The sequence below is a fragment of the Eumetopias jubatus genome, unplaced genomic scaffold (genome assembly GCF_037043125.1).
Source record: "Eumetopias jubatus isolate StellerSeaLion01/CBP00866 unplaced genomic scaffold, mEumJub1_p1.0 scaffold_9, whole genome shotgun sequence".
NCBI lineage: Eukaryota > Metazoa > Chordata > Mammalia > Carnivora > Otariidae > Eumetopias > Eumetopias jubatus.
This window is the reverse complement of record NW_028274815.1, coordinates 126,533,778-126,675,109: the sequence shown is the minus strand read 5'-3', so window position 1 is coordinate 126,675,109 and position 141,332 is coordinate 126,533,778. Positions and strand designations below refer to the sequence as shown.

Sequence of the window (141,332 nt, the reverse complement as noted above, 5' to 3'; positions counted from 1 at the left end):
GTAAGCCGCACACTTGTTTTACACAATTCTCCAGAAGTGTTTTATATTTCACAGATTTAAAAAGTAAAGAAAAAGCGAATAACCAGACTTGATTCCATAAAAGCAGAGCGCTTGACAGTGAGGTACTTGAGGGCAGCTGAAAAGATGGTTGACTTGTAGTTGCCGCAGTTTCCCTGATAAGAGATGATCCGCAGTGCTTGTGTGGTTCCTAGAAATAATCATGCCCGGCTTCAGATCCCAGATCTGCCACTGAGATGTTCCTCTGACCTTGAGCAAGTTACTAAATCTGTGTGGTTCCCTTTCCTCTTTTGGAAAATGAAGGTGCTGTTAGGAGGATTGAATGAGATTAGGAAGGAAAAGCTGTAGCACCTTGCTCCTCAAAATGTGGTGGGGGCCAAGCAGCGTGGGCATCCCTGGGGACTGCTAAGAATGCAGAATCTCATGCCCCACTGCACCTTGGCTGAATAATTTTAACAAGGTTGCCAGGGGATTCTGCCCACATAGCCTAGCACCTAACAGGCACATAGGCATCCATCTGATCAGTGTTGTTCTTACAAGCCTCCATACTTACGTTCTTTTTTTTTTTTAAATGTTTTATTTATTTACTTGAGAGAGAGAGACAGAGATAGCTAGAGAAATGAGCTGGGAGGAGAGGGAGAAGCAGGCTTCCCGCTGAGCAGGGAGCCTGATGCAGGGCTCTATCCCAGGACCTGAGATCATGACCTGAGCCGAAGGCAGACACTTAACCGACCGAGCCACCCAGGTGCCCCAGGTTCTTTTTTTTTTTCCTCATTTTTTAAAATATGAATTCTATTAACCTATAATGTATTATTAGTTTCAGAGATAGAGGTCAGTGATTCATCAGTCTTATACAGTACCCAATGCTCATTACATCACATGCCCTCCTTAATGTCCATCACCCAGTTACTCCAACCCCCCCACCAGCAACCTTCAGTTTGTCTCCTAGGATTAAGAGTCTCTTATGGTTTGTCTCCCTCTCTGATTTCTTTTTTTTTTTTAAGATTTTATTTATTTATTTGACAGAGACACAGTGAGAGAGGGAACACAAGCAGGGGGGAGTGGGAGAGGGAGAAGCAGGCTTCCCGTGGAGCAGGGAGACTGATGGGGGGCTCAATCCCAGGATCCTGGGAGCATGACCTGAGCCAAAGGTAGATGCCTAACGACTGAGCCACCCAGGCGCCCCTCCCTCTCTGATTTCTTAACTATATCCACCTTCATGATCATGAGGTTAGGGTTTAAATCCTCATTTTTTTTTAAGATTTTATTTATTTATTTGAGAGAGAGAGAACATGAGACGGGAGAGGGTCAGAGGGAGAAGCAGAAGGGGAGCCCGATGCGGGGCTTGATCCTGAGACTCCGGGATCATGACCTGAGATGAAGGCAGACACTTAACCAACTGAGCCACCCGGGCACCCCATAAATCCTCATTTTAATAAGTAAAGTAAGGCTCATCCAACTGAAGTAGAGGTCATATAGCTAGTGGATGGAGTTGCTTTGGGGTTCAAAAAGATATTTAACTCTAAATTTCATTATCTTTTCAATACATATTTATGCCTAAAATTAAAAATGTATGCACCATTTTATCCTTAATATCAAAATGATGTAAAAATTATCTTTGGGGCGCCTGGCTGGCTCAGCCGGTAGAGCCTGTGACTCATGATCTCAGGGTTGTAAGTTCGAGCCCCACGCTGGGTGTAGAGATTACTTAAAACTGAAATCTTTAAAATAATAAATTAAATAAATAAAAAATAAAAATATCCTTAATCACATGTATCCCCTATGCCAAATAATTATGGAGAAGATATTGAATTAATCTTACTATTGTGGTGATTGCACTTCAAAAAGTCAGACAGTGAGAATTGTAAGCCTACCCTAACCTCTCAAGTCCGGCTGTGTCTTCAGTAGCCCAGTATAGAGTTTATAGCTCAGTCTGAGGTTCTAGATCAAGTTCATTTGACCCCCACATCCAAGCTCCAGAGGAACACGAGCTCAAGAGAAGGAATAGGGGGATAGTTCTAGAAGCATCTTGGAGGGCACCCTCCCTAACCTGAGACCTGTTAGGACAGAGTAATAGATTCCCTGGAAGGAGGAGGTCCTAGACAGCTGGGCTTGAAGCAGTTCCTGATTCTCCGGCTTACAGTGAGCAAAATTAGGATAACATCACCACATCGCATGGGCCGAGTTCGGTGTGACAGTGGAAGCTGTGGGCAAACTTTGAGAGGTGAGCAGTAAGCCAGGGCAAAAGGGGCTGGTAAGGGACAAGGTCTAAGGGGGAAATAAACATTATTGTAGGGTATTTGAGGGGTTGGCCTTGGAATAAGAGCTCACCAACCCCAGCAGATGAAATGTGCCTCCATCTTCCCTACATTATACACCAATTCTATTTTCTGCTTCCTCTTTCCAGATCCTGGGATGGTCCTATACCATAGGTGTTACCATACCTAACTGATTTTTTTTCCCCCTCGATCCTGGTCAAGATGAAGAAAAGCTTTTCCTCTTAGCTAAAGAATCACTGAAAGGTAGTACTGGGGTGAACTTTGTAAGATACCTAAATCTTGCTCCTTGTTTACAATGGCAATAAAATTAGGGTAGAATGAGTAACTTGTCTAGGATCACATATATAGTGAGTGACAGAATTAAGACTAGAATTGAGAGAAACCTCCTGCCACTGTTTTTAGATGGAATCTAATCTAGAAATGGATGAATTTCTAGAAAAATATCAATTACCAAAACTGATGATAGAAGAAATGGAAAATCTACATAATTCTTTAACTATTTAAAATTCTTTTTAAAATTGATTCTATAATTTAAATTTTAAGGTCCCAGATATTATTACTGATTAACTGTACCAAATACATAAGGAAGAAGTAACCCAATTTTACAGAATTGTTCTAGAGAGTAGAAAAAGAGGAAATATTCTTCAGCTTATTTTATTGGCCAATATATTATCTTTTTTCACAAAACATTAATTTTTTTTAATTTAGTCAATAGCCATTCTTTAATAGAGTAGTTCAGCCTACTTACATTTGTTAAAATTAGTACACCCATTCTCCCTTTATCATTGGGTAAATTTAATTGTATTGTTGTAGATTTTTCTTTTGTTTTTAATCAAGAATGGGTATGGGATTTTATTGAATGCTTGCAGAGCATCTATTAAAATAGCTATAGAGTTTTTCATACTTTAATATGATAAAATAACTTTTTGGATGTTGGATTATCTCTGTATTCCTGAGATAAATCCAACTTAGTCATAAAATACTGTTTTAAAACATTATTTATGTTTTAAAACATTACTAGATTTGGGTCACCTGTAGAAGGGTGAGGTATAAAAAAGAGGTCATTGGGAAGTTAAAAAAAGACTTCCAATTTTTTTGCCTTTTTTCTCCATTTTATGATTGAAAATTTATAACATTCACAAAAGTAGAAAAAATAGTAAAAACTCAGGTACCCGTTTAGCAGTTACAATAGTTGTTAATCATTGGCCAACATAATCTGGGTATCAAAACCAAATAAGGATATTATAAGAATGAAACATTAAAAGTCGATCTCATGGGGCACCTGGGTGTCTCAGTCAGCTAAGTGTCTGCCTTCAGCTCAGGTCATGATCCTAGGGTCCTGGGATCGAGCCCCACATCAGGCTCTATGCTCAGTGGGGAGCCTGCTTCTCTCTCTCCCTCTTCCTACCACTCTGCCTACTTGTGCTCTCTCTCTGTGTCAAATAAAATCTTTTTTTTCAAGATTTTATTTATTTATTTGACAGAGAGAGACACAGCGAGAGAGGGAACACAAGCAGGGGGAGTGGGAGAGGGAGAAGCAGGCTTCCCGCCAAGCAGGGAGCCCGATTCGGGGCTCAATCCCAGGACCCTGGGATCATGACCTGAGCTGAAGGCAGACACTTAACGACTGAGCCACCTAGGCACCCCTCAAATAAATAAAATCTTTAAAAAAAAATCTTTAAATAAATAAATAAAAGTCGATCACATTCATGAAGTAGAGTTCTAAACAAAATATTAGCAAATAAAATTGGGCAATATTTCTTCTAGTTTTATTGAAATATAATTGACATATAGTACTGTATAAGTTTAAGATGTACAGCATAGTGACTTAACTTTTTTTTTTAAGATTTTATTTTTTTTAAGTAATCCCTACACCCAAGGTGGGGCTTGAACCTACAACCCTGAGATCAAGAGTCACATGCTAACCTGACTGAGCCGGCCAGGGGCCCCTGACTTGACTTTCATATTTTATGAAACAGTTACCATAATGGGTTTAGGTAACATCCATTATCTCACACAGATACCAAGAAAAGAAAAAGGCAATATTTTTAAAAGGTGAGAGTTCATGGCCAAGTTGGATTTAGTCCAGGAATACAGTATTTGCTTAACTCTAGAAACTAACCAGTGAGGGGCGCCTGGGTGGCTCAGTCATTAAGTGTCTGCCTTTGGCTCAGGTCATGATCCCAGAGTCCTGGCATCAAGCCCCGCATGGGGCTCCCTACTCAGTGGGAAGCCTGCTTCCCCCTCTGCCTGCCGCTCCCCCCTGCTTGTGCTCTCTTTCTCTCTATCACTCTCTCTGTGTCAAAAAGATTTTATTTATTTATTTGACAGAGAGAGACAGCGAGAACAGGAACACAAGCAGGGGGAGTGGGAGAGGGAGAAGCAGGGATCATGACCCGAGCCGAAGGCAGACGCTTAACGACTGAGCCACCCAGGTGCCCCAATAAATAAAATCTTCAAAAAAAAATTAACCAGTGAAACAAAAATATATTAGCAACATAAAGGTCATATCAATAATATGGAAAATGCATTTGTTAAAATTCAAGTCCAGTCATAATTTTTTAAATTCATTATTTTAAAGATCCTTAGCAAACTAGGAATAGAAGGAAATTTCCTAAATATGATTGATAATGGACATTTATAAGAAACCAACAGCGAGTATACTAATGTCTCATATTAGGTACAAATTTCAATATAATACAAGCCTGTTGGATTTTCCAAAATTGTAAGGAACCACATGCATTATAAGCAGCAAAGAGTGCTAATTGTGAGCTTTGTTTATGTTACTGAGATTTGGCTATGTCATTTTAGCAGATAAACTAAAATTCATCCATTTAACAATCAAGATTTTGATTGTTAATGTCCTCAAATGAGCACACTGTTACTAATGCTTTAGAATATTTTGAATGATTTTGTTACTTTCGCAGTTATTTTAGCATTCACTGTTATTAAAATTTAAAATATTTTAAGTACTACACCATTCTCATGCAAATATTCATTAAATGGTAGTGCTCTTAAGGGGCTTAAAAATTCATGAAGACCAGTTACTTTGAAGTGGAAATTAGATGTTATGATATACTACAAAGAAACTTAAGTAAACACCATAATGCACTGTGCAGTTAATTTAGTGGACAATGCTCAATACAACATCAGAGCTAAGGCCAGCGAAATAAAAAAGGCAGTATTAAAGCAGATACATTCCACAGTGGGTGTGAATTTATGCTCCCTGGGAATGCATTCTTCCAATTCTGCATCTCTTCCTTTGGGGATACAAGTATTGAATAAGGCAGATTTTGATTTTTTCCAGGTCTTATAAGCAAAATCCTTGCATAGACTGCTCTATTGTTACATATGAAAGTAAAGTAATTTTTAATTTTTTAGGTTCAGTTTTGTTCCTATATTTGGTTTTTACATTTGTTTTTATACCCTTAGGAGACATTTATGATTTTTATTTAAAAAAATGAATACCTTATCTTTTTGTGTAAAAAGTATTTTATTTTTAAAATATTGTAATAAATAGGACGTCTGGGTGGCTCAGTCAGTTAAATGTCTGCCTTCGGCTCAGGTCATGATTCTGGGATCCTGGGATCGAGCCCCGCATTGGGCTCCCTGCTCGGCCAGAAACCTGCTTCTCCCTCTCCCACTCCCCCTGCTTGTGTTCCTGCTCTCGTTGTGTCTCTCTCTCTATCAGATAAATAGATAAAATCTAAAAAATATATATTGTAGTAAATAAATAAACAAATAAAATATTGTAAACTCTCCCCATGTCAGTCTATATATCTGTGCGTTATAATCTTTCGTGGTTACCTGATATATTCCCCACCTTATGGATTCCTACAAGCTCTTTTTTTTTTTCTGTTTTTTTGGGTTTCTTAGATTTAGATTTTTGACAATGTGGTGCTGTTAACATAAGTAATAAGAAATGTACTTATACATGTGTCTTTAGATAATTATTTCTTTAGGTTGTCTTTCTAACAATAGAATTGATACATTAAAGTACATGCTCCTTTAAATCTTGGTACAGAGTGGCCTCCAAATTGTTTTATAAATTACATTCCAAATAGAAATTTACGAGAATGAACATTTTCCCAAACTTATGCCCACCCTGGATATCATTTTTCTTTATAATCTTTGCCAACTGTAAAGGCCAAAAAATGTATTTAAACATTTGCATTTTTTATTTGTGGTTTATCGGCTGCTTCCACATATTTATTCCTCATTTGCATTTTCTCTTTTATTACTTTCCCCCTCCTATCCATCGATCATTTTTATGGTAGTGTGATCTTCTTATAAATGTGTAAGAGATAATTAAATGAAGTCAATAAACCATTCTTTCATATATTTAACAACTATATTGTCCAAGTGTGTGTTTACTTGATTTTTTTTTCTGAAAGTAAGGTTTTAAATTTTTCTAGAGTAAAAATCAACAGTCATTTTTTTATGGCTTGACAGCTTGCCATCCCTGCCCAGAGTTTAAATGTGAAAATTCTTTTATATTTTCTCTAGGTACTTGGTGGCTTACTGTTCAAATGTTAAGTCAAGAGTTGATATGAAATTTATGTGTTATAATGTGTCCACACTAGAGACATAACCTTGCCCTCTCCTCCCATGGCCCCTAGATTCTGAACGTGATTTCTTGACTGCTTCATTTCTCCCCTCCTCCCACAGTGCTCTACTTAGAAATTCCACCTTTATCGTGCTCTAAATTCTTGTGAGCTCTTGGGTACCTGTTCTTCAAAGGAGCAGGCAACGTTTAGGAAATACTCCAATTTTTTTTAAGTCCCGGCTTTTTTGCTAGGGTTTGTTTTGTTTTTTTTTTTCCAGATGAAATTTAGATGTGTTCTGTTAAGTAAAATAAAGCAAAAGGAAGGAAGGAAGGAAGGAAGGAAGGAAGGAAGAGAGGAAGGGAGGGAGGGAGGGAGGGAGGAGGGGAGGGAGGGAAGAAAGAAGTCACATCACTCAAGTTATTAAGATTCTGATTGGAATTTTTTTAAAGAATATTGAGTTTTCCCATCTAGGACAACAAATATGTGTCTTTAAAATACAATATGTGTCACATCTTTAATGTCACACAGTAGAGTGTAATAGTTTCTTTTGTGTAATTCTGCCAAATTCTTGTTTTTTATTTTTTTTTAGTGTAGTTGACACACAATGTTATATTAGTTTCAAGTGTACAGCATAGTGATTCCACAGGTTTCTACGTTATGCTGTGCTTCCCACAAGTGTAGCTAAATTCTTGTTAACCTAGTCCTAGACACTGAATGCTACTGTCAATGGAACTCACTTCCTATTACCATCATTCTTATGTGGCATAAGAGAAACAATTGATATAAGAGTATATTGACCGGCACATCATCTTAATCATGGGATCAAAGAAATATTACCAAAAATGGGACAAACGAACATCATGTATATGAAACTGATCCGATGTGATTTACTAAGAAGAATATAACATCCCTTATGTAGAATTTCTGCCAAGAAATGTGATAACCTGAATCTGTGAGGAAACAGACAAACCCAAACGAAAGAACATTCTTCACAACAACTGCTCTGTTCTCTTCAAAACAGCCACTGCCACAAAAGACAGACAAAGGCTGAGGAGCTAGATTAAAAGACTCTAAATAGTTTGACAACTGGATCTAATGAATGATTCTGAATTGGATCCTGGATCAGGAAAAAAAAATGTTATAGAGGCTATTATTGAGACAATGGGTGAAGTTTGATTATATGGTCTGCATATTAGATAACATTTCAATGTTCGATTTCTTGGGTTTGATCGTTGTGTAGTAGTTACCTAAAAGAATGCCCTTGTTCTTAGGAGATGCACACTGAAGTGCTAGGGATGACAGTTCATGTCTGCAGCTTAACGCTCAAATGGTGAGGATGAGAGGATGGGGAGAGAGAAATTGAGAATTGCATATTTGGCAAAATATTAACAATTGGCGAATCTAAATGGTTTCCAGGTGTTCATGCAGAATGAAATGTGCCCGCAACCTTTCTGTAAGTTTGAAATTTTTCAAAATAAAAAGGTTAAAATGGTCAGAAAATGAAAAGAATCAAAATAACATATTGAATTTTTAGGGTCCTGTTTTAACAAAAGTATCACCTAACATGGTCATCTCCGGGAGGGGAGATTATGAGGGCTGTCCTTGATCAGATCTTCCTTTGATTTTTGTGTATCTGCTTTTTTACCTACAATTTTAGTGGTACTTCAAAACCCAGTTTTGAGTGGAAGCGATGTTTGCATTCCTGGGAGAAAACTGGCTGGTGGTGGGCACCAATCTTTTACCATATTGCTGGGCTTTATTCTCTAGTACTTTAGTTAAAATTTTATGTTTTCATGTGTGCAGTTGATATCTACCCTTCCTTCTCAGGGTCACTTTGAGTCTAAAGAGACCCTGGTCGTAGGAACCCGTGGAACCGGGTTCAGATTCCTAATCCAGGGGTCATGGAGGAACCAGGGCTCCAAACAAAAGTAAAGATGATTTTGGACAAATAACCCAATTCACCAGATAAGGCAGGGACTCTTCCGACATTCCCTAAAACGGGGCGCGGAGACTTATGGGAAACGGAGTCCCGAATTCGATGGATTACCGGCAGGAGAGCCCAGGGAACCTGTCCCTCGCAGCTCCTTCTGCGCATGTGCAGTTCTTCCTCATTGTTCGCCCGCTTCCTTGTCTCCGGCTTCGCCCCGCAGGTAATCGTAGAGCCTCCGGGTCGACGCGCTGCTCGGTGACCGAGTCCTGCGGGAAGGAGGTGCACTACAGGTGAGGACCTAGTTTGGAGAGCTGCTTTGCGGGGCGCGGGATAGGTTTGTGCCCACACATGGTGGAAGCAAAAACTTGAGCGAACCCCACGCGGGCTGAGGACCCTTAAAGAAAGCCAGAGACAGAGCAGCTTGGCTGCAGACCCACAGGTTCCACGGAAAAAGGATAAGGGCACGGGTTTCTTGGTCAGAATGAAGTGCTCCGAGAAAAGGCATCTCAATGTGAAAGAACTGTTTCCAGGAGCTCCTCGAATTTACATGTGCCCTGGTCAACCATTCATTATCAAGTCAAATCCACGACAGCAGGGGCATGAGAGGGAATGCTTATAACATTTATTATATGCCTGCAAGCTAAGGGCAGATGGTGAGTCTGCATTGTAGCAGACTGATGTAAGAACCTAAGTTTGAACTCCGAAGAGTTTAAATTCTAGCTCAGCCACTGAGTCTCCATGGGCAAAATGATGAGCGTCTAAGACTCAGTTTCCCCATCTGTAAAATGAACTTTTTCCTAAAACCTGTCTCCAGGTTGTTCTGAGGATTGAATAAGATAACATCTGTAAAGCACTCAGCACATTCACTAAGTACCTGGGAAATGTTAATTGCCTTTATCATTGTTCTTTTCATTAAGAACATTATTTATTTCCAAAGACCCCCCCCCCCGTAAAATTGGTATTAATTCCATTTTAACCAAAAAAAACAAAAAACAAAAAACCAAGACTCTGGAAGTGAAGTCTTGTGGACAGTAATTGAAGGAGCTAGCATACAAACCTCAAACAGTTTTATTTCCAAATCCCATGTTGGGCTTTGTCCAGCAGCACATCCTTCCCAGCACTTAGTGGAGTGGCAAGTCCCTCAGAGACATGAGGAAGAACCAGGAATGTACTAAACTGAGTCTTCTCTATAGTTCTTGGAGATTTCTTGACATCTTTTCAGAGCGCTCGGGTTACTGCCTCATGAGGCTTCTCTACTCTTTCTTCATTGTCCATCTGCCCTGTGACCTCAGCAGTTTACAGACCCCCAAACCAGATTTTTCTGACAGTTGTTCTCAGATAAGCTTGTTAAAACCCAAGAGCTGGCTAGGCCCCACCCCCAGAGTCTCCGGTTCCTAGGTTGGGGAGGGGCCCCCACATTTGCATCTCTATCAAGCTCCTGACTGATGCTCCTACTGCTGGTCTGGGAACCACACTGAGAACTCCCGTTGTAGGGGTGGTGAAGTCCCAGAGACAGTTGGGACCTGGGCTGGAGATTCCAGTTATTTGAATTTACCCCTCTAGCCAGGTTCATATTTCCTTGGATCCCACAGCTCTTGTAAGGAAAAAAGGTGGGGCCACCATGAGCAGGATTCCCACCTGGGAGATCCCCACCCACCCAGACACAGCCCACCACCGCCGGGGGCACAGACCCCCAGAAACAAGCAGGTTCTATCTTTGCTTGCTCAGAAGCGATTTCTGATCGTTCTGCCCTGAATCACTTCACCACACCAGAGGTTGTCAAGAACAGTCGGTCAGCAGAGGTGTGGGCCAACTTTCAAAAGAGAGAGGTGAGCTGAGCTGAGGGTGCTGGGCAAGAGGCAGGCTTCTGGGATGAGGAAATCCTGCGGACAGTGGATGGGGATGTGGTCTGGGGGGACGGCCAGGGAGGCGCCATCACCACTCCTCCCACGCTTTTTATTCTCCCTGAAGCCCCTCTCCCGGGATCCTGCACCGCCCGCAAAACCACAGCCATCCCCTCATCTGGAATTTAGGGATATGCTACCCACCCACCCCATTCCTGCCTTTGGAGGCATACGCCAAGGGCCTTCAGAGGTTATATAACCCTGCCTCATTTTGAAAGTGAACAGTATTGGGTCTGAGGGACTCATTAGCATCGGGTTAAGGACAAAGTTTCTGGAGCCAGACTGCCAGGGTTCAAAGCCAGGCTCTACCACTTTGCTTTCACTTCTTCCCTCAATTTCCTCACCTGTGAACTGGGAGTGATAATACTACCTACACCTTGCTTTATTTTAAGGAATAAAAGAGGTAATATAAGTAAAGTACTTAGAACAGTGCCCGTTACATAGTAAGCACCATCCAAGTATTGTCAGTATCCTTAATATTAGTATAACCTCGGTTTACATTATCTGTTAGTCCCAGAACCTAAAGGACCACTGGGGCCCCCTGACTCCCAAGCCCTTGTTCTGTCCACTGTGGCTCAATTAAGTCGAAACAAGTTTCTTAATAAAAAAAAAAAAAAATCCCTTAGAGACACTGAAACCAAAGGAGAATAAATCCCTTAAAAATAAAAAAGACTTCCCTAAGGCAGACCTATCCTTGTTAGAGGTTCCTATTAATTTTTTAACTTGAAGGAGTTAAAAATATAAGTAGAAGGGGCAGCTGGCTGACTCAGTCCATGGAGCATGCAACGCTTGATCTCAGGGTTGTAGGTTTGAGCCCCATGTTGGGTCTACGAGAGACTACTTAAAAATTTAAAAAATTTAAATATATATGTGTGTGTGTGTGTGTGTGTGTGTGTGTGTGTGTGTGTGTTGGAAACGAAATGAGCAGATCTCTGTCAGGTTTTTGTTGCATCGTTTTTTACACTTTTTTCTGATGAAAATATTCAAAACATACAAAAGTAAAGAAAATAATATAATGACTCCCACATACTTGTCACAGCTTCAGCCATTATCAACCTATGACCATTTTGTTTCATCTATACCTGTCTCCAACACACACGGACACATTTTCCCTTCCACCTTCCATGACTGATTATTTTAGAAAATCCGGAGGGCTCCTAGCTGGCTCAGTAGGAAGAGAGTGGGACTCTTAATCTCAGTGTCACGAGTTCGAGCCCCACATTGGGTGTAGCGATGACTTAAACAAGCAAATAAATGAACTTAAAAAAATAATAAAGTAAAACCCAGACCTTAAAAACTTAAAATGTAACATGTTTAGTAATGGCCAAAGGCATGGCATGTCATCCTTGCTATGCTAACATCTGTTTAATTCTTTTTTTTTTTAAGATTTTATTTATTTATTTGAGAGAGAGAGAGCACATGAGAGGGGGGAGAGTCAGAGGGAGAAGCAGACTCCCCGCTGAGCAGGGAGTCCGATGCAGGACTCGATCCTGGGACTCCAGGATCATGACCTGAGCCAAAGGCAGTCGCTTAACCAACTGAGCCACCCAGGCGCCCCTAAGATCTGTTTAACTGGCTCTTTCTTAGTTGGACTTTGGCTTGTTCTGTATCTGTCTGCTATTAAATCAAAGAAAGCTGTGAATTGTAAGAAACCAATAAGATAAGAATATTTACTCTCTGCAGTGAAAAGCATGCTTCTCTTCGTTCCCCATGGTTATACCAGGGATAGGAGAGTCCCCTTGGCACCCTTGCCCCTTTGAAGGGTCAGAGACGTTCTCCCACCGTGTGGCTGGATCTCAGCTACCACATGTGGATTTCTAGGCAAGGGCTCCCAGGACCTTCAGGACAGACCCTATTTCTCATGATTGCTCTGCTCCTTTCCCTTCCTCAGCTCTGGCCTCACAGTTCTCGAAACTTTCCCCAGAACAGGAGAAAATGAACACATCTCAGGTGAGTCATTTACTTCTTACTCAACTTTTTCAATGAACTCTTAAGAGTGACTTCACATTTTTTAGTGACCATGCTTTCTTATCAATTGTTTTTCTTCTTCTTTTTTTTCCTCCTGGGATATCATATGACTTTCCTTTTTTCCTTTCCTGGTTTTGAAGGTCTACATTTGATCTGTGTTGTATTATTGATTACCTTTGATGTGTGTGACACATATGTGAACGTATTTTTTTTTTGACATCAGGGATTGTTTTCACCCATAGTTCCATCTAAATAAGATATACTCCTTTATCTCAGATTCTCCTTTTAAATGCTTTTCTTTTCCCACTTTCTCTTTACGTGATAAGTATTATTTTTTGAATTCTTTGTTAACAATCGCATCACACCTTCTAGCAACTTGAACAAAAATTATTTCAATTCTAATATACATTTTTTTGGTTATTTTTGCTGTCCCAAGTTTGAAGATAAAGTGTTATAATGTTATCTACAGCTTAGGGGTTGCTTATCATGTTCCAGTTACTGTTAAATTCCTTACCTGATTTAACTCTTTTAATTACAACAACAGCATTATGAGGTATGGAGTTTTATTACGTCCTTTTTACTGAAAGTATAAATAACATTTAAGTGCTTGTAGCTGAATTGGTTCTAAGGCTACATCATTAGAAATTTGGCCAGGTAAGGGGTGAGTGGCTGGCTCAGTTGGTAGAGCATGTGACTCTTTTTTTTTTTTTTTTTTAAAGATTTTATTTATTTATTTGACAGAGAGATAGAGAGCACAAGTAGGCAGAGTGGCAGGCAGAGGGAGAGGGAGAAGCAGGCTCTCTGCTGAGCAGGGAGCCGGACATGGGGCTCGATCCCAGGACCCTGGGATCATGACCTGAGCCGAAGGCAGCCGCTTAACCGACTGAGCCACCCAGGCGCCCCGAGCATGTGACTCTTGATCTCAGGGTCGTGAGCTCGAGTCCTACATTGTGTGTAGAGGTTACTGAAGAAAAAAAATAAAAGAAATTTGGCCAATTGTCAAATTTGTCCTAGAGTCCAAGTCCACTACAAGCTTTCCTCCCATTTTGGGCAGTAAGATTTTGGGAGTAATTTCCAGCCTGTCCAAGAACTTGGAATGGGACGTCTCTTAGGTATGGCATTGCCAAATAAGACGCAGGGCACAGAGATTATACCTTGCATGGGACATACATTTTTTTTTATGTTATGTTAATCACCATACATTACAGCATTAGTTTTTGATGTAGTGTTCCATGATTCATTGTTTGCGTATAACACCCAGTGCTCCGTGCAGTACGTGCCCTCCTTAATACCCATCACCAGGCTAACCCATCCCCCCAAACCCCTCCCCTCTAGAACCCTCAGTATGTTTTTCAGAGTCCGGCGTCTCTCATGGTTCGTCTCCCCCTCCGATTTACCCCCTTTATTCTTCCCCTCCTGCTATCTTCTTCTTTTTTTTTTTTTTAACATATAATGTATTATCTGTTTCAGAGGTACAGATCTGTGATTCAACAGTCTTGCACAATTCACAGCGCTCACCATAGCACATACCCTCCCCAATGTCTATCACCCAGCCACCCCATCCCTCCCACCCCCCACCACTCCAGCAACCCTCAGTTTGTTTCCTGAGATTAAGAATTCCTCATATCAGTGAGGTCATATGATACATGTCTCTCTCTGATGGACTTATTTCGCTCAGCATAACACGCTCCAGTTCCATCCACGTTGTCGCAAATGGCAAGATTTTATTCCTTTTGATGGCTGCATAATATTCCATTGTGTATATATACCACCTCTTCTTTATCCATTCATCTGTCGACGGACATCTTGGCTCTTCCCACAGTTTGGCTATTGTGGACATTGCTGCTGTAAACATTGGGGTGCACGTACCCCTTCGGATCCCTACATTTGTATCTTTGGGGTATTGCTGGATCATATGGTAGTTCTATTTTCAACTTTTTGAGGAACCCCCATACTGTTTTCCAGAGTGACTGCACCAGCTTGCATTCCCACCAACAGTGTAGGGGGGTTCCCCTTTCTCCGCATCCCCGCCAACATCTGTCGTTTCCTGACTTGTTAATTTTAGCCATTCTGACTGGTGTGAGGTGATAGCTCATTGCGGTTTTGATTTGGATTTCCCTGATTCCAAGCGATTTTGAGCACTTTTTCATGTGTCTGTTGGCCATTTGGATGTCTTCTTTGGAAAAATATCTGTTCATGTCTTCTGCCCATTTCTTGATTGGATCATTTGTTCTTTGGGTGTTGAGTTTAAGAAGTTCTTTATAGATTTTGGATACTAGCCCTTTATCTGATATGTCATTTGCAAATATCTTCTCCCATTCTGTCAGTTGTCTTTCGGTTTTGTGGGCTGTTTCTTTTGCTGTGCAAAAGCTTTTTATCTCGACGAGGTCCCAATAGTTCATTTTTGCCCTTGCTTCCCTTGCCTTTGGCGATGTTTCTAGGAAGAAGTTGCTGCGGCTGAGGTCGAAGAGGTTGCTGCCTGTGTTCTCCTTTAAGATTTTGATGGACTCCTGTCTCACATTTAGGTCTTTCAACCATTTGGAGTCTATTTTTGTGTGTGGTGTAAGGAAATGGTCCAGTTTCATTCGTCTGCACGTGGCTGTCCAATTTTCCCAACACCATTTGTTGAAGAGACTGTCTTTTTTCCATTGGACATTCTTTCCTGCTTTGTCAAAGATTGTTGACCATAGAGTTGAGGGTCCATTTCTGGGCTCTCTATTCTGTTCCATTGATCTATGTGTCTGTTTTTGTGCCAGTACCATACTGTCTTGATGATGACAGCTTTGTAATAGAGCTGGAAGTCCAGAATTGTGATGCCGCCAGCTTTGCTTTTCTTTTTCAACATTCCTCTGACTATTCGGGGTCTTTTCTGGTTCCAAACAAATTTTAGGATTATTTGTTCCATTTCTTTGAAAAAAGTGGATGGTATTTTGATGGGGATTGCACTGAATGTGTAGATTGCTCTAGGTAGCATTGACATCTTCACAATATTTGTTCTTCCAATCCATGAGCATGGAACCTTTTTCCATTTCTTTGTCTCTTCCTCAATTTCTTTCATGAGTATTTTATAGTTTTCTGAGTACAGATTTTTTGCCTCTTTGGTTAGATTTATTCCTAGGTATCTTATGGTTTTGGGTGCAATTGGAGATGGGATCGACTCCTTAATTTCTCTCTCTTCTGTCTTGTTGTTGGTGTACAGGAATGCCACTGATTCTGTGCATTGATTTTATATCCTGCCACTTTACTGAATTCCTGTATGAGTTCTAGCGGTTTTGGGGTGGAATCTTTTGGGTTTTCCACATAAAGTATCCTATCATCTGCAAAGAGTGAGAGTTTGACTTCTTCTTTGCTGATTCAGATGCCTTTGATTTCTTTTTGTTGTCTGATTGCTGTGGCTAGGACTTCTAGTACTATGTTGAATAGCAGTGCTGACAGTGGACATCCCTGCCATGTTCCTGACCTTAGGGGGAAAGCTCTCAGTTTTTCCCCATTGAGACTGATATTCGCTGTAGGTTTTTCATAGATGGCTTTTATGATATTAAGGTATGTACCCTCTATCCCTATACTCTGAAGAGTTTTGATCAAGAAAGGATGCTGTAGGGGCGCCTGGGTGGCTCAGTTGGTTAAGCGACTGCCTTCGGCTCAGGTCATGATCTCAGGGTCCTGGGATTGAGCCCCGCATCGGGCTCCCTGCTCCGCGGGAAGCCTGCTTCTCCCTCCCCCACTCCCCCTGCTTGTGTTCCCTCTCTCGCTGTCTCTCTCTCTAATAAATAAACAAAATATTTTTTAAAAAAAGAAAAAAGAAAGGATGCTGTACTTTGTCAAATGCTTTTTCTGCATCTGTTCAGAGGATCATATGGTTCTTGTTCTTTCTTTTATTAATGTACTGTATCACAATGATTGATTTGTGGATGTTGAACCAACCTTGCAGCCCAGGGATAAATCCCACTTGGTCGTGGTGAATAATCCTTTTAATGTACTGTTGGATCCTATTGGCTAGTATTTTGGTGAGAATTTTTGCATCCATGTTCATCAAGGATATCGGTCTGTAATTCTCCTTTTTGTTGGGGTCTTTGTCTGGTTTGGGGATCAAGGTAATGGTGGCCTCATAAAACGAGTTTGGAAGTTTTCCTTCCATTTCTATTTTTTGGAACAGTTTCAGAAGAATAGGTATTAATTCTTCTTGAAATGTTTGGTAGAATTTCCCCGGGAAGCCATCTGGCCCTGGGCTTTTGTTTGTTGGGAGATTTTTGATGACTGCTTCAATTTCCTTAGCGGTTATAGGTCTGTTCAGGTTTTCTATTTCTTCCTGGTTCAGTTTTGGTAGTTGATACATCTCTAGGAATGCATCCATTTCTTCCAGGTTATCTAATTTGCTGGCATAGGGTTGCTCATAATATGTTCTTATGATTGTTTGTATTTCTTTGGTGTTGGTTGTGATCTCTCCTCTTTCATTCATGATTTTGTTGATTTGGGTCATTTCTCTTTTCTTTTTGATGAGTCTGGCCAGGGGTTTATCAATCTTGTTAATTCTTTCAAAGAACCAGCTCCTAGTTTTGTTGATCTGTTCTACTGTTCTTTTGGTTTCTATTTCATTGATTTCTGCTCTGATCTTTATTATTTCTCTTCTCCTGCTGGGTTTAGGCTTTATTTGCTGTTCTTTCTCCAGCTCCTTTAGGTGTAGGGTTAGGCTGTGTATTTGAGACCTTTCTTGTTTCTTGAGAAAGGCTTGTATTGCTATATACTTTCCTCTCAGGGCTGCCTTTGCTGCATCCCAAAGATTTTGAACAGTTGTGTTTTCATTTTCATTGGTTTCCATGAATTTTTTAAATTCTTCTTTAATTTCCTGCTTGACCCATTCATTCTTTAGTAGGATGCTCTTTAGCCTCCATGTATTTGAGTTCTTTCTGAGTTTCCTCTTATGATTGAGTTCTAGTTTCAAAGCATTGTGGTCTGAAAATATGCAGGGAATAATCCCAATCTTTTGGTACTGGTTGAGACCTGATTTGTGACCTAGGATGTGATCTATTCTGGAGAATGTTCCATGGGCACTAGAGAAGAATGTGTATTCCGTTGCTTTGGGATGGAATGTTCTGATATATCTGCCAAGTCCATCTGGTCCAGTGTGTCATTTAAAGTCTTTATTTCCTTTTTGATCTTTTGCTTAGATGATCTGTCCATTTCAGTGAGGGGGGTGTTAAAGTCCCCCACTATTATTGTATTGTTGTTGATGTGTTTTTGCATGGGACATACTTATACTAAAAACCTATTTGTTGTTTCCCTGGGTGCCCTGTGTTTTTATTTACTAAAGCTGGGAAATGTACTTAGGTAGAAAGAGGGTTTCAGGTGCCCTCTGCTGCCCATGAGCTCTGGCATTCCTAACCCATCTAGAGGACCAGTCATTTTCTTTCTTTTCAGGGGCTGGTTTTACTACCTCGTTCCAGGTGGCCTGTTGCTGGACCAGCTTTCCCCATCAATCATTGTAGCAGCCCCTCTTTCCAAGTTTCAAGAATTCTCATGCTTCACACCCACATTATGTTGCTTTGCCCAAAAATGTAAAAATGTTGCCTACATGCAGTTCATAAATATTTTTTGAAGTTTCCTGTTGAGTTACCCTATGCCTCTTCCCTCACACGGTCTGTAACTCCCCCTCCCTTCACTGGCTTCACCAGGAACCGTTCTTCCTGCTCGTCTGTCTGCTCACCACATTCCCCTTCTCCTGCTGTGTTCCTTCTCCAACTGCCGAGTTCTGATGGAAGCCTCTGGAGAATCTTTCACCTTCTGAGTCTGAGTATCTGGAAGTACCTTTATTCCGCCCTGTGACAGTCATGATTGGCTGTAGCACTGGGGTTTGCACTCCTTTTCCTTCGGGGTATGAGGAGAAAACAGGATCTCCATTATAACCCAGCATCTGCAGAGACTGAGGAGAAGTCGTCTGCCAGTCTGCTTCTCACTCCTGTGTTATTCTTTCTTCTGGCAAAGATTTTCTTTCTCCCGGAGTTTGAGCTATCTCGCCAGGCCGCGTCTGCCGGTATGCTTGCTTGGTACCCGATGAAGGTGCTCCTGCCCGTGAAGCCTCGTGTGCCCTGGGACACTTCCAGTGATTTCCTGAGATTATTCCGCTCCCTGCCTCCTCTCTGTTCTTGACACCCAGAGCTCCTGGGAGGCCGTCAGTGGCTCTCCGCCGTGGTCCACCTGTCCTCCTTTTACTTTTCTGTCACCTCTTCCATTTTTCTGTGTTTTCATTCTGTGCATTAAAAGATTTGCTCATTTTTGTCACCCAAGTCTTGTGGGTTTCAAAGCCTTCTCTGGAGGGTTTTAGGTTTTTTTTTGTTTTGTTTTCATAAGTCAGCCACAGAGTATGTCCTATCTGGGTCCTTTTTCTTTTCGCAGAGCCAACTTCTCTCATTTTATGGAAATAAGACTCTGACACCAATCTGAGGACACCAGTTTGAAGTCTTAAAAATTATTGTCTTCAACATCTAAATTAATTTTGTTTTCATAGGCTTCAGTCGATTCCTCTTGGTACTTATTTTTTTAGGCTGTTGGTTTTTATTTACAGAAAATACTTTGTTATGCAGTTTTTCTTGATGCTTATTTTTCCGACTGTTTGTTTTACCTCCAGCAGAGTCTGGGCCCTTTTTAGTTTTCTGTTGTAAATGGAAAGGCAAAAACCTCAGAAGATCAATCTAGGCAGCTGATGTGCATTCACTGGACAGCACAGAGCTCTGTTTCCTTGGCAAACTTCCCTGGAATGGAAGGACAGATGTGGGGGCCTTTTCCTGATGACAGAGCACGTTGGTTTGTTTCCCTAGCATTGCCCTAAAAGCAAAGCTGGGATCGATCAGGGTACTCAGCACAGTACTTTGCTTCTCTCTCGGGTTGCAAAATTCATGCAGACTCCTTGAGGCAGTTGCCCTGCTATTTATAGAGAAGGTTCTCCTGAGTGTTGATCCTTCGCCAACCCCTCTGGGGGGTCGAGCCAGGAGTGTGGCAGTCCTCATATGCCCACTCACTCTCCTGCGTCTTCAGCCCAGAGCCCACTTCATCTTCCTGCCACAGCTGCTGCTGAGCTGGGCGGTCCTGCCTGGCTCTGAATAGAGCCTGAGGTTCTTGCACCTTCTAGGTTTGTAGTAGTGTGTCACAGATATCCAAGTCTTCTCTCTCCTGCCCAAACTATTCTTCCTCCTGGCTTGTCAGGCTCAGTATATGGCACCAGCCTTGACCCAGCTGCTCTTGCAGATAACCCCGGAGTAGTGTTCCGTTGCCCCTCTTTCCCTAACCAATTGATGATGAATACCATCTAGAATCAGCTCCACTTCTAACTGCCCCTGTTACTACATTAAAATCTTCTCTGATTATGGTTATTACCTTCCTCTCTGACTTCCTTCCCTTCCCTTGAAAAACCCTTCCCCGGCTTTCTCAACCTCAGCACAATCAGTATTTGGGGCCAGATAATCCTTTGTTGTAGTGGCTATCCTGGGCATCGTAGGTTGTCCAGAAGCATCTCTGGACTCTAGCCAACTAGATACCAGAAGCACTGTTTCCTCCATTGGCCCAACCACAAAGGTCTCCTGACATCGCCAAATGCCCCCTACCCCCCCAGCAGGCAAAACCATGTTGATTGAGAACCACTGCTTTGAAACACTCTCCTACTCTGCTGCTAGGGCATTTCCTTCAAAATATAAATCCATATGTCCCCATTTCCATGGAAGTCATCTCCAAAGCCAGGAGTCCACCCCATAGAACTGCACTTCGACAATCAAGGAGTGTATGGTATGTGAAGAAAGTACTAGAATGCCCTTTCATGTTTCTTTTGTATCTAGAAAAAATTAAGGGGCGCCTTGGTAGCTCAGTCATTAAGCATCTGCCTTCAGGTCCGGTTGTGATCCCAGGGTCCAGGGATCAAGCCCCACATCGGGCTCCCTGCTCAGTGGGAAGCCTGCTTCTCCCTCCCCCACTCCCCCTGCTTGTGTTCCCTCTCTCACTGTGTCTCTTTCTGTCAAATAAATAAATAAAATCTTAAAAAAAAATTAAGGAAAGAAACTTTACTTTTGGTGGCTAGCTGGAGAGTCCTAGATGTATATAATTCATAGTTAATGCACAGAGGGATGCTTAGGAGCACCTATTGATGGGGTGATTCAGTATTTGGAAGCCATTGGTCTCCAGGGGAAAGTCCAAAATTTCTCTGTGTCTACCACTAAATAGCTCTACTGGTCTGAGTCTCATCGAAGCCCCCAACCTTATTCAGTCACCCTGCACTACTTACAACTCCCTTAACTTAATGTGTGTTGTTATTTATTATCATGTAATTTATTATTGGACATGTATGTGCTTTGTAGAAAGTCTCCTTGTTGGTCTGTAAACACCTTAAAAACAGGACCAGGGTCTCCTTCGCCTTAGCATCCTTACAACTAGAATAGTTCTAGATATATATAAAGGGACTCAAATTTTCATTATCTTATGAATTAAAAAATAAATATAGAGGCAGAGTATTTCTATTATGATTTCTGTTTCTCCCGCAAAGTATAACATAAAGGAAGGTACATGGTTGTCATACTTTGTAACATGTTCTGGTAAACTCTTAACAATGAACACAGTATGGGCACCTGGGTAGCTCTGTCAGTGAAGCGTCTGACTCTTGATTTTGGCTCAGGTCATGATCTCAGGGTCGTGAGATCGAGCCCCATGCCGGGCTCTGCACTGGGAATGGAGCCTGCTTAAGATTCTCTCTCTCCCTCTCCCTCTGCCTCTTCTCCCCTCCCTATCTCCCTCTCCGCTCTCTCTGCCCCCCCCAAAAAATTTTAAAACAATGAACAGAGTAGAAATTCATTCCCATATGGATTTCCCATGCCATCTGGTCTTGAGCTCTTCCCAGTGAGCAGGATTGGACTGTTACAGGGCTCGGTGTTGTTCGAGGATATATCTGTGGACTTCACCCAGAAGGAGTGGCAGCTGCTGGACCCTGCCCAGAGGCTCCTGTACAGAGAGGTGATGCTGGAGAACCACAGGCTGCTGGTGTCCCTGGGTAAGCGCGGCTTCCCATGCAACTACCCACAGCATGCACTTCCTGTCTTAGCCACCAAATCACTGTAGGGTGTAATGAGTTTCAGGCTTGAGATTTTGGATTCCAGGACACTTTTAGGGAACTTGAAAGTCTGTTACATTCTCACCTCCCTGGTGAAAAGGTCTTCTTTGATGAGGGCCCCAACATTGTACAGCTTCTAAACCTTCTCCCTTCCGATTCTTCAAGGGCCTGACCCTTAAGCAGCTTTGCCAAATCCCATGTCATTTCCCATAACAGGATGCTCTGTCACCAAACCTGAGCTGATACACAAGTTGGAGCAAGGAGAAGAGCCATGGACACCAAAGAGAGAACTCCCAGGTCAGAGCCGCCCAGGTGAGTTCCCGAGGGGGAGAGAAGGCGACTGGTGGGAACTGGATCCCAAGTGGCCAGTCCAGGGTATTTTTGAAAGTGTTTTAGAGGCTTTTAAACGTGACTAAAGACAGATGATCACCCTCCCTTAGATATCAAACCCCCAAATAAGACTCTCAGATGTAAGTGCTCTTTGTGTTCTGCTCAGCTTTTATGCATAGAGAGATTGGCTTGGTTTTCGTAGAACCCGATTGCTCCTTTTCTCATCCTAGATCGTTATTCCTGTTTTTCTCTGTTGGGTAATGGCCATTGTTCACCTTTCCTTCTGTGCCAAACATGCTGTCAAAATGCAGTTATTGATGCATTCTTTTTTTTTTCAAATTTTTTATTGTTATGTTAATCACCATACATTACATCATTAGTTTTGGATGTAGTGTTCCATGATTCATTGTTTGTGCATAACACCCAGTGCTCCACGCAGAACGTGCCCTCTTTAATACCCATCACCAGGCTAACCCATCCCCCCACCCCCCACCCCTCTAGAACCCTCAGTTTGTTTTTCAGAGTCCATCATCTCTCATGGTTCGTCTCCCCCTCCAATTTACCCCCCTTCATTCTTCCCCTCCTGCTATCTTCTTCTTTTTTTTTCTTAACATATATTGCATTATTTGTTTCAGAGGTACAGATCTGTGATTCAACAGTCTTGCACAATTCACAGAGCTCACCACAGCACATACCCTCCCCAATGTCTATCACCCAGCCACCCCATCCCTCCCACCCCACCCCCACTCCAGCAACCCTCAGTTTGTTTCCTGAGATTAAGAATTCCTCATATCAGTGAGGTCATATGATACATGTCTTTCTCTGATGGACTTATTTCACTCAGCCTAACACCCTCCAGTTCCATCCACGTCGTTGCAAATGGCAAGATCTCATTCCTTTTGACGGCTGCATAATATTCCATTGTGTATATATACCACCTCTTCTTTATCCATTCATCTGTCGATGGACATCTTGGCTCTTTCCACAGTTTGGCTATTGTGGACGTTGCTGCTATAAACAGTGGGGTGCACGTACCCCCTCGGATCCCTACATTTGCATCATTGTGGTAAATACCCAGTAGTGCAATTGCTGGATCATATGGTAGCTCTATTTTCAACTTTTTGAGGAACCTCCATACTGTTTTCCAGAGTGGCTGCACCAGCTTGCATTCCCACCAACACTGTAGGAGGGTTCCCCTTTCTCCGCGTCCCCACCAACATCTGCAATTTCCTGACTTGTTAATTTTAGCCATTCTGACTGGTGTGATGTGATAGCTCATTGAGGTTTTGATTTGGATTTCCCTGATGCCGAGCGATGTTGAGCACTTTTTCATGTGTCTGTTGGCCATTTGGATGTCTTCTTTGGAAAAATGTCTGTTCATGTCTTCTGCCCATTTCTTGATTGGATTATTTGTTCTTTGGGTGTTGAGTTTAAGAAGTTCTTTATAGATTTTGGATACTAGCCCTTTATCTGATATGTCATTTGCAAATATTTTCTCCGATTCTGTCGGTTGTCTTTTGGTTTTGTGGACTGTTTCTTTTGCTCTGCAAAAGCTTTTTATCTAAGGCGCCTGGGTGGCTCAGTCATTAAGCGTCTGCCTTCGGCTCAGGTCATGATCCCAGGGTCCTGGGATCGAGTCCCACGTTGGGCTCCCTGCTCGGCAGGAAGCCTGCTTCTCCCTCTCCCACGCTCCCTGCTTGTGTTCCCTCTCTCGCTGTCTCTCTCTCTGTTAAAAAATAAATTAAAAAATCTTTTTTAAAAAAAGCTTTTTATCTTGATGAAGTCCCAAGAGTTCATTTTTGCCCTTGCTTGCCTTGCTTTTGGCGATGTTTCTAGGAAGAAGTTGCTACAGCTGGGGTCGAAGAGGTTGCTGCCTGTGTTCTCCTTTAAGATTTTGATGGACTCCTGTCTCACATTTAGGTCCTTCAACCATTTGGAGTCTATTTTTGTGTGTGGTGTAAGGAAATGGTCCAGTTTCATTCGTCTGCACGTGGCTGTCCAATTTTCCCAACACCATTTGTTGAAGAGACTGTCTTTTTTCCATTGGACATTCTTTCCTGCTTTGTCAAAGATTGTTGACCATAGAGTTGAGGGTCCATTTCTGGGCTCTCTATTCTGTTCCATTGATCTATGTGTCTGTTTTTGTGCCAGTACTATACTGTCTTGATGATGACAGCTTTGTAATAGAGCTGAAAGTCCGGAATTGTGATGCTGCCAACTTTGCTTTGCTTTTTCAACATTCCTCTGGCTATTCGGGGTCTCTTCTGGTTCCATACAAATTTTAGGATTATTTGTTCCATTTCTTTGAAAAAAGTGGATGGTATTTTGATGGGGATTGCATTGAATGTGTAGATTGCTCTAGGTAGCATTGACATCTTCACAATGTTTGTTCTTCCAGTCCATGAGCATGGAACGTTTTTCCATTTCTTTGTGTCTTCCTCAGTTTCTTTCATGAGTATTTTATAGTTTTCTGAGTACAGATCCTTTGCCTCTTTGGTTAGATTTATTCCTAGATATCTTACGGTTTTGGGTGCAATGGTAAATGGGATCAACTCCTTAATTTCTCTCTCTTCTGTCTTGTTGTTGGTGTATAGGAATGCCACTGATTCTGTGCATTGATTTTATATCCTGCCACTTTACTGAATTCCTGTATAAGTTCTAGCAGTTTGGGGGTGGAGTCTTTTGGGTTTTCCACATAAAGTATCCTATCATCTGCAAAGAGTGAGAGTTTGTCTTCCTCTTTGCCGATTTGGATGTCTTTGATTTCTTTTTGTTGTCTGATTGCTGTGGCTAGGACTTCTAGTACTATGTTGAATAGCAGTGGTGAGAGTGGACATCCCTGCCACGTTCCTGACCTTAGGGGGAAAGCTCTCAGTTTTTCCCCATTGAGAATGATATTCGCTGTAGGTTTTTCATAGATGGCTTTTATGATATTGAGGTATGTACCCTTTATCCCTATACTTCAAAGAGTTTTGATCAAGAAAGGATGCTGTACTTTGTCAAATGCTTTTTCTGCATCTGTTGAGAGGATCATATGATTCTTGTTCTTTCTTTTGTTAATGTATTGTATCACGTTGATTGATTTGTGGATGTTGAACCAACCTTGCAGCCCAGGAATAAATCCCACTTGGTCGTGGTGAATAATCCTTTTAATGTACTGTTGGATCCTATTGGCTAGTATTTTGGTGAGAATTTTTGCATCCATGTTCATCAAGGATATCGGTCTGTAATTCTCCTTTTTGTTGGGGTCTTTGTCTGGTTTGGGGATCAAGGTAATGGTGGCCTCATAAAACGAGTTTGGAAGTTTTCCTTCCATTTCTATTTTTTGGAACAGTTTCAGAAGAATAGGTATTAATTCTTCTTGAAATGTTTGGTAGAATTCCCCCGGGAAGCCATCTGCCCCGGGCTTTTGTTTGTTGGGAGATTTTTGATGACTGCTTCAATTTCCTTAGCGGTTATAGGTCTGTTCAGGTTTTCTATTTCTTCCTGGTTCAGTTTTGGTAGTTGATACATCTCTAGGAATGCATCCATTTCTTCCAGGTTATCTAATTTGCTGGCATAGGGTTGCTCATAATATGTTCTTATGATTGTTTGTATTTCTTTGGTGTTGGTTGTGATCTCTCCTCTTTCATTCATGATTTTGTTGATTTGGGTCATTTCTCTTTTCTTTTTGATGAGTCTGGCCAGGGGTTTATCAATCTTGTTAATTCTTTCAGAGAACCAGCTCCTAGTTTTGTTGATCTGTTCTACTGTTCTTTTGGTTTCTATTTCATTGATTTCTGCTCTGATCTTTATTATTTCTCTTCTCCTGCTGGGTTTAGGCTTTCTTTGCTGTTCTTTCTCCAGCTCCTTTAGGTGTAGGGTTAGGTTGTGTATTTGAGACCTTTCTTGTTTCTTGAGAAAGGCTTGTATTGCTATATACTTTCCTCTCAGGGCTGCCTTTGCTGCATCCCAAAGATTTTGAACAGTTGTGTTTTCATTTTCATTGGTTTCCATGAATTTTTTTAATTCTTCTTTAATTTCCTGCTTGACCCATTCATTCTTTAGTAGGATGCTCTTTAGCCTCCATGTATTTGAGTTCTTTCTGAGTTTCCTCTTATGATTGAGTTCTAGTTTCAAAGCATTGTGGTCTGAAAATATGCAGGGAATAATCCCAATCTTTTGGTACTGGTTGAGACCTGATTTGTGACCTAGGATGTGATCTGTTCTGGAGAATGTTCCATGGGCACTAGAGAAGAATGTGTATTCCGTTGCTTTGGGATGGAATGTTCTGAATATGTCTGTGAAGTCCATTTGGTCCAGGGTGTCATTTAAAGTCTTTATTTCCTTGTTGATCTTTTGCTTAGATGATCTGTCCATTTCAGTCAGGGGGGTGTTAAAGTCCCCCACTATTATTGTGTTGTTGTCAATGTGTTTCTTTGCCTTTGTTATTAATTGCCTTATATAATTGGCTGCTCCCATCTTAGGGGCATAGATATTTACAATTGTTAGATCTTCTTGTTGGATAGACCCTTTAAGTAGGATATAGTGTCCTTCCTCATATTTTATTACAGTCTTTGTTTTAAAATCTAATTTGTCTGATATAAGGATTGCCACCCCAGCTTTCTTTTGGTGTCCATTAGCATGGTAAATGGTTTTCCACCCCCTCACTTTCAATCTGGGGGTGTCTTTGGGTCTAAAATGAGTCTCTTGCTGACAGCATATCAATGGGTCTTGTTTTTTAATCCAATTTGATAGCCTATGTCTTTTGGTTGGGAGATTTAGCCCATTTACGTTCAGGGTCACTATTGAAAGATATGAATTTAGTGTCATTGTATTGCCTGTAAGGTGACTGTTACTGTATATTGTCTGTGTTCCTTTCCGGTCTATGCTGCTTTTAGGCTCTCTCTTTGCTTAGAGGACCCCTTTCAATATTTCTTGGAGGGCTGGTTTCGTGTTTGCAAATTCCTTTAGTTTTTGTTTGTCCTGGAAGCTTTTTATCTCTCCTTCTATTTTCAATGACAGCCTAGTTGGATATAGTATTCTCGGCTGCATATTTTTCTCGTTTAGTGCTCTGAAGATATCATGCCTGTCCTTTCTGGCCTGCCAGGTCTCTGTGGATAGGTCTGTTGCCAGTCTAATGTTTCTACCATTGTAGGTTACATATGTCTTCTCCCAAGCTGCTTTCAAGATTTTCTCTTTGTCTCTGAGACTCGTAAGTTTTACTATTAGATGTCGGGGTGTTGACCTATTTTTATTGATTTTGAGAGGGGTTCTCTGTGCCTCCTGGATTTTGATGCCTGTTTCCTTCCCCACATTAGGGAAGTTCTCTGCTATCATTTGCTCCAATATACCTTCTGCCCCTCTCTCTCTTTCTTCTTCTTCTGGGACCCCAATTATTCTAATGTTGTTTCGTCTTATCGTATCGCTTATCTCTCAAATTCTGCCCTTGTGATCCAGTAGTTGTTTATCTCTCTTTTTCTCAGCTTCTTTATTCTCCATCATTTGGTCTCTATATCGCTGATTCTGTCTTCTGCCTCTATTTGTGCATTCTTATATTCGACAAATATTTATTAGGCACCTGCTATGCACCAGTCACATTCTAAGCAGAGGGGATACAAAGTCTCCACTCCTATCAGTAGATCTAATTAGCAAATTGGCAGATTTAGCAAAAAGTTGGCAATTAGCAAAAAAAAAAATGTAATATGTCTGGCAGTAATCAGCAGTATGAAAAATTAAAGTCAGATGAAGGTTATAGGGACTGATAGGGAGTGCTGGTTTGGGAAAGGAACAATGCAGGAACAGTCGAACAGAGTTTTGAATGGAGGGATGGAGTGAGCCACAGGTTATCTGAAAGATTTCCGGATCGAGGGAGCAGCAGGTATGAAGTCTCTGAGATGGAAGTGTGCTTGGTGTAATCAGGGAACAGCGAGGAGACAGTGGGACCAGAAGCGGTTCAAAAGAAAGTAGCAGCTGATGTCAGAGAGTTAGCTGGAGCAAAGCTTTATGGGCCTGGTAAGACTGACTTCTACTCTGAGTGAGACATTAGGTGAGAGGGGAGGTCGAGGGCTGCACCTGTATGCACTAGGTTTGGAGATCAGGAAGGCACATAACTCTAGCAAGTGAGACTGAGCAGAAGCCCTCAGCACACAGGGAACCAGAAGACAGTGGGTCCCAGAAACCCCATGAACAAAGCGTTTTGAGAAGGAAGGAGTGAATTCCAGATGGATGTGTTCACTCAGCATTGCCTCTTCTTTTCCTGTGGATTATTCAAAGCCCACAGGGAAAATAAAAACAAAATGTCAACTCCATTTTCATTGGATGTAGGAGGCAGCTGAAATCCCAAACTTAAAATAAAAAGTGGAATGGGGCACCTGGGTGGCTCAGTCGGTCAAGCCTCTGACTCTTGATCTCAGCTCCAGTCTCGATCTCAGAGTCATGAGTGCAGGCCCTGCGTGGAGCCTACTTTAAAAAATAAGTAATTAATTGATTAATTAAAATGTGGATTACAACCAAAAGCGATAGAAATCAGGCTCAGTCATGGGAAGTAGAGGTAGAGAGGAAACATCACACAAACCAGCTGTGGAAAAAAGTGTCAGAACACATGGTACAGATAGTATTTACTTGCAAACTTTGCCACAGATGGAACTTGAAGTGACGAGATTCTTAAAAAAAAAAAAAAAAAAAAAAAAAAAAACAATGGGACAGTAGCATTGCCCTGAAGGGTGTGTAGGTTCTGAGTAGAGCTAAGGACAGATATGTACTAACCAAGTGAAGAACATGAATGGATATGTGGCTAGAAATGTCCAGTTTACAGAATTAAATACCCTGATCTGATACATCTAACAATACTTTAGCTTGTGGGCTGATCACTTGAACATGTGTTGTGAACTTAGGTATAAGGATCTAGTGTAAACTCTAGGTATAAAAATCCAGTATCAAATTTTACTTGGTAGCATATTGGCTTCTATTTGTTTTATCTGCTACACAAAAGTCATATATTTTTAAGCATACACTTGATGTTCTTGCATAAAATGAGAATAGCAGAGGATAGTAATAATCACCCATAGCTAAAAAATTTTTAAGACAAAGATTAATAAACGTCCTTGGACCAAACTGGATAGCCAGCTGCTTGAGTTTTCACAGAAAAAAAGAGATTGGAGAGGAAGAAAACATGATATAAAGGTGGAATTAAACATTAGTATTGTGAGAGGACACAATCAGTTGGCAAAGTAAATCAGCAGATTGAAAGAGGGAGCAGTAGAGGTGTCAATCAGGACAGATAACTGTTGATTAATCCTGATGGAATCAAATGACAGAACCAACAACCAGAATACAGAATTGAATCAGATCCTGTTGCAACCATGGCTTGTTCTCTCCTATGCTTTAACACTTTCCTGAAAGTAAGGATGCCTTGTTTTACCATATCACAGCTCTGTGAAGAGATGGGGATGAACTATAAGACGGGACCCTTAGACCCAAGGAAATTAGTAATTTCATAAGTTTAATTGGGAGTTGGTGTACAGAATGGGAAAGAGGAGGAAGAGTTTGGGAACATGGTGAGTGGAGTAAGGATTTCACTGCAGGTGGTAAAGTATGGGGGAGAAGAGGGTATGGTTCCTAGTCTGGTCTGCTGTCAACCTGATCTTAGCTCTGATACTTCCCTTATTACCCTCCAGTCTTCCTTGTCTCCTTCCTCAGTGTCCCTTGTCTTTGCCCACCCTTTGATAATCCTCCATCCTTGGATAAATTATTTTCCTGACATCCTTTTTAACTCAACTCACCCTTCCTTATGTCTTATTTCAAACTCTCTATCCATCTTGACATCATATTTGTAACAAACCAAAGCCACTCATGTTAATTTTCAGCTTCCTCTCCTTTTTTTCTACTATAATATGTGTTTTTATCTTTGTTTTCATGTTACCAAATCAAAAGAGTAGAATAAATATTTGCTCAGGACTTCTTTCATCCCAGAACACTATGTCTAAGAACCTAAGAATCAACTCCATGTAGGCCACTTGTGTACAATGCCATTTCTTAAGAAATGTGTGAAGATTTGTAATGTATGTCAATTTCTCATATTTCTAGAAGTCCAAAAAACCAATAGCATGAAAGAAAGAAGCCAAGAAAAGGAAGATAAATTTTCAAGGCAAGCTTTATTCAACAACAGAATATTGACTAAGGAGAGAAGTAAGACCTTGGGAGACACATTTAATATGGCCACAAACCCAGTGCCCTCAAGAAAAGTATCCCATAAATGTGACTCATCTGGAACAAGCTTGAAAAGTGTTTCAGAATTAATTATTAGTAATAGAAACCATGTAAGAAAAAAGTCTAACAATATCAATGGATGTGGATTCCTTGATACTATGCATGAGAAAACTCATACAGGGAACAAGCCCTGTGAAAATGATCACAAGAAGAAATCCTACAGACATAATGAGGACTTTATTCAACATCAGAAGAATTCTGTTTTGGAGAAAGTTCTTGAATATAATAATTGTGGGAATGCCTTTCACAAAAAGACTGCCTTTGTTACACGTAAGACAGCTCACAAAGGAGAGAAACCCTCTGAAGGTAATGAACACAGACAAGCCTTCACCCAAAAATTAAAGCTCAATGCTCACCCGAGAACCCTTAAGGAAAGGAAACTTCATGAATCCAGGAAAAATAGGAAACCCTCATGCATGAAGTCAACACGTGTACATCAGAGAGCCCACATAGGGGAGAAACGCTATGACTGTAATAAACTGGGGAAATCCTTTAGCAAGAAGTCAAGCCTTACTCAACAGCAGAGAGAGTACAGAGGAGGAACACCACGTGATGAGTATAATGAAAGTAAGGATGCCTTGCAGAAGTCATACCACACTCAAAGTGAGAGAACTCACGCAGGAGAGAAAATCTATGACTGTGATAAATGTGAGCAGTCCTTCCATGAAAAGCCATGCCTTGCTCAACATCAGAGAACTCACACAACAGAAAAACCTAGTGAGTGTCATGATGGTGAGAGAGCCATAAAGAAGGAGTCACACCTCCCTCGAAATCAGAGAATTAACACAAGAGAGAGAAGCTTCCAAGGTGGTAAATGTGAGAAGTCCTCCTGTGAGAAGTTAAAACTCACTCGACATCAGAGAATGCACCCAGGGAAGAAAACCACTGAGTGTCACGAAAGTGAGAGGGCCTTAAGTAAGAGGTCACACCTCACTCAGAATCGGAGAGCTCACCATGGAAAGAAAGCCTATGACTGTAATAAATGTGAGGAAAGCTTTCATAAGAAAACAGACCTTACTCAACATCAGAGCACACACATGGGGAAAAAACCGTTTGAGTGTAATGAATGTGGGAAGTCCTTCTTTGTGAAATCCAACCTCACCGAACATCAGAGAACTCACACAGGAGAAAAACCGTATGAATGTAATGAATGTGGGAAGTCCTTCTGCCAGAAATCAGCCCTCACAGTGCATCAGAGAACTCACACAGGAGAGAAACCATATCAATGTAGTGAATGTGGGAAAACCTTCTGTGTGAAATCAAACCTAACTCAACATCAAAGGACCCACACAGGAGAGAAACCTTATAAATGCAATCAATGCTGGAGATCTTTCTGTGTGAAATCCAACCTTGTTGTACATCAGAGAACTCATACAGGAGAGAAACCCTACAAATGTCCTGAATGTGGGAAAACCTTCTACGAAAAATCAGCCCTCACAAAACATCAGAGAATTCACACAGGGGAAAAACCCTATGAATGTAATGAATGTAGGAAAACCTTCAGCCAAAGGTCAGCCCTCACCAAACATCAAAGAAAAACACACAAGAAGAAAACTCCCACCCACGTTGCCCACATGCAGAAACCTGCATCTACAAATCAGACTCATTGAACATCAGCAAAATCACGGGGCAGAAAAGCTAAGATGTCAACCTATGTGGGAAAGTCTTCATCAATTGGTTATAGCTTATTGGAATTAGAAGATTAATATAGGAGTGAAACTTTATGAATGCTTTGAACATGTCAAAGTTTTCAACAAGTATTCAAAGATAATGGAGGGGAAATGTATCACTTTAAGGAATATGGATAAAAATGTTCTTGTGGAAAGGTTGTTTAACTAGAAACATATACATCTTTGTGTATAAGTAGATATAGGCATATATATGTGAGCTATTAAAGTACAAAGGAAAGCAAGTGGATGATTAACAAAATCTAGGATAGCAGTTACATCTATGGAGGAAAGAGGGACTTATATTTGCAGAGAGAGAGAGAAAGCTACATGTTTCTCATGACTCATGAATATACAGGTATTGCTTTTAATATTTTATATCATATATATGCAAACATGCCTGTTTCTGTTTATAGACAAATTTTCAAGAAACGGGCTTCAAGATCATTGCATTGGAATGTTAACAAAAGCGGTGTTTTGGCATAAAGATCATAGTTAAGTCTTTTTCATTCATCTGTTTTTCTGGATCCAGAATTTCAATAATGATGTGGTCAAGAGTCTACACCGCTCATCTTTGTGCCTCGCCATCTTGATTTTCTTCATCGTGTTTTTTCTTTTGCTCCCTAGTAAAATTAATCCTAACTTTTTAAAAATAACAAAGCGACGGGGCGCCTGGGTGGCTCAGTTGGTTAAGCGACTGCCTTCGGCTCAGGTCATGATCCTGGAGTCCCGGGATCGAGTCCCACATCGGGATCCCTGCTCAGCGGGGAGTCTGCTTCTCCCTCTGACCCTCTTCCCTCTCATGCTCTCTGTCTCTCATTCTCCTCTCTCTCAAATAAATAAATAAAATCTTAAAAAAATAAATAAATAACAAAGCGAACATTGGCCAAGATAGAAAAAGTAAAGCCAGTGAAAAAGAAACAAAATCAAAGTACATTAAATAGTAAATATAAATAAAAAGGAAAAAATAATAAAAATTCTCACAAACATGAACAAGTTGAATTCACACATCAAAAACAGTGGTGGTTTGATGGTTGGTTTAAAAACCACCTGTGGGGCGCCTGGGTGGCTTAGTCTGCCTTCGGCTCAGGTCATGATCCCGGGGTCCTGGGATCGAGTCCCGCATCGGGCTCCCTGCTCTGTGGTGAGCCTGCTTCTCCCTCTACTTCTCTCTCTCTCTCTCTCTCTCTGACTTTCATGAATAAATAAAAAGAACATTAAAAAATAAAAAAAAATTAAAAAAATAAAAACCACCTGTGTGGGTGGCTGGGTGGCTCAGTCGTTAAGCGTCTGCCTTTGGCTCAGGTCATGGTCCCAAGGTCCTGGGATCGAATCCGGCATTGGGCTCCCTGCTTGGTGGGAAGCCTGCTTCTCCCTCTCCTGCTCCCCCTGCTTGTGTTCCCTCTCTTGCTATGTCTCTGTCAAATAAATAAATAAAATCTTTAAAAATCTAAAACAAAATTTTTTAAAACCCATCTGTGTGTGGTTTGCTATACATATATAAAAACCAGGTGACAAAGGAAGTTTAAAATTTAAGGGATTGGGGTGCACCTGGATGGCTCAGTCAGTTAAGCATCCAACTCTTGATTTTGGCTCAAGGTTGTGAGATTGAACCCCGCATCAGGCTCCATACTGGGCATGGAGCTTGCTTAAGATACTCTCTCTCCCTCTCTAAAAAGAAAAAGAAATTTAAGGGATTGGGCAAAAGATGATACATAGATAGATAGATATTGATAGATACTTATAAATGTAGGTATATATCTTTTCTATTTTTTTTTACATTCATCCACTAAAGCATAACTACCTCCTGGTAAGTCCTGTGATTATATCATTTCACCCAACTGTGCTCTCAAACATTAGGTTCTTCAGCCTCTCATCAAAAATGATCTCATAGGGAAATAGCCATTGATATGAATATATGTTCAGGTTATGCTGCTTTTCTGTCTTCAATGGATGTTTTTAACCTTTCCTGATTTGAGGATCCACAGGAAGCTCTGGAAAGAGCAGAGAAGGGAACGGGCTTGCAAGCATGTGTGTCTTTTTGATTGAGGGGCTCCCTTGGTTGTCGTTTCTAGTAAGAAACTTTTTAAGATGCTCGCTTTGACGTTATTTGGAATGATGGGCAGGGCACTGAGAGTGGGCAACTTGACTTCTAATCTTGACATTGCCTCCAACCCAATTTTATTAATCTTTAAAACAAGCAGATTTAGACAATATTATTGGCTTAGTCCATTTGGACTGCTATAATAATACCATAGATTGAGGGTCTGATAAACAACAGAAATTCATTTCTCACAGTGCTGGTGGGGCTGGGAAGTCCAAGATCCTGGCAGTATCTGGTGAGGGCTCACTTCCTGCTGCACTGTGTCCTCGTGAGGTGGGGTCTCTTATAAGGGCACTAATCCCATTAATGAGAGCTCCACCCTCATGACCTAAGCACTTCTCAAAGGCTACACCTCCTACATCCCACCTGGGGGCCTAGAATTTCAAGATGTGAATTTTGGAGGAATACAGACAGGACATTAACAGCTATAATGTTTTTCCAGTGTGATCATTCTGAACTTTGTATGTCAGTTGACAGAGCAATCAGCACATCCGTAGAGGCCAAAGGTGTTGACCTGGAAAGAGTGTGGAGAATAAAGAAAGCATGGAACTTGAATGTCCTCAGCTGAGCCTGATGACCCCCTCCTGCCTAGCTTGCAGACACCTAGTAGTAGTCCTTGTCTGGTGGAGCCTGTTTCCTTCCAGTCCCCTCAGTTCAGCTCACATCTCCGAAAGCTGCCCCAAGCCTTCCATCGTCAGCCAGTGCTGACAGTTTCTGCAGAGGTGAATACTGCAAATTTTGCATGCTCTGAACAGAAGGATCGAGAATTGCTTCTGACCCAGCTCCCTGTCTTGAGCCCTCCTGCCTCTTCCCAGAGCTTTGGTAAGAGGTCTCATTTCAGTGTGTGTCCCCTTGTTGGGTTTTTATTCCTGGGATCTCCTCCTAACACACAAGAGCTGGTGTATTTATGTGGAGTCAGTATCTAGACCCCAAACACAAAGTCACTTTAGATGGGACCTCCACTCCAGTAGCCAATATCTACCTCTGATGGCACCTACTGGCCCCTGGAATCTCAAACCTGGCTTCTAGCAAACTCAGACCAGGGCCACTAAAAAAAATAGGCTGGAGTGTCCAGGAGCCTTTCTGAAGCTACAGAAATTCAATTTGGCCTCAAAGTCCAAAGAAACACCAAGAAATCCAAGGACTAGAAGACAGGAGTCAATTTTAATTCATCACTTGTTTCCTGGGGGTCACTTGACGGCATTTTATTGGTCTGAGTGTTCTGAAGAATTCAAAGATGGTTGAAGTCCAAGTCTGGGTTTTAAGTGGTGCGGTATGGGGCGCCTGGCTGGCTCAGTCATCAGAGGAGCATGAGACTCTTGATCTTGGGGTCGTGAGTTAGAGTCCCACATTGGGTGTAGAGATTACTTAAATAAAACCTTAAAAAAACAAAAGAGAAACATAATCTAAGCTCACGACTCAAGAATCTAGAAAAAGAACAAAGCAAGCAGAAGGAAAGAAATAATATAGGTAAGAGGAGATACCAATGACATTAAAAACAGAAAAACAATAGGAAAAAAATCAAGGTAAGAGTTGGTTCTTTAAAAAGATCAACAAAATTGACAAACCTCTAGAAAGATACAGAAAAAGAAGAACACAAATTACCAATATCAGTAATGAAGTCAGTATCATGACAGACTCTACAGACATCAAAATGATTAACAGGAACAGACCAATATTCCTTTGACTATATGCACACATCTATGAACAGCTTTATACCCACAAATTTGACAACCTAGGTTAAACCAATTCTGAGGGGCACCTGGGTAGCCCAGTCAGTTAGGCATCCAACTCTTGACCACAGCTCAGGTCTTGATCTCAGGATTGTGATTCAAGCCTCTTATTGGGCTCCAAAATAAATAAATAGAGAGATTAAAAAAAAAACCAATTCTGAAAAAAAAATACAAACTCCCACGACTAACCCAATATAAAATAGAATTAAATTGAATTTGTAATTTAAAATTCCCCAAAAGGAAATCTCCAGGCCCAAATTATTTCACTGGAGAATTCTACCATATGTTTAAAGAACTAACACGAATTCTACACACTTTCTTCCAGAAAATCAAAGAGAAGAAAACACTTCCCAATTCAGTGTATGAACCTAATATTCACTGATACCAAAACCAAAAAATAAAAAAATACACGATACAAAAAAAAAGATACAGACCAATATTCCTTTGACTATATGCACACAAATCCTTAACAAACTATTAGCAGAAGAATTATTTATTAATTATATGAAAAGAGAATTATATACCATGGGGGTTATTGCAAGGATGCAAGGCTGGTTCAATAATCAAAATCAAATTTAAAATACAATACCATTTTAAATTGCTCCCAAAAAGCCTATGGTTAGATGTAAATCGAACAAAACATGTGCAGAACTTGTATGCTGAAAACTACATAATGCTAATCAAAGATGATCTAGGGGTGCCTAGGTGGCTCAGTTGGTTAAGCCTCACTGGGCTCCCTGCTCCGTGAGGAGCCTGCTTCTCCCTCTCCCTCTGCGGCTCCCCCTGCTTGTGCTGGCACTCCCTCCCTGTCTCTCTCTCTGTCAAACAAGTAACTGTCTTTAAAATTAAAAAAAAAAAAGATGATCCAAAGAAATGAATAAACATACCTTGTTCGTGGATTGTAAAGTATGTCAATTGTCCCCATACTGATACATAGGTTTAAAGCAGTTTCTATCAAGATGCCAGCAGTTTTGTTCTGTTGGTAGATATAGGCAAGATTATTCTAAAGTTTATATGGAAGAGAAAGGAACTGGAATAGCTAATACAATTTTGGAAAAGAATAAAATGGAAGGCTCAGTCTACTGGTGATTTATGACGAAGCTACGATAATCGAGACTGTGGGATTGGTGAATGCAAAGACACATAGATCAAAAATAGCAGGCGAGTGAACGGGCTACGTTAATTTACTGGGCGATGTTCCCAAAATGGCCAGCAGAGGGCTCTAGTCGCACGTGAAAGACCGCCACCTCTCTGAAAGCTTGTCTGTCTCGCAAATCCTGCCTAGGCATTTCAGCCACCCATTTTCATAAGTCCACCTTAATACACAGTGCTGAGGAAACATTTTTCACAGCCATGTGTGTCACTATGTTTCTGTCAAAGAATCAAATCGATCATTTTAATTATAATACCTCCTTTTCCTTGCCCACTTTAATTATTTTCATACTGGAATAGGCATGCGTTCTCAACCAGAGCAATACTGCCCCAACGGGGTGAAAATTCGTTCTTGGGTCCCGCCCCAAATCCTAGATATTGCAATGGCTTGTGGCCTTCAAAGGACCATAGTATATAAACAGGTGTACAGTATATCTATGGTATTAAAATTTCATGAGGAGGGGGACAATTAGGGAAGAAAATAGCTAAAAAGGCTGTCTGGGGGGAGGGGGCTGTAACCTAAAAAATACAGGTTGAGAAACACTGCAATAAGGGGAGATGAATCAAGAGAACACCCCAGCATTGCCCCACATCTGAAGTTAGGACAGTCTTTTCCCCTGGAACTTGGGGTATGCCATGATACTGTCCCACCTCAACAGCTCCTAACTGAAGATCTTGTTCCTGCCCAGAATGCACTCCCCCAAGGGAAATTTAAATCCCAGTGTTCCCTTATACTCATTCCCAAAAGTTTCCCCGTGCACAATCCCATTCCCTCCCTTTATGTCCCGCCAGCCCATCCCCCCCCAACAACCACTGACCTGCTTTGCGTCACTGCAGACACGTTTGCGCGTTCTTCAGAGCGTTCTATAAATGGAGTCCAATGGTCTGTACTCTTTCTTTTTGACTTGTTTCACGCAGCCTCATTATTTTGAGATGCATCCATGTTGTTGGGTCTGTTAGCGGCCCATTCCTTTTTACTGCTGAGTACTATTCTATTGTACCAAAATTTGTTCATTCATTCACTTGTCCATGGATATTTGGTTTGTGTCCAGTCTGACGTGCCCATGAATAAAGATGCTATGAGTATTCATGTGCAAGTCTTTGTATGGATATGGGTCTTCATTGCTCTTGAGTAAAATACCTAGGAGATATACTACTGGCTTGACGACTAAGCGGCTGATTAAAATCCCTTTGCCCTTGGCGATGGGGCCCCTTTCCCACTCCTCTGGGAGAAGCCCTCTTGCATAATTCAAAAGGAGTCTTCCCTGGGAAGCGTTCTCCAGTGATGGCAGGTAACCACACACACCCTCTCTTTGGAGCGCGGGGAGTTGACAACAACTTGCACTAAGCCAAGATGATTTTCTGGAACCTCTCTCCAGAGGAGAGAAAACACACCTACACACATGTAATCTCTGGCGTGGCAGTCATCTGCTACAGTATAAAAATGTGGAAAATACAGACAAATACAAAGAAGATTAAAATGGCCCATGCTACCACCACCGAGAGGTAGGAATGGCCACCAGTCCACTGTACCTCCTTCTAGTCTTTTCCTAAATGTCTTGTATAGAAATGTGTGACCCTGTACCTCTTCTACACGAAGATACATAATTTTTCACAACTTAACTTTCCTTTCCTGATCAGGTGGTTTATCATCCCTTTCAAAAGTCACAATCCTTCACTCAGCTTCCAGACGTGAGCCAGTGTTAGGGTTCCAAACACGTCGGTTGTAGGAGAAGCTGGAGCCCTAGGAGGACCCTGTAAGACCATGACAGATAACAGTATGCTGGGAGAGGGGGAGATGCCAGTATTTTAAAAAACCACCGGCACAGGGTCCGAGTTGGCATTTATACCCGCAGAACCATTTGAGATAGTGTAGAAATGGATACACTTTATTCCTTTCATTTTAATTAAACCTTACTATTTATTTTACTCTATTCTTTCCTTTTTCTTGTTTTTGCTGGCCATTTAACATGGCCATTATCTTTTTTCTTTTAGATTTTACTGTTCTTCTATATTTTTCCATTCCAACAGCGGTTACCTTTCCCTTTTTTTTTTTTTTTAAGATTTTATTTATTTATTTGAGAGAGTGAGAGAGAGAGAGAGAGAGAGAGAGCATGAGCCGGGGGTGAGCAGCAAAGACAGAGGGAGGGGCTCAATCCTGGACCCTGGGATCATGACCTGAGCTGAAGGCAGACGCTTAACCACCTGAGCCACCCAGGGGCCCCTACCTTTCCCTTTTAACATTTAGAATAAAATCATCATCGCAATTACGTGACCTATTATATGAATACCATCTCTTTCCCATTTATATTACTTTGAAGATGACCCATTTATAACACTTTTACATCTCCATGCTCCCCAACCCCCAAAGAGATGTAAATGCTTTTATTCTCCTCCATCTGCCCCTTTCCCAAACACCAGGTGGAGGTCCTCCAGTATTATAATTTAAGTCTTCTCCATAGGATTCCTTTTCTCTCTGTGTAGATTATGCTTAACACTATCCTTTGCTTAGCCTTTTTATTTTTTTAAGATTTTATTTATTTATTTGACAGACAGAGCACAAACAGGGGGAGTGGCAGGCAGAGGGAGCGGGCGAAGCAGATGCCCCGCTGAGCAGGAAGCCTGCCGCGGGACTGGATCCCGGGTCCCTGAGATCACCACCCGAGCCGAAGGCAGACGCTTAACCACCTGAGCCACCCAGGCACCCAGCGAAGCTTTGTATTTACACTTGGAGCTCACTCAGTTTTTCAGGACATGTCTAAAAGTGAGTATTATTCTAAGTTCGGTCTGGAATTCAGCAAATCCTTCAAATTTTCAGATCAAGTATTTATTGGGAAAATTTCCTGTCTTCCATTTCCTCTGTTCTTTGAGTTTCCAGTATTCAATAATAATTCCAATATTGAATAATTCCAGTATCCTAGTATTTGGTTGCCTGCATCATGCCCTCAAACCTTTCTTTTTTACCTTATCATTTCCATCCTTTTGAATATCTGATGTGTGTTTTGTTCTATGTCTCCCCTGGGTAGCCCACGTCAGGTTCCAGCGGCGACCATCCCAACCCCTGCTCCTCGGCTCCTCTCTCGAGATGTTTAGTCTGAACATGAGATTTTCCTACCGCCGAACACACGTGTGTGTCAGTGAGGGGGAGGGGGAGTGTACTGCCCTGTACTTGCAGCTCCTCAGTGGTGCTCTCATCATCGGTTCCTGTTCAGGGCACCCTCTCTCTCCTCTCCGGTAGGTTTGTACCTGCTCTTCTCTACGATGCACCTGTTCTTACTCTTGCTCACTTCTAGCTCCCCGGACGCATGTTGGTATTTTCCCTTGCTGGCTCATCAGGGCCCATGGTCAGCTCCTGGGGGTCTTTGGCAGAGTCAGTCCCTCAAGTAATGGATGGCCAAGCGGGCTTGGCCCTTCTGGGTCAGTGGCGCTTTAGCTGGCAAATCGTGTTTCCCAGAAGGACCCCAGTCTCCTCCGCTGACATTTTCCTGGGGAAGAAAGGAGAGGCACATTGTTAACTCCCCTACAGCATTTTTTGTTTGTTTGTTTGTTGTTTTCTTTCTTTTTTAAGTAGGCTCCATGCCCAACATGGGGCTTGAACTCATGACCCTGAGATCAAGAGTTGCATGCTCTACCCACTGAGCCAGCCAGGTGCCCTCATCCCAAAGCATTTTAAATGCCCCAGAGCAATGAGCCCAAAGCACCCTCAGGTGGGCAAGTGCAGGCTCTCCCTCAGGATGTCCTGGGGTTTCTATAGGTCAGTGTTCCCAGATCTCACCACTTTCCTTCTGACCATGACTCCTGGGCTCTGTGCTTCTGGTCCCCAGGCCCTCACTGGACTCAGAAGTGGAAAGTTTCTCTGCCAACTTCCTTCTTCTGGACTCCAGAGAAACAAGGTCTTGAGGCCACCCTAAACCTCAGAGGCTTCTTGCCTCAAAGAATGTTCTGTAGCTAGTTTTAAACTGAAGGAGGGTGGTGGCAAGGATGTATTCCAGAACCATATCCCTGGGACACCTGGGGGGCTCAGTTGGTTAAGCGACTGCCTTCGGCTCAGGTCATGATCCTGGAGTCCTAGGATCGAGTCCCGCATCGGGCTCCCTGCTCAGCAGGAAGTCTGCTTCTCCCTCTGACCCTCTTCCCTCTCGTGCTCTCTGTCTCTCATTCTCTCTCTCTCAAATAAATAGATAAAATCTTAAAAAAAAAAAAAAACATATCCCTGGAATTCCCAGAGGAAAATTCACTATATTCCAAAATACCATAGGCTGTTTTCACAGACCACTGTGCAATAAAACCAGAAATCATCAACTAGGACCCAACTAGACCCAACTCAGAAACCAAAAACTTCACCATCAACAAAACCTTTCCAGACACAAATGTCAGCACTCACTCTTTTAACTATCAGGTGAAAGAGAAAATCAAGACGGAAATTATAAATTATCTTTAATGAATAACAATGAGAACAGAAAATACAAAAATCTATGAGACGTGACCAAAGGAGAATTCGAAGGAAGACATGGAGATTTATATAACTGTTTTAGAAAAACAAACAAAAGATGAAAAGTAATGAAGAGGCCCCAGGTAAAGATAGAGCATTAAATATTCAAGACTAATTTTGCTTCCACTGAGACACCTATTAAAAATAAACAGATTTTATTTTCACCTATATTTTGTAAAACTTCAAATCCCCAGAAAAGGCAAAAGAACATTACAATAAACATGTCTATATGAACCATCTAGATGCACCAACTGTTATGATTCTGCCACATTAGCTTTATCTCTCTGTCTCTCTTTTCGTACATAGATACACATTTTTGTTCCTGAATCATCAACAATAGTTACCGATATTATGACACTTCACTCTTTAAAAAAAAAAAAAAATTATTTATTTGAGAGAGTTGGAGGGGGAGGGGAGGGGAGGGCAGAGGGACAGAAAGTCTCAGGCAGACTCCATGCCCAGCACGGAGCCTGACGGGGGCTCGATCCCAGAGTCGGACACTTAACCGACTGAGTCACCCAGGCGCCCCTATGACACTTCACTCTTCAGCACACATCCGTTAAGAATAAGGACAATCTCCTATTGCCATAGCCGGCTTTCTCAGAAGAAAGACTCTGAGGCAGAGATTTGCATGTGGAGCGCCCTTGGGATCCACATCTGTGAAAGGGAAGAAAGATCTGGGCTGTTATATAGATTCAGTAAAAGCAGGTGCAAGCCCCTAGAGGAGCTTTGAAGCTAGGCTGGAACTTCAGAGTTGTCCCAAGTTGGTATGAGGGGAGCTGGGCCTTTATACTCCCCTGCCAACCAGTAACCGGACTTGGGCTGCCCGGGGAAAGGGCATGACCTTGGGTGAAGCAGTTTTCTTCGGCCCAGGCACTCCCCGAAGAGTACTAACAATGGAGGATGATTTGCTGGCAGTATTTCCAGCAGCCATGGGAATCAGTCCTTCCCTCCTGAGGGGGTCAGGGCCGTGCATCCAGTGTCCACTGCTGTCCACTCCTGCCACTCAGCGTCACTTCCTCATTTCAGCTCCAGGACTCCCACGGGCATCTTTCCTGGTGGGAAAATTTATGAAAGCAACCTGAAAGGGACAAACCACAACCCCGGCCAAAGCAGCTGGTCTCAGGGCCACACTGATCCTCTTGCTCTGTCAGGGTGTTTGGGATCCAAACATTGGCTTTGATCTGGAAACAGACAAAAAGGCAAGAGTAGCAATATTCACACCAGACAAGCTGGACTTTAAGATTAAAATCCCCACTTGGATAAAGAAGGACACTGTCACTACACAATTTAGGAACAGGGGGTAATGGGCATAAAACCCTCTGCACCCGACAACATAGCAGGCACATGGAGAAAGCAAAAATGATCGGCAATACAAAGAGAATCTCATGAAAACACAGTTTCAGTAGGAGGCTTCAATCTATCTCTTTCAAAATCGGTAGCTCTGATAGCGAAAAATAGGTGCCTTGAAGAATTAGTAATATAGACCACAAACTCAAATATTTCTTCATTTACAGAATATATATTTTTGTGTATACATGAGCATTTACGAAAATTTATCATCTACTTGTTCATAGAAGAATCTTGAAAAAGTCAAGAAATTAGATATCTCATAGACTATCTTCTCTGCTCATTATTCAATTATAAAAAAAGAAATAATTTAAAAGGTTACCAGAATATACTAACTACTTGGAAATTAAGTGTAAGAAACACACTGTTTAATAACACTTGGATCAAAGAAAAGCAAAAGTAAAATTACAAATTATCTAGAAAACATAAAGAAGGAGATTTCATTGGAAAACTTATGGGGCCAGAAAAAGCTACACTCAAAGGAAATTTTGTAGCCTTAAGTAACTCCATTAATAAGTGAAGAGAACTCGCCGCTTGTATATAACCCACTTTAAGCATTGCTTCAAATCTGGAGCCACATCCTACACCTCCCTCGTCTTCCCCGCCTCAGTCACCCCTCCCTCCCTTTGTCCTTGGGCATTGTCTTCCTTCAGTGAACATGATTTGTTTGTCTTACTACATACAGCAATTCTCGAACTTCAATGAGCAAGCACATCCCCTAAGGTTCTGGTTAAATTGCTGATTCTGTTTTAGTAGTTCTGGGGTGGGGCCTGAGATTCCGCATTTCTAACAAGCTCCCACGTGATGCTGCTAATCCCCTCCCCCCACACATACTTTTTTTAAAAGATTTTATTTATTTATTTGAGAGAGAGAGAGAGAGTGAAAGAGAGCATGAGCTGGGGGAGAGACAGATGGAGACAGAGAGGCAGACTCCCTCCACGGGGCTCCATCCCAGTTACAAAACTCTCAGTAATGCTCCGGCTCACCCTGGCTGTCCTCCCTGACACATTTTTCCCCCTCAGCCTGGTTTCGCTAAGGCTGCACTCCTCCGTGAAGTGTTAGCATGTAGACTTTGGCCACAAGCTCTGTTTTCTGGGAAGCCCAGGCTAAGACCATGCTGTCCTTGAGAGATAGAAAAAGAATGAGAAAATAAACTGAAAAAAAAAAAATTAAGGAGAATTCATTAAGATAGAAGATGATATTTTAGGAATAGTAGGAGGAAATATCCAAAATCTCTTTCTTGGAGGAAAACAATCCCAGGATATCAGTCAGGGTGCTTTGTGGTCAGTGATACAAGCCGATGCTGATGATGAAGCAGCAAGCAAATTTATTAAAGAGATATTGAGTAGCTCACACTATTGCTATGAGGCCTGGTAAGCCAGACTCAAGGTGAAGTTATGCCCCCAACTCTACCTGTGCCATCTACTGATGAACTGCCACCCATGTCACCACCCCTCCCCAATGCCAGGACCTTGACCTTGGAACCATTGCTGGCACTGCCACCTGCAAAGCTCATTGCCTGTCACACCGGGACCCACAGAAAGGGCAACTCCATGCAGAACTTGATTCCCCATGTAGCCAGCCCACTTCCTATTCATCCCACAAAGGTCTGGTGTCCACAACCTAACAATGAAGGAGCCTTGGGAACTTGAGCTCTGATCCAAGCCTGGAGACACAGGACTCACGACTGTGAATTTCTCCAAATCTAAGAGCGCTGTCCCAAAGATGATGGGAAGCAACGACTATAAGACAGATGTCTACTAGAAGCAATAAGACAGCTACACCCCTAGTGAGGCAGATCAAAAATAAGAGAAACAGAACCAACATGTTTAAGAAATAGTCCTGACAAGCTCATTATCCAGATGGAGTACAACTGTCCGATAGAAATATAATGGAAGCTGTGTATGTCATTAAAATTTTTCTAGCAGCCACATTAAAAAGAATAAAAAAGAACTATGTGAAGTTAATTTTAATACTAATCCAACATATCCAAAACAGTATGATTTCAACATATATAAATATAATCAATCAATATAAAACTAACGAGACACTTTACATTTTTTAAATCCTAAATCTTGGAAATTGGTGTATATTTTATTTTTTTTTAATATTGTATTTATTTATCTATTTTAAGAGAAAGACAGAGAACATGAGCAGGGGAGAGGAGCTGAGTGAGAGGGACAAGCTGACTCCACGCTGAGCACAGAGCCTGACGCCGGCCCCATCCGATGACCCTGAGATCATGACCTGAGCTGAAATCAAGAGTCAGATGCTTAACCGACAGAGCCACCCAGGTGCCCCAGAAATTGGTGCATATTTTAAACTTACAGTTCATTTCAGCTGGACCAGTCACATTTCAAGTGCCCAAAAGCCACATGTGGCTCCTGTATTAGATAGTCCACAGATAGAAATAAAATCAGAACCCTATTGCACACATCATTTGAACCAAAACAAATTCCAAGTGAATTAAAGATTTGAATCTAAAATATAAGGTTATTCAAATCTTAGAAGAAAACATGCAACGCTGCACTTGTAAGCTCTTTCTAGCCACCTGCAATGCAGATGGCAGATAAAGGGTTAATATCTATACACACAAAGAGCTTTGGCAAATTAGTATCAGAATAAAAATGGTCAGAAGCTCTCATAGAACGAACCCACATGGTCAATAAACCTAAAAAGGTATCCAGCTTCCCTGGGAGTCAGGAAAATACACATGAAATAACAAGACATCACTTTACTCACATCAGACTAGCAAATCGGAAACTTGCAAACACCTCCAACAGGCTAGGGAGAGACTAAATTCACCACATCACAGATTGCTGGAGAGCCATCCGATGGCACTTATCAAAATAAAAAAACTCCACGTACTCTTTGACCAGCAATCCCACGCCTCAGAATCCACAGCGTAGAAAGAAAAGCACCAGAATGGATGTAGATGTGGGTGTTCACATCTACAGGGATCGTGAGTAGAGGTAGAGGAAGAGCTGAATAAAGTGTGACATGTTTATATTGTGGCACGTCAGGCAGCCACTAAAAAAGTTTCTTGTGTCGAGAGGACTTGGGTCCTCCACCTCAGCAAGATGCGGAGACTGATATAGGAAAGACGTTATTAGGGTTCGAAGCCCACGGCCAAGAAGGAATTCCTGAGATGTCTTTGGTGCAAAAAGGTGATTTTATTAAAGCCCAGGGACAGGACCCGTGGGCAGAAAGAACTGCACGGGGGTCATGAGGAGGGGCCCATTATATACTTTCAAGTCGGGAGCGGGTTAGGGATAGTGTAAGTCCCTAAGGAATTTTGGAAGCCCAGAACCTTGAGGGGGCTAGCTATTGTTGGGAAAAGGTCATTTATTACCGTCTAATAAAACCTTAGTCATGAGACCCTTCAGATGTATATCGGTGGGCCCTATGCTTGGGGGATGATTGCCAACACCTACACCCCTTGGAGGGTTTAGAGATAAAGGAAGTTTCCAAAGGAATTCTCATACGTTAAAGTAGACTTAACAGGATTGGGGGCGGGGTCAGACTAGAATTGCCTTTTGCCCTTAGCAAAGTATTAACATTGAGGCTGTTGAGTCCTTAGAGGAACGTCACTCTGCCTGTTTCAAGGACTTGTCAGTGGGCTCTAGGTAGGAAGGAAATTTAGTAATTTTTCTTCTGCCTTTGTTTCCCACATCATAAACTATGGTTCCATTTCTGCAAGAGACCGGGAGAGAAATCTACATCTGATTTTATGAGCATGAAGAGAGCTAGATGGAGATAATCGCTCTAGTATCAAAGTTATCTGAGAGAAGGGGAATCCCCGGTACAGATAGAAACCCAGGAAGGCAGGAAAGAAAAATATGAGAATAGAGAAAAGAGAGGGAGGGTTGAAAGAAAGAAACTATTATTTCAAAGACGGACAATTTCTGTAAAGTTATCATGTGTGTTTGAAAAGGGCAAACATTTATCTCCACATAAATCTATTCGATAAAGGGCGCCTGGGTAGCTCAGTCGGTTAAGCGACTGCCTTCAGCTCAGGTCATGATCCTGGAGTCCCGGGATCGAGTCCCGCATCGGGCTCCTGGCTCAGCAAGGAGCCTGCTTCTCCCTCTGACCCTCCCCCCTCTCATGTACTCTCTCTCTCTCATTCTCACTCTCAAAATAAATAAATCTTAAAAAAAAAAAATCTACTCGATAAAGCTTGTGAGCCATGGTATTTCAAATCTTCCATGTGCTGTACTTGATGTTTCAACTACTTGTTCTGCGGATTTCTAACAGGCGTATTAAAGTTTCCCACCGAGCTGTGGATTGGTTGCTTCTCCTTGTAATTCTATCAGTTTTAGCGCGATACTTTTTAATCCTATGTCACTAGGCACATACAAGCACAAAGGCTAAATTTATTGGTAGGTTGGATATTTATCAACATATAGTTTGGTCTTTTCAAAGAACTCTGATCATTTCTGTGTGAAATCCATTTTGCCTAATGCCCCATGATTGCTTGCACGGCTCGCCTTCCTCCTCCTGGCTTGCCCAGTGCACATTTTCCCTCTCAGCATTTCCAGTCTTTCTGTGTTACTCTGCTTTTGCTCCCTCTGATGAAACAGCATACAGTTTGACTTTTTTTTTATTCGATTCTTTTCACAGTGAATTTAATATATTCACAGTGAATTTAATATATTCACATTTATTATGGTTATTGATGCATTTGTACATGTCTACCAATTTACCTTGTGTCTTCTATTGTATGTGCTGTGTTCATGTTTTTTTTTTTTTAAACTTTTTATTTATTTATTCATGAGAGACAGAGAGAGAGAGAGAGAGGCAGAGGGAGAAGCAGGCTCCCAAGGAGCAGGGAGCCTGATGCGGGACTCGATCCCAGGACCCTGGGATCATGACCTGAGCCAAAGGCAGACGCTTACCCATCTGAGCCACCCAGGCGCCCTGTGTTCATGTTTCTTTTTCATCTCTACTTTTCAGGTAGTTGATAGCATTTTATTTGCTCCCAATTAATTTTTCTTCTAATGACTTAGAAAGTATATATTCTGTTCCTATTATCTTTATTTGTTGAAACACATAGTTAAGCATATTAACTAAAGCTATGTCTTCCTCCCAAATAAAATGATGATCTTGACTTCCTTTTACTTTTCTCTTCTACCTCCTTTCCGGTCTCCCTACCTCCCCATCCCATGTTGTCATCTCAGATTTTAGTTAATTATTATAATTCAAGATTTTTATTTAGACTTACATTTTGCTGATTTCCTTGCTTACCTGTGTTTCTTATATCCCATGTTTTCTTCTTGGATCCATTTTCTCTTCATTGGAATATAACTCCCTACACCAGTGGTTTCTCAACCAGAGGCTATACCACAGCCCTTCCCAATGGGGAGTGTGTTGTATTGTCACGGTGACTAAGGAGAAATTCCACTGACGTTTGGTGGACAGTGGTCAAGGACACTAAGCAACCTGCAGTGTGGGGGTCAATCTTACATGATAAAGAATCCTTCCACCCAAAGTGCCAACAGTACCCTGTGGAGGAATGCTATGCTACATGAATGGTCAATTGTAAACTTTTTTGTCCATTTCTCTCTTAAAATGTCTTTATGATGCCCCTACATTTCCCTGACAGATTGGTTGAGGAAAGACTCCAAAAACTCACAAGTATTCCCCCCAGAGAACTTTGAAGATACCATTCTGCTATTTTCTTGCTTACAAAGTTGCAAATGAGAAGACTGATGTCAATCTTAGTCTCATTCTGTCCCGGGTTAATTGTTTTTTGTTTTTTGTTTTTCACTCTGGAGACATTCAGGATTTCCTTTTCTTTCTTTCTTTCTTTTTTTTTTAAAGATTTTATTTATTTATTTGACAGAGAGATAGAGAGAGAGCACAAGTAGGCAGAGTGGCAGGCAGAGGGAGAGGGAGAAGCAGGCTCCCCGCCGAGCAGGGAGCCAGACGTGGGGCTCGATCCCAGGACCCCAGGATCATGACCTGAGCCGAAGGCAGGCGCCCAACCAACTGAGCCACCCAGGCGCCCCCAGGATTTCCTTTTCATTCTTAGTGTCCTGAGATTTCAGGATGACGTACTTGGACATAAGTCTTTCCACATTCTTCCCATAAATATTCACTAGGTCCTCTCACTAGAAGAGCTCGTATATTTCTTAAGTTCTAAGAAAATGTCTTGAATTATTACCTTGCTTCAGGGACTTTCCTTCTTTTGTTTTCTTCTCTTATGCTGTAACTCACATGAAGCAGACAGTGGAACTTTTGCAACTGCCCTTCACATCTCCATGCTCTGTTCCTACTTTCCATCTCTTTATTCTTTGGCACTGCCTTCTGGGAGAATTCCCTAACTCAATCTTCTGGTTCATTACTTCACTCTTTAATCCATTTTGCTATTCAACCCATCTATTGAGATTTTTATCTTTAAAAGAATTACTATTTTTATTTTAAGAAGAATCAAACTTTTTTGATTTATAAAGCTGTTGTATGCTTTTTGAATGCTTTTTTTTTAAGATTTTATTTATTTATTTGACAGAGAGAGACAGCGAGAGAGGGAATACAAGCAGGGGGAGTGGGAGAGGGAGAAGCAGGCTTCCCACCGAGCAGGGAGCCCGGTGCTCCGTTCCAGGATCCTGGGATCATGACCTGAGCCTAAGGCAGACGCTTAACAACTGAGCCACCCAGGCGCCCCTGAATGCTTTTTTTTTTTTTTAAAGTGAACTCAACCCACAATGTGCGGGTTGAACTCACGACCCCACATCAAGAGTCACATGCTCTACCGACTAAGCCAGCCAGGTACCCCTTGTTGCGTGCTTTTAAAAAAAAAAAATGATGCAGGGGCACCTGGCTGTCTCAGTCGATAGAACATGCGATTCCTGATCTTGGGGTTGTATGTTTGAGCCCCATGTTGGGTGTAGCGATTACTTAATAAAATCTTTTAAAAATTATAAAAATAAAAATAAAAAATGGATGCAATAGGCCCTTTCATTTGTCCAAGATATTAATGATACTTATTCTATAGTCTGGTTCTATTCACTCTCTTAACTCAGTTTCATCATCTGTGAAGCAGGAATAATAATTCCTACCACTGAGTTTCATGGTGATTATTAGAATTAACATAAAAGGATGCCTGGCATGTAGTGCATTAAATACCTAGTTGATGAATAGACAAAGCAAATTAATAAATGTAAAATACCTAGCACACACATGGTAGGTACCCATTAAATGGAAGCGTCTTATCATTATCCTCATTGTTAGTATTTGCTGACACAGTGGCGTTCAAGATTTTACACTCCTGGTTTTGACTCTGTCATAATACCACCACCCCTTCCACCCCCAGATCCATGGTATGACTGCTTCATAAATTTGCTGAGGCACGAATTTGAACTCTAAGGTGCAAGGCTGGTGAATGGAGTGGGAATGTGCCCAGCATCTGTCTGCCAAAATGGCTCTCTGTTTTTATTTAATATATCAAGCCAGTTAACCTTCGCCACCACCCTGAAAGGCAGATGTCATTATGCCGCTTTCATAGGATGATAAACCGCGAAGAAAATACAAGCTGTGGTCCACAAGGCAGTGGTTTAGGAATCTGTGGTAGGCAGTCAGAGTTCTTTCTGACTCAAGAAATGAACTCAGTTTATTATTCTGTAAAATGGGCCTTACAGTGCCTTTTTTGTCCACTCTGCTGGAATGCTACTTATCACTTGGCCTTGGATGCCAGTTCCAATGCGGTGTGGTCACTTCCGAGGATTAGAACCATTCAGGCGGAAGTCTACCACATTCTACCACTCCCTCTGCCCCTCCATTCACCTAAGGCATCACCCTTTGCTGGGAGTCAGTTGGCTGCATATGCATCTGCCCCATCACCAGACAGGGAGCAATTTGAAAGAGATACAGAAGGCAACAATGAGGTGATTTCCCCAAATCTTAGAAATAGGGCTGCCCTCTGAGGACTAAATAAGATAAACCAGAGGACAAATTGATGAGATGGGTTGCCATTGACCTAGCAGTCAGGTTGAGCCCAGCTCCCTTGGTGACGTGTTGCTAGGGCCATAGACAATCACTCCTAGGAGTGACATTCCCCCTTTGGTCTTCCTGCTTCCATCTTTGTATTCTAGAAGCCATTCTCAACACAATCTGATCACCGTTGGGGCGCCTGGGTGGCTCAGTTGGTTAAGCGACTGCCTTCGGCTCAGGTCATGATCCTGGAGTCCCGGGATCGAGTCCCACATCAGGCTCCCTGCTCGGCAGGGAGTCTGCTTCTCCCTCTGACCCTCCCCCATCTCATGCTCTCTCTATCTCATTCTCTCTGTCAAATAAATAAATAAATCTTAAAAAAAAAAAAATCTGATCACCGCAACCCATGGGATCTTTCTTCAAAATTCAGACCAGTTCTCTCCTTTTCTCTGCCATCCCGGTGTGTGTGGTTGACTGTTCCTTGCCATGTTTTCTCACAAGACTTTAGGATTAAGCGATTCCTGGCCAAGAAACAAAAGCAAAAATCATCCCAATCCCCTGGGGATTGGGATGAAAACTGGTAATAAAATTAGGTACAAGTCCAGGAGGAGGCACTGAAGAAGTATCAGGCTGGGTCTGTGAGGGATCCCTATGAGACGGCACACATATCTATGCTACCTGAAGATCACATGCTCCTTTCCTATTACTCTGGAAACTCCACTGCTACCTAAACAATAGATATGTTTTATCAGGGAAATGATTTTTCTCTGTCACTACGCTTCTGCACCAGTTGGTTGAGTAATAAACCAGTAACCAGGTTGGTTGAGTAATAAATATGCAAGACCTCTCTAAAACTTTTTTTTTTTGAGATTTTATGTATTTATTTGAGAGGGAGAGAGAGAACACAAGCAGGGAGGAGGGACAGAGGGTGAGGGAGAAGCACACCCCGCACTGAGCAGGGAGCCCGAAGCGGGGCTCGATCCCAGGACCCTGGGATCATGACCTGAGCTGAAGGCAGACGCTTAACCGACTGAGCCACCCAGGCGCCCCAATATGCACGACCTTTCGTTTGATAAAACAAATTCAAATCAGACAGTGCTATTCCCCTGCTTACAACCCTCTAGTTCATTCCCATTGCACACAGAAAGAAACCTGGACTCCGCAGCAGGGCTGACAGGGCTGCATTAGCCGGCTTCTCCCTACGCTCCCCTTCCCTTTGCTTTGATGATCCAACCACCCAGTTCAAGTCAGGATCTTTCCTACTTCCAGGCCTTCCCACATTATACTGTTCCTTCTGGCTGGAACATTCAGCCTTTGACCCTTCACCTTTCACCCTTCACCTGTCAGGGCTCAATGCAATTATCATTTCATTTGTCAAGCCTCAATGCAATTATCACCTCCTCAGAGAGGACCTCCATAACCGTGTCATCCTCCTGCTTTGGTTGCTGGAATGCAGGGAAGTGAACCTAAGCATTCTCCTATAACGTTTATCTCAGGGTATAATAGCATATTTTATTTATTTCTTTGTTTGTTTGCTATCTCCCCTCTGGGGCTGTAAATGCTCTGAGGACAGGGACCATTTTTGCTCACCACCCTATAACCAGTGGTTGCATGCATTAAGCACTCAACAAATGTCTGTGGAGAGTGCAGATGAATTCTCCAGTAGGGAGGTCTACAGTATATAGGAGCCTCTCCACGTGGCTTCCTCCCCAGGCCGGACTCCCAAGGCCAGGCCCTCTGGCAAGAGGGGGCCTTCACTTCTTCTGTGATGGCTGCCTGCATTCCAGTAACTTTTCCAGTCCTGGTCGTAGTGATGTGGGAAATGTCCTTACTGCCTACAGCCCATTAGCAAGTCCTTGAAACAGGTAAAGTGACCTTCCTCTGGGAGCTCAGCTGCCTCGATGTTGACCCTTTGCTAAGAGCAAAAGGCAATCTGAGCTTAACATTATCCTGATCCGCCAGGATCCTGCAAGTCTACTTTAACATATAGAAATTCCTTTGGAAACTTCCTTAATCTCTACCTCCCAAGACATATGTTAGTAATCATCCGCCAAGCATACAGCCCACTGATATACATCTGAAGGGTCTCATGACTCAGGTTTTCTTAGACAGTAATAAATGACCTTTTCCTAATGATAGCTAGCCCCCTCAAGGTCCTGGAAACCTTATTTCCAAAATTCCTTAGGGACTTACACTATCTCTAACCCCCTCCCAACTTGAAAGTCTATAACGGGCCCCTCCTCATGACCCCGGTGCAGCTCCTCCTGCCCACAGGTCCGGTCCCCGGGCTTTAATAAAACCAGCTTTTTGCACCAAAGATGTCTCAAGAATTCTTTCTTGGCCATGGGCTCCCAACCCCAACATTTCCTACATCAGTAGGAGGTGGGGGGGGGCAGAGAAATCCCCTAGATCTGTTCTGATCCGTCAGTCCTGCCCTCATTCCTCAATGGTTGCTAAGTATCTTACATTTACTGTTTTGGATTCTCTGTTGTAACCAAGATGCTGGAGAAGCAGATCCGAGTTTATCACTGGCTGGGGGCTTATCTTCCATCCAGACAGATGCAGTGGTGGCAAGAAAGTGGCCCAGAGGAATCTACAACCTCCCCCACTGCCCACGCTTGAGTACAGAAGCAGCAGGCCTCACCACTAAGTCCTAGCATGTTTACCATTTTCTCAAAAACGAGGAGCCATTGCTGTGTGTCTGCTCTTAGTGAGGTTCTTTTTTTTTTTTTTTAAGCAAGAGAAAATTAAATTTAATAGTGTACATATGGGAATCCACACAGATTTGGAAATTCTGATGACAGTCAGGCAACAGAACGTGATGGCTTCATGAGCTAAGGAGAGGGGTAGGGGTCTGAGGATACAAAAGGGAGGAAGACCATTAGCAGGAAGGTGAGTGGAGATGTTTGGAAAACAAAGGTTGTCCTGTTACGCGGAGAAGCTTCTTAGGCAAAGAGGAATCTCTGTGAAGAGCTCTCTTCCTGGTGAAGCAGGCAGTTGAGGGGGAGGTAAAGAGCTTTTTCTGAATCTGCTCGGTTTGGATTGCTTTTAACTCAAAATAATGTTCCTGCCAAAGTGGCTCATCTTGGGGCACCCTGCCCTCGGGCCCTGTAGTTCTCTCCTCTGAAACTTACCTGAAGTTTCATGCATTAAAAATTGAGCTGGTAAATTGTTCTGTATGATTGAACCAGTCTTAGTCCTGATGATAGGTCAGGTCAGTTATAAACTCATTTCAGGAGGTGGTGACGCAGATGTGTTTTCCCAGTTGGGCTCATGGTTCAAGAAATCAGGTACCAAGGGCACCTGGGTGGCTCAGTCGGTGAAGCATCCAACTCTTGATTTTGGCTCAGGCCATGATCGCAGGGTCGTGAGATTGAGCTGCATGCTGGGCGTAGAGCCTGTTTAAGATTCTCTCTCTCCCTCTGCCCCTCCCCCCCACTTTCTCTCTCTCCCCCCCAAAAAAGATATAAGATACTAAACAAGAGGTCTTTATTTATTTATTTATTTTAAGATTTTACTTATTTGACAGAGAGAGACAGCGAGAGAGGGAACACAAGCAGGGGGAGTGGGAGAGGGAGAAGCGGGCTTCCCGCCGAGCAGGGAGCCCGATGCGGGGGCTGAGCCACCCAGGCGCCCCCAAGAGGCCCTTCTATGGAAACTAAAGAAAAGCAGTGGTTAATGATTAGGTCAAAATATAAATCAGTTTCTGGGTTCTGAGGACAGCCAGTGAAGATTTCTAGGTGTCAGGCTCAAAGCATCTTCAGAGAGCGTGAGAGCAGGCAGCGACCTTCTGACAGGTTCTCCCGGCTGTGGTCCAAATGTCTCTGGTGATCTCTGAATGGCCCACCCAGCAACAGGCATGAGGATTGTCTATACATGAGCTGTTGTGGTGATTTCCCTGAAGTTTACACGAGGTCCTTTATATTTAGTTTGCAAGGCGTTAGGACAAAAGGCAGTTTTAGTTTTCAAAGGAACCCACCTCTTCTGCCAGCTGTTTGTCACTTTTCCCAAGGATCTCTCCACGGCAGTGGTGTCCCCGGGGCAAGTGGTGTCCAGGGAGTTAAAGCCTCCTGCCAACCACACCAACTGTTCTGCCCTTCGAGGTCCTCCTAGCGGTACTTAGAATCCAACTGATGTGAGGCAGATGAACAGGAGAAAACCAAATTTAATAGCTTCAGTACGGGGCGGGGCGGGGGCGGGGGTGGGAGGATCCAGACGTGGAAATTCCTGAGTGAAGCATTTTACAAGAGGACTTGCCAGGGGGCGCTCCAGACATAAAGAATGGCCAGTTAGTGGTTTCCAGAGCACCGGCCGCCGGTTCAAGTCCCAGCTCTGCCACTTAATAGCCGTATTATGAATGATTTAACCTCTCTGTGCTTCGGGTTCCTCTTGTGAAAAATGGGAGGAAAAATAATAATTTCTACTTCAGACAATTGGGGTGATGGTTAAATTAGATGTAATATTTAAAGTCCCAGGAGTCAATAAAATTAATGTAGAATCTATAAAACAGCGCCTGCCCACTACCCTGTTATATTGGTAAATGGTAGCTATTATTTTTATATACTGGATGTGCTAGACATTTCTCAAATCTCATTGAATATACGTCCCAATGCCCTCCTGCCCCAACACACACACACACACACACACACACACACACACACACACACACACACACACACACACAGCTTTAGATGTTGAAGTTGACTCCCTAGGCCAGCAGGGGGCGCTACTCTCACACAAGAAGCTCCAGCACCCTTGCTGGAGCTGACAGCAGACTGCTCACCACGGCGTCCAAGACACCCTCCCCTCTCTTCACTTCCACTCACAAAAATACCCGATAAGCCCCAGTTCCTGGAAGAATGATCTTTGCAAATTAAATTATGGTGAGCTATGTGAACCCCCAACCTTGAAGAGCCGACGCTAGACTGGCTGTCTGCCTCCTGCCCTTTGCTTCCCACTTAAAAAACCAAGTCACCATGAATTTTCGTAATGATACTTTATTCGGCTGTTTTCGTCGTTTTTCTTCTTCTATCTGAGGCTGAGCGTTGTCGTAAGGGAGATAGCACAATGTTGCAGAAAAAAACTCGGGCCTTGAAATTAGGCAGAGTGGATTTGAATACTGGCTTCACCACTCCACCAAACAACCCTGGGCAAACGCTCACACCTCAGGATCCTCCACTGCAGAATCGAGGTAGTAACAGATGTGCCTCATAGGAACGTGAGGAGCAAATGAGATCATTAACGTGCAGACCTTAGCACAAAGTCTCATATGTATCCGGGCTTAATCATTATTTGAGAAATAGAACAAATTGGAGAATGGAATGCCCAGGTACTGTATTGTTTTCAGGGGGTAGCATAAAGAGAAGGACACGTACTTTGAAGTCAGGCTGACTTGGGTATCATACCAGCTGTTCAGCCTTAGCTAGTTTCCGTGCACCGCTAAACTTCAGTCTTCTTCATCTGTAAAATGGGTGCTCTAATACTCCATAGAAAGTTGATAACTTTGAATGATCATCTATATAAGAGTCCCCAACATAAATCTTGGCATATAGACCCACAATAAACACTGGCTCTATTTCTTTAACCAGATAAAGGTAGGTTTTGATGTGTATGAGCCACCGTATCAGAAATCCTTCCAGTGTGGTTGCAGGGATTGTATTTCAACAATAATTTATGTGAAGGGCTATGCTTAGTATATGAGTGTTTAGGAAGATTCAAATATAACATGAGTCAAATTCGTGGAGCCCCTCCATTTGCCCATGGCTTGTTTTCCTTTGTTTATTCAGAACTGCAAAACATGACATATTGCCCACGTATGCTGTGCTGGATCTGCTCTGGGCGCTGGGGATACAGCCAGCAACAAGACGGTCAACATCCCCGCCGTTGTGGAACTTAGGACTCTTGTGGAAGTCAGGCAAGAAAAAGGGAATGATGTTGAGCACAGGGAATGATGTTGAGCACATTGAAGGACATTAGCGTGTGTTAAGGGACCAGAGTGGGGATGGGGGTGGGGCTAGGTTCAAGCCCTTAGGGTGGTCAGGGAAGACTCGCCTGAGTAGGTTTTAGAGCAGACCTGAATAAAGTGAAGTAAGCAGGTGACCATCAGGGGGAAGAGCATTCCGGAAAAGGGACCAGCAAATGCAAAGCCCCAGAGGTGGGGAATCAAGCTGCAAGTCTGCGGCTGAGTGAGTGGGGGGAGACTGGACATAGCTGAAGTCAAAGTAGTCAAGTGCCGGATCATCTGGGGTTCTGTAGACCATGGTGGAGCCCCCACCACTCTAGAGATGGGCCACCTTACAGCTCAGGCAGACGGGGGTGAGCGTGACTGAGCACCAATGGTACAGGGGAGTCAGGATCCCTACAGAAGCAAAAATCTGTGAGTAGGTGAGAAGAGATGCCATCTCGGGAATGCCTGCAGGGTGGCCCTTACAGGGGTCAGAGAAGGCGACTTCCCCTCACAGGAGAAGGTGGAGCTCTCTGGTACTGAGGAAGACAGGCTGGTGGATTTGGCGATGAGATGAGTTTTCTCCTTATTTCCTGATTGTTTCTTTTTCTTTCTTTCCTTTGTTCTTTCTTTTTGTTGTTTCTTGTTTTGTTAGAGAGATAAGAAAGTCGTCAATGACAAGTGAGGCGCTGAAGGCAAAAGAGAGAAGACGCAGGAGAGCCTCTCAGGGAGCAGGACGGGATGCACCAGGGAAATGCAGCAACACAGGGTTGCCCCGCAGTGCGGAGGACCCGCTTGGGCCACAAAAGGGTCTGTATTTCCCTCTGAGCCTGTCCATTGCGGGACACAGGTGAGAAACGGGTGGTGAGCTGAGTTTAAGCAGAGTTGGGACTTTCCAGGTGAGTCAATGGAGAGAGGAGGGAGCACAGGAGATGAACGTGAACATAAGGGGAGCCACTGTAGGGGAGACCAGGCTTCTAAGCCGGAGAAGGAGGGAAATGAGGCCACAAAGGGGCTGGCAGACCATCCGAATGTGGAAGGTCTGTGGGTTAGAGAACCGGGAGGGGTATTTCGAAACCCTCCAGTTTCAGATGTGGTTTCAGGGGAACTCAAAATATTCTAGATAATTCCCTCACATAATAAATACTTATTGAAGGCCTACTATAGTTTTTAAAACTACCTCCAGTTTATTGAGCACTCGTTATGTCAGACACCGTGCCAAATGTTGTTCATTCACTGCCTCTCATTTAACTCTCAGGACAATCCATTAAGGTCAGTACTGTTATTATCCCCATTGTACAGATGAGGAGACTGAGGCTCACAGAGATCTGGTAAGTTCCACAAGCACACCCAGCTGGGAAGTAACAGAGAGCTCTGTATGATACGAGGCTCTAGCACGTGCCAGATACTGTGTTGGGTTTATGTAATCATGACATTCAGCGTCAGGTATTTCTCCTACTTGCTCTCATCCTGAAAACCGAGCACCTGGCCTCAACTGCCCAGGGGTAGCAGCTGGGAGTGGGGGTGGAGGAATCTGGAATTCTTCCCTTGTGTACAGTCTGGATGGGGCTGTCAGTGAAGGTGTCCGCCTTCCTCAGCTGAGGGCAGGACATGTTGCCTGAGCTCAGCCAACTGGACTTTTGCTCCAGGGACTTTGGTTCTGATCAAAGAAAGATCTGTTTGAGAAAGGGGAGAAAAGGATGGAGCTAATTAATTCTGACTATCTCAACACCCACAGCATCTCCAGTCTCTGTCCTTCCCTAACCTGGCTCCCCAGCTTCCTGTCACCTCTGTGAGTTAGCCACCAGCCTGCCAACAAACTCCTTTTCTGCTGAAGTTAGCTAGAATTGGTTCCTGAGACTTGCGATGAAAGACCTTGCAGTGGCATATCAGGAAAAAAAAAAAAGAAGAAGACAAAGTGGTACAAAGCTAACGTGAGTGACTCGTTCCTGGGATTAATGTGTACTGAGCAGGGCCAGGACTAGGGCGCAAAATTAAGGAGGTATCCCCCTGAGGCTGTGTAAGTGCAGGGCTCGCTCTAATAGATGCCCTTCTCCTTCTGCCCCCCCCCAAAAGTGAATGGCCTAAGGAACAAAGATTAATTCTCTTCTACATAAGAGCATGAAGTGACTGGAAAGTATTCCAGGTCAGCAGGTAGCTTTCTGCTCCCCGTGATCATTCGGGGACCCTGGCACCTTCTGTGTGGTGGCGCTGTCATCCCCCTGCAAGGGCAAGGCTGGGTCCAGCCAGAGAGAAGGACAAAGAGCGGGGAGGAGGCAGGCCCACTGACTAAATGCCTTGCCTGAAGTTCCATTTCCACTGGCAAACACTTAGTTACCTGGCCATTCTTTCGTTTTTTTAAGATTTTATTTGTTCATTTGAGAGAAAGAAGAGCGAGCACAAGCAGGGGGAGAAGCAGGCGGAGAGGCAGAGGGGGAGGGAGAAGCAGACTGCCCGCTGAGCCTCCATCCCAGGACCTGGAGATCATGACCTGAGCCCAAGGCAGATGCTTAACCCTCTGAGCCACCCAGGTGCCCCTCCCTGGCTTTTCTTAACTGCGAGCGGGGCTGGGCAGTGAAGCTTAGCTGGGCAGCCATGTTACGAGGAAAGGCAGGGAGAGGGATTTTGGCAGACAGCTGGTCGGCCCCGACATGGGGGAAGGCAGGAAGGAGTAGAATGTTCCTCAGGAGTTCATTATAGGAGTTCTCTTTCCCTGGAGCCCAGGAAAGGTAAGGTGAACATGGCTTGCCACTTCCGATGGGGCAGGAAGGAGTGTGGGATTCAGAGTAAGCAAGAGCTGGATCTGACTTCTAGTTCTTGCACTGACCTCAGGTACCTCCTTAACCATGCCACACCTTCGACTCCTCCTTTGTAAAAGGATTAAGATGGCAGCATCATCAGCAACAACAATAATAGACAATAACAGTATGGGTACTAACAAAGTGGCCCTGAGGATCCCACAAAGCAATCGTCCACACAAGACTCTGATATCCAGCAAACATGTAGACCAGGGGTGGGCAAACTATGGCCCCGGCCACCCCCTAGGACACGGTCACACTCGCCTGTGTATCTGTTGCCTGTGTTTGCTTTCCCACTCCAACAGCAAAGTGCAGTCGTTGTCAGAAAGACCATATGGCCGAGGATTTACCGCATGGACTTTTGCGGAAAGTTTGCTGAGGACCTCGGTGGGGGCTGCATTGATGTTAGCTATTACTGACCTTCAACTTCCCTGAGCACCAGTTTCTTCACCGGTAAAATAAGACTAACAAAAGTCATCTTCGATGTTTGGGGGATCCAATGAAACAACACATGCGAGACTGCTCTGTGGACCGCAAAGTGCCCTATAAAGGGTGGTCATTGTTTAATCCTTTCTGGATATTATCAATCTCCTGCAGTCTCTGCCGAGCATCTGTAAAACGGACAACAAAATACACACTTCTCGGGACTGTTGTAAGGATCTGTGAGACAAAATGGTGAAACCATAAACTGTAGAATCAGACCAGCGCAGTGTGGCGTTTTGACCTGCGGGCCACTAGCTGTGTGATCTCTGGCCTGCTCAGAGGCTCAGTTTTCTTATCCAAAACAAGAGGATGGGCATAATACCTACATTAGGGTTGCTGTGAGTCTATAGGGAGATCGCACGGGTGAGGCCTTGGCTCGGTGCCCGGCCTTGCTCTGATCCGCAGGTGCGGTGACAAACGCCACCTCCCACGGGACTTCACTGACCGTACAACTGAGCGGGAGCCCTCTGCCTTCGCTCAGCGCCCACGGTCAGCCCTGGGTGCCGGTGTAAGTAGCTCCATCTCGGTGGTGAGTAGCCACGGCTGCTCACAGCCTCTGACACGACTGTCACCTCCCACTCAGTTATCCCCACTGTTGAGTGTGCATTACATGCCCGCGGAGCATGGGGCTGAGTGCCACCAGAGGGCAGCTCAGCCCTCAAAATCTCCGAGTTGTCACAGGGAACCAAAGCCTTCTCCTTCACTCCCGGGCTGTGCCAAAAGAAAAGTTTGAGGGAGAAAAGCCTCTTGGATCGGCTGCGAAATCCCGCTCCTTCTGACCCCACAGCCCGCCGGGTGGGTGGTGAGGGTGGGAGGGAAGGAAGCCTGTTTCTTTAAGAGGCCTCCGCCAGTGGGGCGGGGACAGCCGGCGCTTCCCCCGGCAGTTGGGCCCGCCCTCTCTTGAGTGACAGGCAAGCAACCCAATTGAAGAAAGAGAGTTCAGCGTGACGGCGAAGCGGAGCAATAGGAGCCCGGGTCGGCCTGCGGGGGCGGGGTCCCGGGCAGGCGGGGCGGGCGGAGGCTGGAGGAGCCGCGGAGGCGAGACCCGGGCGCGGGAGCTGGGCCTAGGTCGGCGTCCTGGTGAGTGAGGGGCGCGCGGGGCGCCGGGGTGTGGTGGGCGGCGGAGAGGGGCCTGGCCCTAGGGATGCGGGGAGGAGAGGCCGGGCCGGGAAGGGGGCCAGAGGCTGCGGCCTGCATCTGCCCCAGGGGGCTGAGGGGCTGGAGGGCGGGCCCCGGCTGCACCGCGCCGGTTCGGCAGGGGGTCGCGGCCCTGCTGGGTCCGCCGGGCCGGAGGGGCGCGGGTTCCCGACCCGGAGAGGCGTCGGGTGGGGAAGAGGGCGGGCCGGGCCTGGAGGAGCGGAGGGAGGAGGAGGGTGAGAGGATGAAGCCTGCGGGCGCGAGGAGCAGATGGGGGAGGGACGGGGTGGGAGAGCGCTCGATGGGAGCCCGGGGTGGCCCTCGGCCGCGGCCGGGGAGTCTCTCTTGACATCGCCGCCGCCGACGCACTCGCTGCCCATCACCCCGCCCCGTCGAGCCGGCCGGCTATGTGGCCCCCAGTCCATCTACTTCTCATCTCCGCCGCTCCCCTCAGTTCAGGCCGTCTGTCGCCTCCTACCTGGGCGATTGCATTGTCCTACCTGATGTGCCCCCCGCGCTCGGGCCGCGCTGCTGTGGGCCTCGCACCGTGGCCCGTGGGATGTTTCAAAACGCACATCAGATCCGGACACTCCGCTGCTTAAAACTGGCCAGCTGCCCACCTCTTGCAGGGTCAGCCCCAGATCCTCGCCCAAGCCCTGGAGATCTGGAACCTCCAACCTCTCCCTCCCGCTCAGGACTCTTCACACTGTCCTTTTCCTGTTCCTTCTACATACCAAGCCCTGGCCCCCCTCCGGGTCTTCACACTAAACCTTCTCTGCCTGGCTGGCTCTTCCCCCGCCTGTATTAGTGCATCCTTCAAATCTGCACTCAAGTATCACTTCCTTAGGAGGCACACCTGAGCCCTGACTCCTCCAGGTGAATTCCCCACTTTTGTCACCCTGTGTACTTCTTCACCACACTTCAACAACTGCAGTTTTACTTTTATTTGTGAAAGGATTAAAATGTCTGTCCATTCCACCAGATAATAAGGTCCAGAAGATAGTGTCTGGTTTTGCCCCTTGTATCTCCAGCGTCTTGCACGGGACCAGGCACTGTAAATATTTATTAAATAAGGGGATGGAGGACATGGCTTTGACAGGAGGAAGGGGGAGTGAATCATGGTCCCTGATAGCCTGCCAGTGGGGGAAGGAAACCAACATTGGAATACTTTCTGTATGCCAAGCTCTATGCAGAGCAATACTCAGTGTCCAATAGAAATAAAAGGCACTATGTGTAGTTTAAATTTTTTAGTAGCCACATTAAAAAAGTGAAAGGAAACAGGTGAAATTAATTTTTGGAACACATTTTACTTAGCCTATTATATTCCAAAATAATATTATTTTGACATGTGAGCAATGTAAAAACACCATGAACGAGATAGTTTACATTTTTGTGGGTGCACTAAGTCTTTGAAGTCTGGTGTGTGTTTTCTGCCTATAGCCAGTCCGTTTCAGTTTGTGGTAACCACATGCCCAGTGCTCAGTGGCTCTACAGTACACAGGTTAGGTGCTGCCATATCGGACTGTGCAGTTCTAGAAGCTTTGTATACCCGTGGCATTTAATCCCCTTTAGAGTCTTTTGAGGTAGTTATTGTTACCTGCATTTTACTAATAAAAATAAGGGAGTTCCTAAAAGTTACACTGCCTGCTGGTGATCATCCTAGAGTTTGTGAGTGGAGGAGAGAACGTGAGGACCAGGACCTCATGTGTTCATCTGGAGTCTGGTCTCTCTATACCCTGTGCTGCCTCTAGGAGGTGCCAAGGAAGTTTGGGGGTGCAGGAAGTGGGGACTAAACTTGAGAACAGTGGCACCTGTGGCTATATTGCATATTCTGTCTGGTTTCATGCAGAGTAATGTGTCTGGACGCGTCAATACCACCTGTCTAGGTGGCTCAGGAACAAGCATATTTGATGCATTTGGATGAAAACCCTGCAAGGCAAGTCCTTCTTTGACCCAGTCCCTGTACCTCTCAGCACAGTCTACACCCTGGTCCCAGGATCTGGGGAGAAAAATATACATGCCCTGCAGCATCGCAGCGGTGCTGGGAGCACCACGCTCGAGTTAGCATCCTAGCTGCTGAGTTCCACAATTGCTCACCGAGGGAGCTTCCCCTCAATGCGAGGCCGACGCGGTTCTAGGCTAGTTAGGGGGACTGGGGAGTGTAAGTCACAGCCTTCATTTTCAGGATGCTTACCGCAGAAAGACAAGACCACATCACAGGGTGATAGAGATGATGCGCAAGACAACCATGTGTTGTGATGGAGAACCAGAATCAGTGGTCTGCAGAGCCTGCAAAGTTGCTGTCGAGGCGAAGCTATGAAATGTGTTTGAAAGTGTTGAATTTGAGTTCCTTTAGGTGGGGTGGGTGCTTTACAGTTTGCCTCCGTGCCTGCATAGACGCTACTTGGCTTATTTACTTATCTGCCCAGCTGCTTACGGCGTTTGAGTTTGTCACCCCACTAGGCATGCTGGTTTAATGTGAGTCACCAGGAAAGATTTGTTGAGCGCCTGTTGTGTGGCAAGCCTTGTATTGGCCATGGCTCTGGCACTGACTAAAAAGTCTCCAAAGTGCTTCTTCTAGAAGAGAGTAATAACAACAACAACAACAACAACAACAACAACAACAGAACACCCTCACCAGCAGTGCTTTGCCTTTATATTGATTTGCTTCCTCCTTTGCCTTCACATATGTTCTCGTTTCGTCATCAATATCCTGCAGCCTGGAGGGTAGGGGTTTTTTTTTATGCTGGGACATGTGGTTACAGTGTTTTTGCAACTTCTTCAAGTTCACACAGCTGGAATTCTGCTTACTCTGTCAGAAATTGTGCTTATATGATTAACATAGATTATCTCACTTAATATTCATAACCACTTTAGAGAGTAGGGTTGATTCTAATCCCCATTTTACAGATATGGAAATTGTTAGAGCTGGAATCCAAATCCAGGTCTGGCCCACTCCAGAACAAAAGCTCCTAACCATTAAGTGACACTGGCTCACCAGAAGGTCAAGGTAGGAAGAGACCCCAAAAACATCTAGTCTGCCCCCCTCACGTAGATCAGGACAAGAGGGTTAGAGATTAGAGAGGCTCGTGGTCGTGGTGAATCTGGGCAGTCGGGTCTCCTGTGCTGCAGAGAGGGAACTAACCCAGGCATGGGGGACCAAGACCTTCTTTTGTCCCCAACTGGTGGTGGGGCCTTGCCAGCTTCTCTGGACCTCAGTTCTCTTATTTATAAAATGAGAGGGCTTGGCCTGATTTTACAAGGAGAACAATGCTGTTTTGTTATGGTCGGTATTGAAAGAGTTGGGCCCAAAGCCCGGGCCTTCAGCCCTAACCCAGGACTCTTCTCAGCTCACCACGCCCCCTCCCTCCACAAGCCCTGCTACCCTGTTGCAACCACAGTGGTCTGTTGAAGGGGAACAGTTTCTTAAAGTTCATCAGTATTTTCCATCTCAGTGTCTGTTTCACTTCCAAAAACTGAGGCAAGCAGTCTGTAAATCCTGAGCCCTTCTAAATTTGTCGATTATTATAGTTAGGGATTTGTAAAGTTCTAGGCAATGGACAGTCCTCTGCAGTTTGTTTTTTATTCTTGTTGAAAGGCCGTTAGGTCTCAGGACATCCTGGAGGGTATTTTTATTTATTTTATTTATTTATGTATTTATTTTTAGAGAGGGAGTTGGGGGAGGGGCAGAGGGAGAGGGAGAGAGAGAATCTTAGGCAGGCTCCACGCCCAGTGCAGAGCCCAACGCGGGGTTCAGTCTCACAACCCTGAGATCATGACTGGAGCTGACATTAAGAGCCACCCAGGTGCCCCATGGAGGGCATTTTTAGTGTGGAATTCTGCAGGCGCTGCAGTGTGCCAGGCATTGTGCTGCAAGCTTTGGGGAAGGGGGAGGGGTAGGAGACCCAGGCTGGATGTGTCCCTGCTCTCAGATGGCTAACAGTCCTGTTACCTGTGGCTCTCAGCCCTGACCACTGTTAGGATCACTTGGGTGGGGAAGGGGTGTGGTGGCGTGGGATGAGCGTTGATGGTGCACAACCAGAGTTGAGAACCACTGGTCTAGAATCTGCTTCTCAGGCTTGACTGTGCATGTGAACCCCCGGGGGTCTTGTTAGAAGGCAGATTCTGATTGAGTGGGTGATCCTTCATGACTGCCGGCTCCCGGGCGCTGCCGATGTGTTCCTGTGCAGCTCACACTTTACTAGCAGGGGAGGAAGCCGCACATAGAGAATTACAAGTCAGTGGGACTGTGAAGCTTTGTATAAAAGACTGGGAGCTGCAGAGGAGGGTGCAGTTGATTCTGCCTGAGGCGAGGAGATGAGGAAAGCCACACCCATGAGTGATTGTGTGAGCTGGGCCTTGAAGGATGGGTAGAAGTTTGCCAGTTGGCTAAGGGGAAGCCATAACGGCTCAAGTGAAAGCGCAGACTCAGAAGAGCATGATGTTTGAGGGAACAAGATGGTCTGGTGCGACGTACTAGCATCTCCACGGGAGAGTGTGGAAGGCAGTTCCACCCTGAGGAGCCACCGAGGGGAACTGGGGTCAGCCTAGTGCTCTGCTAGGGAGTTTAAACCCTGGTCTCTACGTATAGGAAGCCTGTAGAGGGTTTCTGTGCAGGGTCAGAGGAGACCTAGGTGATCCTTAGGGTAGGTGTTCAGGGGAAGAAGCCCGGACAGTTACCCACTTCTCATACCCTTCCTTGCTGTGCTTTGGCTCCAAGTTAGTGGCTTTTGGGTGAGTCCGGTGTTCAGCAAATTTCTACAGAAAGAAACGTTAGCCACTAGGCATGACGGTCCCTCTCAGCGTTTCGAGCAGTGCATGGCGGAAGTTGAATCTCTGTCAGCCCGGTTCCCCTGCTCTGGAGCTGAGAGCTCATCCTCATTCAGTGGTCTGAACTCAGGGAAGTTGAGTCACTTCTCAGATGAGAAGATTTCAGAGGGAGAAGCCTCTAGTGAGATTGCGGTTTCAATTAGAAAGAGGGTGTGACCTCTAGTTCCCTTCCTGGTATAGTGGACTCTGTTGCAGGAAACGTAAACCAGACTCACCCACACCGTCCCTCCACTGAATCAAAAGCAAAAGAAGAGAACAAAAAGCACACATCAATCCTTATCCTTAAAAGAGCGGGGAGGAGAGGGGAGGGAGGATGGGGAGCTGGGAACCGGGCATCTTCATTCTGAATTCCTTACTGGTGGGAAGGGATCCTGGTTCACTTCCTTCCCTCAGATGGGCTGTGTCACCCTGCCATCAGAGTCCAGCTCTTTGGAGCAGTCACTGCATGGGTGGTGATTGATAAAGCTCCACGGGGCCTTTTGTAACGGTGTTGATTTTATAAGCGCACCTTCCAGACGCCACTTAGGGAATGCTCCATTGGAGACACCGATGTTACTATTTCTCTCGTTTCCCCAGCTTTGCCTTTGAAACCGTGCACTTTCATTCTCCTGCCTTACAGAATTACCTTCCTCAGATCAAATGTGTGCCTCTCTCCTGTTTGTGGCATGGTGAGTTTTCCCAGCCTGCTTGATGTCTGCAACACTTGCTTTAAAGGGGGTGAGAGGTGAGGGGTGGCGAGCGGTTTCATCTGGAAGAGGGGTATCACTTCTTTGCCCCCCTGGGCCTGGATGTAAACCACAGCTCCCTCATCCCGGCTGTTTGCTGTTGAACTCAAGAGCACCGCTGAGTGCCGAGCAAGAGGCTATTTATAACCCCGAGAGTTTGGCAATGTTATTGAATTGCTTCGACCTAATTTCCACTTCCTTTCTAAAATGAAGCGTAAGCAAGTAAGTACTGAAGGAGTTCCCCACAAGGAGGCCCTTCAGTCAGGAATGTGCTCGGGAGAACATGACCGATCTTACTCTCCTCTCCCCTGTACGGAGAGAAAACCAGAGGGATCCTCACCCCTTTCTTTTCGGTAGAGTCAAGCAACTAAACCTGGTTTTCCGGTGAGATGCGTTCTTATGTCGGAGATGACAACCAGACTCTCGACGGTGGAAATACTGTGTAACTGGAAGGTGGTGGGATGTGCAGGGAACACCAAACAACCAGAACAATTCACGCCAGTCCCTTTCCATTCAGAGGCAGCCCCGGCTCGTAGGAGTTGAAGAAGTCAGAGGTGATGGATTTGCGCAGACACTGGTGCTTACTGAGCCATAACTGCGTGCCGGGTGTGGGGCTACGTTAGTGGGTGACAAGGGTACCTTCCTTGGAGGAAGAGCTAGTGAGGAAGAGAGATGCATAAATACTTAACTGTGCTTTGGCTCCAAGTTATTGGCTTTTGGGTGAGTCTGGTGTTCAGCAAATTTCTACAAAAAGAAACGTTATTATACAGCATCAGCTATATAATAATAATAATAATAATAATAATACTTGTAGCAGAGTAGGGCCACAGCCCTCATAGAGGTCTGAGCAGAATGCTGTGAGAACACAGTGGCCCCATCCTCTTTCGTTTCGCTAGAGAAAGGTGGGGACAGCTCAGAGTGGTAGGAGGTGACATCGGACCTGGGCTTTGATGTTTGAATAGGAGCTCTTGTGACAGTCCAGGGAAGGAAGAGGGCATGCAGGGAGGACAGGAGAAATGAAAGGACATGGCCTGCCTCATAGAAGCAGCAGGAAGTCTGGGCAGATCTGGCCAGATGGAGAGGAACTGAACAGCACGTGAGGGAGTGTGGGCCCCCTCTAGACAGTGGGGGAACCTCTCCCTGTTGGACCAGGGAGCTCTTGTTGGGCAGGTCTCTTTCCTTCAGGGTGCCTTAGCTTCAGGTACAGCAAACCAGAATCCTCCAGGCACCTGCTGCGGGCCACAGACAGATCTACCTGCCGCTCATGTGGCTTTCAAACAACGCCAGCCTACCCGGACTCATTATTCTTAGCTGTGTGATGCTGAGCGTGGTCCTTAATTTCTCTCTGCTTCGCATTGTCTCATCTGTTAAATGGGTGTAAAAATATACCACCCAGGGTTACTGGGGGGATTAAATGAATCAATATATGTAAAGTCCTTAGAAAAGGACCTTAGCAGTATATAATAGCTAATGTCATCAGCATCAAAGAAGTATTACATAGAGGGAAAAGAACAAACTTTGAAGTCATACAACTCAGCCTTGAGATCCAGTCTGATCCGATTTCTTTCTTTTTTGCGGGGGAGGGGAGGTGTGGGAAGGAGCCCTGTGGAAGATAAGCTTCTCAACCCTTCTGAACTTCAGTTGTCTCATCTGTAAAGTGGGGATGATTTTCAGGGTTCCTTGAGCATCAGCTGTAATAATGCTATAGAAGTGAGTGATCAGGGGCGCCTGAGTGGCTCAGTCATTAAGCGTCTGCCTTCGGCTCAGGTCATGATCCCAGGGTCCTGAGATTGAGCCCAGCATCGGGCTCCCTGCTCAGCAGGAAGCCTGCTTCTCCCTCTCATATTCCCTCTGCTTGTGTTCCCTCTCTCGCTGTCTCTCTCTCTCTGTCAAATAAATAAATAAAATCTTTTTAAAAAAAAAAAAGAAGTGAGTGATCAGGGGCGCCTGGGTGTCCCATTGGGTTAAGCGACCGACTCTTGATTTCAGCTCAGGTCGTAATCTCAGGGTCATGGAATGAGCCCCCCATCAGGCTCTGCGCTCAGCGGGGAGTCTGCTTGTCCCTCTCCTTCTGCTCCTCCCCCTTGTTCCCCCCCCCCCGTAAAATAAATGAAAAAATAAGTAAATAAAATCTCAAAAAAAAAGTGATCAACTGTAAAGAGGCTGTCTACCCATTATTATTATATACAGCATGATTACTAAAAAGTCACTTATATAACTAATCTGTTTTAAACACACCAGACTTATCTAAGTGGGTTTCACTCTTTACTAATTGAGCCCGTGTTAAGTAAGGGCCTACTCACTGTCATTACCCTTGGCCTGTTTTGCTTCTGCCTGTGTGGGCCCCCATATCAGAGTTCCTTCAAAGCTTGGGGTCAAACTTAGTCTTGGGCCTTTTCGTTGCAGTGAACAGAAAAGCAGGCTAGTTCCATTTAAAGGAGATTTTTTGGGGCCAGGATCCAGGGGAATTTCAGGCGCCTCAAGTGTAGGAGTTGGAGCCGTGGAATCTGGGAAGGCTTTTCCATCTCTTTTTGGGACTTTGTGGTTTCTGGTTTCTGGCCTCCACTTATCTACACATTTCTGGATTCTTCCTGCAGAACAGCTTCCTCTGGAAGACTCTTGGTTTTTGCTTCTTGGTATCTTTGGCTTGCTGGTGGCTTTGGCTTGCCAAGGTACCTTTCTGCCCCAAGGCCCCTTGCCATCCAACTTCCTTAGCCAGTGTCTTTAAATTTAAGAGAAAGAATTGGATTCGTCCAGCTGAGGTTGAGCGTTCACCTCGGTCCCACCAGCTGGGGCAGGGTTGGGGAGAGTGTCATGCAATACAAACGGACAGCCTGCCCTGTGTGAGAAAGGGCAGAGTTGCTGAGAATGGGGGCTCATAATATCTCTTGAATAGTCTCGGTGGTTGCAAATCTCCACGCTTTAAAATGACTATGAATTTTTGAAACAGCCAAGAATCACTCAGGGCGAAGTTTAATAAAGAGAAGGTCAACCTAGGAAATGCCAAGTGGGGTCAGAGTAAAGTGGAATGGCCAAATAATGAGCTTTAGCTTCATTGTCTCCAAAGACAGTGTCCAGAAAGTGAGTTCTAACAAATACAATTGTTTCTTAGCAGCACCATCCGAAATAAGGGTGTGGTTTCTTTGGGTGTGGACTTTGAAATGGGCAATCTTCATTTGGATTTGTAAGTTCTACTTTAGAATCATGGACTTTTAGACTTAGGAGGCACTCTACACGTGCTTTAGTTCAACACTCACATCCCACAGTAGAGACTTGGGTGAAAGGGACACGTCCACATTGCCCAGACACCTAGGGATGGGACTGTGACTGGGTCCTGAGTCCATCGGGTCCAAATCCAGTTGCTTCTCCAGCAGGACAGTCATCCCAGCTCCTTCTCTTGCACCTGCACCACCTACTTGTTGCAAAGAGAAGAAATAAATGAGAAATGGTCTAAGAAGCCATCCTGTGCACTTCCGTGTATATAAAGTGCAAAAACAGGCGACACTCATGTATGGCGAGAGAAGTCAGAAAGGAGTTGCCTCTTGGAGGGCTGGAAGCTGGGGGATTGACTAGAAGGAGGTAGGAGGGAATTTTTCAGGGTGATGAAAATGCTCGAAGTCTTGTTTTGGGTGGTAGTTACAGAGAGATGTGTGTATTTCTCTTCTATATATACACACGTACATGAGCTCTGTGCATTTCGTATGTAAATTATGTCTCAGTTTTAAAAAATGATCTCACAACTGTACAGTCATACCTCCTAATTATGGCACATTTACCGGTAAGGATAAGGATGCTGCCCTAGGCATCCAGAGAGTCACGGTCCCACCCCTGCTTTGCCGTGTTACCTTTCAACCAGGAGGTATTCTAATGGGAACAGTTCATTGTGTGTCTAGGCACAGGAACATCATATGCGGGAGATTCTGCTTGGAGCTGCAGACATCGCAGAAGCTTTAGGGACCATCAGCCTAGCCCCCTGCAACCCCTTTAGGCTGGATTTAGTTCCAACGAACAGAAATTCAGGCTAGCTCAGGGGGGAGGGGAAGAGCACTGGCCAAAGTCGGCCCCAAGTTCTGTCCCCTTTCCTCCCTATTAGCTGGTTGAACTGGGGCCCTTTAACCCACCTCTGAGCTCCAGCTGTGTCATTGGAGAGGTCATAGTCTGGTTCCATCTACTTCCTGAGGCTGCTGGGAGGGCTCAGCAGAATCAGTGAAAGCCCTCGGAAAACCATCTGTGCATTGTCACGTGCTGGAAATGCTGTTGACACTTGCCTTCTGGGGCAGCCCACCCTGATCGGGAAATGGTCATGGAAGCTTTCCTCTCACTGAGACTCACGGGTGTGTAGGGGAAGGGACTTTTACCCCTTTCACCAGATGGGTCTATGCTCACGGGGCTGTGAGAACTGACATCTGTGTCTGGGCCTAAAAGTTGATAGCACACATGAATAGCAGCTTAGCAGCGGCTCTGCTGCGAGTTCGGGAGAGCCAGGCGGTCTCCATTAGTGAAGCATGAAGTGCAGGGTGAGCGGCTGAGCCTGGCGGATGCCGGAGAAAGGTCTTTTGCATTAAGAGAGAGGCCTCTCCTGAACCTGTAGGCAAGGAATGTAAATATACATGGAAATAATCCATCAGTCGAATGACTTGCCTTCATCAGACCTTGGAGAGAGGTTGCTTTAGCTGCTGCTTGGAATACCACTAAGCTAGCGGAGTTGCCTAGGAAACCGGTCACATGGGCCCATCTTCCAGACCTGTTCAAAATGATTTATTTTCCTTTATTTTGGAGACAAATGGGGGAGGGGGGTTAGAGGTACTTCCGAAGCCTCGTCCTCCTATAGAGGGGCCTTTGTGTGAGGCAGTCCTCACCTCCCTACACTTGAGCTCCGGCAGCCCTTGCCCTTGGCAGTAGGGACTAAAATAGCATTTCCTGTCCCAGTTCTCTTCCCCATTTTCTGAACTCTGCGTCATCCCACACAGAGGAGGCCCCACATTGTGTCCTTTGAAGGGGAAGAAGTGGAGCAGTAACTAGGGAGGAGGCGAGAGAGCGTGTGGCTGGGCCCTGCTGACACCGGGATCCTCCTCGGATGGCTGCGGAACACAAGTGGGCTGGCTCCGTCAGCCGACCACTCAACCAAGCAAAGGCTCTGCCTATTCTTATCTGTCTCCGAGCATATGCTTCTCCCTCCCAAGGTCCCCAAACAGGAATTTGCAGTAAATTCATTCTTCTACCACACAGTGCTCCCGACCCTTAGGCCGAAGTGTCACGTTGGCAGATCTTGCTACTGGCTGATCTGCAGTTGATGGATAGGTTTGCCCTACTTCCACTTGCTGACTTAATCTAAAAGAGACAAAAAGCCCAAGGAGAGGGTCTGAGTGTGATACAGAAAAATTCCAACCAAGTAGTTCCATATGTTACTTTGGACACTCTCCGTCTTCTGATTCTCAAAAATATCTAATGAGTTAAAAATGAAGCCCGACTCTCTGACTCTTCCCTTCTCTCTGATTCTTTCTCTCCAGGCGGCTGTGTCTGTGTGTGTTTCTTGGGGAAGTAGGGCCCATTGGGAACAATGCCACCGCCATCAGACATTGTCAAAGTAGCCATTGAGTGGCCAGGTGCTAATGCTCAGCTCCTTGAAATCGACCAGGTGAGCTCCTGAAAGGAGAAGCAGAAGCAGCAATGCAGGGCGGGGGAGCTGGGAAGTGCGCGGCAAGGGGTGTCTTCAGGGGTGGGGGCCTTTGGCATCAGGACTAAGAGCCAGCAACAGGAAGGTCGAGGCCTGTCCCACCCCATGGAAGGTCTGTCCCCCCGCTTGGGAGAGCCTCTCGCTCCAACAGAAGCTATCAGGGAGGCAGGCCCTGCTCAGGCCCCGGGTTGATCCTCCTTGGCAGCCCCTCTGGCATGAGTAGCATGTGGTTGCAGGTGAAGGATCTCTCTCTCTCCCTCTCTCTCTCTCCCCACCCCCCCCCTCGTCTTTCAGAAACGGCCTCTGGCATCCATCATCAAGGAAGTTTGTGATGGGTAAGTAGCAAGTGCCCTCGTTCTGAACAACGGTAGGCTAACAACTACAGGAACACTGCCCCACCTTGAGAGGAATCTCCAGTCAGTTGGGTCCCGGGAATGGAGCTTCTGTGGATCATTGTCTTACAAAGGAAGTAGGCTGAGAAGGATGTCCCTAAGACCTCGTAGAAATCCTTCTTTTTCCTCTAAGCCCAGGAATGCCCTGCCTGAGGCCCTGGTGGGGTGTGAGGCCCACGCTGAATTGTGCGGACCGCCTTTGCTGTGCCAGTCTGTACCCAAGGCCGGGCAAGTTGTCTTGTCAGTATCTCAGCCTGAAGCTTTGGGTCTCCCCCATCCTCCAGATAGGCCACCTAACCCCTGAGGTGACTCTGCTGGAAATGAATACATCTACAGCTTTTTGCCAGGCCCAGCGAGAGGGCCAGATGGCTGTACTATGTTTCTTCCACAGGTGGTCATTGCCGAACCCAGAGTATTACACCCTCCGTTATGCAGATGGCCCCCAGCTCTACATCACCGAGCAGGTGAGTGCGGGAGCGCAGGTCAGCTCGGGAGCGGCAGAGGAGGTGGCCCGAGGAGGTGGCGCTGCCGGCCTTGCTGACGTGCGGGCAGCTTCTGTTTACAGGGGAGGGGCTGCCTCCCAGGCGGGGTGGGGTGCACCAGCCCTGCCTCCTCTAGTGGCTGGAAAACCGTGGCTTCTACCTCCTGAGGGCCAGGGGCATGTGGATGGGGTCTGAGAAGTTCTTGGGCAAGAAGCACGCAGAAGGAGGCCTGACCTAAGAGGCTCAGTTACAACTACTGTAAATGACAGCAAGTTCTCGTCAATTCAGCTGGCTTGCACAATTTTAATATTGTATCTTAGTCTTCTTTCTCTTTGTTACCCAGACGCGCAGTGACATTAAGAATGGGACCATCTTACAGCTGGCTGTCTCTCCGGTAGGTATCCGGCTGTCATCAGGAGTACATTTATTTAGCACATATAGGAGCACCCACCATGGGCCAGACCCTCTTCTAGAAACCAAGACTACAGAGCTTAAAAAGTCAATCTTTGAGGTGCTCCTGGCTGGCTCGGTCAGTGGAGCATCTGACTCTTGGTCTCGGGGTTGTGAGTTTGAGCCCCACGTTGGGTGTAGGGATTACTTAAAAAAAAAAAAAGTCAATCTTTGTTCTCACAACCTTGTGAGGAGGAAACAAAGGCCTCTCTCAAGCGTCTTGACAGAAAGTTGCTTAGGGAGCTGTGGGGACTGAGAAAAGGGGCTGCTTAGCTCAGCCTGAGGATTCCCAGAAAACCTTCCCATAGAAGGGAACGCTTAGCACAGATGTTGAAGGATAAGCAAGAGTTAGCTGGAGAGAGAAGAAAATGGAAAGTATCCCAAGCAGAGAGATGTGCTTCGTGTGGCGGAGGTGGGGCCTGTAGCACCCAGTGGGGAGCCAGACCTGAAAGGGTCCCGGATGGCCTGCTCCTGGGTTTGGACTTGATTCAGAAGGGGATGTGGGGACATTGAAAGATTTTAAGCAGGAAGGTACATTATGTTTAGATTTATATTTTAGGAAGATCGCTGTAGTGACAGTGTGGAAGACAGGCTAAAAAAAGAAGGTTGGTGGTAGGAGGAATCTTTAAGAAGCTAATGAGAAATGTTAACAGCCCATGAAGTGAAGGCAAGCGACAGTGGAGACGAGGGGACGGGCATGAGAGATGTTTAGAGGTAAACCTGGGGATGTGGTGATATCCTAGATGTGGAAGGAAAGGGAAGACGCCCTGATTCCTGCCAGTGGTCCTGAAAGGTAACTAAGGAAGCAACCAGAAGGGCAGAGAGAAAACCAGAAGCCTCGAGGGGGGTGGGAGGGGGCAGGGGGTGTGAGGATAGAGGAAGGCGTGGTCTGCAGTGAGCAGAGATCGAGTGGACTGAGAGTAGAAAGGCTCTTCACTGATCTGGGAAGTCCATGGTCCCCGGTGACCTCTGTGAAGACAGTTCCCGTGCTGTGATGAATGACAGCCAGGCTACAGTGATGGCAAAGTGAGGTCCCTGACTTCACCACACTATCAGGAAGCTTGGTTATAAAAGGAAGTAGACAGCAGAAGGCAGGAACTCGGGGATGTGGAGCCAAAAAGATAATGCTTTTTAAAAAGAGCTAAAACATTCCTGGGTTACAAAAATCAAAAAGTTTGACAAAGATACAGCAGAAGGTCTCCCTCGCACTCCCGTCCCTCATCTCCCCAGTTCCCCGCCTCTGACCCTTCCTAGCTGCTAATTTCCGTTGCAATTTCTTATGTGTCTTTGAAAATAAGTTAAGATGGAAGAGAGGAAGGTTGATGGTGCAGGAAAGGCGGTGATGACTGGAACAGGACCTCACTGGGTCAGGACAGGGGCAACCCAGAGCCCGGGTGGAGGGATTTTTGACCACTCAGTCCCCAAGGAGGATGATCGGTGTGGGGATCACTTAGGTGTAGAAGGGCTGCCAGAAAATTAAGGGCATGATGGCACCAGTTTTCTTGGCGAGGCAAGAGACAGGTCCATCTGAGCAGAAGGGTGGTGTGCAGTAATAACAGGTAACAGTTCCAGAACGAGCGCTTTGCATACAGTGTATATCATCTCATCTTGGCAGACCCCCGAAGAGATGGGTACCCTCTCGATAGCGCCCCGTTTTGCAGATGAGCAAACAGAGACTCAGGTCAAGAGACTTGCCACTTGTCCCACAGATAAAAACGTGGCCGAGCCGCCTCTCAGACCCGGGGCTGTCTGACTCCGGGCCGGTATATTCTCTACTCCCTCACCGTCAGCTCTGCAGCTTGATGTGACCGTCTGGGAGCTGCTTTCATAGGCGCGCCACAGCATTTTACGGACCTCCTGTGCAGAGTAGCTGACTTGCCCAGGAGTCCGTCTCTCTGGCGTAGGGGACAGTGGTCCGGAAACGCTGTCTCAAGAGGAGCATTAACATTTGGAGTTGGAAGTTTCTAAGTGTGATGCAGACTAGTGCCCTTCAAATCGTTCTATCCCATGACCTTTTCTCGCGGCGTGCCTTTTCTCCGCGGTGGGGAGCCTGGAGGATTTCTGTGTCGTCCCGAGCCCTGTCTCTGATAATAAAAAAGGAGAGGCAGAGCGGGGAGAGGGGCGACCGGGCCTGACTCCTCGGTCAGCGGCAGGAGCCAGGCTGCAGTCACTTGCTGAGCACTGTAAGAAAAAATAAAGACCGCGGCAGCATTTTGCTCTCCAGGCTCTTCCGTTCCAGCTGAGAATATTAATTAACAGACAAAAAATAGAGAATGACGAATTGCGGGTCAGTCACTTGCGAGGGCCCTGACTGCAAAGGCAGGAAGTTCAGCAAGAGGAAGGGCTGGCGGACACTAGGGCAGGGCTTGTGGCTAGGGCTTGCAGAAAGGAAGCAAGGCATTCTGTTGGGAGAAGTTCTTGTGCTAGGAGAAGGCTTGGTCACCAGCCATCACTTTGGGAAAAAGCTCTTTTGAAAGCTCCCAGCTCCTCGGTATTCTTAAAATTTCCCCAGGACTGTCAGTTTGAGGAATAATGATAGAGGCTTTCAGAGAAAGTTACAAAAAAACTTGTCAGGCTTATCCCATTTTGAGATTGAAAGGGACTTTAAAGGTGATCAGCAGATTAAATCCTCCCCAATGCAAGAATCCCTTGTGTAGCATCTTTGACAGCTGGTTGTCCAGATTCTCCTTGGTTGCTTTTAGTGACTAAGAGCTCATTACGTCAAGAGACAACCTGGTCTACTGTCTGATGGCTTAAATTAATAGAAAGCTCCCCTCTGTTGAGCCAATATCTGTGTCTCTGTGACTTGCCAGAGGTGGTGGACTGTTGTCTCCCTGGTCTCCTTTGTAGTCCTTCAGTGGGAAGTGTTTGTAATCCATAGAGCAGAGTGCTACGGAAAAGGATATACACAGCTCCAGATCGGTCTTGGCATACTGGTAACTCCCTGAGTGATCCAATAAGCATTTATTAAGCCAACTCCTAGACAGTGTGAACTAGTTCTGCCTCGGGCTCGGATGTCCACAGAAGAGCCTTTATGAGCTACTCACAGAGCAGTCACCTGCCACAAGGAGCAGACAAGCATACATCTTGTCCCTGGTGTCATAGTCCCGGGCCGCACGCCAGCTGATGGAGAGGACCCAGTCGTCCAACATGGAGACCCGGCTGGATGCCATGAAGGAGCTGGCCAAGCTCTCTGCTGATGTGACCTTCGCCACTGAGTTCATCAACATGGATGGCATCATTGTGCTCACACGGCTTGTGGAAAGTGGAACCAAGCTCTTGTCCCAGTGAGTATAACTGAGCTCTTAGTAGGGGGTTTCAGAGACTGACTTCATTCTGCAGGGCATCCTTTTCTCATCTCCACTGAGTCACTTGAATTTACTGAACACCTTCTGCGTACAGAGCGGTGAGCCAGGTATTGGGCTCTGCCCAGAGGGATTCGCTATTGTGGTCCTGAATCTTGCACTCTAGGTGGTCTTCACAGATGCCAAGCAGTAGTAAAATCAGGGGGTACAGAAGTTAGGAGGAGAGAAGGCAGGTCATGAAAGATCTGTTAATTTATGGGAAATGATTGGCCCGGTGGAAGCTAGTGAGCAGACTGTCCAGAATTGACCAGAACAGGCATCTGTCTCTTCTTAATCCCCGCCCCTGCTTCCTCCCTTTCCAGTCACCGCCCCATTCCACACACGCACACGTGCGCGCACGCACACACAGGCTTTCTCTGTGCTCACCATAGGTTCGCCATCTCCCTACCGCCCATTTTCACAGGGAGGACGAGCTCCAGGACTTTGCGTAGGTCACAGACATCTCTGATTCTCCAGTGCTAAGATGAGTGTGGCGGGACACCATGCCCGTGGCCAGCCGTGAATGAACAGCTGTTTAGTTAGCTGTCTAGGCCTGTGGTGGCTTTCTGTCCGTCTCAGGTGGCACAGAGGGAGGCAGAAATCTTCTTTTCAGCTGATGGACCAAGCTATTGAAATTTTCAGCCAAACCAGGCACCTGATCATGAGTGTTTGTTTTAAGTTTCGGATTTTGCAGCAGCACAGACATCGTGAAGCCTTCAGCAGCCCTCAGAGACTTCTGCCATCTCTGGGGGGTATAGCATTAGACTGGCCTTGGTTTCCTCCTCTTTAAAATGGGGATGCTGCTTACACTGCAGTACTGTCACGGGGAGTGTTGTGAATGGGCCCGAACCTGCCTTGCCGACGGGTTTGTTAAATCTAGAGCACCATGCAGCTGCCTAAAGGGTGGTGTGTAGAAAGAGGAGGGACACAGGAGAGAAGGCCTTGGAGTCCCCATTCTACATCAGCACTGCAGCCAGGCTGTTGCACCCATTGTCATCTTGCCCTCGCCACGACCCTGTGATCTTCATGCTGTGAGACTGACTCAGTTTTACAGAGGAGGAATTTAAAGTTTGAAAAGATAAAGTTTGCAGTTAGTAAATAGTTGAACAGGAATTGAGCCCCCGTCCGAAGTTTGTACTCTTTGTCCTGCACTGCTGCCTCTTGGCCTTGAACATGGGCTGTAAGCTCCCTCGGGTTCCCCTGCCAAGTGTTGGGATTGTAAAGGTCTGATACCTTTCTTGGTTTTGGGAAACGGATGAGTGCGCGTGTTCCTGAGATGAGGTGATGTGGGGAAGGAAAGCCCATCCCCTGGCAGCTCTTTTTTCCCAGAGATGGATGCCTGGACAGAGTCTGCTGCACACCTGGCCAGGTGTGCATGCGGGAGCTTACAGCCGTGCTGACCGTCCCCGACGCTTTTGCTGAAATCGGTCCCCGTTGCGGCTGCCACCACACCTGTGTTCCCTGGCTCTGAATCTTTGTCCAATTTTGTGTGTGTTTTGCCTATGTCTCAGCTACAGTGAGATGCTGGCATTCACCTTGACTGCCTTCTTAGAGCTCATGGACCACGGCATTGTCTCCTGGGACATGGTTTCAATCACCTTCATTAAGCAGGTGAGGCCTCCAGCATTCCGTCATCTTCCTCCTCCCTTTGTGGCTGGTTGTCCTGTTGGTTTATGGAGAAATGCATGCCGTTCTGCTGAGGGTCGGCTTTCTGTGCCCAAGGCCCGATTTTTCATCCGCATGCTCGGGTCTTCCTGGGGCTCCTGAAAGAGTTGCTTCCCTGTTCTCACAGCGCCTGCTCTGAGAAGATGGAAACAGGCTCTGGGAACTGGGTGTGTGTGGCCAAAGCGGGATGGGATTGTCAGTGAGACTTGGGATGACACCAGCCAGGCCACCAGTAGCAGCCCTGAGCTTCTGATCTGCTTCCCGAGTGCTCCCTTCTCTTTGGCGATACATGTTCATTTTCTCCACCTTAGATTTCTAAGTCTGCCTTCTGTTGACAGATCTGCAAAACAGCCTGTTTGGATCGTCAGCTCGAACTCGGCGGTTGGGAGGGGGTACTTCTACTTTAGCCTTCCTTTCTTCTATAGGAAGGGGCAGTGTCAATTGTCAAAACTGGACTAAAACCAATGAGTCATGTATCCACCGACCTAGAATCACACCTGTCGTTGGCTTGGGACATTGGGAACTTCCTGACGCTGGAGATATTTAAGCAAAAGTGAAATGACCATGTGTCAGGGACATTATAATGGGGGTTGAGAATAATGGGGAGTTACTAGATTACAAGACTTTGAGGCCTTCCTGCCTCCCGAGTCTCTGCTGTCCTGTGTACACGTAGGGGTAGAACATGTGTCGGGAGAAGGGTACATGGAGATAAAAGGAGATCCCAGTTTCAGGAAGATCCTCTGCTTTCTACACTTAGCGTTTTCATGCCTCAACCCTTATTTTGAAAACAAAGGGTTGAGCCCTTAGATTTTGAGGAAACACAGTTGGTGGCTTGGATCATTTGTCATTTGACAAATGGAGGTGCCCGTGCCTAGGGAAATCCTGGCATATTGGCCAGGGTGGCCATAAACCAGATACCACTGTCCACATGGGGACAGCTGCCCCCGTGTGCGCCGCACACCTGGGAGGAGAGCCTTCGTGGGCCAACGTCAGAAACCCAAACCGTCTAGCACTCTTGGGCCCTGGGCTTCCTGACTAACTGGCCCTCGCTGCTGTAGATTGCAGGGTACGTGAGCCAGCCCATGGTGGACGTGTCCATCCTTCAGAGGTCCCTGGCCATCCTGGAGAGCATGGTCTTGAACAGCCAGAGTCTATACCAGAAGATCGCGGAGGAAATCACCGTGGGACAGCTCATCTCTCACCTCCAGGTGTGAGTAAGAGACCCTGCCCCAGCCTCCCTCTCGCCTCTCATCCTCTGGCCATCTCCCAGGCCTCCTCCTTTGCTTGTGTTCCACGCCGCTGGGCTGCTCGTTCACTCATTCATCAGCACATCCACACTGCTGCTGGGATGCTCCCAGGATTTGGACCCGATCATGTCATGCTCCTGCTAAAATGCTCCGTGGCGCTCCTTGTCCCTCAGGATGAAGCTAAGTGCTCCCAGCCTTCCTGTCCCACCACACGCCAGCAGAATTAGATGCTCTCTCCTCTCTGGGCCAAATAGTCTCTCTTTGTACCTATGACAATCATAGAAATCCTTTATTTTTGTTACCTGTCTCCCATTTTAAATTTTGAACTCCCTGGGGAGAAGGACCAATCCTTTGTGGATCCCCTGCTTTGATTTAAGTAGAAGTCAATTAGTGTTTGTTCGGTGAACATTTAGCCAACGAGAGGTATGCCGTAGGGGGTAGCAAAAAATATCTCATAGGGCATGAGCTCAGGCTACCGTCAGATCCCGGCTCTCCGGCACACTGACCAGGTCTCTGCCTTCAGCAGATTACCTGGTCTCGGTTTCCTCCTCTCTAGACTGGGGTTAGTCCTCCCCACCACTCAGACTTGTGAGGATCAAAGGAGATAAAAGATCTTGCATTGTGGCCAGCACAGGATAGGTAATTCATTTCAGGAGTTGTTTGCTTTTCTTTGTTTTCTAAGAAGCTTAACACGGGTGCCTGGGTGGCTCAGTCAGTTAAGCGTCTTACTCTTGATCTCAGCTCAGGTCTAGATCTCATGAGTTCAAGCCCTGTATTGGGCTCTACGCTGGGTGCGGAGCCTACTTAAAAATAAATAAATAAATATAAATGAAAGTAAAAAAAAAAAAAAAAAAACACCAAAAACCTAAGAAGCTTAACACATCCTAAAACATTTTACCAGACAGTAAAACCAGAAGACCTATGAACCTTTTGGAGCACTGTTCCTCTCCTCTCCATTCTTTTCACTTCACTTTAAGCCCTCTAATACAATTCAAGGGGCCTGGACTCCCCCAAACAACATGGTGATACTGTTGACTCCTTTCTGAGTCTTGCTCCCTTTTAGCATCTCGGACGTGGGCAGATGCCGACAAATGCCCTGTCAGTTCCCAGCTTCACTCAGCTCTGCTCCCAACCTGTACCCCCCTCCCCCAACTAATCCAAGTAATAAGAAAGCACAATTTGCGGTTCTGATGTCTCCTTGTCATTTCTAAGGAATTCTTCAGTCTCTGTTTTCATACCCCAAAGCCAAAAAGGTTGTTTGAAGTAAAGGGAACTTTATAAACTCCAGATGGAGAGTTCTGATTTTCCTGACATCAAACTTTTCTCTATTCATTTCTGAATCAGGAATGACCCAGCTGTGTCCCCCAAGGATGACAGAGGAGCATGGCATTTCTTAGGGGTCGGTCTGTGACTATTTTTAGCCCGTAGCTGTTACTAGACATTATGTCCTCTGCTGTTTGGGCTGGGACACTGAGTACCTTCCATGAGACCTCCAGGATGCCCCCCACCTGACCAGGAAGTCTGCCGGGCACCGAGTGTACCCCCAGTGTGGCAGGTGGAGACATCTTGCCAAGTGCTAGGATTATAAGATTCCACAGAATAGTTGTAAATTTGTTTTAAAATGAGACAAGGTTGTAGTCGAAGACTTTGAAAATACAGAAAAGCACAAAGAGTAAATCCTTTGCCCGTTTCCCCACCTCCAGACAGAACCAGTCACATTAAACTGACTGCCCTGCTAGTTGTTTTTTCCATGCATACTTTTAACAGAACTGAGAGCTTACTCTACATACTCTGTGTACCTTGGCTTTTTTACCAAATAATAGCTCTTAAACATTTCCCCATGTTAAAGATTTTTCTAAAAGGGTAGTTCTACATCTTTTTTGTATCCCATATGCCTTTGAAAATCCAGTAACAGTTATAGACTCTCACTTCCTTGGAGAAAATAACACATAGTCAACCAACTGCGTGGAATAATTTTTGCACTGTTTCTAGGATTTACAGACACTCCAAACCCATCCCCAAATCCAGGGTGAAGAACCTTTACAATGTGATTTTTAATGACTTAGGACTTTAATGTGTATAAACAGAGTTGTGATTGTGGACATTTGGATTATTTACTGTTCCTCCCTCCCTCCCTCCCTCCCTCCCTCCCTTCCTTTTCTTTTTCTTTCCTTCCTTCCTTCCTTCCTTCCTTTTTTTTTTTTTTTTTTTGACAGTACTTGAATGAAACGCTTTGCCAATACATCTTGCCCAGCTCCCTGATTACTGTCTTTGGATAAATTGCTATTAGTAGAGTTGCCGGGTCATGGAGTATGCCCACTTTTAAGGCTTTTCAGATGTCACCCTGGATGATTATTTGATTATCATCTGTGAGCGACTGTTGCAGATGCAGCTGAGTGTCCTCTCGCTGGTCAGTGTTCTAATTTCCCTCTGCCTTCTTTCTCCACTGGCACAGCTCCAACCAGGAGATTCAGACCTACGCCATTGCATTGATTAACGCGCTTTTCCTGAAGGCTCCTGAGGACAAGCGACAGGTCTGTGGCTGCCTTTTCAAGCTTTTCATCCGGGCTCTTCCAGGAGAAGAATTGTCTTCCACGCACCCCTTGTTGTGCAGACAGCCATCACATGGCCATTTCCCCAAGCATCCTTCCTCTCGCCCCTCTGTGTCAGGGGCCCTCAGAGCGGCCTTGCTAAGGAAGGCCTGGGAGGCCCAGGTCTCAGGTCAGAGCATGGCCTGCAGACTTTTTCCTCCGAAGGGCCCAAGAGTAAATATCTTTTGCTCTGTGGGCTTATGGCCTGTGTGGCAGCCAGTCAACTTTGTCATTATAGCACGAAGAGCCTCCGACAGTAGGTAAACAAGCGGGGGTGGCTGTCTTCCAAAAAGACCTCGTATACACAGCGAGACGACAAGCCCAGGCTGGTCTTCGTTGCTGACCCAGGCTAGAGGATCGAGAAGGGAGAGGACCCTCTCGGCATCACCGTCCAGTCCAAGGAAAGTGGGACAAATGAGATCCTTACTTAAGGAAGCCAGAGTGGGGGCACTTGGCACGAAGTTTGATGTATAAAGATCCTCAGATTTGAAGCTGCTTTTCTTCCCCGGCCCTTTAGCTGTGCAAAACAATGCACACAGCTCTGTTCTGAGACCTGGTGTCCTCCCCTGTGATACGGGAGCAGCAGCCTATGCCCCGGCTACTGCACAGGGCTGTCAGGAGGAAAAGCCCCCTGTTTTACGAGTGAGGAAACCAGGAATAGGCCGGGCCGGGAAACAAGCACGGACCCGAGCCCAGGGCCCGGAGGTTTAAGTGCTTTTCCAGACTGGGCAGGTTCTTTAACCTCTCGGGTCTCTAACGAAAAAGCCAGATTAGATGATCTCTAAGGGCCCTTCCACCTCTGACACTCTAGATATCTCTGGTTAAAAAGCCCAGGTGGCATACAAAAGAAAGACTATTAGATTCTCTGTCCATACCATGGGCTCTGGAAGTTGAAATTCATGTTGTGGGATCATGAACCAAGCTCTTGGTGGCTTCCCGTGGGAGGACCAGGAGCATCTATGGTTCTGTGTGTCCTTGTCTTTCTTGGATGGCTTTGTTCTGTTAATCTTTCCCTTCCTAGTCCTGTTTTGAATGTAAGCTGACAGCTCATTCTTCCATCTGCTTCTCTCTGTGCTTTTTGCTTTCTGCCGGCAGGACAAGCACCTTAACCCTCTAGACCTGCCTGTCACTGTAAGTAGCACCGCCGTGTGGAAAGGGCCCCAGCTCTCTTCCAGGTGGGGAGGTCAGAGCTGGGCGAGAACCTCTTGTTCTGACCGAGGGGTTCACGGAACTCCAAAACCCAGGGAAAGGTTGTGTGCTGTAAATCTCATTCGTCAGAACAGTCAGGGAACGTGCTGGAGACTAGTGTTACATCCAGGATTAAGGAGACGCCTGCCCCAGGGACTGCTGCCCAATCTTTCCTTTGTAACCTGTCTTTACATAAGTTTGTGGTTCAGCCAGGGGAGATCAGATTCAGAAACAGCCTGAGACTTTCATGTAGATGATACCACGGATACATCGCCTTCCAGCTTGGTATGGCAAAGAGTAAAGGTAAATCCATGTTGCTTTGGATGCGTACTAGACCATAGGAACTTGAAAAAGTTTAGACAGTTGTCAGGAGGGAATTTGCATGCTCATTTCTTGGTTGGAGCTTTAGAGGTCGGCTTTCCGAGGCTATGAAAGAGGATGAGCACTTTCCCCCAGCGCTGCAGAGAAGCTTCTGGTCTAAGGCCATTATATTTTAGCAGTAGGCCAATGTCAATTACCCACTTTGTAAGTTGTCCACAGCAAGATTTAATCTCAAGCCAACCTCCTATAGCTACCAAAGAAGTTTCTGGGCCACCTTCCTCCTCTGCCAGCCCAGTGTGTGCTCAGGGGATGCAAAGTAAAACTTAATGTGCCTGGCAGCGTCAGCCATTTGGAATATGGCTAGAGATGTAGAAGGGAGAGGGAAAGGCCTTTTAGCTCTGAGAAAAATGAGAGTGCTCACAGATACTGCTCCATGGGAGAGGTGTGACAGCTCCCTCAGGCCCATTGATTTAGAATTATCCATAAAATTAAATTAAGTTTAGAAAGTGAAATCATACTAATTAACATGGTAAGAAGCGATGGCTGAGATTGGCAGTAAGAGACAGAAGAATTATGAAAAGCTGTCAGAAAGATTAAAAGCACAGGAACCTTGGGACCATTTTGTTGAGGGAAAAACAGCCGCACATTTTGGAGGTCCTTGGGGTGGCAAAGTGGCAGAATGCACCGCTCTTCTGGGGAAGCCAAGTCCTCGGCAGTGATGAAGTTGTAATTATTGTCGTCCCTTCAAAAATAAAGAAATGTGTATCATATATTTTTAGAGAATTTGTGTAAGAATGGTCAAAACAAGGCCCTTGAAGCTTCGCTCCCTGGAAGACTCCTTTATGTAGGATCCTTTATTTCCTGAGTGTGCTAAATAAATAGTTACTGTCAGAATCTGAACGAAATACAATAAAAACACTGACCCTATTAGGAATTACCCAAAAGCACCAACATGCTGTTCTCCAAACCAGTCAGAAGTGAATCGCAGCTACTTACTGTGGCAGAGCATCTGTGCCCCGGCTCCACCAGGTGTGGCGCTGGGGGGCCGCGGAGGGGGCGCTGGGGCCAAAGCCCTGTCCTTGGGTTGGAGGAGGCCCTTCCAGCCTTGGGGTGGGTATCTGCCTGGAACGGTGCATGGGAACCATCTCACTGCTCTGTGCTCCGTACGCATTGTCCATTGCCCAGCATCTTTGTGACTCGAGTGTCTCGTCCTGAAATGGTCTTTGTTCCCCTTGGAAGATGATGTGGTTGACTGTGCCATTGGGGAGGGACGCCCTATCTGAGTCAATTTGCCCTCCCAGAAAAAAAGCAGGCAGGAATTTTTTAGAGTACAAAATATGTTTGATGGTCCGTGGGGTTTTTTGGTTTTTTTTTTTCCATTTGCCCATTTTTTATCTGAAAGGAGAAAAAATTTCAGAGAAAAAGCCCCAGAGCCACGATATCACTTGATAGTGACTATCAACTTGATAGTTGTCACAGCGGGGTGCCTGCCACCTTGCCTTACATTTGCTTGTTTTTCTCAACAGGATATGGCCAATGCATTTGCACAGAAGCACCTTCGGTCCATAATCCTGAATGTAAGTTCCCAGAACAAGCTGTATTTTTTTACTGGTGATAGCAATTATTACTGTTACTGTAGTTGTATTATTATTGTTGAAATTACTGTTGCGTGGGGAGGGCGCTCAAAGGGAACCTACCAATAGATAGGTGCTAATAAACCCTTGTTAAGCTAGAACGCTTTTTTCTCATAATCCTCTGTAAACAGAGCTGTTTCTAGGAGGCCCTCCCACCAGGAATCCCAGAGCCTCTGAGGAGCTAGGAAGGCCAGCCAGCCGTGCTGTTTGTTGCCCTGCAGCTCCAGCAGTTTTTATCCAGAAGGAATGTGTTAAAATAGGCCCCAAAGAGGAAAGTAACTCGTTCAGCTAACACCAATCAGACCTGAGTTGTGTGGGGCACGAGTAGGAAGGAATAAGACAGTGTGTTTGCTCTCAAAGATCTTCCGGTTCCGTGGGACGGCGCCAGAACACCGTGTGCTTGGTGCTTCCATAGAGCTTCACGGTCTGGGGGATGGAGGAGGAGCAGGTGTCTGGAAGCCTCTAGAGGAATGAGGGCAGGTGAGGCTGAGGCTTCCTCAGCAGACCGAGAAGGGGTGTGTGACTGGGTGGAGGTTGGGTCAAGGAGCAGACGTGTGCCGGGGCTGGAGGCTGGAGCGCAGCAAAGACCAGGTCAAGTAGGGCCTTAGTCTCTCTCCCAAGTGCAGTTGAAGGGATTTCATTGGGATGGTGACATAACCAGGCTGGCATTTAGAAACCTCACACTAGCAGGTATGTGTGTTTCCAGGGGGTGTGGTGGGGAGGGAGGCATCTGGGAAGAGGGCTGACTCCCTGTCCCCGCATGGGGATGTGGGTGGGACAGAGCTGGCTGGGGTGGGGTGGGGGGAGGTGAGAGCTGGGGATCTGGGTGAAAGGGAGGCCGTTTTATCAGTTGTCAAAACCAACGGAAAACCAGGAGGCCACAGTGAAAGGAATAAAATGAGAAACGAGAAGTCAGGTGTGAAAGGCTTGGCAGTTCTGAGCATGAACTTTAGAGTCACCAGCCTCCACTCTGCCATTAACCAATCTTTGATCTTGAGCAATTCACTTAACTTGAATTTGCTTTGATTTGTTCATCTGGATGTGAGGCCTGAACGAGCTCTTATATATACAGTGCTGAGCAGGGTGCCTGGTCCTCGGTAAGCACCCCGCTCACATCAGCAGTTCTTTTACTGTGAGCAGGAGACAAAGGTGGTAGAATTCAAGAAGTGAGCTCTGAGCACTTGCAAATTCAAGCAACGGCCTGCTCTGAACACACAAAGCCCACCTCTTCACCTTGCAGAACCAGCTCCTGCCCACTGGCCGTTTCCCTGGTCAGAGCCCCACCGCCAGCCAGGCAGGAGGGACGCGAGCAGACACTTTGGCCCGCTGCCCGTGAGTCATGCAGAGCGCACAGGTCCCACGCGTGCTTGCCCACATTCCTGAGCAGCCCTCTTAGGCGCTATCCTCTGCATGTGTGTGTTTTGGGGGGGACACTTCTAAGGGAAATGTAATGAATTTCGAGGCTTATTATTTACCTCAGTAGGATTAGTTCCGCTCATTTCTGGACAAACCTTGGAACAAGCGAAGATTCTACGATAGAAGACAATGCAGGGTCAGGACTCAGGACTTAAATGGTCTGCTCCGAAAATGCTTAATCCGTGCTCACTGAAGTCCCAGCAGTTCACGGAGTCAAGCCAAAGAATGCAGGCCTTGAATCCCTCAGCAGTCAAATAGGACTTGAGCTAAAAGCTCTGCAACCGTGACTTCTCAGACAGGCTGAGTGATTACCTCCCCGCTGTGATGTCTCTAAGTTTGAGAAAGGGGGATTCAAGTGAACAAAACCCATATGACATTAACTTTAACCTCTTCTCAAAGTGGTTTGATGAATTATAGAGAGAGGAGAGGAGGAGGGAAGGGTAGGGAGGCATCGGAGCGGCAGAGGGAGGGGGCACGGAGAAAGGAAGAGGCTCAGAGAAAGGAAGAGGCTCAGAGGGAGGCAAAACGAGGTGTGGGGGGGCTGAGGAGACCCCCGCAGTGAGAGGCTGGGGGTGGGTGGCTTGCTAGGGCGGGGGAGGGGGGAGTGGAGAGCTGCAGACAGCCACCATGTGAAGGAGGTGAGGGCCTTAGCACACACTGGTGAGGGGTTAGGAGCAGCACTGCCCGTGGAACCTTCTGCAGCATGGAGGTGCCGTCCAGATTGGGGGCCACTGACCATGTGTGGCTCCTGAGCACCTGAAATGTGTGTAGTGCGACGGGTGAGCTAAACTTGTAATTTTTAAAAATTTCAGTTAAATAGGGTGCCTGGGTGGCTCAGATGGTTAAGTGTCTGCCTTCGGCTCAGGTCATGATCCTGGAGTCCTGGGATCGAGTCCCACATCGGGCTCCCTGCTCCTTGGGAGCCTGCTTCTCCCTCTGCCTCTCTCTCTCTCTCTCTCTCCCTCTCTCCGTCTCTCATGAATAAATAAATAAAATCTTTAAAAAAAAAAATTTCAGTTAAATACCCACATGTGGCTTGTGGCTGCTGTATTAAGCTGTGCAGATCTCGAGAAATGAAGAACACTCTGGAGTCACATGTCGGGGAAAGGAAGTCTAGAGCAGCGCCGTCAAGTGGAAATATAGCACGAGCCACTTACTTCATTTTTTTTTTAAGGATTTTATTTATTTATTTGACAGAGAGAGAGACAGTGAGAGAGGGAGCACAAGCAGGGGGAGAGGAAGAAGCAGGCTTCCCGCTGAGCAGGGAGCCCAATGTGGGGCTCGATCCCAGGATCCCGGGATCATGACCTGAGCCGAAGGCAGATGCTTAATGACTGAGCCACCCAGGCGCCCCCACTTATTTCATTTTAAATGTTATAGTAGTAACAGTAAAAAAGGAATATGGGAAATCAATTTCAATAATATATTTAACTTAACACACTATATCCCAAATACTATGATTTCAGTGCGTAATCAATAGGAAAAAATGGGTAATGACATATTTTACATTTTCTTTTTTTTTACACTAAGGCTCTGAGATCTGGTGTACATTTTACATTTGTGACATATCTCAGTTTGGACTAGCCACCACATTTTAGGTGTTCAGCAGCCCCATGTGGCTGGTGGCTACCAGATTGGACTGCACAGGTCTAAAGACATTGATCTTGAGCCAGAGCAAACTTTAGAGTTACGGAACTTTAGAGCAGTGCTGTCCAGAAGAACTTTCTGTGATAATGGAAATTGATGTAGGAAAGACGTTATTAGGGTTCGAAGCCGACGGCCAAGAAAGAATTCTTGAGACGTCTTTGGTGCAAAAGGGTGATTATATTACAGCACGGGGACCTGTGGGCAGAAGGAGCTGCAGTGGGGTCATGAGGAGGGGCCCATTATATACTTTCAAGTTGGGAGGGGGTTAGGGATGGTGTATGTCTCTGAGGAATTTTGGAAGCAAGGTTTCCAGGGACCTTGAGGGGGCTAGCTGTTGTTGGGAAAAGGTCATTTATTACCGTCTAATAAAACCTGAGTCATGAGACCCTTCAGATGTATATTGGTGGGCCATATGCTTCTGGGATGATTGCCAGCATGTATCTTGGGGGGGGGTTAGAGATAAAGGAAGCTTCCAAAGGAATTCTTATACGTTAAAGTAGACTTACAGGATTGGGGGTCTTGGGGTAGCGGTCAGGCTAGGATTGCCTTTTGCCCTTAGCAAAGTATTAACATTGAGGCAGTTGAGTCCCTAGAGGAATGTCACTCTGCCTGTTTCAAGGACTTGTCAATGGGCTGTAGGTAGTAAGGAAATTGAATAATTTTTCTTCTGCCTTTTTTTCCCACATCAGAAATGTTTTATATCTACTCTATCATTGGGTGGTAGTCACTGGCCACTTACACCTGTTGAGCTTAAAATCTAGCTAGTGTGACCAAAGACCTGAATTTTTAACTTCAGTGAATTCTAACATATACCGAGTGGCTACCATATTGGACAGTACAGCTCCAGAGACACAGAGCTAGACTGAGTGAGAGAACATGAAGGACACGGAGGGAGTGTGTGTGGAAAACTGGGCAAGAGTCTATTTGGGTGAGAAGAGACCAAGAACGATTCAAGATGGCGGGTAAGACAGAGAAAAAGCAAGAAATACGAGGGAGCAAGCCAGGAAGAGCAGCCATTGTGGGAGTGAGAGCAGGACAATAGGAGGCAAGAACATTGCCAGGCGTTGATCAACCCAAGGGACATGGGGAGAGGTAGCATGTGAGAAAAAGAGGTGGGGCGTGAGGAAAGGGGGGAGCCTGAAGTGGGGTGGGCATCAGAGGGACGGAGGTGAGAACTGAGAGGGCGTGGTGGGAGTCCTGGAAAGAGAGGGGGCAGGGCAGAATACAGGGGACACAGGGAGGGGAGCAGACACAGAGCGATAGGAGAGAAGGTGGCGGGAGAGCGTTGGGGGCTGGACAAGGAGCATTAGGTGTCCTCCTTCGTGTAGGTGTCTCCATACTATTTCAAGAAAATGGCCTTTCCTAAAGCCTCTATTTGGTGAGGCCATGCACAACATTGTATTTTTCTATGGGAAGACAAAGCGGAGTCCTCCGCACACACTGTCTGTTGTCTTGGATTGAGTGCCCACTTGGAGGAAGGTCCAGCCACTGAGCTCTGCATCAGAATCGTAGCGGGGCGGCTTCCCTTGTCTTTGGCGTGACCGGATACAGCCTCTGCCCTTGGTTCCACTTCCCCTGCCCAGGGGAGTGTGGAAAAAGGGACTGTGCCCTTGGGGCCTGCAGTGAATCATCTCAGCCTGAATCGAGACCTTATGCTCCGTCCCTTCTAGAACACGAAGTCTCCAAGTTCCGTGTGTGGGAGGGAAACCCTGTTCCCTGCTCAGCATACTTTCTTTTTCACCAGCATGGATGTGAGTCTTCAGGAGAAGAAAATCAGTTCAGCCCTTGCCCCCTGCCTTTGCTTTTTCCAGCATGTGATCCGAGGGAACCGCCCAATCAAAACTGAGATGGCCCATCAGCTGTATGTCCTGCAAGTCCTGACCTTTAACCTTCTGGAAGAAAGGATGATGACCAAGATGGACCCCAATGACCAGGTAGGTGCTCCGTGGGACCAAGTACTCTTGGCTTAAGTTGTAGGCCGTTTGATACGGTGCATTCCACCGTTAGGCTCCACACTGAGCACCTGATGTGTGCCAGGGACTGTGCTCGATTGTGTCTGCAGAAATGGTTTGCGTTGCCCTGGAAACCTGGCGCTACCTCCCTGCCATCTCTTCCCGCTGGGTGACTCTCTGGGCCAAGCCCACCTCTGTCCCTTGAAGGTGGAGGTGATGCCTTCTCGGAGACTGAGCAGGGCCAGAGTCCTGCCCAGGAAAGCCCAATCTGCTCTCTCTTTTCCTTGCTTCCCTGGGTTAGCTGATTTACCTGCTGGCTGTCTGTTTCACTTTTCAGGCTCAAAGAGACATCATATTTGAACTGAGAAGGATCGCATTTGATGCAGAGTCTGACCCTGGCAACGTCCCCGGGAGTGGGCCTGAGAAGCGCAAAGCCATGTATACCAAGGACTACAAAATGCTGGGATTCACTGTAAGTTTCCCAGAGTATGGATCTGGGAGGCCTGCTCCCCTGACAGGAGGTCAGAGGGCACACCCACACAGAGCCCCGAGAACCCCCCCTTCATCATGGTGGCCCTGGAATCAATGACACCAAGAAGCTGGAGGGGCCCTGACACTTAGTTGGCCTTGGCGCTGGGGGGTCACACATTTCCGTGCAGCATTTGGCCCCTTGGAACGAATCCATCTGTTGGAGGGTCCAGGAGGTCAGTCACGCGGGCAAAGAGAGGACCTCTCCTGAAAGCAGCGAGGTGCTTTGAAAAGCAGAAGTGGCTATCTTGTGGTAGGACACACTTGAGGATGGAGTTAATTCAATTAAACACTGAGCGTGCACCTACCCCCCACTCAGCACACAGTACGCTGGGCGCTGGGGAGACGGAATGAGTCGGCACAGTCCCAGGGCAGGAGCTCCCCATCTCGCAGAGATGGTGGGCAGGAAGGAGGTAACACGAGAGCTGGTGGCATGGACAGGAGGGCAGTAGGGCGTCCCCTCAGGTGGCGCTGCACACGGGAGGCTACCGAGTCTGAAGTCCGGTTCCTTGATTTCCCCAGAACCATATCAACCCAGCGATGGACTTTACCCAGACTCCTCCTGGAATGCTGGCCTTGGACAACATGCTGTACTTGGCTAAAGTCCATCAGGACACCTACATCCGGGTAACAGCTGGGGGCCAGCTGGCTCAGCCCTGCCGCCACATGTCTCGCCTCCCTAACCCCCCTGCCTTCCTCCCCCCCCAGATCGTCCTGGAGAACAGTAGCCGGGAGGACAAACACGAGTGCCCTTTCGGCCGCAGTGCCATCGAGCTCACCAAAATGCTCTGCGAAATCCTGCAGGTTGGGGAGCTGCGTAAGTCCCCGCCACCTCCCTCTTCTTTCAGCGACTCCGTAATCAGGAGACTAAGGGCCCTCGCGGTTACAAAGCTAGGTGTCAGTGGGACGGGACAACTAGTGTGCTTTGGGTGGGCAGTCACCGGGTGAGCCGTGAGCCGTCTGATCCGTGCGTACGGGAATCATGGCTGCTGCTTGGTTTGAGTGGGTCATTGCACGTGTTCAGGAGCTGCGCCTCCATCCGTTTGCCCCCGTGTGTCAGGCTAGCCGAGCCTGAGAGAGGGCAGAGCCAGACCAAGAGAAGAAAGCTGAGGAAGTAGAAAAAGGCCCATCCCACACTTTTCACTCGCCTTGGCCTTGGCTCTGCTTTTGTTCCTTGGGACTCGGGTGCACGTGAGTGCCCAGCCTCACCCTCCCTGCTTCTCTTGCTCCGTAGCCAACGAGGGCCGCAACGACTACCACCCGATGTTCTTTACCCATGACCGCGCGTTTGAGGAGCTCTTCGGGATCTGCATCCAGCTGCTGAACAAGACCTGGAAGGAGATGAGGGCGACAGCCGAGGACTTCAACAAGGTCCGTGTCACACAGCTCTGATGCCCACGGCTGGAAGCCGTCACGTGACAGTCGGTGACCACTCTCCGGAGCCTGGGGAGCCCCTGATCTGGGAAACCAGCGTGTCCGCAGCCCCGGGTCATAAGATGCCACACCGGAGAACCTCGGGCCCCTCTGCTTGTGCTTTCTCTGTAGCCTGGAGCAGGGGTCTGCCCCTCAGTGCCCCGGGCCCCTCATGGCCCCAGTGGAGCCAGTACCTGCCCGCCTGTCTCCCGTAGAGGGCAGGAGGCTAAGCCTAACCGTACTAGCGCTGGTTGACTGGGCGCTTGCTGTGTCAGGCCCTTGTGCGGTTCCGTGGCCAGGAAACGTTAGGGCGAGGCGTGGACTGGCAGGATAGGTCCGTCCTGGCAATCCACTCAGTCGTTCCTGACGCACACCCAAGTCCCCACGCTCCGCGGAGCACTCACTGCTGGGCCTTCCAACGCTGACGGTCCAGAAGCTGCTCAGCTCATTGTAAACAATCTGCGAGGTATGAAGACGAAAGTTCTCTGTAGCTCCACCATCCAGTGATGACCACGTTCACGTCTCCCTCTAGTCTTTTCTCTTGTAGACTTTGCCCTGCGTGGGCGCAGAGCTGCCCAACGGGCCATGGGATGGCCTGTTTTCTCTTTCACTATTGTTTGAGGGGAGGCGTATATCCGAAATCGAGTCTTCCTTTCTCTGGCTTTAGAGATGAGGAGAGGGAGGCCTGCAGACAGCAAGTGGCTTGCTCAGGGCACAGACTAAGAGATGGGGTCAGGATCTGAGCCTCTTTCTCTCCGACTCCCAAACCCGTGCTCGTTCCAGCACATTGTCGACTAGTTGAAATTTGTGGGAAAGAAAGCATTTGTCCCTAGCAGGCATTTGTCCTCGAGAACCACCTAAGAAGGTGTGTGCCTTGGAGAGTCAGTATTCTTGCTCACCCAGCAGGTGTCTGGGGTGCTTCCAGGGCGGGGGCAGAGCCGGGCTGCTTGCACCTGGCCTGGCCCCTCAGCAGAGGGGCTGAAGCAGCCGGCTTCCTTCCCACTCAGGTCATGCAGGTGGTCCGAGAGCAGATCACTCGAGCTTTGCCCTCCAAACCCAGCTCTTTGGATCAGTTCAAGAGCAAACTGCGTAGCCTGAGCTACTCTGAGATCCTGCGACTGCGCCAGTCTGAGCGGATGAGTCAGGATGACTTCCAGTCCCCGCCAATCGTGTAAGTGCCTCTGGGTGGCGGGGGACGGCGGGGGGTGGGGTGGGAGGCACCCCCAGCCCCGCCGCGTCCTCACCTCCCCTTGCTTCCGTGCGCATCCCCCCAGGGAGCTGAGGGAGAAGATCCAGCCTGAGATCCTGGAGCTGATCAAGCAGCAGCGTCTGAACCGGCTCTGTGAGGGCAGCAGCTTCCGGAAGATTGGGAACCGCCGGAGGCAAGGTGAGGGGGCCTGGGCCACTGGGCTGGTCCTTACCTCTCCGAGTCACCACACGGGAGAGGGAGGCCTGCTGGACAGAGCCTGCAGGGAGGAGGCCGGGAACATGTCATCCTTTTGCCCTTCATGTACCCTGGCCTTTGTCAGAACTGTCGCTGGTCACCTACTTGTCTTGCCTTGTGTTCCAGAACGTTTCTGGTACTGCCGCTTGGCACTGAACCACAAAGTCCTGCACTATGGTGACTTGGATGACAACCCTCAAGGGGAGGTGACGTTTGAATCCCTGCAGGAGAAAAGTAGGTTCATTTCTCCATCGATGTCTCATAGTAGCTGGACTCGATGTCAGGAGAACGGAGTTCTTTTGTTTTTTTTTTTAAAGATTTTATTTATTTATTTGACACAGAGAGAGAGAGGAGAGAGCACAAGCAGGGAGGGCAGCAGGACTAGGGAGAGGGAGAAGCAGACGCCCCGCTGAGCAGAGAGCCTGGCACCGGGCTTGGTCCCAGGACCCTGGAATCATGACCTGAGCCGAAGGCAGACGCTTAACTGACTGAGCCACCCAGGTGCCCCAGGAGACCTGAGTTTTAGTCCTGGCTGTCTCAAGCTGATCATCTGGTCGTGGACCGCTTGTCTCCCTGGACCTGTCTGCTCATCTGTGAGAGGTCCTCTCTACCTGGACCTACCTCACAGGGCTGCTCGGGGAAGTCCGTGGGATCCCCAATGGGAATGGGGCTGGTAGATTGTCAGGGGTGCTACAAGACTGTATTGAAAGGCGGTGGTACAGCCGGGGCTCTAAAGCCAGACTGCCTGGATTCGAATCCAAGCTTTGCCGTTAATTCTAATTAGTGCAGGTTAATTCTCACCTCTGCCTTGGTTTCTCGTGCAAAATGGGAGCAATAGGCACATGTCCCTCATCAGAATTGAATGAGTCATGTACGTCAAGGCCTTAGGACAGGGGCTGGCAGGTAGTGAGCACGGCTGTTTGCGCTGGGGGCATTGCACCTTCCTCACGGTGCCGTGGAAGTGACGTGAGTGTCTAAGGCCCCGGTCCTCGGGGAGACGATCCCAAAGCCCTGAACTGGCCCCCGGTGAGATTGGGCGCAGCCCAGCAGGCCATGCCCCCCGGAAGTAACACCAGGCCACTCTGTCTGAGCTGACACAGCCCTTTGGTCTGGGGGCTGGGGCTCCCCTTTCAGCCCTGATGCAAAGACCCACTCACGGCGTGACTCTTCCAGAGACTAATTCCCTTCATTTCCCAGTTCCTGTTGCAGACATTAAGGCCATCGTCACTGGGAAGGATTGCCCCCACATGAAAGAGAAGAGCGCTCTGAAACAGAACAAGGTGAGTGGAGCAGCAAGCCTGCCGGAGTCATGGTCACGGTCACTGTCAACGGTGACGCTGGAGGGTTCAGGCGGTGGTCGCGGTTTAAGTACACGCTCTCCCGCCCCCCTTCTCTCCCTCTAAATTATTCCTACGGCTCTTACTAAGAATAGTTTTTTTTGTTTTGTTTTGTTTTTTTGGTGTAGTGTTCCATGATTCATTGTTTGTTCATGGAATAGTTTTGAACATACACAGAAACAGATAGAACCCCCACATACGCATTACCCAGCCTCAACAACCGTGGCAGGTCCTACCCATCCGCTTATGTTACATCAAAGAAAAAAGTCAAGTACGATGTCATTTCCTCTTAAATACTTAGAATGTATCTGTAAATGATAAGGACTCTTCACATAATCGCAATACCGTTACCATACCTGAAAAGAAATTTTAAAAGTTGTCATTTAATATCAAATATTCCATATATGTTTGCATTCTTATAAATAACATAATTTCTCTGTGTAAAAATTTATAAATGCTTACGTGTGCACACACACGCGCACTCATACCCGTTTTATTCACTGCAACAGAATCCACATAGGATGTGCACGTTGTGATTAGTCTTTAGTTCCTCTTTCTCTTTTCCACCTTTGTTTTCCTCTTTGCAGTTTATTAGTTGAAGAAACCAGGTTGCTCGTTTGGTAGTTTCTCAGAGTCTGAAATGTGCTGATTGTCTCCCCGTGGTATAGTTTAACTTGCTTCTCTGTCCCAGATCTGTACGTTGGTGGAGAGATTTAGGGGGAGGCTTGATCCAGTTCAGGTTTGACCCCCTTTTTTGGGGGCGTGGACAGGATGACTTCCTAGGTGGCATTTTGTTCTGTCAAGAGACACGTGATGTGATTGTCTCTCTTTTTGTGATGTTAGCAGACTCTTGGTGCTAAGTGCCTCTTCCACGAGTAAATTAAGATTTGCAAACTAGTGGTGTTCTAATGAGGTCATTCTCATTTATGAGCTGAACTACTTCTCTAAACAGAAACTTACCATCATCTACTCTTGGCTTCCCAGTGGTCCAGTTTATATAAGAAAGGAGAGTAAGTGCTTGATTCTTTTCCTTTTATAAAAGTACCTACTTTTAAAACAGTGAGTTGGTTCTCTGGTGTCATCCAACAATGACAAATTTTGTGTACGTGTTTTGTTTTGTTTTGTTTTGTAGTATTGTGAACTCATGGATTTAAGCAAATTGATTTTTGTCCCAGTCCATTACAGTTATGTTGTTGATGCTTAAATTCTCTCATCTTTGGCCACAATTTGTTCCTGTTCTGGTGGTTTCTAAACTGTTAAGACTTTCAGTCTGATCACCAACATATGTACCTACATATGTAGGTAACCTACAGTCTTGGACTCTGAGATACAGAGGTTTTGAGTGTTGAGAAATGACTTTTCTCCAGTGTTAGGAGCATCCACATGTTAGGTGTGACTCAGGTGGGGAGTGGGTGAGTTAGCGCTCGTACCACGACGCCTCGTCTCCAGCCACACTTGTGCACGTGCTGGGGGCCTGATGATACCACGTCTGAGTCAGCGCCTTCAGTGACGGTGCCAGGTGACAAGGAATTTGGCCAAGATCTTGGCGCGCAGAGCCCAGGCCACCCCACCGCCCCACGGAACTGAAACCCTTTCTCTTTAAGGAGGTGTTAGAGTTGGCGTTCTCCATCCTGTATGACCCTGATGAGACCTTAAACTTCATCGCACCTAACAAGTATGAGGTGAGCAGTGTGATCCCGCTTTGGACAGCCCCGCCCCTTCTGTGACTCTTCAGCTGAGGGCAGGAGTGGGCAGAACGGGGACATCCCCCAGAGGCAGGGGACCACAGCATGTCGTGAAGGTTTTTTGTTGCCGACGATCTGCCAGGCTGGCGTCCATCCCCCTGGGCTGGGCTCCCCAGGTTACTGCTCTTCGGCAGCAGCCGTAAGTTGCCGTTAGAAAATCAGGGTTACAGGGGATAACCGAACTTGTCCGGACTGGGAAGACTCTCCCCCTTTTCAGTCTCCGCATGACCACCTTCTGAGCGAACCCAACAGATCCTCCCTCCTCAGGACTCCTGGGCACAGGTGGTAGAGGGTCTGGCCTTGCGCTTTGAGGCTGATGGGTCTGGCCTGCCTGACACGGGGCCTACAGTTGGACCTGCAGCACTGGAAGATACTCGGTGTTCCATGAGTAACTGTGCTTGAGCCCCACATGGCTGCTGAGCTCGGGGAGCATCAGAGGGGACTAGAGGTGGGGCTTCTGGAAGAGGAGACACTTTGGCAGCCCCGAGCTGCCAGTGGAATTCTGTTGGAAAGAAATGAAGAACTAGGGGCACCTGGGTGGCTCAGTCGGTTAAGCGGCTGCCTTCGGCTCAGGTCATAATCCCAGGGTCCTGGGATCGAGCCCCGCATCGGGCTCCCTGCTCGGCAGGGAGCCTGCTTCTCCCTCTCCCTCTGCCTGCCTCTCTGCCTACTTGTTCTCTCTCTCTGCCAAATAAATAAATAAAACCTTTAAAAAATAATAATAATAGAAATGAAGAACTAGCAGGTGGGGAGACAGGTGAGCAAAGGCAGGGAGAGAGACTGAGCAGGAGTGAGAGAGGGATAGGTCGACAGTTCTCTGGTATTCCTCCTAATCAGGAGGCCCTCAAGTTCAATTTCTCTAGCACTTACTTTTCACATTTGTTGACTGGGCTTTTTTTTTTTTAACTGTTTTTGAAACAAAATTGAGATCCTACAGTGATTCCTTTTGGGTCCTGCTTTTTTCACCTAATATGTGTCTCCCTCCCCCCAGCCGTTGCTCATTTCCTGGGCAGTTTTGGCTAGTTGATGCGCCAGTACTCAGGTCTCGTTTTGCTGTATTCATTAGTTGCGTTTTTTTAAAAATCATATTTAAAAAAATAAATAAAAATAAATCATATTTCAGATTATCTTAGGAAGCTTAAATGTAAATCCCTCATAAAAGCCAAAAGGTTTTTTTTTTGTTTTTGGAAAGTGCATGATCACCTCCCGTTTTATCTTTCCCATTATCCCAAATCAGCTCTGCCTATACTAAGTAGTGTCAAGAGAGACCACGGTGAATCCTCTCAGCAAAGGGACCTTCGCAGGCCCTCCGGCTGACCAGGGGCCACCATGTGATGTTTTGCAACTTGCTCCCACAGTACTGCATTTGGATTGACGGCCTCAGTGCCCTTCTGGGGAAGGACATGTCCAGCGAGCTGACCAAGAGTGACCTGGACACCCTGCTGAGCATGGAGATGAAGCTGCGGCTTCTGGATCTGGAGAACATCCAGATTCCTGAAGCCCCACCGCCAGTGCCCAAGGAGCCCAGCAGCTATGACTTTGTCTATCACTACGGCTGAGCCTGGAGCCAGACTCCACGGTACCCAGGAAGGGATTTGGGGCCCAGGAGAAACATCCACAGACTGGTGCCTTGTCTTTTGCTTGTACAGAATCTGTAGTGACCACGGTGGCCAGTGAATGCCAGCCATTCCTCAGACTCCCCTCAGACCACCCAGAGCTGCTTCTTGGTCCCTGCCCACCATAAGGCACGAAGGCAGGGTGCTCGGCCCTCCCTGTCACTGCGGAGCCCGGGATCGGAGCGTGAGGAATGAATAGCAGATGCCAGGGACTGCTTGGGCTGGAGTTAACAAGAGTCACTCACCTTTTCTTCCTGAGCCTGCTCTCGGGTCAGCTGGATCCCCGTGTGGGCAAGAGCTAGCCCAGCAAAGGCTGCCCGCAGAGGACAGACGTTCTGGGTGTGTTGAGAGCCTCACAGAGACTGCCTTTGGGTGACCCGTGCCTGTGTCTCAGATCCAAGCAGAGGCCTTGGCCTTTGCTTGGTAGATGCCTTGCCCTTGCTTTCATCGCCTTCGTGAGGGCTCACTCTGGCCTCATTCAGTGCCAATAAGCTGCTGCTACTGAGGCTCGGCTCTAACATCTCTGGTCTCCGGAGCCACCAGATCTCTCTTGCCCACACAGTTGTCTGGGCAGATGGAAAGTTCTCCCTACCAAGCTCTCAGGCTCTAATCCTGGCAAGTCAAAGATGTGCGAGCTAAGTCCTACCCTCTAGTCTCAAAGAACTCTGCAGGGAGAGCCCAGACGAGGCCTGGGCTGAGACTGGTGAGGCCACTAGAGTCCACTCCCTTCCCCCCCCCCCCGGCCCCGCCATTTTTATCTTTTCCTTCCTTAGAAAGAAATCTCCCGCCTAACCTGAATGGCAGCCCCCTCCTCTTTGCTTTCCTTTGGCCTCCCCGACCTCAGGAAGTTTGGCCTTCCCTTCCCCCTGCCATCCCAGTGCTGTGGTTTCTGCCATTGGCCATGATTTCAGGGAGCTAGCTGAGGCCACGGCTGTGCCGACGGGCTTCCCTGGTGCTGCGGCACTTGTAAACCACGCGCCCAGCCTCTGTCCTTGGACATGTGAACACAGCGGTATTTGGTCTTGGTGGCCCGGCTTGGTAGGTACTGCCCGGTGAAGAGTGTACTATATATTTTCTTTACTAGAGGCCATACTTATACAGACGTGTATATATATTTATATAAGATCTACCTATCCTAGGACGGAATGTTTGAGGGAAAATAAAATTGGAGGCTCTCCCTAAAAAAAGAAAAAGAAAAATACCACTTCCAGTTGTGAGCCAAGAGAGTAACCGAGAGCAGCCAGGAGCTTCCTGTCAGTAACCATGTTTTCAATAAATACTCTTTCATGTACAAACTCTGGTACCTGTTAACAGCTGTTTCTCTGTCCTTGCTCTCCGCCCAAGGGAGCTTTCACCTTGACAAGCTTTCATTTCATTGTGTCTTTTCAACCATTTTGCCCTCCCTGGGCATGTGCGCGCGCGCGAGCACACACACACACACACACACACACACACACACCCCTCGACAGTTAAGGATGCTCACAGATTGTTGCACCAGGACAAAGTGTTTTCTGCTGCAGCTTGCTGGGCATGGCCAGGAATGGCATACCGTACACCCCCATGAGCATAGCCTCCCTCTCCTCCTTGCCAGGGATGCAGCCAGGGAACAGCTCACATTCTTGTGACTTACAAAGAAGACACATTCTTCACCCTGTGTGTCGCCTGTGCTTAGTGCCCAGCCTTCCAGTTGGAGTTTTAGACTGTTGCTCCAAAACTCAGCCTTGGTAGCTGGGAGGCTTGAATGAGGGTGGTGATGAAAATAGATATTTTCTTTTCCCTCTGAGGGAGAAGGGGGCGAGGACAAGCTCTTTCGAAAAGCGCAGCAAATGCGTGCAGTACAGGCCTTGAGGACTGAACACAGCCAAGACCTCGGGCAGTGATGGGTGCCATTGTGGGTACTTGGTAGGTGCTGAATGAGCAAACTGGGCTGCAGGATGCCAGCTGGCAGGAGCGGGGGGCAGCAGGGGTTTGCAGAATGCACTGCTTACACTCTGGGCTTGAACCTTATGTTCAGAGGGGCCAGGGAAGCCAGCCGAGTCACTCACAAGGATCCACGTTTGCAGCCGGTGTTAGAGGGAGAGCACAGGAGGCACCGGGAGGAGAGGGCAAAAAACCCCTAACTGGCCCCCATTCTGCAACCCTAGCCTGCTCTGCCCTCCTCGGGGTTCTTGTGCCAGGCTCTGCCTCTTTTAATCCAGCCTGCAACATGAGTGGGATCTGAATCTCCTAGCTGGCATTTTTGAGACCACTGCAACTGACCCACAGCTACTTTGCCAACCACGGCTTTTAACTCTCCTTATAAACAACTGGGCTTTAAGCCAGGCCCCAGCCTTCCCCTCTCATTTCCTCTGCCCTGGCAGCCCCCCACCATTCACCAATCTACTGAAATTAAGATAATTCTTAGTAAGTTTAAGGCACACAAATGTTTCACAAATGTGTATTATTATCTCCCATGGATCTTCTAACTCCTAAAATTTAATGCCCCTGACTTCTCACACTCCCCAGCTGGCTTAAGCTCGCAGAAGAAAAAGCCCATGAGAGATTTCTTTATCTTTGTGGTTCTATGATTGCCCAGCACTGGGTTGGGTAAATTAATCTGTTCAATAGAAGTAAACAGGTGGGGGCGCCTGGGTGGCTCAGGCGTTTAGCGTCTACCTTCGGCTCAGGTCATGATCCCAGCGTCCTGGGATCGAGTCCCGATGGAGCCCCTATTCGGGCTCCCTGGTCGAGGGAAGCCTGCTTCTCCCTCTCCCACCTCCCCCTGCTTGTGGCCCCTCTCTCGCTGTCTCTGTCAAATAAATAAAATCTTAAAAAAAAAAAGTAAACAGGTGGCTATTTTCCAGCTGCCCCGGGTGCGCATGCCTCTGCAGCACGCACCGGGGCTCCAGAGCGAGGCCGATGGAGCGCAAGAAACAAGCTAAGACAGCACAGGAGCTGCTCAGCGCTGGGTCTCCGAGGACGGTGCCAGCGGACCAACCTCCGCAGCCCCGCCCCGTCCCGCCGCCGGCAGGCCCCGCCCCTCGGCGTCTTTTGGCGGAAGTGCCCCCCCCCGCGGCGGCGCTAGGCCCGGCACTTCCGGCGGGAGGATCCGGTGGGAGGATCCGTTCCGCAGCGCCTGCGGCCGAGGTGAGTGGGCGCGCGGCGAGCCCTGCGCGCGCTCCCGCGGGCGGGGGGAGGGCCGGCCAGGGCCGGGAAGCGGGGTCCCCGCTGGGCTCTGCGCGCCGCAGCCCGCCCGAGCTCCTGTCCCTCCCGGGCCTCCGTGTCCGCGCCGTGGAGGGGCCGGGGCCTCCACTCGCCCTCCCCGGCCGCCTGCCGCGCGCGGCGACGGGCCGGATCCCGACCCGGGCGGAACTGCGCGGACGCGGCCCGGCCCGCCGAGAGCCGCATCCCGCGGTGGGGTGGGAGTGCGGGGCGCGCAGTAAACACGTGGGGAGTGCGGGGCGCGCAGTAAACACGTGGGCAAACAGGGCAACGTCAGCTGGTGGGAGGTGCCAAGAGGATGAGGAGCGGGCCTTCGAGGAGGGTTCAGCCGAGCAAAGGTCTGCGGAAGAGGGAACGGCCAGTGCAAAGAAGGACGCAGGCTCGACGTGCCTGGCAGGTTGGCCAGGGGCCAGCGTGGCGGACTCCGGGGCAGTGGCGGGAGAACGAGGTTGCAGACACGGGCAGAGGCCAGAGGGTTAAGGTCCTCCTCGCGGGCCTGCTCGGGGGTTGGGATTCGCCCTATGAGGGCGTGGTCTCCCGTCGGTGCGTAAGCTTTCACTCTCGCTGCTGTGTAGACTCCTGGCTGTGTCGGGGAAGGAGGAAGCAGGGACACCGGTTAGGAGACCGCTGCAGTCCCTAGGTGAGAGATCAGCGTGGCTTAGACTGATGGCCGAGCGCAGGCGAAGACGGGTAGCTGGTCCACAGGGATCTGGGAGGAGGAACTGACAGGATAGAATTGGAGGAAGGAAGGAAAGAGTGGTCAAGGATGAGTTCATTCATTTGGGGACTTAGGCTTAAGTAACCAGGTGTATTGTGCTGGCATTTACTAATGACTTGGGAATAGGTTGGGGGCACCTTCAGTTTGAGGTATCTTAGGTGGAGCTACCAAGGGGACTCTTCGATGTACCAGCCTGGAGCTGGCAGAAAAGGGTAGGGCTAATGAAAAGAATTTAGAAATCACTGGAATGTCCATCAGATGGGATGAGATTACTCCGGGGAGAATGAACTTTTACAGGTTGGTTGACAGGAGGAGGCAGCAAAGAAGTCCAGGAGTCCAGAAAAGCAGCAGAAAAAGCAGGAGAGGGGCGCCGGGGTGGCTCAGATCGTTAAGCATCTGCCTTCGGCTCGGGTCATGATCCCAGGGTCCTGGAATCGAGCCCCACGTCTGGCTCCTGGCTCAGCGGGGAGCCTGCTTCTCCCTCTGCCTCTCCCCCTGCTCATGCTTACTCTCTCTCTGCATCTCTGTGTCTCGAATGAGTAACTAAAATCTTTAAAAAAAGAAAAAGCAGGAGAGTGTGGTGGGCATCCAAGAGGCTTTACCAGGAGGAGGAAGTGGTCAGTTTTTAAGGTGCTGATGAAAACAGAGACTTGGTCCTCAGAGGGGCAACAAGGAGGAAGGTGTGGTGACTCGGTGGAGCAGTGGGGACAGGCTGAAGTGAGTTTGGGCTGCAAGAGAGCAAGGATGGTAGTGCCGGGGGCCCTGGGGGAGTTTTGCTGTAAGGCGGCCAGGAGGGATGTAAGCCCCTGCCACAAGCCACCATCAAGCGCTGTACTGGCTGCCATTGACTCCCCTCCCAAGAGGCAGATGATTTTATCCTCCTTTACTGGACACTGAGGTCCAGAGTTCAGGTCATTCGGGGGTCCCAGTGTTCATAGAGGAGCCAGGACTGGATCCCAGGTCTTTCTCACCCCAAGCCCACACTTGCACCACTAAACTGCCCTGCCCACATTACAGTCACAGAGATTGAGGGGAGCCAGGTGCTCCAGGGGGCTGGGCACCAACTCTGCCCTGGTGTGGCTGTCACCCCAGCTAAGGCTGCCCCCTGGGGAGTAATGTAGAGTATGGAATTCCTTTCTTGGCAGGTGAGATTTGAAAAAGAGCATTTGCCCCTTTAAGCCTGGTTTCCCTTATCATAAAAGAAGGGTGGGGACCTTATCAGTTACACATCTCTATTTCCAGTGCTAGGTGTACAGTGGTGCTTAATAAATGGCCATTGAGTAAACGGCTAGATGATTTCCAAGAGCCTCTCTAACTGAGGACTGATTTTGTGTTTGGGGTTAGGTGACTGAATAACAATAAGAGAATGAGTGTTGTTAACTTGGAGGCAGTGCTCCCTGTGGGCTGAGGTAGTCATAGCGTAGGGACTTTCTGGAGGTGGGGGACCTGGACCGGCTGAAGAAAGGGTGGGATTTGAACAGGAGGTGGGGAGTGGGGGTTGGCACAGATTGCTCTGTTGGAGCAGGAACTGCACCAAACGCAGAAGATGCGAGAAGTTGACTCACAGGAAGGTCCAGACTGCCCTGCCATGGGTGGGAACCCCGGGGAGCGCGTGCTAGAAGGTAGAATGCACTGTTGGTTGCCTGTGTGGTGTAAGCAGTCATTCTCAGCAGGGAGCACTTTTGCCCCCCATGACATTTGGCTGCGTCTGGAGACATTTTTGGTTGTCACAACTTGGGATGAGGAGGAGGGGCGGCTCTAGGCATCTAGTAGGTAGAGACCAGGATCGCTCCTAGACGTCTCACAATGCACAAAGAATGATCTGGTCCCGAGTATCAATAATGCCAAGACTGAGAAACCCGGTATAGGGAAAGAATATGGGCCTTAACGTCTGTTAGGCATAGATTTGGTGCCCATGTACCCTGCTCTCCAGCTGTGCCAACAGGAGCCTGGGGGGTGGGGGGAAGGTGCGGGCAGAAGCAGAGGAGACTAACCTGTCGTGTTGTATTGTGGGGGGAGAGGACGGTGGCCTGGAGGGCTTTGGTGGTCAGGAGACGTGACCATATTGGGGATCTTCTTTTAAGACAGAGATGACAATATTTGCTGATCGAAGGTGGGCTGAGGGAGCAAGGACTCAGGATGGGAACAAGATTTTTGGCCTGAGCATCCAGGTGAATGGAGGTGCCCCTGGCTGAGGTGGGAAGAGGGGCAGGTTTGGACAGCTCCTGGAAAGCGGGAGTCCGTGCTGGGCAGGTGGGGGGTGAGTGCCTGGCATTAGACATCCAGGCATGGACAAACGAGTAGGCCACTGGAGATTCTTCCGGAGGTGACAGGGAGATGTCAACGTACTGATAATAAAAGGTCGTTGAGAATAGAATGTGTTTCAGGAAGTCAGTCCTGGGTACAAGGATGCTAGAAGCCACAGTGAAGCAGCTGGTGTTCCCACCACCCGCGGGACCTCGGCGAATGTGCTGGCCACCGTGCACAGCGCCATGGCCATGCTGGGCTGCTGCTGTAGGTGGTGTGGTTTCTCCAAACCCATTATCAAAAACAGTTATATCAAAAACATGTGCATGGCAAACATACTCTTGGAAATTGTAGTGCATAGTAGAACCATGGAAAAACTGCTCTGCATCACAGATAAAACAGTTGGGTTCTTGGGGCGCCTGGCTGTCTCAGTCAGTAGGGCGTGTGACTCTTGATTTCAGGGTTGTGAGTTCGAGCCCCATGCTGGGGATAGAATTTACTTTATTTATTTTTTTAAACAATTTTTTTCTTAAATATTTTATTTATATATTTGACACAGCGCACAAGCAGGGGGAGTGGCAGGCAGAGGGGGGAAGGAGAAGCAGGCTCCCTGCCGAGCAGAGAGCCCAATGTGGGGCTTGATCCCAGGACCCTGGGATCATGACCTGAGCCGAAGGCAGCAGCCTAACCAACTGAGCCACCCACGTGCCCTAGAATTTACCTAAAAAAAAAAAAAAGTTGGGTTCGAGGTTCAGGTAATTATAAGTAAGTCTGATACCTACAGGATTGTCAAGGTTACAAAGGATGCAGAGCAATTCTTAGTTAATGTGGACCGTCACTCTCAGGGACCGCCCCCCCACCATATCACTAAAAGCTAGGAGAGCTCCCCCCAAACACCCTCACAGGTTTCCACAGTTCCCCTCAGGAGAACCGCAGCCCTACGATATCCTTCCAGCAAAGCCTTAGCGCTAGCTCCCAGTTTGCCTCGGGGGAGAGCGGTGATAACCCAGCTTCCAGCGTACAGGGCTGAGTGAGATGACTCCCTTCAGAAAGGACTGGAGGTGGGGAAAGCAGGGTATGTTGGATCAGCTGGCTCTAGGAAGGCTTCCAGGAGGTGGCATTTCAGCAGGTTGGGAATGTCTCAGAGGAGGAGATGGGAACTGAAGGGACACACACGTGAGGCAGCCGGTGGGATAGCTGTGGACCTGGGTCAGCCCGGTCTCCTCAGACCTCGTGTGCCCTGGGCCCTCATTAGGGTTGCCTAGATTGATACCAGCTGGGAGCGGTTTAGTTAGGCAAGACCCTAAAGCAGGCACCGCCTCTATGGGAGTGGCCCTTAGAGGCTAAGGGCAGGGTAGGTATTGGTTTCCTGGTCCATTTTTAATACCTTAAAGATCAGATCAGTGCCCTGAAAACCAAGTGCCCACTCTCTTGCACTGAGTCATCGAACAACTCACAGTGGACAACTCACGGTGTGCCCAGTGGGTGCAAGACTACCATGAGCACAGTGGTTCCCTGTCTTCCTGGAGCGCACAGCCTCCCAGGGGACAGACACCACTCAGATGGGCATGCCCTGCACAAGTGCACCAAAGGGAAAGTGGGGGAGCTGTGGGAGCACCCCATCAAGGAGGGGTCGTCCCTGAGGAAGCAGCGGTTGAGCTGAAGTTGAGTAACATCAGCTGAGAGAGGACTAGAGGGTGGGCAGTGCGTCCGTTCCTTCAGGCAGTAGGAGAGAGCCTGTGTGTTTGGGGAACTGAGGCAGCCGGTGGGATGGGGCCAGAGAGCCTGGAGCTGCCAGCAGGGACAGGTCAGGACGGCTTAGCTGACAGGAAGGCTCTTGGTCTTTATCATAAGAGCGCTGGGAGCCACTGAAGGGCTGACATCTGATCTGACATGATCCAATTTACATTTTTAAAAGGTCACTTTGGCGGCAATTCATAGAGAACGGCTTGAGGCGACAGAGTGGATGTGACTGGAGCTCTGTGAGCCCAGGGCTGGGCCTGTGCCCCTTCCTGCCTCCCCCCTCCCCCAGCTTCCGCTTTGGTTTGCTCCCTGTGGGCAGGGGTGGGGTGGACCAGTCAGGCAGCCTGGGCTCTGCCGGGCCACCCAAGCTTCCTTTCCATTCCTCTAGCCTCCGACCTGGAGACCTGTGAGCCCTGTGTCCACTTAATGATGGAGAGGGTTGGCTTGGGCCACCAGCCCCTAGGGTGAGGCCTCTGCCTGGGGCTCCGTGGATGATTCCGAATCATGGAGGCGAAGAGGACTTCTCCAGCTAGGAGACCTTGTTGAAAGTCGTGGCCCAGCTCTGCCGGCTCTTCCTGTGGTTGTCCTCGGGAGAGGTGCCTGCCCCCACTGACCCAGAGGGAGGGAGTTGCAGCTTCCCCGGATGGGGAGGTGGGCCCTCGACGTGGCGTTTGTGTGGAAGGCCGTGTTGACCCTGGGGCTGGTCCTTCTCTACTACTGCTTCTCCATCGGCATCACCTTCTACAACAAATGGCTGACGAAGGTAATGGGAGGCCTTGCGGTGCTGGGGGGGCTGGGGGAGAGGGGGCTGTGGCCATGGCCCCTGCGTCCCCAAATATTTAGCAACAGGATGGCACGGGCTTCAACTAATCAGACTGGAAGCCAGTCACACTAGTGATGGGACAGGGCCCTAGAGCCCTGCTGCGCCAGGGGTTCCCCTCAAATGTGTGGATCGAGGGGAAATCGGGAAAGGGGGAGACACCGAGTAGAGAAGGACTTCAGTATTTTCGTGACCGGTTGGGCCACACTGGCCAGTGCTAGCTGTGACCTGGGGGGCGGGGGGCTGGAGCAGGAAGCTGACAGGCCTGTGGAAGCCATGGGGACAGCACCGTGGTCCGACTGAGCCCTGGTCTGCCACCTGCTCTCGGCCTGGTCTCCACAACTGGAACTACGGGGCTCTCATCCCAAGTGACTGCAGTGTCCGGGGGCGGGGGAAGCCCCCTGGCCACTGTAGAGCCCCGGGGAAGCACCCAGTTAGCGCCACTGCCCGCAGTGGGGGGGAGGGGGCTGCGTGGGGGGGCGTGGGGGGGAGGCTGTGAACCCGCCTGGTTGTCTCTGCTTTGGGTCCCGTAGAGCTTCCACTTCCCGCTCTTCATGACGATGCTGCACCTGGCCGTGATCTTCTTGTTCTCTGCCCTGTCCAGGGCCCTGGTTCAGTGCTCCAGCCACAGGGCCCGCGTGGTGCTGAGCTGGACGGACTACCTCAGGAGAGTAGCTCCCACAGGTACGTGGCCGGTGGGGTGGCCGTGGGCGGGTGGGGCTGGAAGGGGGGTCGCGTGGAAGCCATGGGCTAAGAACAAGGAGCCTTGGTGGCTTGGAGCAGAGGCCCTCTCCACCCCGCCCCCCACTTCATTCCTCTCTGCCTGCCTCCCCCCAGCCCTCCTGCGGCCTCTTGTGTCCTCCCTGCCCCCCCATACACACAACACACATGCTCACACGCACCGGGAAAAGCCTCCCATGCAGCACTGGCCTTGCCTGGGCGCACTGAGGCCACGCCTGCCCTCACCTTGCCGCAGTGGGACAGTGGGGGGCACCTCGGAGCACAGAGCGGGGAGTCAGCCCAGGCCCAGCGGGGAGGGCCTCCCAGAGCGTGGGCTGAAATGGCCGAGCGTTTAGTGCCTGTGCAGGTCTGCAGGGGAACGGAAAGTGTCTCAGGATGCTGGGAACTCTGCGCTGGTGAGGAAACGTGGGCCGAAAGAGAGGGTGGCAGGAACAGATCCTGGAGGACCAGGTCCTCCACGAGGGGTGCGCCTTCCATCCTGAGGGAGGAGAAGCCACTCTGAAGAGTTGCTCACAAGGGATGCTGGGACCAGACGGGATTAATCCTCTTCCTCGGGGGACATTCACAGCACTTACCGATCAGATCAGAATGGCCTGCAGCCCTAATGCTGGAGCAGCACCCCCTCCCTTTTTGGGCCAGGAGTTAACCCTTCAGTTGCTGTGAGTGAAAGGAAGGCCTAAGGGCCCGAGAGAAAGCCAGGTGTTCAGGGCAAAGCAGGGGGCACTCGGGGCCTCATGGAAGTGTTTTAACACCTGGCCCGCCCATGCCGGCCTGCCCTGGCTGTGGGCGCCCCTGTCTCCACAGCCCTGGCGACAGCGCTTGATGTGGGCTTGTCCAACTGGAGCTTCCTCTACATCACCGTCTCACTGTGAGTACCAGCCCCCCGCCTCCCGCCAGGCTCAGGCTCAGGCTCAGGCTCTGTCTGACCCTGTCTAGGCGCCCCCCCACCCTGCCCCCCGGGCCTGGGGGCCGGCCACACCACCACTCTCTGGGAGCGGCGCCTGCTCTCGGCTCCGCCCTGACGGGTGCTGTGCCTGCCTGCCCCGGGGGCCTGGGGGAGCCAGGCGCTCGGCAGAACGGCGCCAGTCATGCCGGGGAGGAAGGGCACTGACCTGCACAGAGAGGCAGGTGTAACAGCTGTTTCTCACCTCTGGCCTTGTACTTCAGGGTGCACAATCCCTGCCTTCTCTTTTCCCCCTTCCCTCCTTCCTTCCTGATCCCGGTCTCCATGGAGGAGCAGATAAATAAGAGGGCTCGGTGAGCCCAGGGTTCACCCGCAGCCTCTTCTCCCTGGCAATAGAGGCCCCTTCGTCAGAGGTTTCTTCCAATTAAAGGTCACATACCAGCCCAGATGACTCAGGCCACCTTCCTTTGGTCTTTTGTACCCAGATTGCCCAGCTGCCTTGAGCAGAGCCAGTTGCCCACAGGGAAGTCAGAGGTCCCCACAGCCTCCCACCTTTTCCAGCACAGTCCGTGGGCTCCTCTCCTGGTGGCGGGTCTGAGCCCTGGGCCCCGGCGCTGCATCTGGGCTAATTTGTCCTTGCAGGTACACAATGACCAAGTCTTCCGCTGTCCTCTTCATCTTGATCTTCTCCCTGATCTTCAAGCTGGAGGAGCTGGTGAGGCCCCAGCTCCCCTGGTCCCTCCTATACCTGCAGATGCTGAGACTAAAAAGGGTGTCTGAGCGGTGGCTTGTCACTGTGTGTGGCAGAGGAGACGAGCCCAGCCCAGGTGGCAATAACTCCTGTCGCTGAGGAAGGACCTAGGACAGGCCACTGCTGAGAATACTTGGCAACTGGCGTGGCAGGTGTAATGACCAAAAGAATGACAGAAAGAGAAAGGGTTCAAGGATAGGGGCCAGGTGCAGCCAGGTCCTGGAGGCAGTCGCCCTTTATTTGCGAGGTCCAGGGTACTAGGGGACCTCCCGGGGGCCTAGAACAGCTGTAGGAAAGCACATCAGAAGGTTAGATCAAAGAGGGAAGCTGGGTATATGTCCACTGAATGTCAGCCCTGTCTACGTTGATGGGAAGGAGCTGGCCGGGACCCCCAAGGTCACAGGGGAGAAGGGTTTCTTGCCCCAGAGTCAGCCAACACAGCTCCTGAACCCAAGCTCCAGGGTTGAGCACCTCAGGACCCTGCAGTCAGTGGCCCCTGCTCCCCACCCTGATAGCGTTCGGCACTGGTCCTGGTGGTCCTCCTCATCGCCGGGGGTCTCTTCATGTTCACCTACAAGTCCACGCAATTCAACGTGGAGGGCTTTGCCTTGGTGCTGGGGGCCTCATTCATCGGTGGCATTCGCTGGACCCTCACCCAGATGCTCCTGCAGAAGGCGGAACTTGGTGAGAGAGGGCTCCGGGCACCAGGCAGGGTGGAGGCAGGCTGGGCCTGATGACTCACCCCCCGTCCTCATTCTGCAGGGCTCCAGAACCCCATCGACACCATGTTCCACCTGCAGCCACTCATGTTTCTGGGGCTCTTCCCTCTTTTCGCCATCTTTGAAGGTACGTAGGGGCCATCCACCCAGTACAACAGATCCCCCTTCCTTGCTCTGAGCCCAGCTCCGTGGTAGCTGCAGAGATTATAGAGATCAAAGATGCGGTCTCTCCATTGGCAGGGCCTGGTCTAAGGGCTGGACAGACATTAAACCAGGTGGCTGGAATCCAGCCTGTTAAATGCTTACGCAGAAAACGTATGTAAAAGACAACCGACGATCATGACGGTGGATGTGTACAGCCTGACAGCTATGCCAGGGCTGTTCTGACCTTTTTTTTTTTTTTTAAGATTTATTTATTTATTAGAGAACATGAGCAGAGGGAAGAGCAGAGGGAGAGGGAGAAGCAGGCTCCCCGCTGAACAGGGAGCCCGACGCGGGGCTCGATCCTGGGTCTCCGAGGTCATGACCTGAACTGAAGGCAGATGCTTAACCGACTGAGCCACCGAGGTGCCCCTGTTCTGATCATTTTAAACATACTAACTCTTATACTCCCAAAAACCCCATGTGGCAGTACCAGCATTATTTCCATTGTGCAGGTCAAAGAAACAGGTGGAGAGAAGTAAAAATAACCTTGCCCAACGAGCCAGAGTTTGGTTCCAGGAGCTGGTTCCTGAGTCCTTCCTCTAAACCATGATGTGTTCTGTCTCTTAGAAGGAGCAGAGGGCCAGGCATTCTTTCAGCATGCTAGGGTGGAAAGCCAAGACAAAAAGACTTCCCAGGCCACATGTTTTGGAGGCTGGGGGAGGCTTTGCTGGGCTGACGGGTGCAGGGCATCGCAGGAGAGCATCAGTAGGTTCCGTGGGTGGAAGTGTGTGGGATGGTGTGTGTGGCCCTGGCCATGGCGCAGGGGCTGGGTAGGGGGACCGCCCCCCCGCCCACCATCACCTCCCAGAGAGGGAGAGGCGGGGAGTACTGTCCAGGCTGCAAGCGCCCGCCTCCTTCCCTCCTTCCTCCCTCCCGGGTTTCGAGATTAGTCTCTGTCCCTGTTTGTCCTTCCCTCAGTCCCTTCATTCTGTTCTCGGGGTCATTACAGAGAATTCTGTCCCACATCCATTTAAGTTTCAAGCCGTGAAGCGTCTGGAACCTCCCTGAGAAAATGATTCTGCAGCCCCCCTTTTTCTTCCAGTTAACATCCCCCCCCCCACCCTCGCCTTCTGCCCCCTCCCTCCCCCCCGTCCTGGCCACGGACACCCTTCCCCATCCCTGCACGCCCTCAGCCGAAAGCCCTGGTCATCATCACTTAGCAAAGCGGCATGGATTTAGCTCCTTTAATCTTTTCTGGTAAATTAATCCCCCAAGCGCCTTCATTACTTCTGTTGCTCTTTCCCGAATTCCCATCAATTCGCTGACGCCTTTGCAGTACTGCTGAGCCCAGCACCAGACAAGATGTCCTACATCGGGAGGCTGTTTGTCTGGGAGGGACTGTCACTCTGCATTCCTCTGGTGCTTCCCTCCAAAAGCCTCAGAGTGCCCGGTCCGCCTCCAGCCCCCACAGGTGTCTCCACTGTGCCTCCCTCAGGGCCTTTCCTGCACAGAGCCACGGGGTCACTCTGAGGGACGGTGTTGGAGGGTCAGGAATCCTCTCGAAGTCATGCCAGACTTGGTGTGTGGGTGCCCGTGGGGGTGTCTCGAGAACAAGGCTTTGTCCTATATGTGTGTGTGTTTACTTTTTGAGAACCGTCCCCCACGTTATATTGTCTGAGGAACGCAGGTCTAGTCGAAATGCTCTCGTTTTATCACTGGGGGAGCAGGTCCCGAGAGGGGGCACGTCTCAGCCTTGTCCCACAGCTGTGTGATGGCAAGAGCCAGATTAAAGTGGAGAAGGTTTGGGAGGATAAAATGAGGCCCTGTTGATAGGTGGCCCACCTGACATTGAGAGCAAGGGCTCGCCCTGGGGTCCAGGGCGCCGATACTCGTCACTCATCACCCAATGGGCTACCCCGCCTCTCTTTGGCCCACTACTTACCACGGCTGCAGAGGCCACGTGAAGTCACGTTCCTTCCCAAAGATGGACAGGTCAGCACCGTGGGAGGACAGAGGCTTCTGTCCGATTTTCTGTGTGGTGCCAGGCCCTCCACCCTAGCCCGCAGGCTCTCGGGGGGGCCCTCGCTGCTTCCCCAGGTCCCCAGGTGTCAGGCCGTCCGCACAGCGTTCTCTTCCACCTGCCATCCCCCTCCTCGGGGCCCCAGCGAGAGCACAGGTGCGCGGGGGGCGTGACTGCCCCATGCTGGGTCTCCCGCTCCCTGGGGACACCAGCACGTGGCCTCCTACTCTCTCCGTCTGCTTTCAGGTCTCCATTTGTCCACGTCTGAGAAGATCTTCCGTTTCCAGGACACCGGGCTACTCCTGCGGGTACTAGGGAGCCTCTTCCTTGGAGGGATCCTCGCCTTCGGTCTGGGGTTCTCTGAGTTCCTCCTGGTCTCCAGAACCTCCAGCCTCACTCTCTCCATTGCTGGCATTTTTAAGGTACAGACTTGGGGGTGGCCCCAGTCCTGTCTTCCAGCACGGCCCCCAAGCTCAGTAGCAGCTTCTGTCCCAGCTCCCACGCCCCAGACCCCAGAGAAGAGACAGAAGTGCCTGGTTAGGCTGTTGTGTCCCGTGCTCTTGTCTGAAACTCCCTTCTCATCGGGGCTGCAGCCCCGGGGGGTGGAGGGGGTCCTCCCTGGTTCACAGATGGGTGGCTCCTCCAGCAGGACACGCCAGCCAGCAGGTGGCCGAACTGGGATTTTGACTCCACTGGGCCTGGGATGCATTCTCTTGTTACCATGAATGCCCACTCTGGTCGTTTGGTAGTGACCTGGAGCCAAGGGTTGGGAAGCCCCATCCAGGGTCATCGGGAAAGAGTTGCATGATTGATTGGCAATGTCTGCCATGGTTACAGCAAGGGACGGTACTAGCACGTGTGTCCTGTGTTTGCCTGGTTTGCCTTTACTGCTGCCTGGCATCACACATGCCTCTACTCTCAGGCTCCCCCCTCCCTTGCCACCCCTCACCCCACCCTGCTCGGGCCCACGGGGGCGGGGTACGGTCTCTCCTTGACGAGACAGACGCTGATGCTGGCGCAGTGTTGCCTAAACCCAGAATCGTAAGTCTCCCCAAGGTGCTTAGGAAGAGGCGTGAGCTGTGGTTCTCAGAGTGAGTCGTCCCACCGGTCCCACTGGCAGCCACCGTGTGTGCAGCACCCCGTGGCCAGTGTGTGTCCTGCAGAGCCCGGGGTGATACCGCATTCCCCTGTGACAGCGTTGTGCTCTCCATATGTGGGTGCCTTCTGGAAGCGCAACTATCTTTCACTCCTGTGGACATGGCTGTGGGCTGGACACTCTGTGCCCCCAGCCCTGGGTCTGCTTTGCCTCTCTTAACGCTGACGGAACACTGTGCAGAGCACCTCCTCCCTTGCTGTGTCTCGGTAGCACAAAGGGAGGAAAGCATTGCAGGCAGGCCTGGTCCTCCGAGCTCAGGGGAGCCCTGTTTTTGCCCTGCTGGCCAGCCTGCCCCGGCCCCAGGAGCTCCGGCGGGTCAGGCTCTCCCCTGCCGTCCACCCTCCTTGCAAAGGAGCCCCCTCCTCCTGATCGCTTCCCCTTCCTGCCTCTCTGCCCTCAGGAAGTCTGCACTCTGCTGTTGGCAGCTCATCTGCTGGGGGATCAGATCAGCCTCCTGAACTGGCTGGGCTTTGCCCTCTGCCTCTCGGGCATATCCCTGCATGTTGCTCTCAAAGCCCTGCACTCCAGAGGTAACCCGAGCCCCTTTCCAGAAGCCTCTTTTCTGGTGACGCTCCCTGCTCCTCGTGTGACTCGGCCCCTCTGACCTCCCCTCCACCCAGTCCTGGGGCCCCAGCCACCCAGCCAAGAGGGGCAGGTGGTTCTCAGCTTGCCCAGAGCAGTTGCAGCTTGGTGGCTGTCCATGCAGTTCAGCTGCCTCCGCCTGGGCTGCCCCTCCGCCAGGAGGTCAGCCTCGTGGTTCTGCCACTGCCACACAGAAGATGGTTTTCTCGGGGGAGTGGGGGGGAGGGGGGGACCTGGGTGACTCAACATGCGCATCGGGGGGCACCAAGAAAACCATGATCAGGTCTGCAACCGGTTTCTCTCTCTCCCCAGGTGATGGTGGCGCCAGAGCCTTGAAGGGCCCGGGCTCCCACCCCGACCTGGAGCTGCTGCTTCGGAGCAGCCGGCCAGAGGAAGAGAACAATGAGGAGGAGGAGGGGTACTTTGTGGCCCAGGGGCAGCAGTGACCACGGCCGGGAGACCCGCTGGGAGCCAGGCTGCTCCCAAGCCTCACACCTCACAGCAGCCTGGGGACCCAGGTGGCTCTTCACAACAGCCGGGGAGCAGCGGGCCGGGACTCGCCTGGGCTGGGCCTCGGGGAGCGCGGGACCGCGTGGTGGGGCTCGGTCAGGGAACTGGTTGAACAGAGGGGTGAGCATCACACCGGAGCAGGGCCTAAGCCGCGCTCGAGTCACAGTGGGACAAAGCGAGCGGGCTGGTCTCAGCTGCTTGCCAGGCTCTGACAGCCCAGGTGGGGATTTCCAGGGGGCAGAGCAGGTTTCTGAGGGGACCGGGTTTAGACTGCGGAGCAGTTGGGAAGGGTTGATGGAGAGCCTGGAGCCTCATCACCTGGAGCGCGTCTTTTCTCAGCACAGGGCTATTTATAGTTTGGAAATAAAGGATTTCCGGTCCACTGGCCACTTCGCGTTGCCTAGAGGGGTGGCGGCGGGAGGGGGCCGTGTGGGCCTTGCTCTCCCTTTTCTTCCCCTGCCTGGGGCCTTCAGATGACTGGCCAGACCCCAGGCTTCCTGCATCTCTTGTACTCCTCTTGGAGCCCCAGTGCCCTCTCTCGGGGCCCCAGCACGCCTACAGGCAGGAAAAAATACGTGTAGAGCACTATTCTGGGGCGGTTAGTGCTTTCACAGCGTGGATTTGAATTCTTGACGGTCCACTTTGAGCTGTGTGACCTTAAGCAAATTACTTAACCTCTCTGTACCAGTGTTTTTTTCTGTGAAATGGGAATAATTATCTCAGTTGTTCAGAAGATTGAGTCAATATTGGTAACAGATTAAATGTTATATATATATATAAGTGTGTATTTTGCAAATTCTTTCGACAACTATGGAATCAAGACCCTAAATGAGTGCTGGAACTACGATTCGCAGCCAGGTCCGTATGCCACGCGTACGCCCATGGAATGTAGATAGAATGGCCTGTGGGCCTCTGGGACCTGAGCTCTCTGCTCACCTACCTTGGACCAGTCACGCCGTCCCTCTGCACTGTAGGCCCTATAAAACGGGAGGGCTGGGCGGAGATCCTGACTCTGATTTGCCGGGGTTTACCAACACCCCACCTCTCCCTCCACCACCCCAGGCCAAGTACTTCCAAGGCCCAAGTGCTTTTAGGCACTCACAGCAGGTGGCGCCATTGCACCACGCGGCGCCACCGCCCCGACTCCAGGCTGGGGTCCCTGGAAGAGGACTGGGGTGTCTTCGGGTGGGCACCAGGATGGAGCTTGGTGTGACTTGCTTTAATCACATCGGAGCCACAAAAGCTCACTCCGTTAAGCCTAGGAAAATAGTTCCACTTTAGAAACTGGTCAGCAAACTTTTTCTGTAAAGGGCCAGATAGTCTGTGAGGCAGCTCCTCGCATCTACTGTCCCCCTTCTGGCAGGAAGGCGGCCAGACACAGACACAAAAGGGTGTGGCTCTGTTCCAGGGACACCTTACTTCCAAAATGAGGATTCTGCTGCCGGCTATAGTTTGCCAACCCCTGCTGGAGGAGAACCCTTAAGGATGATGGAGACCCGCAGTCTTCCAGCGAGGGAAACAGACCCAGGAGAGGGGCAGTGACTAGCCTGAGGACCTGAGTCTCTGGGCTCTGGAGGAACTCGGACAGCTCCGCAGTCATAATGCAGACTGGCCTCAGAACGGAGGTACCACTCCAAGAGCTCCCCGGAGGTGGCGCCTCATCTGTGCCCGCACCTCTGCCCCTGCTCCTGGACTCTGCAAGCTCAGAGGCCGGGGTTAGAGGCAGCTCACCCTCCACACCGGATGCCGGATGACGTGGGGAGAGCCAGCCGAGGGGAGGGGCCGGGGAGAGGCTGCTCCAGGGCGGGAGAGCCTGCCACAGCCCCGCGCTGGCTCAGGTGGATGAGAGCTTCCTGTCTGCTTCCCCCCACCGTCTCCCCTCCTCCCGGCACCGGGAGTAAGCACTGCTGTCTGGTGCAGTAATTACAGGGTGCGAGCGGGGGCCTGCACCGCCCGCATATTGGGTTCAATGACAGCCCCTCACTTAGCAGCAATTACCAGCTGAGCCAGGAGGAGGCCCCCCTCGCCTCCCCCACCCGGCCCACCCAATCGCCTGGCCTCCTGGGCCAGACAGCGTCCACTCGGGCCTGCGAGCCCTAGAAGCACCCATGCTATCTGCAGCCATTGCATCGCAGGGCTGCAGCGTCGCCATGGCAACGCGGTGCTTGCACAGGTTGAGGGAAGCTGAGGATGAGACTTGTCTCTCTAAGGTTGTGGCGTCTGTCCCCACGCAGCCTCCAACTCTGGGGCTTCTGCAGAGGAGGGAGGAAGGAGGGCTGACCTGCGGGTTCAAGTTTTAAGTGCTTACGTGCCCACCGTCTCTCCCCTGGGCCTGCGGTGGAGGGAAGGTTAATGCCCCTAATATATGAGGATGTCTGCCGTCGGGGTCGTGGCGCTGGGTTCGCCTGTGGGGGAGACCCGAGACAGGAGCTGGACCTGAAATGCGTTCATCTTCCTTCTGGCACCCTTCTCTGCCTGGGCTTGGGGGGCCACCCCCGTCTGGTTCTGCTCCTTGCTGCTGAGGAAAACCTGAAAATCCCAGTGGCTGGAGAGTGGAGTCCCTTGTCACCAAGAGAATTGTCCCCGTGGTACCTGCCACAGCTTTCTGCATCATGCAGTAACACTGGACTGAGAGGGGTCCCCAATTTGCAATTCGGAGGACAGGGTGGGGACTCCCAGGTGATCCATTTGGGTCGAACACACTCAGTGAGTGTTGGCCACAGGCCGGACGCTGTGCTGGATTTGGGTTAGCACATTCACTGGGCACCCCTAGGCCTCTCACAGAGGGAGGTTATTTGTCCCCAACGACCCGGGGCAGCAGGGGTGGATTGTACCTATTTCAGAGCTGTGGAAACGAAGCTCATGGAGGTCAAGCAGCATTGTGGCGGAGAGCAGCCTGGGACCCCACCAGACTTGGCATTACCTCTCCTCTCAGCCCTGTGATGAGGTTCGTGCCCTGGGCACATTGCGGATCCCTCTGGGTCTGTCTCCTTGTCTGTAAAGAAGGAATAATAATAACCCATATCTCTTAACGAAGCGACTGAGTAGATGAAGTGGACTCATCTGTGTCAAACAGCACAACGCTGGGCACACGCTAGGGGCGGCGTAGCAGATGTCAGTGGCCAGGGTGTCACATCACTTGCCAGTGACAAAGCCAAGGAGAGGCACAAACACAGGGGCCTGGCCCTGCAAAGGCGCCATCCTGCCTACCATGCCTGGCACAGCGGAGACACTTAATAGATATTTGTTCTGTGAAGGAATTCCCAATAGTGGAAACTAAAGGGGATTTTCCAGGTTCCGGGGACCTCGGTCTGACTTCTAAATGAGTCCCCCTGCCCCCACCCGAACCAGCACCACCCATTCCTGCTGTCCTCCAGCCTCCCAGCCATCCCCTTGAGCCTTCACCCCTAACCACACAGCCCTGACATCAGCCAGGCCCCTTTGCCCCTGCTTTGTAGCAGCCAATTAGCTTGACTTCTGTTCCCATGGTTATTTACAGCTTCATTGACAACTAGTGCATTTCCCAGAAACAGGCCCACAGCTCTGGTGCCCCTGGCATCCTGCTGGCAGGACTGTCCCTTTCTCCTGGGTGTCTGATGAGAACTCTCCCGTTGGGACCACAGAGGGACAGAGCAGAGACCTGAGAGAAAATGCCCTAAGATGTATTGAAAAACTGGTTCTGGAGTATCTACCATGTGCCCTGGCCAGTGAGAGCTGCGAGAGATACCGAAGTCATTAAGACACGCTTGCTGTCCTCAATGAACTTCCGCAGGGCTTTTGAATCCCCTCGGTTCCCTGGGAAGTAGATGCAGAGTGGGAGATTGGCGTGGAGGACCTGGCTTAGCAAGTGCTCTCGGGAAAAACACCTGCGGAAGGGAGGGAAAGGATGCAAGTTTGGGCGGGGGAGGAGTCCAGCTTTGAGGCGGTCCTGACAGAGAGCTCTGGAGAAGGGATAGCCCTTTGCACTTCCACGCTGATCTGTCACTCGAAGTGAGCCTACCCTGGATGAAGGCGTGACCTTGGGTCAGGCAGTTGCCCTCTGATGAAGACAATCTCCAAAGAGGGCTGACAGCTGAGGGCCATCTTCCAGCCAAGACCCCAGTGGCCGCGGGAAATCAGTCTTTCAATCCCAGAGGGGTTCTAGGCAGCCCTTCACAGCATCCACCGCTCCTGGGGTGCACAGCCTGACTTCAGGGATGACCAGAAATCTTTGAAGAGGGAAGCAACATGGCATGTATGTGCATATGTGCATATGTGCATTTTTCTGGGGGAGAGTCCTTGACCCCCAAAAGATTAAGAACCACTAGCTGGGGAAAGCCAAGCTTATCCAAAACTTCAAAACAACATGATCAGAGATGCAAACTATAAGTACTTAATAAATATGAATGAGTGGATGGATGGATGGATGGATGGATGAATGGATGGATGATGGATAGATGGATGGATGATGGATGGGTGGATGGATGAATGGATGGATGGATGGATGATGGATGGATGGATAGATGGATGGATGGATGGATGGATGATGGATGGATGGATGGATGGATGGGTGGATGATGGATGGATGGATGATGGATGGGTGGATGGATGAATGAATGGATGGATGGATGATGGATGGATGGATGGATGGATAATGGACGGGTGGATGGGTGGATGGATGGATAGATGGATGGATGGATGGATGGATGATGGATGGATGGATGGATGGATGGGTGGGTGGATGGATGCCATAACAGAAGAATGTATGGGAGGGACAGAAAGGGGAGCAACCAATTTTGCCTGGTGCAGGAGAAGAGCAAAAATTCTCAGGAGGAGCTGACCCTTTTGAACAGAGTCTTGAAGACTAGGAGTTGCCAAGCAGACAAAAGGAGAAAGGCATACAAGGCAGGGGGAGGAGCAGATGAAAAGACACAGAGGTATGAGTGATTTCTTTCCCTCTTGCAGTCCACCCCGAGGAGGTCCGTGTTATTAGCCACCCCACTTTCCAGATGAGAAACAGCCTCCGAGAGGCCAGGTGACTTGCCCATGGTCATTCACCTCGCTCCCCATCATAGCAAGAAGCCAACCCCCTGGGACTCACACCTCCCAGGGCCCGCCATCCACTGGGTGGCCCTCTGGTTGGGATGCCAGCAGTCTCACTGCCCTCCTGGGACTAGACCCCTCGGGCTAGTGGCGTCAAGAATGGCCCAGGGCTGGTGGTGGGGCAGCCTCCCACTGGCAATATTTTGCTCCAGGAGGAATCCCCCACTGATCCAAAGCCTCCCGTCCTGTTCCAGGGCTGCCCCATGAATTAAACATGCCCCCGTGGTTAACTCGGTAATGCTTTTATTAATAGTTAATTACTCAACGCGCACTGGGGAAATGAGAGTCGCTCAGGCCTCGTAAATTAAGGCAGTGATCTTGTGAAGGAGGCCAATAGGAGTTCATTACCGGGCCCCTCCCCCCTCCGCCCCTCAGGGCTTGCCACTTAGCAGTGCTAAACGGGCGGGCTGTGGGGGGACAGGCCTTCTGCGGAGGTGGAGGCGCAGGGGGCTCTCCCCCTCCCCTGGGGTCCGAGGAGGGACTGGCCGCGGGCTGAGGTGTCTGCCAGGAGGCAGCACCTTGTCCTGGGCCTGTGCCCCCTGTCACTGGGCAGGGGGAGGTGGGCCCCGCAGGCAGGGCAAGGCCACCTGGGCCAGGTGCAGACTCCCTCACTCAGCCCCGGGGGCGGATGGAGGGCAGCAGAGCCCAGACGCCCCGTCTCACAGCCGCCCTCCCCCACCGCAGCCAGACTGGTAGGTTTTTGTAGTGGCTGAAGCCAATTTCCCCGTCCTGATTTTTGCAGCTGAGCTTGGATAAGGGGCCCGTTTTAACCTGGTTTGGCTCTTCTAAATTTAACTTTGTCCCATGTTTTGTTTCCCAGGAGACCAAGCCCCTCTGTTCCTCTTCCTGGGGGACCGGAGCCAGCTCCTGTTCCAAACCTACTATGTGCCAGGACCTGTCCCTGCGCTTGATCTTCATGAGCGCTCAAGGTTTAGCCCTGACTTCGGGCCAGAGACCCCACCCCCCTAGGTCTCCATTTCTTCTTCTAAAAATGGAACAATAATACCTGTGTCAGGAGTTGCTGGATGATTAAATGCGGGGATCCGAGAGTGCCCAGGACGTGGCCACACACGGCCACCGTGGGGACGGCTCTAAGTGGCAGCCAGGACGCTCCCCAACCACACTGCCATCTTACAGACAAGCACGGGAGGGTTTAAATATGCTCCTTGGCCTTGCCTGAGGATCCAGAAGGTCATAACCCCGAAGTTCACACTTTCCTTCCCTGGAGGCCACGTGGGGAACCAATCACCCCTCCAGAAGATTGGCCAAGTCCCAGGAGCCAGGAAAGCTCAGCCCTTCTGTCTGCACATTGCAGAACCTCACCAAGGCAGTCCAGGGTCGGACCCAGGAGCATGGCCGGCCCCAGTCCAAATCCTGCCATGCCATCTAGCTGTTCTGTCGACCCCCTCGAGCCTCAGTTTCCACTTCTGGCAAAATGGGTTCATGGTTGCATCTGCCTCCTTGCAGGGTCCTAAGGATTTCTGTTTTAAAGTGCGCAGCACCCAGCAGCCTTCTTCCAGAGCTCCCTGCACCTGGGTTTCTTTATATGTAACCTGGGGATAGCAAAAAACCTCCCTCACTGGGTTGTTGGAGGCCCCACAGAGATAATGGGCATCAGCCTGTCTCAATGGCAGGAAGATGCAAAATAGATGAGCAGATGAGCGGCTGGTGTGAATGGCCACGGTCCCACAAAGGCAGGAGGATTTTCCGGAGAGCGGAGAGCATCCGCCCGGGTAAACACTGCCCTGGGTGGATGCAAGGACCTCTGGCCCGATGAGGACCCTCCTGGGTCAGGTGATGCAGAGGGCTGGGGACACATTGCCTCCCCACGCCCACGTTGACATCAGCTGCTTTGCAGGCGGAGATCAGCCTCTGCAGTGACCCCCAGACTGCCAGTGCCCCATGCAGGCAGAGTCTGGGGCGGGAGACTGAAGCCTCCCCCGGTTAGAGAGCACAAGTCACTGAGGAGTGCGGCTCCAGGTTCATATATAATATGTAGCGTCAGATTTAAATGTCACTGCTGCAGGCGGCTGACCCGGGTTCCCACACAATGGGCCGCCAGGGGCGCCTACACAGCCTCTTCATCTTCCTGGCGGTAGCTGACCAAAGGGAGGGGGATTTGGTTTCTTAAAAAGCTAAACAGTTGTTGAGCACTCTGGCGTTGCCTGGGCAACAGCCGAGGGGGAGAGAGAAGCATCTTATTGTTTAAAGTTATTCTTGCTCGATTTCAAAGGGCTGCTCGGGTAAGACCGCATTCTCCAAGCAGCCCGGCTGGCCCTCTCTTCTCCCTGCCGGGCTCCTGCCTTCCCTCAGCCCCAGCCCCGCTTCCCAGCCTGAGGTCATGGCCGTGCTGGACATCAGGGCCCCAGAGGCAGGTTCCCTCCCGTACTCTGTGCATTCATACCCAGGCCTGGCGGGGCATGTGCAGAATAAACACACCAGCCCCAGGCTGCCCTTTCAGCTCTCCCTGCCCTGGGCAGACAGACAGACGTGTGGCTCCAGAACTTAGGGGTCAGCTCCCCGGAGTGCCTGAACTTGGGGGGAGAGGGTCTTTGCCATGCAGCTAAGTTCCAGAGGTGGGCGTTCAAGCCCACACAGGGGCAAGATAAAGGTGGCTGTGCTAGGTCATTGCTTGGAGGCCATGGCTGAGTGTTGCCGCCAGGACTCTGCAAGACCAGGCCAAGTGGCCTCCCGCGGCCCTCTGCCGCTCATGCGACACTCTATGGGCGTTGTTGACTCTTCTCTCTTCCCCATGAGACTGTCAACTCCCCAACAGCAGGGCAGCCTCTATTCATCTCTGTGGATTCTTGTAAGTGCCTCAAATCCTTTCAGGACCAAAGCAAATTCTGAAAATCCAGATGAGATGTATATGTATTTTTAATTAAAAATGTTTAGAGAGTGAACACGTACACATGAGGCAAAATTCAAAGGGATTGAAAGGAATAAATACCCGTGTTTCTGGCTGCCTAATCTCCCTCTGTGGGGACAAGTCATGGTTTCTAGCTTCTGATGGAGACTTCCAGAGATATTCTGCTCATCTAGAAGCAAATGGGCATCAAATAAAATATATTATTCACATCTCTAGCTCCTGTGTATAGCAGAGGGCCCAGTACACAGAAGATGCCTGATAAACGTCTGTCAGATACATGGATGCACGAATGGATGGATGGATGGATGGATGGATGGATGGACGGACGGACGGATGGACAGGTAGATACACGGGTGGCTGGGCAAATAGAAAGGTGGTAGGTCGGTGAGCAGGTGCAGCTCTTGTACCCTTAGTTCTCTTTCCCCCAGACATCTGGATTCCCCAATAAGAAGTTCCGTGACAGAAAGATGGCAGGCCCAGCATCAGACATGTTGAGCCCGAGGGGCTTGTGTTACTCGGCTGGATACATCCGATAGGCAGTTGTGTTGTGGTTGTATCAGGTGGGAATTTTATTCTACTGCTAATAACAGAGATCCAACTACAGGGGCTTGAATCCACAAAGGTTTTCTTTTTCTTACCATGAGAAGCTCTGATGGAGGTTCAGTCCTCAGGGATATCAGAGTCGAGTTACTGTCATATCCTTGACCTTTCCTTCATGGTCTCTAAAAAGCTGTTGTGGGGAGGGCTCCAGCCATCACGTCCCTGTTCCAGGGAGGAAGAAAGAGGAAGAAAAGAGACCAAAGGATGAGTCCACCGCCCATAAAAGCCTGTTCCTGGAGGCCCCACCCGATGACTTCCTATCATATCTCTGTGGCAAGGCCTAGCTGCAAAGGAGGCTGGGAGATGTGGCTTTTAAGGTGGGCACGTTTCTCGCCTAAATAATACTGGGGATCTATTAGAAAGGAAGAAGGGGGAACTGGATAAAGAGGAGATAACTAGCTGGCTCTGCCACACGGTGGAGAATCCGAGGGTTCTGGGCCAAAGGACTGATGCCACAGGAAGGCACAGCCCGGGGGAGCGAGCATAAGCTAAAGCACAGAGCGTGAAAGCTCACAGCTCGCTCCATCTAAGTCCTGTTGGTTCTCGCCTCACAATATCTCCAGGATGGGGCCGCCTTTCCCACTGTCCCCTGGTCCAAGAGGTCACCATCTTCCCCCTGGAAGACGGCAGGGACCTCGCACCTGGTCTCCTGCTCCGCTCTGAACCCACTGCTCAGCTCAGTGCTCCATTCTCGGCTCATCATCCAAAGTGACCCCCTAATCAATACATTGGAATGCATCGTCCCCGGCAGTAGCTTCCCACACCTGGCTTACTGAGGCCCTCGAGCCCTTGCTTGATGTGGCCCCTTCCCTCCCCACCCTCCACCCTCCCTTAGCTCCGGCCAAGCTGGTCTCCTGGCTCCTTCCCACTCAGAGCCCTTAGACCCGCTGCTCCCTCGGCCCAGAATGAATTTCACTCAGAACCGTTGTGTGGCGGCTCCTCTGCCTCCTTTGGGTCACTGCTCAAGTATCACTTCCCCAGAGAGGCCCTCCTGACCCTTCTGCCCACACTCTGCCCTCTGCATCCTTCTTAACTCCGGGAGATAACCCATTTGGGAACATGAACCCTTTGGCCCCCGGTGAAGCCTACAGACCCCTTCCCAGAATAACGTTTTTAAATGTGTCGTGGAAAATATGTAGAATCACAAAAGAAGCCAATGGTATTGAAATAGAGTTCTCAAAATATTTACCAAACACACGTGTGATCGAGTACTATGTGTGCTTCTCTATGAAAGCATTACGTAACAAGAGCCATGGCAGGTCTATTAACTATCACAATTTTGAAGCAGTGATGAGTATCAATGATATTTTGAAATGCTGACAACCGTAATGTGATAGGAAATATCTGATTTCTGCTGGTGACAAAGTCATAGGCGTTGCTGGTACTCTTGCAGTGTGTTGCCAACATTTATAATTGAAGAGAAATGCTATATTTCAGTTAGAGGTTAGTGAAATAAAAAGTGTAATCCCCCCCCCTTTAACTTCACTGACCCCCTGAATTCTGTCTATAGATTCCTTGGAGGAGTCTGGCTTTGTTTTGTTTTGTTTTTCTTAAAAGCCCCTTTCTCTGTCTGACATTACACATTTGTTTGTTAACTTGCTTACTGTCAGTTCCTCCCAGGAAGGCAGAGATTTTATCTGTTGTGTTCTCTGCTGTATCTTCAGTACCTAGAACACTGCCAGGCGCAGAAGTGATCAAGAAATATTGTTTAAAATAAATGAGCAAGCAACGGATGAGGCTGGAGAGGCAGGCAGGCTGGGGCCAGAGGCAAGGGGCTTTGAATGCCGGAGTCAGAAGCGGGGCTGTGACCGGTGGTGAGGGCAGGGGAGATGGGACAGGGAGAGGAACAGGCTGCCTGAGCCCGCCTTCCTGGAGACAGCCTGCTGAGGTAGGCTCAGGTGTAAACAGCTCTGCATCAATCGTGAATGTCAGCGGTCACTTCACCCTCCGTCTCCTCCTTCCGGCCTCCCTGTCTGTTAAACGGAGACCTTGGAGAAGCTGGGCCAGAGCTCTGCCATCATTCTTCAGTGTTTCCAGCAATGATGATGTGCCAAGTGACAAGGACAGGGCCCACGGGGAGGAGGGCACAGGGGTGGGTGGGGAAGGAGAGGCCCAGAGGCTTGTGACCCGCATGGGGGACGCCTCACCGGTGGCTGCTATAGAGGAACATGGTGTGTCAGACCCTGGAGCCACAGAGGAGACGGGTGTCTCCTCCTAGACCGGGGCTGGCTGTTCGGGGCCACGGATTTTACAGCAGCCCCGGAATAAGGGGGGAATAGCAAAGTTCTGGAATCAGGCCGACTTTGGCCATCTGTTCCTTAATTGCCTGCACTTGAACAGGTCACCTAAGCACTCCATGCCTCCATCTCCACATCCCTAAACGGGGGGTGAGGGAGGCTTCGGTGAGGAGAATAATGGATCTAAAGCAACAGCTCAATGCCAAGTGCATGGGGGACACTCAACCGAGACCCTTGGTACCGTTCGCATCGAGCAAATGATGGCACAATGGGACCAACAGTCCCTTGAGCATTCCTTACTAACCCACTCCATCTCCCTGCCCAAAAAGGGTGGTAACATAGGAGCCAATAAGGTGGGAGTGGAGTGAGCAACCAGGCTTGGAGACAGATGTGGGTTCAAATCCAGCTGTGTGACCTTGGATAAGCTCCACCACCTCTCTGATCCTCGGTTTTCTCGTCCATAAAACAAGGATAAGACAGTCTTCTTGCAGTGCTGTGAGGACTACTGGATGAGAAGGATGTGTGACAGGCTCCAGGGACAGGGCCTGACCCCAGGAGGGCTCTCAGTCCACAGAGCCCTTGAACACCTGTCACAGTCCTAGCCCCGGGGCCTGGGAGACAGACCACAGCAACGGTCCCCGCTTCTGTCATGCAGTTGACACTGTGGAAATCACACCCGAACACCCGGTGTTACCAGCACCTCAGAATACACAAGACTGAGTGTTGGATCCATATTCGACAAACAGGGAGCTCAGGTGGCCGCGGACTCCCAGAAGCAATCTGTTCAAAGGTTGCACAGCCGGTAGCGTTTAGGGATGGCAAGAAGCCAGGTGTCTGGGCGCCCATTGCACAGATCAGCCACTCGGACATTCATTCACTCGACAGACAGCCCCGAGGTAGGCCTGAGATGTGACTTCTACCCTCGAGGACCTTGGAGCTTGGTGGCCTCAGGGCTCAGAGTCAGGACTCAGGCCACGCTGCCTCTGTGGGAAGCAAAACCCACATCTGCTCATGGGGGACAGGTCAGGACATGCCCTGAATGCAGTAAGGGCTCAGAGTGTCCACCCTGGGCAGTGGGACAGAAGAAGGACATTGAAGAGGAGAGTTCTCTGTCCTTGGGGATGAAATCTACTCCTTCATAAGCCCAGAGATAGAAATTAGGATCCCCTCATGAACAAGAGCCCTAAAATAAAGAATCCCATGGCCAAATGCATTTAGGAATCTCCTGCCCTCTCTGAGAGCCACGCTGCTTTGGAACAGACTATAGCCTCTCTGCAAAGTCCTGCAGAAAAGAAACCCTATTTAACCTGATGCTTCCCAAATGTGCTTGACTGTGGGAATCTTTCTTCCAAGCCACCTCTACGACTTCGGAATATGCTAGGATGGTGGAAAGGACAGTGTCTAGAGCCAGTGCCTAGGGCTGGAGGCCCAGCCTTAGATGTGATTAGAGTTTCATAAACTGTCAAAACATTATAACCCAGAGGAGGGAGAGTGACTTGCCCAAGGTCACTTCCCATCCGACCTAGAACCCTGATCTCCACATGACTGATAATCCACGAGGCGCCTTTGAGGCACAGACTGCTTTGCTTCCCCTCTGACAGGGGTAGTCCTGACAACCTGGCCGAATGGGTGTTACCTCAGGTGTACTAGTCCCTATAGTGAGTGCCTTTGTGCAGATCACAAAAAAGTATCTGCTGCTCCTGAGTCAACAAAATTCCACAACAGTGCACATGCACTGGTAAAGCATTGTGTGGGCTACATTTCAGTCCCCACTTGCTCCCTAGGCCAAGTATCCTTGTGCAGGATACAACCTGTACAACTGTACATGGCAACCCTTGTTAGCCCCCTTTTCTTCATTCTTCATCATTCCTTCCACGCTTGTTCCCTTCATGTGAGCGGTGCCCTCTTGCTCAGGGTGCCAGGTGAAGGCTGGCATGGGAACATTGTTGGGCTGCACTTCCCAGGCCCCAAAGTGGCATCGGCCAAAGGTGCTGACTCAGCAAACTTTAATTTATCTCACAGGCCAGGGGTGCGCATGAAGCAATTAGTGAAATAATGGTTATGTCGCACTAAAAATTATTTATAGAGTCACCGTGCACACAGCTGTGATTAAACTAGACAAGCAGGGGGACAGCGTCCAAGGCCCAGGCTCCAGCCGGCTGGGGCTGAGGTGGGGCCATTTCTCCCGTCCACTCACCCCCTGCCGGTCAGGTGAGCCAACCATGCCCCGGGCAGGGATGAGCAGGCTCTGCATGGGCAGGGGCATGGCAAGACGACGCGTCCCAGATGGTCTAAGCTGCCGGGATCCTAGAACATAAACAAGTCGGGGGCTATTACACATTTGAGGCTTAGTGGTCGCTAAGCCACTTGGCCCCCGAGAGTCCAGAGCCAAGCTGGAAACCAGGGATCCATCCAGATGTCTCCTCCTGCAGGTGGCAAAACCAAGGGCCAGAGATTCCGTCTCTCTGTTTCCCCCGTAGGTGTCGGGAGACCCAGCCCTGGATCCTGGGTGAGCCCTTGACCCCAACCTGGACCTCAGTGTATCTCCTGCGAGTTAGTGTTGGACAGGGGGCTCCTACAGGCAGGGACAGATATTTAGTGAGAACCTACTGCATACTGGGCACTGTCTATAAATATATAGACAGATAGATTCTTGTTTATGTGTATATTCTTATTTAGCTCCTTGCAACATTCCTGTAAGGTAAGTATCCTCCTTCCCACTTTACAGATGGAGAATTTGAAGTTCAGAGAGGTGAAGATGTTTGCCCACAGCCACACAGCAAGTGAGGGCAGAACTGTTCTCTAAAGGCCCATCAGACTCCAGTGATGGAGCATTTGCGGTGCTTTTGGGTGAGTGTGTTGGGGTGTCTTCTGGGTGCCCCGCATTGTGCTGGATGTGATGCTGGAAAAGGATAACAGGGCTTCTTTGACACTGGACACTGTGCCAGACACTGGACATGCATCATCTCATTTCATCTGCAGGCCGTCGCGCACATGGGGAAACTGAGTCACGGGGGCTCCGTGAGTGCCACCCAGCCCGCAGCTGTCAGGGTTTGTGGTAGTCAGCAGGTCTCTGTCTCTCACCGCGATGCAGGCAGCCCCCCATGTTGGAGGCTGCAGATTTTGCCGAAAGGCCAGAGCTCCCTGTGTGATTCTAGGGTTCTCCCAGGGCGCCGAGGGTGTCAGCCGTCCTGAGGGCCTGAGGGGTGGCAGGCAGGGTAGGGAGTGTGGGTGGCAGTCAGGAGGCCCTCTTATCTCCTGGCCCAGCTCCTCCGCCAACCCCAGACCCGCATCCCTGGCGCTTCCATCCCTCCCCCTCTGAGCTAACGAGGTCTCGGACCATTTCACAAGAGTCCTAGCTAGCCTCAGTCATCCTGTAGTGGCCGGGGCCGTTCTGGGCCTCCCTCCAGGCCAGCTCCTGGAGGCGTGGAGGAGTGGGTGACTGAGCAGCGCCCACAGAGTTCCACGCTCACGGCCTCCCCAGCCTGCTCTCAACTCCTCCTCTGTTCCAGCACCTTCCTTGGGCCGCCCCCCTCGTCTCCTCCCCTCCCTGGGAGCAGGTACCCTCTCTGCAATCACAGTTGCCTGGAAGGGGACCAGCTGAGCTCCCGGTGTCCCCTGCCTCGTGGCAGGCACTCCCAGGTCCCCACAAACCTTACCCTGGGATCCCAAAGGAGGAAGGCAGAGAATTGACAGAGGACCTAGGTGACCCTGACGCCCCCATCTCCCCATAGGTACCCCCCAGAGCACATAGTCCCCCTCGCTGTCCCCTGCCACTGCCCAGTATGGCTCCTCACCCCAGGCAAGGCCTGCCTCTGGGTTCTCCTGGCCACACACAAGTCCGGTCCCCTCTCCTGGGTCTGTCCTGAGTCGTACTGCTGCCTCCGGCCACTTAGCATGCAGCCCTGGTTGTTTGGGCTGCAGCAACCAAATGAGATTAGCTTGCCTGCTAAAGCAAGTCCCCGCTCGCCGCCACCCACGGCCCTGCACACCACCAGCTGCTCTGGGGAGCCTCCCTCGGCCAAGCCGCCCGGCCCGGCCCTGCCACCTCTCCCCGCATCAAACCTGGGGCCAGTGTGGGGCAGCTGGAAAGAGGAGGAAGGATCCTGTCCAGCTTTAGAGACCCTCCAGCCCTCCCCCGACAGACCTTCTGGAGTCAGCGGGGGCGGGGCGGGGGGCAAAGAGGGAGACAGATAGGATTCAAGATGCTTCCTTGCTTTGTATCCCTTGCCAGTTCTCCTGCATCAAATCTGGGAGGAGCTCACCCTGCCTCTTCCCCTCCCGTTAATCCCTGGGGGCCAGTGGCAAGGGGCGCCAGAGGAAGGGTCCAGCCCAGCTGCGATCCCTCCACCCCTACAGCTGGCCCGTGGGCCACTGGGCATCAGGCAGGAAGGTCTGGGCTGGCCATGGGCTTCCCTGCCACTCTCCTGGCCGGGGAAGGGGAGCAGCCTAGCCCCTCAGCCTCAGTCCAGCCCTCGTCCCTGCCCCTTGCCTGTGGGGAGCTCCCAGGGGCAAGTCCAGTTCCCAGTCAGGCCCCCTGAGAGGTGAGGGCAGGACTTGGGCAGGGGCGTCTCGTAAAGGGAGGGGGGTGCCGCAGGGACCCCGCCTGGGCTCCGGGCTCTCGCAGACGGCTGCACGGTTGCAGCTGCTTCCCTGGCCGTGTCCGGGCCAGGGGTCCCCTCGTTGCTTTGCTCCTGTCCCATCTGTCTTGGCTCTTTACCCCACAGGCTACGGGCGCAGCCGGCACGACAAGCTCCCGAGGCCGCTCAGACGGTCCTGAGCCACCCTGGGTCTTCATGCCGGGCCGGGTCCTGCCGGGCCGCTCCCTGTGAGGTCTGAGGTTGGCACCTGCTGGCCGAGGACCGACAATGCCTGCTGCCTGCTCCATCCACCTGGCCCGGTGGGTCCAGCTGAGTTGGAAGGTGGCCCAGTGTGAAGGAGGGGCTCTTCCTGTCCTTGCCTGGAGGGGAGGGTCCCCATGCTCACCAAGCCCGCACACCATCTCCTTCCCCAACATCCGCCCCCCACCCCGCACCTCGGGCACCGGCTCGTGCCCTGCCCACCTCAACTTGCTCTTCTCTCACCGCGTGCCAACTGTGTGACCTGAGGCCAACCCCCCTCCCTCTCCGAGCCTCCCTTTCCCCGTCCACGAAATGGGAGTGATCGCTACTTATGCCAAGGGCCGCTGTGTGCCTCAAATTAAATCACGACGGTGCCTGCCCGTGGGCATCCGAGCAACCTGCTGGGTTTTTCCTTCTCGGCGACTGAACATCGCCGTTCCTCCTGGGTTTGCTAGCCTTGGCCCACAGAAGGCTCCACGGGCCTTTGCCCCAGCCGGGCTGCTCAGCACGTTCGTCTGGAGCCCATCCGGTCCCTTCTGGCCTCTGGCCCTGGGCAGAGGGAGGGAGCCTCGCTATGCTGTGCGCAGGCAGGGGGGCGTGGATTAGAAACCCAGGCAGAAATGGCTTTCTTATCACGACACCACCTGAATTGCAGGGACCGACTCTGGAAATTGAATTGCCACCCCCTCCCCTGCCTGCGTCCCCTCCACTACCCCCTTCCCTCTGCTCCTGGTTCCCTCCCCAGCCCCCACCCCTTCTCCGAGAAGCGGGATGGAAGCCCGGGAGAGAGGAAAGTGGTGCGGGCAGGACCCCAAGCTCCTGGGGGACCGGTAGGCAGAGGTGGAAACAAGGCTGGGATGGGAGACATATTGGGCGCCGTGGGGCTTGGGCAGAGAGGATGACCCCGCGTGCTCATTCCCCCACCTGTTCCTGCGCCCAGCTGGGCTGGATGGTGCCCTCTCCTCCCCGCTGGCTCCTCTCCAGCCCCCACCTTGGCGCCTCTGCTGGGCCCAGAGCAGGGCCCTGATGGCCAGAGCAGAAGCCTGGGCTGGAGCCCACGGGTGCTTGGAAGCAGCCCCAGTGAGTTCCTGGCAGAGCCAGGCTGCAGGTGGTGGGGCGCGGGCCTCGGGTGGCCGGGGGCAGCCAGCTGTGTAATCAGGCAGCCTCTCACCGTGTCCAGGTCCAGCCGGAGGCAGGAGGTGGGCAGGGTGGGGGCCGAGGTGAGCAGAGGGAGGCTGCGGCCCCACCTGCCTCCAGCTCCCCAGGCAGGCCAACTGGGAGTATCCCGTGGGGGCTCAGTGTGCCAGGAACCTCAGAGGGGCTGCACAAGTCTCAGCAGGGGGCTGGGACCCAGCCTATGACCCTCCATAGCCCCCGTGGCACAGACCAGACCAGCCCTCAGGACTGATGGAAAATCAGATGCTAAATGCTTCTGCCTCCCCTCCTCAGCTGGTCCTGGCTTCCCCTTCCAAGCCAGCGTCCCCATCTACAGTCTGGGAGCCTTGACCTCCCTCCCTAACTGGCCTCTGTCCTCTAACCAGGCAGTAGCCCCTTCTCTCAGTCTCTGCTCCCCCCCATCTCGCCTCCATGTTGGCACCCATCACTAGGGCAGACCTGGGATGGGCAGTCACAGGAACCAGGGAACCCAGCAGGAGGAGGACCCTGGCCCAGGATCACATGGCCCAAGACCTTTCCCCACTGGGCCCACCCTCCCCAAACACACACACACACACACACACACACACACACACACACACACACACACCTCTTCTTTCGGGTCATTCAGAATGTGTTGGTGAATCTCAAGTTCACATATTATTAGCTCCAAAGACATCTGACTCTAACCCCCATTTTACAGGTGGGGAAGCCAAGGCCCAAAGAAGGGAATGGACTTGTCCAAAGTCACATGGCAAGGGGATCCTTCTAGGCCCAAACAGTCCTTCCCTCCCAGGGGGACCTCCCCTGGAAGCCCCCGCTGTTCTGAAGACTCTCTTCCCAGACTTCCCAGGTCCTCCCGGCCTCCTTGTTCACCTGGGCCTCCCAGACCCAGCCAACTGCAGGGCCCCAAAGTTAATAAATCAAGGTGACTTTGGGGAGGAGAATCGGCCTCTCTCTCCCTTGTCCCTCCCATTTGCATAATCCTGGCTGGCAATATGATAATGATGTTTGTTAAAGACAGAGCACAATAAATTAATACCGTTAAGTTGTTGCTGCAAAATGCAAAGCAGGTAATTTACTGCCAGCAAGAAACGGAGCCTTTAAACTGTAATGGATTAACTTTCCCAGCAGCAAATGTGTCCCCCGAGGGAGGGAGTGGGGGAGGCGGGGGCGGGGCTGGGTTGATGGTAGGGGGACCTGCCTGCTTCCCAGGGTGTGGGTCTGAGGTGTCCAGGCCCCAATCATAGGTCTCCATTGGGTGTCAACCCCTTTCCCGTTGTACAGGAGGGGAAACTGAGTCTTGAGTGGGGCAGGGAGCTGCAGAAGAGCACAGCAAGACAGTGGCAGTGACCTGGGACTTCCTGGGACAGCCCATACCCCTCTGGAGGAGGGGGCTGCGGATGCCTCATCTGTGCGCCCACTCTGGGACCTTCAGAAGGAGCTCCTGTGGCAGACCCTTCTTTCTTGATGGTGACTAGAGAGGTCTAGCCAGGCCTTGTCCCAGCCCCACAGGTGACGGAGCCCGCAGACCAGAGGGGGCCTCAGCCCCAGAGTCAGTCCTCACCCAGGCCCCTGCTCCTCCCGGGGTCCACATCACTGCAAGGAGGGAAAGATCCTGTTCAGTTAGGAGCCAGGGTGGCAGGGAAAGGGAGGGGTACACCAGGAACTGAGTGCCAGACCCTAACAGGATGCCCCCCAATCCCAGCTTCCCCAAAACAGGGCCTTCAGGTACAGGGAGGGGAAGCGGCTGAGGAAGGGGTAAGGGAGGAGAGATCAGGAGGAGAGAAGTTAGATCTGTATGGGGAAGCAGTGGGGAGGGTGGGTGGTCCAGGGGAAGGCAGGTAGTGGGAGAGGTTGGCCCGGCACCTTGGCCCTCACCAGCACCTCTCAAGGGCGGCCCCCCCATTACTGCTCAGACAGCTCCGGTCCCCAGGAGAATTGCCACAGCCCCAGCTCAGGGCGGGTGGGCGGGTCTCAGGGACCCCAGCAGAATTCTAATTTCCCATTTATCTCTGCAGCTTCTCCAGCTCTATTAAAGGGACGATGCTCTGCAGTCGGCTCCCAAGCTAATTGGATTTGGGCCTCCACTCACTCCTGGGCAAGGGAGGGGGCAGGGGGGCCGAGGCGGCCCTGACTGGGGGAGGGGGTGCTGGAGACATGGGCAGAGGCTGAGCTCAGTGTAGGGGTGCTGGGGTCCTGGGGTTACAGTCCTGACTGCCATGCGGCCTCGAACAAGCCTCGTCCCTCTCTGGACGCTCCCATGCCCTCTTGATTTCCTAGGTATCAGGCACTGGTCCAAGTGTGCAACATGACGGCACCCCTCTCGGCTCCCTCCACAGCCCAGCGCAGCAAGGACTGTGTTCCACTGTACAGTTAACCGAGGTGTAGGGGCTTTAAGTAAACTCAGGGTCTAAAGAGTAGCCACAGTGAATCTTTCTAAGAGCCTGGAGTCCTATTTTTTAAAAGTCTATTTACACTCAAATAGACTCAAGGTCGGGGGTGGAGCTCCCCAGGCCCATTTTGAAGATGGGGAACCTGAGGTCTGTTCCACAGCTGTGTTTAGCTTTAGGATTTTTTTTTTGGTGGGGAGGAAGAGAGGGAGAGAGAGAATCTTAAGAAGGCAATGTGGGGCTCGATCTCATGACCCTGAGATCATGACCTGAGCCGAAATCAAGAGTTGGACACTCAACCAACTGAGCCACCCAGGCACCCTCGCTTTAGGAGGATGTTACTTTCAGGAAGGCTCCCTTCCATTCCCTCCCACCCCAGGGTCCACACACAGGCTGAGCTGGAGAGAGGGCCTCACCTCCTGAGTACAAATTCATTCCCAAATGAACCCCAAATGCAAGTCATGCACATCTAAAGGTCCCGAATGAAGGGAGAGATTGGTGAGAGGCCCTAAGTCCACCAGAGCCTATTCCCTAGTGACCCTAGAACCAGGCAGACCCTTTGTACATGTCACCCCTATTTCATTGTCACGACAGCCTCATGAGCCAGTGTGGCTCCCATGACCATTTTATAGACAAAAAAAAACTGGGGCTCCTGTGAAGTGTGCTGGTTTCACGGGGTTTCACAGGGAGGACCTGGTTGAGCCAGGATTCGAACCCAGAGCCCGAGCCCTTCACAGTGCGCCCTCTCATGCAAGAGGAAAGTCGGGACTCAGAAGTTCCAGTGAGCGAGGTCCTGGAACCGGGGCCAGAGACGGTGACAAGCAGTGAAAGGAGCTCTGGGCTGGGAACTGGGGGACCTGGGGGACCTGGGTTTAAATCTCTCCTTGGCCCCAGACTCACTGTGTGAAACTTAATTTCTCTGAATTCAGCGGCAAAATGCAGCCGCGAACAGTGCCAGCCCTGTGGGGCAATCGTATTACAGGAACGATACGTGAAGCATTAGCCCAGTGCCTGACACATAGTAGGTGTTCAAGCAAGGCTAGCTGTCATTTCGAATCCACACCAGCCTCGAGACTGCTGGAGTAGCACAGGGAAGAGCATGCCTGCTCTGCAGTCTTGGAGGTTGTCAGAGCTAGACGCTCTTCCAGATGGGGAAACTGAGGCCCAGGGTTGTGACAGGTCAGTGGCAGAGCCAGGACTCAGCCCTGAGACTGCTGGCAGCCTCCCTGCTCCAGCCAGGGTGATGGTTCTCCTTCCAGTCTCCTTTTGCCCTGTGTGTCTGCATCTGTCCGTCCAGTCGTCCCTCCCTAGGAGGCCAGCTGGATGGCTGACCCCGGCCACCTCCGTAGTCCAGCCGCTGGCAGGAACCAGCCTGAAAAAATGCAAAGAGACCCCCTTCTGGAGACTGCTCTTCCAGTGTCCCCTGGCCAAATGTTAATTTTGTCAGGGCCTTGATAAATCCGCCTGAGACGTAGATTTCATCTTATTGAGAGGTGACACTTCTACCTTTGGTACTGGCTGTCAATTTCAGGTAGCGCCCAGAGTCAAGATCCATGAACAAGCAGGACAGGTTAACCCCCCTTCTGCCACCCAGCCCTTCTCTCAGAACCATGGGGCCAGCCCACTTGAGACATCACCACCTGCCCTTCCAGAAAAGGTGTCGGGACCCCACCCCATCCCCTCACTCTCAGCATTTCAGTGCACACCTGCCTGACCCCCCAACTGCCAACACCTGCACCTGCACCCTACCTGAGGCTTGCTCAGGCCTCCAGAGCCACTGAGGAGGAGCTCCTAATTACTGATTCTCTGGAGCTGGGCTGTGAGGACCCCAGCCCCCTCTCTCTTTGGCGGGTAGATACTCTGAGGTGTGAGTTCGCCACTGCCTCCCAGAATTCCCTGGTGGAGTCCAGCTCCAGATGTCCTCGGGGATAATGGATTTGATCATGCACCGCTCACTGGCTGTCTCCCTTTCCCCCTCATGTCCTCGCCCCCCTGCTGCTCCTCTCTAGGACGACATCCCCAGCAAACTACTTGTTTGAATCCTTTTCTTCGGATCTCCTTTTGCAGGAACCCTAAGACACTCGCCAACATTTTTTAGTAGCTCAAGATGTAATGCATTCTAATCAGCAATGGAGATACAACAGAGATCTGACATTTATCAAATGCCTACTACGTGGCAGGCCTGTGTGTTTCTTGTTCCTGGGTCAATCTCTCATTCAAGCTGCAAGACATCTCTGGGAAGTCTTGTCCCGGTTTTACAGATGAGAAACAGACGCTCAGAGAGGTGAAGTGATCTGTCCAAGGTCACACAGCCAGCAACCCGAGTCCATATCCAAACTCAGGCAGCACACTCTCTTAGCCACTTCACTCTACCTCCTCTACGTAGAGGCAGGAAATGGAGCCAGGATTCACCTTCAGGTGTGATCAACAGTGTGGTTGGGAAAATTTCTTCTGAGGGCTTACTCTGGAGCAGCTTTCTACAAGGGGCTGAGGACACTGCAATAAAAAGACGTAGTTCCTGCTCTAAAGGGGGCTGGAGATTTGATGGAGGAGTTAGATGCAGGAAAGACTGTGTAGCTGGGAGCTGGCCCAGAGTGCACTGCAGCATGTTGCCTACAACGTCCTCTTCTCAGACTCTTGGGATATTTGTGCTGGGAGGCAGGCAAGAGGTTGTCTATTTCAACATCCTTATTTTATGGATAAGGCAACTGAGGCCCAAGAGAGATAGGGACTCACCCAAAGTTGTACTACGGGGCCAGGACTCTTGTCTCTGAATTCTGCTGAGCATCACCCATGCCCCCACCCTGTGCCTTAGTCTTGCCCTGCAATTCCTCAAGAGAGCCAGAGGATCCATCAGGCTTATAAGCAATTCTAAAAACTCAGAAGCCTCAAAGTTAAAAAAATATATATATATTACTACATAAAATGTTTAAATTTCTGTGCAACCTAAGAAAAAAATAAATGTACAGACTTAGGGGGGAAATATTTGCATATAGCAGGTAAAGGGTTAATAGCCTTAATATACAAAGAGCTTTTACCAATCAATAAGGCAAAAATAAACAACCAGGGGGAAAAGTAGACAAAAGATATGAGCAGGAGACGCCAGTCTGAGGAGCTGATGCCAGAGCTTGGGACTTCTGAGGATCCTGAGGGTGGTAAAACTGTTATTACTTGTTAAATAAATGCTTATTCATTATTAAAAGATCCATTTGTAGTGTGGGTCACACATTACTGCTTGTTAAACCGTTAAAATGCTGGGAGTCCTCCCAGATGCCTTATTTACAGTTACAATCGCAGAAGAAGGTGGCCAAATGCCAGAGCCACAGCCCGGTGGTGGGACCCAATCCCTGCCCCCTCCCCCAGCCCTGTGCCTGTGGTTCCTCAGACCCAAGCAAAGTGGCCTTAGAGCCAAGTTGCCCCTGCAGCCCGGATCGGGCAGACCAAGGAGAAACATGGCTGGGGAGTCAGGATGCCTGGGCTCAGGTCCTGCCCCACCCCACCCCGCCTGACTGTCTGTGTGCCCTCCACCTCCATCTCTGGACCTCAGTTTTCCTGTCCGTGAAATGGGTGGGTTGGCACCCATGACATCAGAGGCGACTCCAGCACTTTATGAGCTAGCATTCGGGGGAGGGGCTGTGAGGGGCAGGGGGAGATTCGGCACCTACGGTCCTCCCTGCCCCCACCTCTGTGCAGCAGGGCAGCTGCTGACCGTAATCAGTTAGAACTCAATTAAAGAGCCCTTTTCAGTGACTTAGGACAAAGATCCCACTTTACAGATGAGAAGACAGAGGCCCGGAGAAGAGCAGGGACTTGCGGGAAGTCGCCCAGCCCAGTCAGGACAGAAGCGGGGACTCTGCAGGCCTCCTCTCTCTCCCTGAAAGGGAAGCGAAGCCCAGAGGCAGCTGCAGAGCCTGAGTTCTGCTGTCGCCTGCTCTATTGTCCCCATCTCCCAGCCTCCCCCTCCTCCTCCTTGATTCCGATTCCGTGGAGCTCCCTCCCACTCAGGGCCATATGTTGCCTTCAGAGAGTCTTGTCAGGCCAGCGGCATCCTCCCAGCCGGCGGACTCCGGCCCAGAGTGAGTGCCCTGGGACTGTATGCTGCCTGCATGTTGCTATTAGCCACACGGGCCTGCCTATGGAGCACTGAGTCCCCAGGAGCCTACCTCCCCACCCCAGTCCTACAGAGCACCTGCTATGTTTCATCCACGCTTGTAACCTTTATCTCCATGACTCCTCTTCTGTGTGCCCAGCGAGGAGATCAGGGATGGGGGTCAGCTTCTGCCACTTGCTGAGTGACTCCACGCAAGCCGTGTAACCTCTCTGAGTTTTTCAGTAAACAGCACTGTGGTGAGGAAACAATTCGATAATAAAGGAAAGGTATGGTTAGCACATTACCTGGGACAGAGGAGGTCAGTAAAGAGCCACTGCTGTCATTACCCAAACAATGGGATTCGAAAATGTCCCCCTGGGGCTTCTTGGGAAGGGGCCTGACACAACGCTTCTAAAGCATACGCATACGGCAAAAGAGCAGGGGCTCATTTAGGACCGTCCTGGGGTGAGACCAAAAATGGCATTCAGCCCCTTCCTGGGCAAGGGGCCCACCCTCGTGGCTCCAGATGCTCACCAGGGAGATGGCCACCTTGTCAGCTCCCACCTGGGGCGGGCCAGCCTTGGGATCTGATCCAAACTGGGGATGCCAGCATCAAGGGTGGGTGGGAGCCTGGAGCCCGGGAAGATGCACATGATCAATACTAAGCCAATCTCTTACAAGATTACCTTGGCCTCTGGTATCCAGTCGTAAAGAAAATCACTCAGCACGCTAGGGAGATGTGAAAAATGCCACAGATTACAGTTTGGGATGTTCCAAGTGAGAGTAAGTGAGTCCGGGATTGTTTCCTGCAGTAAATAATTCATCCGCTTTAAATTTCGTTTTTTCTTGCCAATGCCTTCCCTCCCTCCCTCTGTCTCACGTCCTCTCTCGCCAGCTCACTCTCAAGCTTGATCTCTCAAAGCCTCCCACCCCTACCTCTGTCCAGGGCACCCCCACAGCCAGCAAGGAGCTTGTAATACAAATGTTTTGAGTCTATTAATGACACTAATCGCCTTTCACTGCTAATTAGTAACGCTGCCAAGAAAAACTTCTTTGTTACCAAGGCTGAGGACCACCCAGGCAGGAAAGCCTACTTGGGGGCAGCCACAGGAAAAGCTGTAGCTATGCTGGGGAGCCGGGCGGAGCTGGGAGTGGGGTATGGCACCAAGAAGGCTCAGTGTGCGGGACTGAGGGTGGTCTGGCCAGGGACAGCTCCTACCATGGGGCACCCTGTCCTCTGCCTCATTTGCTACATCGTTCAGAGGTGACAGCTTGAGAGGGGTGGGGTGGGGGGCTGGGACCAGGCCAGGAGGCAGGGAAAGAGATCTGGCCGGTGATGGCCCCTCGGCCACCAATGTGGTCACTTCAGGGTCCCAAGTCAACAGCATGGATCAACTCCAATCTAAGAATCAATTCTGAGACCCAGGACACCAGAAGTGGCTGATGATGGGCACCTATGTGGAATCCCTTTGCACCCCAGCAGCTGGGTCTGCGCCAGATGGCCACTCAACAAGCAGACCCTGGGGAGGTGCTGGGCACCCAAAGGCACATCAAACTCTGTCCTCATCTCCAGAAACTCACAGCTTGGTGTAAGATGAATGACAGCCCACATTTGTTGAGCATTTATTATGCCAGGCGCTATGGCACGGCGCTAATAACTTATGTACATTCATCGATTCCCCCAACAACCCCGTGAGGTAGGTACTTTCTCAGTGTAAGGTTGGTTTTTTTTTAATTTTTAAAAATTTTTTAAGATTTTATTTATTTATTTGACAGAGAGCACAAGCAGGGGGAGTGGCAGGCAGAGGGAGAGGGAGGAGCAGGCTCCCCGCTGAGCAGAGAGCCTGACATAGGGCTCGATCCCAGGAGCCTGGGATCATGACCCAAGCCGAAGGGAGATGCTTAACCAACTGAGCCACGCAGGTACCCCTAAATTTTTAAACTTTTTGTTAGGGACTCTTCTTATGCCTATTTTACAGATGAGAAATCTGAGGCAGAGAAAGATCAAGTAATATGTCCATAGTCACAATAGGGCAGAACCAGGCTGTAAACTCAGGGAGCCTGGATCCAAAGCCCACCGTTTGAACCACAAAACCTTTAACAGAGAAGTGAAAGGGCAGTTTTAATTCAGTGTGAGCCATGCTAGAATTGGGTACGTTTGTGGGCCATGCGAGCAGAGAGAAAGCATGTCATGCAGTCTTGGGGCATCAGCACAGGCTTCCAGGAGGAGGTGGGGCCTGAGAGAGCCTTGAGGTCTGCATAGGAGTTAGTTTCGGGGGGCAAATAGGAGGTAGAAAGGAATTCCAAAAGGATAGGGCATCATGAGCGAAGCACAGAGGTAAGAAAGGGCAGGACTCAAGTGGTCTAGTGATGCTGGAGGGTAAGCAGTAGGTGGGGGACTGGGAGAGACCAAGCTGGGGAGACAGGAGGGGCTGGAGGTTATGCTGGGGCCATGGGGAACCACAGAAGCAGAGCAGTACAGAGGACCTGCTCTGGGAAGCTCCCTCCCGTGACCGCTAAGGGTTGAACACAGACTTGGGAGCTTGGTGATAGGTCAGGGAAGCGCTGAGGGAGGAGTCCAAGAGGTGGGCCCCTGGCAGGCTCCCCGGCTGCGGCTTTCTCCCAGGCAGAGGGCTGCTGCCCAGGCCCCTTGAGGTGGAGGCATGGCCTGCTGATTCAACCCCAGCTCAGGCTCAGAACAGGGAGCTGCCATCAGGAGCTGGTCAGGCCAGAAGGGCCCAAGTCCGAAAGGCCCCCTGACCAACTACACCTCAGATCCCCCCAACCCAGCTTCACTTCCTTGGGTTAAGCAGTGCCTACTCCTCTGATGGGGAGATCCTAGGATGCCACGAACCCCTCTAACACAGCATTGAAGATTCAAGCTACGTGTCTTCTATCTCAGGGGCAGCTTTCTGGGGTTCCCGCAGGCAGAATGCATGGTCCCCTCCTCCCGGGTCCCAGAGTACTTTGTATATTCGCACATTTCTGATGACCCTGGAGTGAGGTGTTTTGTTTGTTTGTTCGTTCGTTTTAGGCTTTTGTTTTGTTTTGTCTTTTAG

At 49.1% G+C, this 141,332-nt stretch overlaps 3 protein-coding genes across 15 annotated transcripts; all 3 read left to right on the top strand.

The window, feature by feature from the left end:
* The first annotated feature begins 30,730 nt into the window (after positions 1-30,730).
* On the top strand, positions 30,731-31,924 carry LOC148163609 (uncharacterized). The gene is made up of 2 exons (XM_088026656.1): positions 30,731-31,031; positions 31,281-31,924. The coding sequence occupies exons 1-2, from the start codon at positions 30,731-30,733 to the stop codon at positions 31,922-31,924; spliced, it is 945 nt and encodes a 314-aa protein (XP_087882782.1).
* A 29,043-nt stretch (positions 31,925-60,967) lies between these two features.
* On the top strand, positions 60,968-100,045 carry ELMO2 (engulfment and cell motility 2). 5 transcript variants are annotated; one of them, XM_028121852.2, is made up of 22 exons: positions 60,968-61,049; positions 62,956-63,042; positions 72,172-72,299; positions 72,633-72,673; positions 73,122-73,194; positions 73,556-73,606; positions 76,768-76,949; positions 78,518-78,617; positions 79,730-79,881; positions 82,374-82,452; positions 85,545-85,595; positions 90,527-90,649; positions 91,005-91,139; positions 91,718-91,822; positions 91,904-92,012; positions 92,430-92,566; positions 93,616-93,779; positions 93,883-93,995; positions 94,179-94,286; positions 95,250-95,332; positions 96,994-97,071; positions 98,493-100,045. In XM_028121852.2, exons 3-22 carry the CDS (start codon positions 72,222-72,224, stop codon positions 98,691-98,693), a joined length of 2,163 nt encoding a protein of 720 aa, XP_027977653.1. In that variant the 5' UTR covers positions 60,968-61,049; positions 62,956-63,042; positions 72,172-72,221; the 3' UTR covers positions 98,694-100,045. The 5 variants fall into 5 exon arrangements, with proteins under 5 accessions (XP_027977653.1, XP_027977652.1, XP_027977654.1 ...); XM_028121851.2 differs by lacking the exon at positions 62,956-63,042; XM_028121853.2 differs by lacking the exon at positions 72,633-72,673.
* A 1,757-nt stretch (positions 100,046-101,802) lies between these two features.
* On the top strand, positions 101,803-115,786 carry SLC35H1 (solute carrier family 35 member H1). Of its 9 annotated transcripts, XM_028121959.2 has the most exons (12): positions 102,181-102,348; positions 102,527-102,591; positions 106,835-106,898; positions 107,048-107,422; positions 108,013-108,163; positions 109,025-109,088; positions 109,767-109,839; positions 110,391-110,559; positions 110,638-110,721; positions 113,005-113,180; positions 114,315-114,444; positions 114,809-115,786. In XM_028121959.2, the coding sequence occupies exons 4-12, from the start codon at positions 107,303-107,305 to the stop codon at positions 114,940-114,942; spliced, it is 1,101 nt and encodes a 366-aa protein (XP_027977760.1). In that variant the 5' UTR covers positions 102,181-102,348; positions 102,527-102,591; positions 106,835-106,898; positions 107,048-107,302; the 3' UTR covers positions 114,943-115,786. The 9 variants fall into 9 exon arrangements, with proteins under 9 accessions (XP_087882909.1, XP_027977757.1, XP_027977759.1 ...); XM_028121958.2 differs by lacking the exons at positions 102,181-102,348; positions 102,527-102,591 and adding an exon at positions 101,806-101,876; XM_028121961.2 differs by lacking the exon at positions 102,527-102,591.
* Positions 115,787-141,332: the final 25,546 nt, after the last annotated feature.

Coding starts and splice junctions, on each gene's coding strand:
- SLC35H1 (XM_028121956.2), top strand. CDS start 107,303: ATGGGGAGGTGGGCCCTCGACGTGGCGTTTGTGTGGAAGGCCGTGTTG. Junction 109,089..109,766: donor CTCTACATCACCGTCTCACT/GTGAGTACCAGC, acceptor TTGTCCTTGCAG/GTACACAATGACCAAGTCTT. Junction 109,840..110,390: donor TCTTCAAGCTGGAGGAGCTG/GTGAGGCCCCAG, acceptor CCACCCTGATAG/CGTTCGGCACTGGTCCTGGT.
- LOC148163609 (XM_088026656.1), top strand. CDS start 30,731: ATGAAGTCAACACGTGTACATCAGAGAGCCCACATAGGGGAGAAACGC. Junction 31,032..31,280: donor TCACACAACAGAAAAACCTA/GTGAGTGTCATG, acceptor ATGGAAAGAAAG/CCTATGACTGTAATAAATGT.
- ELMO2 (XM_028121851.2), top strand. CDS start 72,222: ATGCCACCGCCATCAGACATTGTCAAAGTAGCCATTGAGTGGCCAGGT. Junction 91,140..91,717: donor ACAAAATGCTGGGATTCACT/GTAAGTTTCCCA, acceptor TGATTTCCCCAG/AACCATATCAACCCAGCGAT. Junction 97,072..98,492: donor TCGCACCTAACAAGTATGAG/GTGAGCAGTGTG, acceptor TTGCTCCCACAG/TACTGCATTTGGATTGACGG.